Source organism: Meles meles, chromosome 8, assembly GCF_922984935.1.
Source record: "Meles meles chromosome 8, mMelMel3.1 paternal haplotype, whole genome shotgun sequence".
In the NCBI taxonomy this organism is placed as follows: Eukaryota; Metazoa; Chordata; class Mammalia; order Carnivora; family Mustelidae; genus Meles; species Meles meles.
Window position 1 is genome coordinate 114,845,199 of NC_060073.1, and position 116,512 is coordinate 114,961,710.

The following is a 116,512-nucleotide window of genomic DNA, read 5'->3' on the forward strand; positions in this document are numbered from 1 at the left end:
GGTCCCGGGGAAAGTGTTTTGCTGATGTGCTTTCAAGTTCCGTTAAGTAGTTCAGGGCTCCATTTACCTCCGGACCTCGGGAATGTTGCTTGTAAACTCATTGTAGCAGCCTAGTTTTAGTTCGCGTTTATGATCGAAAGTTACATGCTTCTGTCTCTTGCAGAGAGGTTCCATAACTCACGATTGTGCTAGCATCCACCTTGTCTCCTTTTACCCCCCGAATTCTCTCTGAAGGACTGACTTTTGCTGTATGAGTTTGCTGCGGGATTAGCTTACTGACAGAGAGACATAAACCATGCCTTCCACAGCTGTCTCGGATGAAACTGTATATTAATGTGTAAACTTCCAAAATATGGCTTGGCTGGAATGTTATGCAGAGCAGGTGACCGAGGAGATAGCTTTCACTGCTTGGATGAAGGTCAGTCTGGAGGAGCTGGAGAATTCAGGTGTCTGTGCATTTTGGGGTGTGCTTGGGCAAGGCAGAGAATGCTGCACATTTTGGATAGTTAAGGAACAGATGGGAAAACGAAGTTGTATTTTTTTATACCCTCGCGTGATGAGTAGGTGAACGGCCCATTTCAGCATCATCTGTTAATATTAGCCTATCGCTCTGGGTTTGCGGTGTTCGAAACACATGTTAGAGCTATTCATGAAGATGTGTAAGATAAATTTAAAATCCACACTAATCGTGTGCCTACAGTCAATGGGAAGGGAAGACGTTAGGTCTGTGTGGTGTTAGTACAAATAAGCAGCCGAAGGACTAGAGTCTTAGTCAACAGACGTCTATATTCCCCCGAAACACAAATAGCCTCAAACCGTTGGAGGTGGTTCCTTTGAGATGTTTCATCAGTGACATCACAGTGACTGCCACTGCCCTCAGACTACTTTAGGCCCTGCCCAGAGTCCAGGAGTCCAGAGAGCCTGGGAGACAAGCAGGAGTGGGAGCCTGAGGTGGAGAGAGAGAGAAGAAGCCTACTGCAGCCAGGTGTGTCCTTGACCCTCTTCAGGTGACAGCAGGATTTTTATACTTAGCAGAGAGAGAGAGACAGAGTGTGTGTGTGTGTGTGTGTGTGTGTGTGTGTGTACAAGTTGCAAATGAGAAACACAGAGGTGTATTTACATTTCTTAATGAAATAGGCAATACCTATTGTGTCCAGTATTTTTTAAGACGTAAAGAGTATTATTTATTCTTATTTGTTTTTTTTCTTCCATCTCGTGGTATGCATTTCTACCTTCCTAATTCTCACAGCCTCCATTCAAAGAAGGTCAATGTCAATGTATTCAGGGCTTTCCTGGCTCTGGCAGTCACTTTGGATCATATGGTGGGACCTTGACTCTGGGGAATATTTACAACGAGGCCACAATCGTCTTTGTGGGGTAACAACAGACAAATGGAAGTTTGCTGATCTGAACATCTGCCTAACCTTGGTATAAATGTATGTGATAGTAAAGTCCATTTCCTACTGTTAGCGTGAGCGTTGATTCAACTGCATTCATTACAAATTCTCATCTTCACTGTTTGTGTTCTATTTATTTAAATAATATATTACACAACAAATAGTCAAGGTCACCATCAAAGTGCGAGTCATAGTAAGAAGTAAACTGTAGGAAATAAAGAAGTATATGAGGTACGCTACCAATTCATAGACTACTGGAAAAAATGTAAAGAATCATAAAATATATTTTGGACAATAATTATAAAGCAGCACCTGTATACTGTCACCCAGGTCAAGAAACAGATCATTGACCCCAGAAGTCCATTCTTGATTCTTGTTTCTGCTCCACCATCTTGATTGCTGAGATAAACTTGTTTATTCTCTTCTTTATAATTTTACCACCTAGGTCAAGATTCCTAAACAACATGATTAAGTTCCCCATTCTGGGTTTTGTATAAATGGAATCACAGTCTGTTTGTCTTTTGTAAATTCTTCTTTGGCCAGACAGTTGTACCTGCGGCAGCCATCTTGTTGTGTGTTCATATATTTGCTTTGCTCTATAGCATTCAAATATATGAATGTACCAAAATTCATCATGCATCCCATGGATGTTGATAAAGACCTGAGTGGTTTCCAGTTTGTGGATATTATGAAAATGTGACTGAACATTCTTGTATTTGGATCCTGGCACACACATGCTTGAGTTTCTAAGGGCAGAAGTGAAATAGCTAGGTAATAGAGAGTTAGCATTAACAGCCTTAATAAAAAATGTGGAATTGTTTTCCCAAAGTGTTGAAATTTTATGCACGCTTTGTGTAGTCAGGACAGTTAGTTGAGTAATAACTCATTCTTGTAATCATTCCAGTATCGTAACCACAATTCTAACATCTAGTTCCAGTCTGCCGGTTCTGGTTCTGCTCTAAATTGCTATGTCCCATCATGCAAACAACATACCTCATCTAGCAGCTTCTCAGCTATAGTCGTGGGAGAGAGAATAATCGTGGTAATATTTGCCAGAGTTGTGAAGGTCACAGAGCTGTGAATGTCACACCAACAGAGCTGTGGACGGCTTTCAATAACATTTTCTGAGTATGTTCCTGTTGGGCCACCCCCCATGGATCCCTTTATTTAAGAGATTAATCTAAAAAGCAGTTTGGGTGGGATAGTGATTTTGCCCTCCCTGAACTGGGTTGTTTTGATCATTATAAATAGAGTCTCTCTCTGTCTCTCTCTCTTTGCATATCTCTGTATTTCTCCAAAATGCACCCAAATAAATTAGTGTTTGGACCAGCACTAGATTTTATTAAGAGGGAAGAGTCTGCCTATGATTCCCATTCCTCTGTCTCCGGGCCCCTGGCCTGGATTCATCACCTTCCCGTTCCTCTCTGCTCTTGTACACCTTCGAACACATTCTCTCTACTTCTTTGATCCATTTATTTTCCTCTGTTTACTTTCTCCTTCAAGCAAACCTTTGTTAAGAGTTTCATTGGAATTTACTGTATCCTGAATGTGGAGGGCTGAACGATGGGTAACGATTCAAAGGAAAATGATACAGAGATCATCATTATTGGCCATTTTTTAAAGCCGGATTCTGACAAGCTACTAGTTGACACCATGTCCTTAGAACCCGTGTGTTAATTACACCAACCATTCCATAATATGAAGAACGATCATTTAGTTGGTGTGTACAACTAATAATCCCACCCATTACTAATATAATAAACATGGTGATTACAATGAATAATTCAGCCCCGTTAGATAGTTAAAAAACGCCATTCAGGCCGAAAGCACACTAACAACACTTCCTACCCCCTGAACTCCTACCCTTAACAGATAAACAAAACATGCCTTCCCCCTAACCTTTTTCACTGCATAGTATCTAAAATTTTATCTTTAATTTTTAATTTCGTTCAGTTTGCAAACACAGACTACTCATTATGCCACATCACCGAAGGCAATAATCTCATGGATTGCATTGCATATGTTCTCGAAGTACGATTTCCTGCACGTATGATCTGCACACACTCTAACGATACCATCCCTGCTCTGGGAAGTGTTTACAATGTAGGCACATCCTGCACTTGCCTAAAAATAGCCGGCAGAAGCGCTTTTTGAAATAGAAGTACCCATGAGGTTAACACTTGCTCTGTCAACTGAATGCCTGTTATGCGAGGGACTTTTCGTTGACCCCGGTGGGCCCGTGCCCGGCGCAGGGCTTAGAAGAGGCCAAGCAGCTGCTGCAAGGCCCTCATGCACTTGCGGGCTTGGATGGAGACCTGCGGCAGCCCAGCCCTTGAGAAATGGTGGGGCCCTGCTCCTGCACGCAAATCCAAGCAAGAACAAATACTAAACCATTCCACTTTTAGGCCTTATTTTGTTTTGGTGACTTTGCTTGCTGGTACCCCACATTAGAAAGGCAAGCACACACATCCTGGGAGAAAGAAAATACAGTATTTTGTGTTTTATCCAGAGGATCTATATATTCATCCTAGGAAAAAAATTAGGACTTTGTTGGTCTTTTTGACATTGGGCAGAAAACCCAGGTTCTTACTAGTTAGAGTTCTTCAGGCAAACAGAGCTAGTGGGGTGTGTGTGTGTGTGTGTGAGAGAGACCCACATGTATATGTGAATATCAAGTCAGATGTAGGTAGATATATGGATAAAATTGGCTTCGGTGATTGTGGACACTGACAAGTCCGGAATTTAGAGGGGAGGTCAGCAGACTGGAGACCCAGGAAGAGTTGCTGTTCTAGTCCAAAGAGAGTTCGGAGACTAGAAATGTAAAAAGAAGGTGTTGGCAGGGTTGATTCTTCTGTGGCTTCCCTCCTTGGCTGGTAGATGACTGCCTTCCCTGCCTTCACACAGACTTCCTTCTGTACATGTCCGTGTCCTCGTCTACTTTTCTTATAAGAACACCAGCCGTTGTGGATCGGGGCGCCACTTAATGGCCTCATGTAAACTTAATTACCTCTTGAAAGACCCTATCTCCAAATACAGTCATATACTGAGACGCAGGGTGTTTGGGCTTCAACATATAAATTTTGCTGGGGCCGCCGTTCAGCCCATAACACTCTGGTCTTCCACGGCGAGGACAGCACCCTCACGAATCTCCTCATTTTTCTTCATTACTTCCCACTAGGTGAGGACAAGCAGGAGGTCTTTGGCGTGCCCTCCAAAGTCCGCCGTCCGTTCTCATCGAGCCAACTCGGAGAATGGGGATTTCCACCCGAGAGCTGTTTCTCAACTTCACTATTGTCCTGATCACCGTAATTCTTATGTGGCTCCTTGTGAGGTCCTATCAGTACTGAGAAGACATGTCACGCTCCTGGGATTGACTGCAACTCTCGAGCTGCCCGCTGGATGTCCTGAGCGCCCACTGCCGTCATGGGATGCCTTTCTCAGCACCCCAACGCACCTCTGACCCACAAGCACACTGTCTGAGGTCCTCTACTGTTAGGATCGATTGTGTGTCCTCTAAAGATGCTGCCCACAAGGCCTGTCAAGTGTCTGCCAGTGAGCATTAGATCTATTCCTCAACTCTTCCTGCAAATGTATTAGACAAGTCACAAGGTTAAAATTAAATGATTCACGATGACGTAGAATTGTAACAAGCCCCTGATCTGTCTTCCCGTACGTCCCTTCTCCCCCACACTGTCTGCAGCCAAACTCTCCATCAACCCATCAGAAGAAAGAAATGTTAGAGGAAGTCATGGTCAACCCCTATAGCTATCATGTGAATAAAGTGAAGTCAACTGTAAAATGACTTCTGGGATTTATTTCGGCTTCTACTTGTGGTGCTGCATTTGACCCTTGGCTGGGATTGACGTGACAAGTGTTACAGTATTTCTGGCATTTGAGATAAGCCGAGATGCTTCAACTGCTGGGGATTTGAAACCACAGCAATTAAGATTTGTCACATTTCAAATAATTCTGTTGACTCAGTGTTCCTCAGACTTTCCCTCTAGACTAGTCCCGAGGGCCGAGGGAGAATAAATTTCACTAGGAGGCCTGGGGCATAGCCTGAAGTGTCCCCCTGAAGCAAAAAAATTTCTTTGAAGTCTTGCGTTTATCTTTAAAATTCACAAGAAATGTATATTGTACCCTATAACATCCACTTGTTTGTTTTTATGTAAATATTTAAAATTATTGCCAAGGAGAAAAGTAAGACATGAATCACATCTCTAAAAGTGGTGTGTTTCAGCTTATTACACAAGATTATGCACATAGATCTAGTCATTAATAAACTACAGTTATAACAAGGAGGAAAACAGAAAATACAAATGTACATATGTGTGTATGAAATAGACATTTCTTAAACGTGTTGCTAGGAGGCCCCATACTAGAGAGACCACACTTGTTCTTTCTGCCACTTCTGAGAAAAGAAACATTGATTCACCTCGTCTTCCTGAGCTCCCTCAGGAAGGTGCTCCCGGCTGAGAATTCAGTCCATCTCTGGGGCAGTGTCTGCCTAACATCGTGGTTCTCAGCCCTGGCTGCCCAGCTTATGTGGTTAGGGGTGACTTTTCAAAATATTTATTCGTGATCCTCTTCAGACCAATTAGGTAGAAGCCTTAGGTGGTAGAGCCCAAGCATCTGCATTTCCCCAGATTCCTCTAGATGATTCTGTTGTGCAGCCGGAGTCGGGAACCCCTGACCCTCACTAGCACTTCTCAAACCTTGATGTGATTATGGATCATTGGAAGTGAGGATTCTGATTTGTTCCGATTCTAATTCAGCCTGGACTGGGGCCTGAGATCCTATATTTTATTTTTTTAATTATTATTTTTAAAAATATTTAATTTATTTATTTGACAGAGCGAGCACAAGCAGAGGGAGCAAAAGAAGGAGAAGCAGGATCCCCTCTGAGCAAGGAGCCCGATGCAGGAATTGATCCAAGGACTTGGATCATGACCTGAGCCAAAGGCAGACGCCTCACTGACTGAGCCACCCAGATGCCCCCAAAGGAGATCCCACTTTAAACAAGCTTCTTGGTGAGGCTGGTGCTGTGGTCCAGGGTGTGCACCTGAATCAATGCATTAGAATCCCCTGGGATCTTCAGAAAACCATCCAAACTTGAGCCCTTCCCGGGAGTTTGCAATCTAATTGGTCTGGGGTGAACCCGAGATTATTTTTTTTCAGAAGGATTCCAGGTGATTCTTCTGTGCAACCAGTTATGAAGCCGGATATAATGAAGGGAAGAATTGTTTCTTTGAAGGGTTCCCAGCAAAAGTTAGGAAATAGCAGTGTATGGTCTCAATGTCCTGTTCCTCATTTTATTTCATTCCTTTCGAGATTTATTTATTTATTTTGGAGGGGAGGGGCAGAGGGAAAGGGGGAGGGAGAGCTGTGGACACCTCCCCCGCCCCGCCCAGCCTTGAGCTCCGAGCCTGGTGAGACTGATGCAGGCCTCCATCTCAGGACCCTGAGATCGTGACCTGAGCCAAAATCAAGAGTCGGTCCTGAGCCGGCCAGGTGGCCCTCCCGTTCCTATGTTAGAGTCAGACGACCCACAGGGATGTGCAGTCGTTAATAATTTAGTGTGCAGTGCGCCTCCTCCTAGAGGGCTCAGGGGCCCTTGGCAGAGGTTATTAGTCTCTCCCTCACGCTAAGAAGACCTCAGACAATCTACGGCTGTTTGTGTCTGCGTTTGAGAAGGTGTGTGTACAGAGGAGGAGCGGGGAATGGACAAAATGAGTGACAAGTCTCGTTACCTGAGTCAGTGCTGGTGCCGACGCTTACCAGAGCTGCCATTTACTGAGTCTGCTGTTTATGAAGTCCCGCCCTGGGCACTTTTCACGTCTTACACCATTTAGTAGATGTGGGAGCTGAGGACCACAGACCTCACTCGCCAGGGTGGCAAAAGCACCATGCTCGTCTGTCGGGACTGCAAACAAATCATGCTTTATTATAGATCTCCAAACCATTTAATTATAAGCTTTTACCTTCACATTCTTTAGCATTCTAGAACGTCACGCTAATGAGATAAAGGTAACAGCTGTAATTCTCTATGTAATTTCTCTGCTCTCCTGCCTTTCTCTTCCTCACATGCTGTGACTGGATCTCCTGATGGGACCCATTTGCAGACCACATTATGGATCACTTCTGCAGGCGTAGGACAGCCATTAGCAAATGTACCTCCATTTCTTCCAGGTTCAGGAGTCCTAGTCATTATAGCTAAATTCTGTTTGACTTGTAAGTCTCCTTTTCTTTTTTTTTTTTTTTTAAGACTTTATTTATTTGAGAGAGAATGAGCAAGAGAGCATGGGGTGGGGGGCAAAGGGAGAGGGAGAAGGAAACTCCCACTGAGCAGGGAGCCCAACGCGGGGTTCGATCCCAGGACCCCAGGATCATGACCTGAGATGAAGGCAGACACTTCATTGACTGAGCCACCCAGGCGTCCTGTAAGTCTCCTTTCATGTACAACCTTCCCTGAGTCCTCAGGTACCTGAATCATCACAGTTCCCTCAGTGTTGGCCTCACCCACTGAAACAAATGCTAGTTCTCGGCAGCCAGAATGCTGGATCCTACTTGTTATTCCAGCTCAGGAGCTTGAACCATCGCTAGCTTCTTTCTCTTTAGTTCACTCAATTCGACAAGTACCTATATGGAACTAGAATGTGCTGGGTGTTATACCACCACTGGGGATAAAATAGCTAATAAGACAGGCAAGCCCCCTGTTCAAGGGGCATTTCATTTACTGGGGGAAACAGATATATGACTGTGTGGTTATAATGGCACAAGTTCTTCAATGGGAGGATAGAGTGGGTGCTGTTGGAAGAGATTCCAGGCAGAGGGAACAGCAAGAATAGAATTTCAAAGGTCAGACAGCATGGCAATTCCAGGAAATTGAAAGTATCATCACAGCTAAATCACAAAGAACCTCTCCAACGAGGCAGAAGTTATGCCCCATGAGGGCGGGTCTCACGGTTCTGACTGCCTCTGACTTCCAAAGTTGGATGTCTCTGGTTTTCCTCACTGTCATGCCTCCTCACTCACTGGGAAGGACCTCCTTCCACCAACAATTATCTGAATCATGTCTGGGCTTACACAGGAACCTGACACTGGACCTGGGAACACTTGGCCACATGTACCCCCAGCAGTGAGGAGAGTTCTCCCCACTTATCATCTCACCCTTGGGATAGCTCTCTGTTGGGTAATGGTCTCTTCTCCTCATGAACCCCAGACTGCCCATTCAAGCACCTCATAAAGCTGAGCTGCTCATAGTACAGCGGCAACCAACCATATAAATTTTAAAATGAGTTTGGAAGTTTTCTTTCCATTTCCATTTTTTGGAACAGTTTCAGGAGAATAGGTGTTAATTCTTCTTTAAATGTTTTGTAGAATTCCCCTGGGAAGCCGTCTGGGCCTGGGCTCTTGTTTTTTGGGAGACTTTTGATTACTACTTCAATTTCCTTGCTGGTTTTGGGTCTGTTCAGGTTTTCTATTTCTTCCTGGTTCACTTTTGGTATTTTATATGTTCTAGGAATGCATCCATTTCTTCCAGATTGTTAAATTTGCTGGTGTATAGTTGCTCATAATATATTCTTATAATTGTTTGTATTTCTTTGGTGTTGGTTGTGATCTCTCCTCTTTCACTCATGATTTTATTTATTTGGGTCCTTTCTCTTTTCTTTTTGATAAGTCTGGCCAAGGGTTTATCAATCTTATTAATTCTTTCAAAGAACCAGCTCCTAGCTTCATTGATCTGTTCTATTGTTCTTTTGGTTTCTATTTCAGTGATTTCTGCTCTGATCTTTATTATTTCTTTTCTCCTACTGAGTTTAGGCTTTCTTTCCTGTTCTTTCTTCAGCTCCTTTAGGTGTAGGGTTAGGCTGTGTACTTGAGACCTTTCTTGATTCTGGAGAAAGGCTGTTATTGCTATATGCTTTCCTCTCAGGACTGTCTTTGCTGCATCCAAAATATTTTGAACAGTTATATTTTCATTTGTTTCCATGAATTTTTAAAAATTCTTCTTTAATTTCCTGGTTGACTCATTCCTTCTTTAGTAGGATGCTCTTTAGCTTCCATGTATTTGAGTTCTTTCCAACTTTCCTCTTGTGATTGAGTTTGAGTTTGAAAGCATGGTGGTCTCAAAATATGTAGGGAATTATCCCAATCTTTTAGTACTGGTTGAGACCTGACTTGTGACCCATGATGTGATCTATTCTGGAGAATGTTCCATGTGCACTAGAGAAGAATGTGTATTCTGTTGCTTTGGGATGGAATGTTCTGAATATATCTGTAATGGCCCAGTGCATCATTTAGAGCTTTTATTTCCTTGTTGATCTTTTGCTTAGATGATCTGTCCATTTCAGTGAGGGGGGGGGTGTTAAAGTCTCCTACTATTACTGTATTATTGTCAATGTGTTTCTTTGATTTTGTTATTAATTGGCTTATATAATTGGCTGTTCCCAGGTTAGGGGTGTAAATATTTACAAATGTTAGACTTTCTTGTTGGAGAGACCCTTTAAGTATGATATAATGTCCTTTTCATCTCTTATTATAGTCTTTGGTTTAAAATCTAATTTGTCTGATAGAAGGATTGCCAACCCAGCTTTCTTTTGATGTCCATTAGCCTGGTAAATGGTTTTCTGCTGCGGAATCCTTCTTTAGAAGGCAGTCTCACGTGAAAAGGTAAAGGTTGGATGTGCAGTTTTATTTTCTTCCACCTTCTTCCTATTCTTATTTGTTTAGAGTCAAAAGAACAAGATTCACAGAAAAAAAGCATTTTTTATTCTGTGGAGAGAGAAAGAGAAAGAGAGAACAAGCAGTGGAGAGGGAGGGAGAAGCAGACTCCCTGCTGAACAGGTATCCTGATGCAGAGCTCCTTCCCAGGACCCTGCCATCATGACCTGAGCTGAAGGCAGCCACTGAACTGACTGAACACCCCAGGTGCCCGTCCCTAGGACACAATTCTTGTGCCATTCCACATGCCCACCAGCCATTTGGGTGCGTGAGACCTGTCATTCCCGTATGGGATCCCAGAGCCTTCCTCAGCAGGCGGGTATGTGTGTTACCTCCTTGAGACCTCACTACCTAGAATCCTGTCCTGAATACCTAGAGTACCCCCATTAGGTAGGGATCAAATAAACTAAACTAGTTCTGTGCCTCTTTCCTCCAAACACATTACCTATCATTCTCCTAGTTGTGTTTCATCATTTTCTTGCTTTTAGAATGTCTTTTCAAATTTTTTGGCACAGAAGACCTTTTTGAGCTGACTTATGTCTACCTGTAACTTTTCTGTTTACCTGTCCCATGTGCCCCACTCCACCCCTCATTTCCCACTATCTCCTACTATTTGTAGTTTTCAAGTATGCCATGCTCTCTTACAGTGCTGTGACCTTGTACATCTCTTCCCTTTGTCTGAACTTTCTTCTCTTTCTTTTCCTGGCTAATGCATTTGTTAAGATTGCCATTAAGTGTTATTACCTCTTGGAGGTTATCCCCAGATGATTCTCTTTATGAGTTTCATGCCTCACGTGTTCTTAGCCCTTATCCCATTGCATAGTTCGTTGTTTGTCTCTCTTGTTTCTTTTTAGTCCATGGGTGAGTGGGGGTGGGCGTGGTCTCATTTCAAAGCTAAATTTTAGCTGGTAGACCATCATCACTAGGTAAGTATCCATTGAATCCATCAAGAAATGCTTGGCGTGATGTAATAATCCTGGGAAAAGACATGTACCTGTTTCTTTGATTAGATACATGATCTCTGCTCACCACAGTGTAAGAAGAGGGGGCATGATATCTGTGCTCTGAAAACTCTCTCACAGTAATGAACAAAGCAAACTTCCTTTAAACTTTAGACAGTTGAAACAGCTTTTCCAAAGGCAGTTTGCGTCTTTATGAAATATTCATGGGGCTTGCATCTTTTGATCTATATCTGTCACCACTGTGAACAGTTTGACAGTATTTAGGGATGACTCAGCAAAGCTCAATGTGTTGAGCACATATTTGAGTTCATCTACACAAACAGAGTGATACTGAAGAAATTTCCATTTTTCAAGTTGTATAAAGTTAGGGTTAAACTTCATTTATAAACACCATAGTTAAAGAAAACCTACAGTCTACCTACTGTGTGAAAATAAGAGAAACTTACTTCTTTTATCTTGTTAAATATCCATTTTCCTTCATACCTTAAGAGTGAGAAGCCTGGACGGAAAGGACAGTTGATTAGTCCTAAGACAGAGCTAATGAGAGGCGGAGCTGAGAGGCAAATCCAGTTCTTTCCAACTCTGACCACAGAGAACTCTTTTGAATCACAGGGTTGCTCCTTTGCATTATCGGATGAGTGACTCTAGGGCAGAAGGCACAATCCCTTAATCTGGACTGGAAGTGCCAAAGGATAGTATCTATCAGAGGTCTCCAGGCAAATAATTTAATTGCTCTATAGGTCAATCATACAGGGTGTATAATATACACAACTCTATTTCCTAAGAGTTTGATACAAAGTCCTGGAATCATCTTTTCTTTGTTAGTCAACTGAGCAGTAGACAAGAAAGGACAAGAATATTGATGGGTGATTTAAGCTATTTTCAGTGTGTCAGTGTTATCTATGGGGATTAAGTAGAAATGACAGCTCTGTCTACAGCATGAGCCTCTTACACATACTTGTAGGAATTTGTCACACGGAGATGTTTTCATCTCCCATTCATTAGATCATTTTAAAAGAAAGCACTGGAAAAAGCACTGTCTTTGGATTCACAGACTATATTTTGTGTATTAACCTGTGACCCCTGACAAGTTACCGAACTTTTGTGAGCCAAAATTTTCTTAGCCAGAACAATAGAGAATATTTTCTTCGTAGGAAGTTTAGACATTATTTAGATATCCTGTGTTTAATTAGAGTGCCTGGGAATTAGCAAATATTCATTAAACAATAGTTAATATTGTAACATAAATAAAGTGTGTACAATATTTGGAACATTGTAACCCTAAAAAAGTGTTAAAGATTTGTGGTAAGGAATTCCGCTAAGATTTCAATGCTATTTCTTTTAAGAGGGAAAATGAAACACTTTGTAAAGTTTGATTTTTTTTTTCAAAGCAGAGGAAAGGGATAGGAGAATGGCTGATTCCTTTACTCCAAAAGAGCCCAGTATTTTTCTCAAAATGCGAGGACCATTTGAATGATACTTGGATTCCTGTGCCAACCCCAAATCTACTGATGGAATCAAATCTCTAGGAGTAGGGTCTGGGTTGCTACATTTTAAACCTGCTCTCTCGATGATTCTTATTTCCCTAAAGCTTGAGAACCATGTGTCTGCAATGGCCACACATGCCAACCCACAAGATTTGCATCTCCAGTACTATTAAGATTTTGGATGCTGGCTGCGCTCACAAGTTCTCCCAGTTTCACTTTCTCAGAGGGATCCCAGAATTCTCACTCCATCCCCTTGAACTGCTAATTTCTGTTCTTGTTCCTCCTGGTCTTTACAGGGAAAGCTCTCCTTGCACCCTCTATACGCTATTCTTAGTCGTTCCCACGCTGGATCTATAGATGCTCTCTCAAAAGCATTTGCTTCTTTGTACCCGCAGGTTCAGATGCTCTCTACACCTGCGCGAATACTAATACTAATAGTATTTCTAAACCTGAGGTTAGGTAGTGTGTTAGCTTGTATACAGAGTTTTAATTGGATACATTTTCAAAGAAAATGTTGGAACTGTCACTCAAATTTTGAAGCGTTAGAAACAAACATCAAGAGATCTTTCCAATTATGTTCGCATTTGATCCTCACCTTCTTCCTGGCAATGAGACTTCACCCAAGGCTAGAACATCAGCGGAAAGCAGTCTTCTCATTAGACCTCAGATTTTAAAAAACGCAGAAATTTGTTACTTTCTCCCTGTGTGGGTAAAGTGAAAATGACTTTTCTCAGCAGCAGCTGTTTCATCCAGGGTCTGCCTGATGTGATACTGGTCTGGTAGCAATGTTCACAGGCTCCAGACAATACTGTCTGACCTAGATCCACCTGCGAATTGTTTCTCTTCCAACCACTTATCCGCTTTAGAGTCCTCTGACACCTCAAAAAGGCCACGGAGGTAAAAAAAAAAGTCTATTTTCAATACATGCTGGGTCTACAGTGACTTGCAAAGTGATACCCAGCCCCCTCCCTGTCCATATCCTGTCAAGTCCTAAGATGATTTGTCTTCACAATGCAACCTGTCTTAAAGCCACTAACTTTAATGATGATTCTGGACCAGTTCATTTTGAATACCACTTATGAAAGATCATATCATTGACATTGATTATTATTGATGATTAGCCTCTAAGCCATAATGTGTTCTCTTCCTGAGAACGCATATTTCATGATAGGTATCATGAAATATATTTTCCTTGAAGATGTCTGTACTTGGTCCCATCTTTTCTATCTTCTCCTGATATTTTCAGGAGCTTATTTTTATACCATAATGATTAATATGACTATTGGCTGAGGCTGTATTTAATCTGTAAGTCAATCCCCAAGATAAAAGCACATTTTTTTCTATTTACAGTGAAAAGTCAAAGCAAGCCCCATCTTTAGTCCTAGCTATATAAACCACATGACCCCTCCTCAATGGAGATGAGAATGAAGGAATATCTCCTATGGGAGAAAAGGATGCAGTAGTACCCAGTAATAAGGCATGTATTTTGATAAGTACTATTTTTTATTTGCAATTCAAAGATGTGCTTCTGAATATTAGATATGATGACTTAAAAAAAAAAGGCAACAGAAGTCTTTTTCTACCTGGGTGCCAATAAAAAAAAAACCCAAAAAAACTCAGTACTTTTTTTTTTTTTAAGAGAGTGAAATGCTGGGTGGTAGTTTTATGGTTTTATTAACACAAATGTGATATGCACACGAGCTGTCTATTCATTTTCTTCACTGCACAGCCTGGCTTCGGGACTGGTGACTCTGATTGCCAGCTGGGCTGTTTTGTCCGCAGTAGTTTTGTGGTTCTTGGAGGAGACATTGTGAGCAATCTCTGCGCAGTCAGCTTTGTTGCACATCAATAGCACTTCAAGCTCCTTGACGTTGTGGAGTAGGAACTTCCGGAAGCCACTGGGCAACATGCTCTTTGTTGTCTTGTTGCTTCCGTAACCAATGTTGGGCATCAAGATTTGGCTCCTGAATCTTCTGTACACTCTATTGTCAATGCTTCTGGGTTTCCACCTGTTGTGCTTAATTTGGACATATTGGTCTGACAGGTTCCGGATGAACCTCTTGGTTCTCTTTTTAATGATTTTGTGCTTCACCAGAAGTCTGAGGGCAGCCATGATGCCATCTACTCGAAGCTCATGGTGGTCGGTCTGTTTTGTTAGGTGGTCAGGCCGTAGCAGCAACCCCAAGACCAGAAAACCAGTAACAGATGGCTGTTACCTCTGCAGGCAGCGCCGAGGAAGAGAGGGGAAGGAACTCAGCCCTTTTCAAAAAATTTTTAAAATTTAAATTATAGTTAGTTAACAGTTTGCAAATTTGGCTTCAGAAGTAGAATTCAGTGATTCGTCTCTTATATACAACACCCAATGCTCATTATAACAAGTGAAGAACTCAGACCTGAAATATGAGTTATATATCTTACTATACTATTTAATTAAAACTGGTTATAATACTTTATTATAATGTCTTATATTTTCTGGAAAGAGAAACTTATTCACATTTTGTTTAGCTGGAGTTTCCCTGAGGCTTTTGGAACTCTTTGGTAAAGTGAGTGGTCTTAAGCTACTCTTGCACTAAGGCAAACAACAAAAAATAAAGTTTCTAAAAAAGGAAGAAAGAAAGAAAAAATTAGAAACCTTTCAAATGAAGTCTTCATGTTGGGCAGCATCCAATGATGATACTTAAACTAGACCTAGTGATGTAGGCACGAACTTCAATGGAGAGGCAGGAGAGTTTCCCCCACAATAATTTGGGGCTAATCTCAAACATAGGGAGTCATTTTCTCTTCACTACCAGACCGATAAAATTTCTGGAATGTTTCAGCTAGAGAGACTTTCAAAGATACTTGGATCAACAGTGAAATTTTAGGGTGGGCAGCCAAGCTTAAAAAAGTTAAGCAACTACTCTTGATCTGTTAGTTGCAAATTTGGGGGCAAGAAGCCACATATTCTGATGTTCAGGCCACCATTTTTCAACTGACACCACCAAATAATTGGATTTCTGTGATGGAATCTCTCTTCATAGCTCTCAGATGGGGAGGAGGGAGGGCAAAATCCAGTTCTTTTAGGTGGTGGCCCAAAGAGTAGATTTCATTCTGTTTGTATACAACTGGAAATATGTGATTATGTGGCTCCCCAAGGCCAAGTTTGCCTTACCATAGGCCGGAAAATAGTTTGGGACTTCATCCTGGCTAGATGTCCAGGCCCCTCTGCACAGAATTCAGCTAATAGTGCAGTTGCCCAAAAAGTGTGGGCTCAGGGGTGTCGGATCAGAAAACTGCATAATCTCCCAGAATTTTTCTTTAGAGTATTTAGCCTTTATTATTATGGCTGGAAGGAGGAAAATTTCAGCAAGGGTTAAAATTTTAGCCACAGGGAGGAACAAACAGCTCCTGTGACCTCTGAGATTTCCTACAATATCACTGGATGCTTTCCCTGAGAACTTTCTTTACAACTCAGATGCTAAAACCAGCTGCTTTCAGATATCTTTTGCTACTCTCAAGGAACATGATCTAAATATGAATCATCACAGGCACCAAGACCTTGGCTAGAAAATCTTCCTAGTGACATAGAATCCTATTCCCTGAGTGATGCCAGAGGAATTCTTTCCACCTTCTTCCTCAGAAGAGAGGCAATAGGGCATAGTGGAAAAAGCTCTGGCTTTGGCTACCGCTGAAGTATTCATCCTGACTCAGCCATTTATGGGCTGTGTGACCTATGATAAGCAAAATAATTTCCCAGAGCTACAATGTCCAACCTAAAAATGGAAACAATGTTATGTACCTCCGAAGGTAGTGAAAAAGTAGAAATAATACATATCAAGTATTCTAATACAGTAGATTCTAGATAAATTATAACTTGTAGCTATGACGCATAGGTCGAGTGTGATTACTAGAACAGAGCACCATCTCTCTATAAGGTAAGCTTGTGAGATTTACTACCCCACCAAGTCCTACACATGGATCAGAGCGTGTGTGTGTCAGGGGTGAGAGTTTATAAGAGAGAAATAAGATCTGTGGCGCCAGGGTGGCTCAGTCAGTTAAGGGTCTAACTCTTGATTTTGGTGCAAGTTATGATCTCAGGGTGGTGTGACTGAGCGCATGGGCTCTGCACTGAGTGGGAGGGGAAGGTCTGCTTTACTCCCTCTCTCTCAGCCAACACCCCAGATAAATAAATAAATCTCTTAAAAATTTTATTTATTTGACAGACTGAGATCACAAGTAGGCAGAGAGGCAGGCAGAGAGAGAGAGAGAGAGAGAGAGAGAGGAGGAAGCAGGCTCCCGCTGAGCAGAGAGCCCGATGCGGGGCTCGATCCCAGGACCCTGACATAACGACCTGAGCCGAAGGCAGAGGCTTTAACCCACTGAGCCACCCAGGTGCCCCAAATAAATAAATCTTTTTTAAAAAAACAAGAAAGACCTAATTTTCACCTTCTTTACTAAGGTGTTAGTATTCTCTTTTCCCCTTACCTTTCTTGTTACTTTACTGAAAATGCTTCTATAGTTTCCCCATTAAATATGATATTTGATGTAAATTTCTGGTAGATAACTTTTACCTCATAAGGAAAGTTTCTTTTCTTTTTAAAATTTCTTTTCTATTTTGAATTTGTTAATTAAAAGAATCAGGGTATAGATTTAGCTTTACCAAATGATATTAATTTGAGATTATCATATAGGTTTTTTTCTCATTTGATCTGGTAATTAATTAATTTACTTACATTCCTGATGTAATCAGGATCAGAATGTGATCAGAATGTACCACTCTTTCACTATACTACCAGTTAGGGTGGCCGGTAATGCTGGTGGCAAAGATTTGCACAAAAAAGAAGAGCAATAAGCAGGGCAGAGTTTATTTACTCTCCAAGGGTGGAGAGAGGCCAGGCATGGAGGGAGATGTTGGCCCTATATTTGTTAGGCTGGGCCTTTTAAGGGATTTTGTGATGTGGGTTGCAGTTGCGCCCACAGGGGAGGGTTTGTAAGGAGGGTCAACTCTTGGCCAGGTAGAGCAGGAGTAACAAGTTTCAGAGTCAGGGTGGGGGGGTGGGCGTGGGGAAGCCTCTGTCCAGGGCCCTTCAGGAATGTGTGTTGTGCTTTGGCTAGAGAGGAATATGTTTCGTAGTTGTCTATTTTCTGAAGATGAGGGGCTCCATGACCTGGAAAAACAAAGTCAGGGCCAAGTACAGACACCCGCAAGTTTTATCAGTAAGGTCGACTGGAGAGGATGCTTTGAATAGAACCATTTTGCTACCAGAGTCAGAGTCATAGTGGTTCATGAAGAGCTCAAGAAGTGGCTTCATACACAGAATTAGGGCCTTCATTTCTTCAGTTCTTACTCTTCTGTGATTTTTCCAATAGCCCCAAGCTCTCAAGAGCACCTTTTCATGGTCCTTAGAAAGCTGGAGTTAGAAAGCAGGAGTACTGTTTTTGTTGTTGTTGTTGTTTTTCCATGCAGTTGCATACTTTCCATAGCTGGGTCTGGCTCAGGAACAAAGGGTAGAAACAAAAGAGGGAGAAAACAATAGAGTTTCCTTCAACACTGTTCAGATCACAGGGACTCGACTCCTTTTCTCAGTTCTCATGTAATAAAGAAGGATTTTCTCCGGGTTTTAGGTGCCTGCAACTCATCACAGCTGCTTTGTTGTAAGAGTTGTGGCTTTATGACTACACAGGGCAGGGTCAGGAGATTAATAAAAGAAAAAAGTGGGAGTTTTTTTCAAATTCACAATCCCCTACCTGGTCCTCCGACTAGAAAAGAGAGGTTTCTCTGGGAGCTAGTCTGCTGACACATGCTGTGTAGTTCCAGGATTTGGGCTTGTCCTAGAGTCTGAATTAAAAGACTGGAGTAGAAAAATAAAAACCAGAAAACTCACTATTTTAATAGTTGTTAGATGATTTTAGAGAAAGATATAGAGTGAGGTTTATTCATTTTAGGCAAAAGCAGAAGTGCCTGAAGTCTAGATTTGAACCATCTAACCCCCTGACCAGATTAAGATGATACAGATTCTTAGTGGGGCAGTGGTCTGGTGGAGCAAATGAAAACTCTCTTGGGAGAGACTCTCTCATAATCCTAGAGCTCCATTTATTTTTATAATTTCTGAAATGGAATATCTGCACTCAATAAAAAAAGGCACATGAAGAGACACAAGAATAAAAAATGAGAAACAACAGACAATGAAGAAGACCCACAGAGAACAGACACAGACTTTGAAATAACTGCTAACATGGTCAAGGAAAAAATATATAGTTATAAAGTTGTCCCTTATATTCTCTTATAGCTTTTAATATTCTCTGTATCTACAACTTGGTCTTCCTTTAGAAGGCTGGCCAGCTGCGGCTGCCTTTTGTATTGTTTTTTCCTGAGAAAACATTTATTTTTCCATTTGGTCCAGGTGTGGGAGAGGTCTCGCGCGTGGCTGAAAAGCTGTCTAGTGGCTGCATTGAGAGGCTCAGGCAGAAGCTTCTACACCACGGGGACATGAGGGGGACACTACAGTGGCCCCTCAAAGCCTGCTGGGCTCCAGAGGCTCTGTTGTGCTTGAAAGCTGAGTCAGGGGGCCGCCATCTTCCTGACGGGGTCACCTCCTCACCCCGGAAGTGGTTCTCCCAGAGCTCACAGACACGGGGCCCGGCGCCGGCAGGGCACGCCCGAGGGCTCTGGCTCTGGGCGGCCGCCCCTCACATTCTTCTCCAGAACCACGGTGGCTTCCACGGTGGCCTGGGGGCCACCCCACTCGTCGGTGGAGGCCTTGTGCGGGTCCTGGAAGAGGGCGCAGCCCCGTCTTGGGTTGGCGCCTTCCAGCGACGCCGGCGTCCTCGCGCTTCTCCTCAGGCGATCCAGAAGAAGTGGCCGCGCGGTGCAGAGCCACGTGGAGGCGGCGCACACCGAAGCCCCGAGACAGGTAGGCTGGCACCCAGCCGGTGAGCGTCGCGAGGGGGGTGCACTCGGGCTCCGCCTGGCCGGACTAGCCCTGACGTGGCCGGACTAGCCCTGACGTGGCCGGACTAGCCCTGACGTGGCCGGACTAGCTCTGACGTGGCCCGACTAGTCCTGACGTGGCCGGGCGTACGAGCTTGGCTGGCTCGAGTGAGCGCGTGGGCCGGTGCCGCGGGGGAGGCTGGCTGCGGACGGGCTTCTCGAGGTCGCGACTGGGTGGTCGGAAGCCGGACCAAGGGGCGTCTGGGGTCTGTGCCGCCCACACCCTGAGAAAGCCGGGGGCAGACGGGCCTCACTTTCGGGCGCACCGCCCGCCCTTCTACTAAATGGGTTGAGTTCGCTGTATGGGAGTGTGGGGGAATCCCTTTAGAAGAAAAGAATGTGGGATGCGTGGGGGTGGGGGGGCTCAGTCGACGAAGCGTCTGCCTTGGGCTCGGGTCCTGGGATCCAGCACCACATCGGGCTCCTTGCTCAGCGGGGAGCCTGCTTCTCCCTCTGCCTGCCGCTCTCCCTGCGTGTGCTCAGTCCGTCTCTGACAAAATCTTTAAGAAAAAAAAAAAAAAAAAAAGGGGGCACCTGGGTGGCTCAGTGGGTTAAAGCCTCTGCCTTCGGCTCAGGTCATGATCCCAGGGTCCTGGGATCGAGCCCCACATCGGGCTCTCTGCTCCACAGGGAGCCTGCTTCCTCCTCTCTCTCTGCCTAGTTGTGATTTCTCTCTGTCAAATAAATAAAATATAAAAAAAAAAAAAAAGGAAGAAAAAGTGTTACAAAGTCAGCGACCTTTCCAGAATAAGCAGTACTATAGCCTGTCTGGAGTTTAAAGAACTAGTTAGAGTCACTTTTACTTGGCCCATATTTTTATTTCTAAAATTGTATTTACTTCCATATTTTGAGATTTTACTTTTAAATAATCTCTACACCCAAGGTGGGGCTCAGCCTCACAACCCGCGATCAACAATCGCATGCTCTATGGGATGAGCTACTCAGGAGCCCCGAGAGAGAAATCCAGACTTTTTTTTTTTTTTTTTTTTTTAATTCATCTTACCCATTTGGACTATAGTCTCCAGGTTAGTCGAGTGCCCTCTTTTTTTGGCAGCACATTTTCTTCAGAGAATGTTATCTTGTCTGGTGATTTGTTTTGTCTTAATCTTCCCTTCTGTCCTGCCTCATCTTAATTTTGCAAATGTTCTCCTATCCCTTGAAAAGGCTTAGGGTTCCCCTAGAGGTGGCCCTCTTACTTGCCTCAGTTAACACTAAAAAGGGAAAAGGTTTTTAAATTTACTCAAATTTGTTGCTGCAGTTACAGATCTGTCATATATCCTGGTGAATGTCAACTGTCGATTTCAGTCAAAATTAGTTCAAAGGAACTGATGCTCCCGCAGTAGCAGAATTCGGGAATAAAGGAGTCTTGTATTTGTAAAAAGGGCGGTACTCTGCTTGGCTCATCTTGCTCCTGGCTTTGGGTCTTCAGGGCGTGAAGTGTGGCTGTAAGAGCAAAGCACTGCCACGTCATGGGGCTTTGTTCCTAATAGCGGTGACTGAGAAGAGGCCAGTGTCTGTGGAGCACTGTACATTGAGTAATTTCAGAGCAACTTTCTTTGAATATGGTTTCTCTTAAGTAAAAACAGGTACATAACCGGAAATGCATCTCCCCACTCCCATTGTCTTTCTTACCACAGTGTCCAAGCAGTATCTGCTGATATATAAATTACATATGCTTTTCAGACAAATGCAGTATTTTAAATAATTTGCTGCATGATTAATTTTAATTTTTTTTATCCCTAACAGTTACATGGTTAATCATGGCACATGATATGATTTATGTGCTTTACATGGGCATTGCTCAGAATTTGTTCTCTCGGTTGAGGTACTTCTACATCCAGGTGTCTAGCTAAAATCCCAAGTGATGGCCGTGTCCCATCTACATGGTTGCTTTCTTGCTTTCTTTTAGAGGATTTTCAAACATGGTAAGGTGTGGAGTACTATGAACTATCCCACCACCTCTCTTTCTTTTATTATTCCATTGTTACTTATGAAGGACTTATTTATGATCTAAACAAGATATAAAACCCGAGTCAGGGATGCCTGGGTGGTGCAGTCATGTAAGTGTTTGACTCTTGGTTTCAGCTCAGGTGGTGACTCAGTGTTGGGAGATTGAGATCCGCATCCAGCTACGTGCTCAGTGCAGAGTCTGTTTGGGAATCTCTCTCTCTCTGCCCGTTCTACTTGTGCTCGCTCTCTCTTTCACTCTCTCCACAATAAATAAATCTTTAAAAAAAGTTAAACCCAAACCAAAAAAAAAAAACAGATGACATGGGTGATTGCCGCTATAAATGAATGACCCAAGCTTTGTGCAGTGGCAGTATTGTAGCCAATGAGGTTTATCCGAGGCGCGATTATTGCTAATTAAAATGAATGACCCCAGGTGTAGCACTGGGGAGGGAAATCAGTACTCCCTAGTTAAGGAGATGAATACTTTGCCTGGAATGAGTCTTTCTGGAAATTTCTAGCTTTACTCCTGAATTGCCTCAGGAGTTTTGGTTCATACCCAGATGTGTGACTAAATCCATACACAGCAGAGGGCGCCCTAGTATAACAATAAAGCCCCAGGGCCACTGAACAGTTCTGCAGTTAACTGGGTTTGTGCTCAGTTCTTATAGATCTGGTGATAGCTGTTCAACAAACATCTGGTGAGCGTTTATTATGTGCCAGGCACATATACACTTTAGGCACTTCAGACACAAAGATGAATTTGGCTCAGTTCCTGCTCTCAAGAAACTTACACACAGCCGAGTAGGGGAGATGAGATTATTGTTAACTAAAAATCACAACAGCTAACATTTATTTTCCACTTACTATGCTTCACACACCATGCTAAGGGTTTTGCCTTCATAGTCTCATCTATTATTCATGAGTTTTCTAGAAGTCAGGTACTGTTGTTATGGCTGGCACCACACTGAACAGTGTTGTAACTAAGAAATAAGAGTGCTTGGGAAGAAATAAGAATGGCTTACGTCTACTGAAGGGAGTCAGGGGGAAAGAAATTAGACAGTGACATTAGCCTTTCCTGAACTGTGAGCTGCTTTAGTGGGTAGACTATGTTTTATTCAGTTTTAAAACTTTAGTGCCTAGCCTTCGATAAATACCTCATGATCGAAAGAATAATGTTTGAGCTTGATCTTGAATGATGAGATTTTTCACAATATAGGAGAGAGGAAAGTGTCTTCAAGGCAGTGGATACTACATAACAAAGATAGTGAAATATGATTGTAAGATAGGGCATTTCAAGTACTTTGGTATGAAGGAATATCAGAGTACAAGGTAGGGAGTGGGAGGAGAAGCTGTAAAGTAGGTTCGTGTCTCAACTATGCTGTGAATGAAGTAAGTCACCATAAGCTATTGTTGTGTAACAAATGACCATAAATGTAGTATTTTAAGCAATCAGTATTAATTATTGTTTATGAGGGTACAGGGCAGTTGGGGGGTTTTGCTGATCTGGTCAGACTTGGCTGATTTCAGGTGGGCTTGGTAAAAGTCTGTGGTGACCAAATGGGTAGACTAGGGGCTGCCTTGCCTATCATGGCCTCATCCACACATGTGGTGGTTGGCTGGATGTTGGCTGGTGGATCAAGGTGATTGGACCTGTCATCATTTATTAGGCTAGCCTGGGTTTATTCACTTGGCAGTGGCAGGGTTCTGAGGTGAGTGGAAGTGGGCAAAGCCTCTTGAGACCTCAGCTTATAGTTGGTCCTCTGGCATTTCTTCCACTTTCTATTGGCCAAAGTTAGTCACAGTCCAGCCTAAATTCTCAGGGTGGGGAAGTTGATTCCACCTCTTGATGGGAGCAGCTACAAAGTCAAATTGCAAAGGATGGGGATACAGAGAGGGATGAAGACTTGTGGATGTGTTTGCACTCAATCTCTTGCGGTAAGATCAGATACCAGAGGTTATCTCCATGTGAATACTAAGTATGGACATTATTTTATAAAAATGGGAATCTCTCAAAGACATGACATAGATTTGGGTTTCAGAAAGGTATCTCTGGTAGTGGTATGATACAAAATTTGGACGGGGGGAAGAGATTGAAGGCAATATGCCTTTGAGGTGGGCTGTGGTTTAAACAGAACCCACAACCTTAGTTCGCTCCATCTAGTGATCAAGACCACCTCTTCTCTTTTCTGTACCCACCAATTCATTTTTCATAGAGATTTTAGGGTTTGAATTTATATTTGTATGACTATGAATTAACTTCGGTGACCTCTGACTTTCTTGTCTATGTGCAATTTCCATCATTTCCTTCTCAGTGGTTGTTCCAAATGCCTTGAGGATGAAATACTGTCTAAAAGTTATTTTCTTACATAAAAGAAATACAGGTTGTGGGGGATCAAGGAAGGTTTTTGAGCAAGAGAAAATGTGATCATAGATACCACTTGGAAGGTGAGTTTCACAAGGAATAGTAGAATCGATTGATGGAGGAATGTTGTGATAAGGTAACCATTTGGAACCTGTAGAGATAGTTCATGTAGGAATTTATAAAGCCCAGTTTAGACAGGGGGTGAAGGTGGGGGATGGGAATTGGGAGTGGGAAGGGAGGGATGATCTGGAGGGTACTTCTATTCAGATGGGGAGAACGTCTGCAAATAGAGAACAAACTGATTATTGCCAGTGGGAAAGGAGTGGGGGGATGGACAAAATGGGTAAAGGGCAGTGGGAGATACAGGCTTCCAGTTATGGAATGAATAGTAAGTCATGGGGATGAAAGGCACAGCATAGGGAATATAGTCAGTAGTATTTTTCTTTTTCAAAGATTTTTATTTATTTGTTTGACAGAGAGTGAGTGAGCACAAGCAGAGGAGCAGCAGGCAGAGGGAGAAGCAGGCTCCCAGCTGAGCAGGTAGCCTGACCTAGGACTTGATCCCAGGACCCTGGGATCATGACCCAAGCTAAAGGCAGACACTTAACTGAGTGAGCCACCCAGGTGCCCTAGTCAATAGTAGCGTAATAGCATTGTATGGTGACAGATGGTAGCTACGCTGTAGTGAGCATAGCATAAGGTATAGAGATGCTGAATCACTGTTATACACCTGAAACTGATGCAGCATTGTTTGATAAACTATGCTTCAATTAAAAAATAATATCAAGTGTAAATAAAAAAGGTTGATAAATTGGACCTCATTACAATATAAAACATATTTTCTCCAAAGTTACTGTTAGTAGAGTAAAAAGATAAACCACTGAGTGAAAGGTGTTTTCAATATGTATATCCGATAAAAGATTCAAGGAATGTATAAAGATATGCCAATCAATAGGAGAAATTGGGCAGGGTATTTTTTTTAAGTGAGTAGAAGTATGGAACAGGAATTTCACAAAAATATTCAGATGGCCAATAAACAAATATAAAAATAGTTAATATCATTAGTTATCAGAGAAATCTAAATTAAAGCAAAAATAATATGTACATCTGCCAAAATAGTTGAAAATAAAACAAATGAATGTAATAATATCTAGTGTTAATGAGATATAGAGAAACAACAATTCTCATATACTGCTGTTATGATTTAAAATTAATGTAATTACTTTGAAATTATTAGAATCACTTTGGAAAATTCAGAAAGCTGTATGTTGGTTTTATAAGCCAGCAGTTTCACTCCTAGATATATACCCTATATCAGTGAATGTATATGTGCAATGAAAGGCTTGCATAGGAATGTTTATTACAGTACTCTTCCTAATAGACCAAGATAGAAAACAATCAAAATGTTCATGAAGTGTAGCATAGGTAAATTATAAAATTCAAACAATGGATTATTACTTGGCACCGAAGCAGAACGAAGTATTGGAGTATGAAACAACAGGTATAAATCTGACAAATATAACCTTGAATTAAAGAGGCCAAATACAGTGGAGTCCATTTCCTATAATTCCATTTATATTAAGTTTGAAAACAGACAAACTAATAATCTGTGTTGATAGAAGTCTGCAGAATAGTGGTTCCGTTTATGGTGGTTATTGACTGGACAGAACATGAAGGAGCTCTCTGGAGAGCTGGTGATACTTCCTTTCTTGATATGAATGGTTTTACTGGCTATACATATGCAAAAATCCATGTTTTATACATTACTGTATTATACTTCAATTAAAACTTATACGAGAAAAAAGTGTAAATAATCCCAGAGGCCAGATGCATAATGACTAAAGTACCACCTTGTTTTGGAAATATTATGGCAAATTTTCCACAATGGAATAACTAAATACTAAATGGCCCAAACAGAGGTTACTCTTGTGTTAGACAATTGTACTGTTAAGCTTAGAAAATTATTAAGTTCATTTTTTATACAGTCACAAAAAGATTAGAGGGAACTTGGAGCCTGCCTAGTTATAGGGATTTGACCAGGGAGAGGAAGAGATGGAGGTAAGTTCATTGATTAATGTCGGTCTTAAATTCCCACTATACTCCAAGGTCACCATTTTATAAAAATTAAATTTTATTGCTTAGATAGTAATAGCTAGTCATCATGGAAAATGCATGGGATTTTCAAGACTTTCTGGAGGAGGTAAACTTGAGTTGAGGCAGACAGTAGAAGTTAGATATAGACATGAAACTGACTCTGCCATTGATACTAAGTGTGGGACCCAGGGCAAGTTTTTACCTTTTCTGAGCCTCAGTTTCCTTATATATAAAAAGATGATTGTGCCTACTTGATACATTGTAAAGGGCATACAGAATTGTTTGTATAGTAGTCAGTACATAATGACAATAGCAAATAATCATATAGCATTTATCAGGTGCCGGACATTATTCTCATTTACATTATTACTTAATTTCTCAGGTAATATAACTCATTGAATCCTCATAACAATTCTGTGATGTGGATGTTTCTATTATACTCATTTTGCATATGAAGAAATATAGGCCATAGATGTTAAACAGCTAGCTTGTTATATAGTATATAAGTGAATAAAAGAGAAAAGAAAGAAAAAAAAGTTTATTTTTAAAAATTAAATCTTGAAGATTTTTTTATTTGGGTGTAGTTGCATATATCTTTTTGAGTTAGTGTTTTTGTTTTCTTTGAATAAATACTCAGTAGAGGAATTGTTGTATCAGGCAGTATTTATATTTTTAATTTTGGGGGGAACCTCCGTAATGTTTGCTATGGTGGCTGTACAAATTGATCAGCAGTATACAAGGGTTCTTTTTCTCCACCTCCTTGCCAACACTAGTTATTTCTTATCTTTTTTATTTTACTTATCTTTTACTTGCCATTCTGACAAGTGTGAGGTGATAACTCATTGTGGTTTTGATTTGCATTTCCCTGATGATGAGTGAACATTTTTTTATGTGTCTGTTGGCTATCTATATGTCCTCTTTGGGAAAATGCCTATTCAGGTCCTCCGTCCATTTTAAAATTGTTTTTTTGGTGTTGAGTTATATAGGTTCTTTATATAGTTTGGATATTAACCCCTTATTGGGTATATCATTTGTGGATATATTCTCCTATCCAGTAGGTTGCCTTTTTGTTTTCTTGATGGTTCCTTCACTGTGCAAAAGCTTTTTATTTTGATGTAGTCCCAATACGTGTTTTTTTTTTTTTTAAAGATTTTATTTATTTATTTGACAGAGAGAGAGATCACAAGTAGGCAGAGAGGCAGGCAGAGAGAGAGGAGGAAGCAGGCTCCCCGCGGAGCAGAGAGCCCGATGCGGGGCTCGATCCCAGGACCCTGAGATCATGACCTGAGCCGAAGGCAGCGGCTTAATCCACTGAGCCACCCAGGCGCCCCAGTGTTTTTTTTTCTTTTTGCTTTTGTTTCCCTTGCCTGAGACAGCCATATCTAGAAAAATACTGCTATGGGCAGTGAGAGAAAAATTCCTGCTTGTGCTCTCTTTTAGGATTTTTATGGTTTCAGGTCTCATATTTAGGACCTAATCTGGAATTTTAAATACATAAGTAAATAAATATTATTATTATTATTATTAAAGGAAGAAAAATGCCTGAAGCACAGGAAACAGTGTGTAAAAGGACAGGAAGTAAGAGATAGCCTAACATTGACTTATGCCTAAGACTGGTTTTAGTGGGATATTATTGCATCATCAATCAAGCTTCTCAGTCTCCTATACTAGAAACTGACTCAGAATAGCTTCAGCTAAAAGGAATTTTTGGTAGGATGTTAAGGGGCTCACACAATAGGAGGCTGAACGAACAGCTCAGAAACGTAGAACCCATAAAAACCCATGGAAATCTCAGTAGGCATTTTGGGGAAGGAACTGTGTGGTGAGCAATATTTGAAAAGAATAATCCCCAACCCGAACTCAGCTGAAGCTCGCTCAAATTCTTAGTCCTCAGGACATGTCTTATTGGTCAGTCTTAGTTACTTGCATCACTCCTGCTCCTACTCCCAGGACCAGGAGGAGGATCTGAGCCCTTCATCTTCTGTTATGGGAAGTGGTTTCCAAAAATTTTCTTCTAAGAAAACATACACTGGAGGAAAATTAGTTCCACAAGAAAATTGGGGTATTATTAGGATGGGGATGCATATTGAAAGCTAAACAATGACCTTATGTACTTTGTGTATTAAGAGAGCAATTAAAGTTGATACCTGGTTGCCACTTCCTGTGTCATCAAACAGGTTAGTGTTCCAAGGAGAGAAAGACATTTGATTATTTTCATAGTGTCAAAAAAGAGTCCTTATTACTGTTGGAAGATTTGAAAAATTTCTGGAAAATGGTGGTAGCCAAGAGATTATTCTTTTCACCATATGTTTGGAGACAGATATGTATATCTCCCTCATCCTTAGTTCTGATCTGACAGTTGGCTTGGTTTTTCACTTCTCTTCCAGCTCTCTGGAGAAGAGCTGCTTCTTGGACCAAAGGTAAGGGGGATGAAATACGACAGAAATTTTATTTTTTGCTATATATCCGGGGGTAGAGAGAAGGAAGAGAAGAGAGGGAGTAACAGGGTGGGAAGAGAAAGAGAGAGAGAGAGAGAGAGAAGGGGAGAATTTTTAGACAGAGAGGGAAGGTTAGAGATCATTAAATTTCTTTATTTTATAGATGAGAAAACTAAGATCCAAAGATGTTCTGGGGTGCCTGGCTAGTTCAGTTGGTGGAGGGTGCAACTCTTGATCTTGGGTTGTGCTTGAGCTCTGGGTTGGATGTAGAGATACTTAAAAATAAATAAACAAAGCTAAAAAAAAAAATCTCCAAACCAAAAAACCCCAAAGACATTCTGTGACTTACTCAAGGTCAAGCAGAAACAAAACTCACATCTCCTGATGTCAACTCTGCTTTTTCTATTCTAGCACAAAAACAATGAAATAAATTCTTCCAGATTTTTTTGTGGTTTGCAGCATGATTCAGATCAGTAAACTATTCAAGCTTCCAAAATTCCAGGGATTATATTCTTCCCATTTCCTGGGAAAACCTGGCTTGGTTTCTTTCCTTCAAGTTTCCTGTACCCTAGGGCAGGCTGTCTCCCTTCTCTGATTTATATATCAGTCGGCTACACCTCCCCTGTGTGGATTTGGTCATATCACAAGGGTCATTATGCTCTCATTTCATGAGCGGTGTCTCCTTGTCCCAGCTCCTTTACCTTTGCCTCAAGGCCTGGACCTCTACATCATTTAATAGTATATCAAAAAATGCGTGAATTGAAACTTACTTGGCCTGATTTGCAAACCACCTTTGTTAACAACTTATTTCTGCCTTTCAGTACTCTTGGCCCTGCTGTCTGGGATCTCAGGCTGCTAGTGTGCCTAGTGTAGCAACCTACTGAGGCAGTAGCCATGTATCTGTCTCTTTCCTGCTGTCTTCCTGAGCAGAACTAGCCCATTAATATGTCGTGTTTTTCACATTATTAGGCATAAATGGAGAATGTCTTTTTCAGATACCTGTTGCTGCATTATAAATCACTACACAACTTCATGGCTTAAAACAAAAAACATTTTTTATTTCTCATGAGTCTGTGGTGGGGTGGTTCTGCTGATCTGGGCTGAACTTGGCTGGTCGTGGTTGGGTTTGCTCATGCATCTGCAGTTAGAGGGCAGGTCGGCTGGGGCTGTTTGGGTCCAGGATAGCTTTAGATAGACTATCTTGACTTTCCTCCACGTGGGTTTTGATCCTCTAGCAGGCTAGCCCAAGCTTATCTTCCTGGTGGTGGCCAAGTTCAGAGTGGAGGAAGAAACCTAAAGTTTCTTTTTCAGGCCTGTTTGTATCAGGTTTGAGATTGTCCCATTAATAAAAGTGAGGCCTCAGGCTGAGCCCAGAGTCAGTGGGGAGAGCAGAGAAATCAGAGTCAGGGAAGCATGAAGTACAACACCCAGTTAAAGTAACCTTGAAATTATCCAGGCTGGTTGCTTGTTATATGTATATTACACATGTACTATTTAGGCATGTGTATATGTGTGTATAGTTTTAATCCAAAGTGATAATAGTAATTGATGGAGTAGTGACCAATGGAGTACAAATAACATTGGTTTTTTGTTTTGTTTTTTTGCCATCTTCTCCCATGTCCCTACTTTTTGCAAAGGATTTATTTAAGACTGAGTGGCTCCTCCCCTACTCTCAGTGTATACAGTTTTGGGAGAGTGGCACATGACCACATCTAGTCAATCAAAGCACCACTTCCCTCTAGTAGCTGTGATGTGCACATATCTCAAGTTGGACTAGTGAGGAGACTCAATGTGAGGTCTTTATCTAGAGCAGGCTCCTCTGCCTAAATCCTTGCCAGGCCTGCCCCTCAAACTAGACAGTGTGGAAGCTGTTTCATTCACTGCCTCTGTAGAGCCAAGAGATGGAGACATACTGAGTCCTCGTGAGAGTTTTTGAGCAGCTAGATCCATCTGTATTTGAAGACAGGACTCATTTTTTTTTTTTTTTTTTTGTTTAAATTCTCTCCTTTTATTTAACTGAGTTAGAAGATTAACACAAAGTGCTTGGATCAGTATGTAGCAATAATAAGTGCTCAATATGTGTACTATTATTTGTTTATATCAATTTGAGTTGGATTTTCTGTCATTTGTAACCAAGTGAATCTTAACTGATACAACTAATGAGAAAATATGATGAAAAAGAGAGCCCATTTACAATAACAACAAGGAAATAAAAAATCGATATGTATTCATCTAGGAAGAAATAAGTGACCTAAGTGAAGAAAATGGTGAAATGTTATTGAGGGACTAGAAGATTTGAATATTGCTAAGAGACAATAAGAACCTTCATTAGAAGATACCATGTTTTAAACAGATGAAATTTCCATAAAATAATCTGCAAATTTTTCTATGTGTTGGCTCCCTCTCCTTCTCCTGTACCCTGATACTCCTCTTCCAACTCGTCCAAATGCGTACTGTATTCCTCCTTTAATAAGGGACCAATATTTTCTGATTTAATCTTTCCAGTAGTTTCTGAATCTGTTTCCTCTTCCATATGCCCACCCCGTCAGTTCCAGTTTGGGATCTCATTATTTTGTTTCCTAGACTACTACCAATGTCCCATCAGTCTTGCCCCTTTACTTTTGATCTCTTAAATTCACCCTCAAGTCCCAGCTTTTTCTTGCAGCCTTTGAGGCCATTCTTATCCCGTCTCCCTGCTCTCTGACAACATTGAACTGCTTGTCATGGTCTGCCCAGACTGTGGTCTTTTGAGTTTGGTGCCTTTGTTCATGCTGTCCCCGGTAGTGTTATCTGCCACAGTACCTACGATCCAGTGCCGGCCATTTGTTGCACTCACCTCACTGTAGTGTAATGGGCTGTTGACGCGTCTGTCTCCTGACCTGACTTGCAGACATTGAACGTGTCAGCTTTGTGTCCTGGAGCCCAGCAGAGGGTCCTCAGTGAGTATTTGCTGATGGATAGATGGATGAGTGCATGGTTCCCTAGTTCTTTGGTTGCACAGGAAAAGAAAACTGAGTATTTCTTCCAGGAGCATTCCACCTATGTAACGGGACCATATGCAAGTCTGCAGCGAGGTGTGTGATGTCGCTGAGTGGGAGAAATAAAGAATATTCAGGGTCAAACAGTGAGATGAAAATGAATATGGTCACTTGTGCTGAAACTGTCATTCCTTGTAGCTGTGATAATAACAAGACATAAATATTCATGGTGCCATTATTCAGAGACTTATGAAGTGTTGGCAAAGGGTGTGCTGTCTGGAATTTTTGCTTCAGTGCCTGAAATTATTACTGACAAAAATTTTTTTAAAGAGGGAAAACCAACATACTAATGGTCTCAGAGCCAGTGAGATAATGAGAATCTCTCAAGGTAATGGCTTTGTGAAAGGAGGGATCCTTCCTGGCCAGCACCAGCCCAGGGGTCTGCCATCTGACAAGGCTTTTAGGGAGTATTTATTAGGCTTGGCTCTCACTTCTTCGGCAAGCTGGGCCTGTGATTTAAGACCATCCCCTCTTTCCTGCCAACGAATATGTGCCTATGTTTAGATTTCCGGAGCTATTCTTTCTCAGTGTTATATTGTTATTTACATGGAAACATTTATTGCTTCCTTTGGATTATAAATACCATACGAATACATGGAAGAAAATCTGGAAAATATAGATGTGTATAAAATAAAAACAGCTTCTCCCATCCAAAGGTAACCATTTTGGTATATATATTTTTTTTCAGTTCTTTTTCTGAAAAACATAGAATATGAGTGCTGAACTGGGGGACATAGCATAGGGTTGTGTCATAGAGACCAGCACTGAGCCAGAGAACAGGATTTGAGGCATATCCTTGTTGGTTTCTACCTGGCGAGTTATGAGTAGGATACTCAACTTTTCCTTGCCTCATTTTCCTTATTTGTAAAGTGTGGATTAAAGTTATATCCCACAGAGTGAGTCTGAGAATTAAGTGGTGATGAATATGAAGCACTAGACTCAGGGAGTAGCTGGGAGTTGGTGGCCAGTGTTTGGTGGCTCTTTCTAGTAGCTTTAATATTAATATGTTATTCTGTCCCAGAAGTCTCCCCATGCTCCTCCCTGTCCTCATCCCTACATCTACCAGTTGCCAAATGCTGTTGATTTTACTTGTTTCGTGCTACTCAAATATGTCTCCTCCTCTCTGCAGGGAGGAGATCCTCAAATGCATTTCCCCAGTCTCTGCTTTGGTTCAGGCCCTCAGAATTTTTTGCTTGGGCATCACAATTTTGTTTCTTTTCCTGCTGCCTTTGAAACCACTTTCCATGCAGCAAGCAGAGAGAAGTTCCTAAATGTAAATCTGACCATATCACAGCCCTGTGATTGTCACAAGGTTGCCATGTTTACCTCTGTGTGTGTGTGTGTGTGTGTGTGGTTCATGCAGGGGAGTGAGAAAATGTTTGTATGAGTGTGCATGTGTGCGTGTGTGTGTGTGTGTGCGCATGTGGATTCTGTGGGTGAGGGAAGGAGTTTTGTGCTTTAGCTCCAGAAGTGTGGAGAGGGTAGAAAGTTGTCTGAAATCTGATCTGGTCTTGAGACCCCCCCCCATTAGGGAGGGGAGTTTGGGCCAGAGTGTGAAGGCACTGTCTTCTTAAGTATTTTTGGTGATATTTTACTATAAGCAGTGCTGCTGGACAGATCTGGTGACCAGGAAGCCCTGAATTATTTGTCATAACATCTGCACCACAGCTGCAGTGGCAGCTGCCAAAACAGCAGTGAAGCCAGGAGGCTGAGCTGCCCAGCAGATCCTTGGGAGGCAGCGGCCTCAAGGAAGTTTCCAGGCTACTGCCAAAGCCAAGCCTCCCTCTCCATTGTTGTGGGAAAACCCATCTGCATGCGTGAGTATTCCTAGACCTTTTGAGCAAGATTTTGAATGAGAGCTCTTTGTTCCTCTAAATGAGCGGACCTGGTATTCCATACCCTTCATAACAGGGCCTTGTTTTTATCTTTGTCTCCGGCTTCATTGTTAGTTAGGTGCCAAGGAGTGCTCCATGCTCACACTGTTCTGAACTAATGGTGTTTCCTGGGTGGATCATTTATGTCTCCATCTTTTGGAACCTGGTCAGGATTCAGTCCTGATATGAATAAGAGGGAAATAAATAAAGAATAGCCTAAATCACATAGTTTATTTCACTTTCACATAAAAGTCTGGGCAAGACAGTCTAGGACTAATAGGTCTACCAGGGTCTTCAGGGACTTAGGCTACTTCCAGCTTACCTCTCTGACATCCTTAGAAAGCAGCTCTTGTGTTTACGGTCCAAGATGGCAAATATCACATGTAATTTATAGCAGCAGGACAAAGGACAAAGAAATAAGTAAAGGAGCAGAGGGTACATTCTGCATTTCATTAGTGGAATATTCTTAGAAGCTTCCCACAACTCCTACTTACAAGATATTAGCCAGAATTAGTCAAACGATCATACCTAGCTGCAAGGGAAGACAAGGAATGTAAGTCTTTACTTTGGGGTAGCCAAAATTAGGGGTTTCAGTCACGGTGAGAGATGGGTCAGTCAGATATTGGGGAATTACTGACATCTTCTGCTACATCTAGAAATTCTTGGTCATCTTTTGTGTACAATGGTTCAGCTCCTCAGGAAAATAATTTGGCTGTTTCTTATGAAATTAAATGTGCATTGCAGCCCATGTGTCCATTGGTAGATGAATGGATAAGGAAGGTATGGTGTACATAGATATAAAATGAAATATTAGCCGTAAAAAGGAATGAAATCTTGTCATTTGCAGTGGTGTGAATGGAGAATGTATGCTAAATGAGGTGTTAGAAAAAGACAAGTTCGATATGATTTTACTTATATGTGGAATTTAAGAAACAAAACAAATGAGCAAAGGAAAAGAGAGACACATACACATAAACCAAGAGACAGACTCTTAACTATAGAGAGCTAATTGATGGTTACCAGAGGAGAAGTTGGTGGGTGGATGGATGAAATAAGTGATGGGGATTGTTTTCACATAAAAATATGCACATTATGGGGCGCCTGGGTGGCTCAGTGGGTTAAAGCCTCTGCCTTTAGCTCAGGTCATGATCTCAGGGTCCTGGGATCGAGCCCCGCGTCGGGCTCTCTGCTCCGTGGGGAGCCTGCTTCCTCCTCTCTCTCTGCCTGCCTCTCTGCCTAGTTGTGATTTCTCTCTGTCAAATAAATAAAATATTTAAAAAATATATGCACACTAATGTTCAGAGCAACTTTTATAATAGCCAAAAACTAGAAACATTTCAAATTGCTTCAACAGATGAATGGTTAAGGAAACTGGTATGATTAGTTGATGCATTACTACTCAGCAATAAAAAGGAATAAACTATTGCTACATGGAAAAACTTGGATGGATCTTAAGGGAATTATGCTGAGTGAAAAAGCTAATCAAAAAATGTTACATACTGTATGATTCCATTTGACCATTGGTTGTGGTATCACTTACACTCGTGTACACACGGGATAAAGCTGGGTGGAACCGAACTCACAAATTAGTACATGTAACCCTGATGAAATCTGGGGTGGATTGTGTCAGTGTCAGTTTCCTGGTTGTGATATTGCGCTAGAGTTTTGCAAGATGCAACCATTGGGGGAAAATGAATGAAGGGTTTATGGGATCTTTCCCTATCATTCCTTAAAACTGCATGCAGTAAGATGTACAGTCATCTTAAAAAGTTTGATTAAAAAATGCTTTCAGGGGCGCCTGAGTGGCTCAGTGGGTTAAAGCCTCTGCCTTCAGCTCAGGTCATGATCCCAGGGTCCTGGGATCGAGCCCCACATCGGGCTCTCTGCTCAGCAGGGAGCCTGCTTCCTCCTCTCTCTCTCTGCCTGCCTCTCTGCCTACTTGAAATCTCTGTCAAATAAATAAATAAAAATATTTAAAAAAATGCTTTCAGAGCTGGGAAAGTAAATAAAATTAATATTATTAAAACATATTAATTCATAAAAAAATAAATCCACAAGTTAATAGCGTTTTAGATGAATCCTGTTTAGATGATCCATGTTTCCTTCTGCAAATAGTAATAACTTTTAAAAATTTATTTATTATTATTATTTTTAATGATTTTATTTATTCATTTGACAGACAGAGATCACAAGTAGGCAGAGGCAGGCAGAGAGAGAGGAGGGGAAGCAGGCTCCCCGCTGAGCAGAGAGCCTAATGCGGGGCTTGATCCCAGGACTCTGAGATCATGACCTGAGCTAAAGGCAGAGGCTTTAACCCACTGAGCCATCCAGGTGCCCCAATAGTAATAATTTTTAAAAAAGAGAAACCCTCACATTTGTGTATCACATTCATACATGTTAATTCATTTTATATTTAAATAGACTTAGGAACACAAGTATAAGCAAGGAAAAGACCTAAAGCTAGGAAATTAGCTGTGGCTTATTGTAAGGATAAGCATAACCCCAAAAGTAACAGTTTCATAAGGACATTTAAATCGTTTTCTTGGGGCGCTGGGGTGGCTCGGTTGATTAAGCAACTGCCTTCAGCTCAGGTCCATGACCCTGGAGTCTCAGGGATGAGTTCCACATGGGCTTCCTGCTCAGCAGGGAGTCGGCTTCTCCTCCGACCTTCTCCCTTCTCATGCTCTCTCTCTCTCTCTCACATAAATAAATAAAATCTTCTTAAAAAGTAGCTTTCTTATAATTGACTAGTATTTTAAATTGGTTTAAATTTGCCACTCTTATTCTAGATCATGAAGAATGATTCAGATTGTTGTAAGACAGGTGAGATTCTTTGGTTTATTTAAGACTGGCTCCACCTTGTTCTGCAAATGTTTGGCTCTCTCTCTTTTTAAAAATTTCTTGAAAGTTTTTGTCTGGAAAGAGAGAGAGGAGTGGACGGGGCAGAGGAAGAGAGAGAGAGAGAATCTTTTTTTTTTTTTTTAAGATTTTATTTACTTATTTGACAGACAAGGAGGCAGAGAGGCAGGCAGAGACAGAGGAGAAAGCAGGCTCCCTGCTGAGCAGAGAGCCCGATGCAGGGCTCGATCCCAGGACCCCGGGATCATGACCTGAGCTGAGGCAGAGGCTTTAACCCACTGAGCCACCCAGGAGCCCCGAGAGAGAGAGAGAATCTTAAGCAGACTGCACACCCAGTCAAAGCCTGAGGCAGGGCTCTATCTCATGACCCTGAAATCATGACCTAAGCCGAAATAAAGAGTTGGACACTTAGCTGACTGAGCTACCTGAGCATTTGTTTGTTTACATTTGTTTATTTACATTTCAGTAACGCACAGGGTCATACTAGTTTCAGATATACAATATGGTGATTCACCACTTCCTATACAACACCTGGTGCTCCCCACAAGTGCACTTCTTAGTTTTCTCTTAAAATAGGTTCAAAACACTTGGGTGGAAGAGTTGCATTATTCTGATTTTTTAAAAATTTTATTTATTTGAGAGAGAGAGAGTGAAGGAGTACAAGCAGGGGGAAAAGTAGAGGAAGAGGGAGAAGCAGGCTCCCCGCTGAGCAGGGAGCCCAATGTGGGACTTGATCCCAGGACCCTGGGATCATGACCTGAGTGGAAGGCAGCTGCTCAACCAACTGAACTAGGCAGGCACCCTTGTTTCCAGGCTTCTGGGTTTGCTCTAGGGGGCACATGCCTCAGACTTCAAATGATTTCTCTGGATAGTTGCTTAGTTGCAACTGGATGATTTCTGTTCAGTGAGGGGAAGACTTTGACTAATATGTGAAGATTTTCTTTGCTTTCTCCAGCACGTAAGAGGCTGGCCACTTAGATAACCTTGAGAACAAAACTTGGAGAATGGCCTTCAGTGAAACTATGTCTCTGGGGCACCACCAGCTATGGCTTCTCAAGAAGCATTTGGGGTGAAATGGCAGGCCATCCTCCTGTGTCCAAGTTGATGTCTTAGTCTGGGCCACCCACCCATAGGCTAGGGGGCTTAAACAACAATTTATTTCTCATAGTTCTAGAAGCTGGGAAGTCCATGATTGAGTCGCCAGCAGATCCATTGTCTGGTGAGGGCACTCATCTTGGTCTGCTGATGGCCATCCTCTCATTGTATGCTCAGGGAGAGAGAGGATGAGAGAGAGAGAAAAAGAAAAGAGAATCTCATGTCTCTTCTTATAAGGGACTACTCCTATCCAGGAAGCCTTATGACCTGATCACCCCCAAAGATCTCACCTCCTAAGACCATCACAGTGGAGATTAGGATTTCATCGTATGAAGGGAACACAGTGTGCTGAGGGTACACAGACATCCTGTCTATCACGGCCCTCCTCCTTTTCCATGTTGACTCCTGTCTGCACTTGTGAGCAGATGACAACAGAACATGTAGTCCTTCTTTGTTTCCCAGAGTAAGTTGTGGGAAAACAAAGGGAATGTTTGATTTATTTCTAAACCATTAACAGCTGAGGCTTAGGCTTTGTCAGGTTTCAGTGGAGACTGACTGGATCGATACCCTCTAGAGCAGTGCTTGTCAAGATTAAGCGTGTACATGAACCAGCTGAGGAGAGTGTTACATGATTCCTGTTCAGTAGGTCTGGAGAGGGGCTGCGATGATTCATTTCTATCAGTGCTCATGGCGCTGGCCCAAAGACCACATTTGACAAGCAAGTCGCTATTTAGACAATGAGGTCTGTGAGACCAAGGATACTGTCTTGTGTCCTATTTTATCCTCAGTCTTGGCGAGATGCCTGGCACAAAGTGAGTTCTCAATAAATATTTGCTGGATTGAATTAATGGGGGACACTGGCTACAAGGACGTATTTTATAGCTTAATTTTCTGTTAGAGTAATCTCATAGCCAAAAACCTAATGGATAAATACTAACCGTAATTAAACATGTGTTTAACGAGTACTTTGGAGTTTCCCTAGTACTTTAATTAGTAAGAGCTTATTTGATTTTTATTCTGAACAATAATCCTCTGAAGAGGAGCTGTCATTATTATTTTTCTGTTATGGATGATAAAAGCAAAGTCACAGAGGGCAAGTCATTGACCTAATGAAGGCTAGCAGCAGGTACGCTGCAATATGGGTCTTCTGATTGCCAGTTTTTTCCTTCTGTACTTTGCAGAAATAGTAAAAACTCAACCAAAAGCAGATTATGTAACTGTTAGTGTCATACACCTAGAGGCTGCTGATGTCCCTCTTCCATGTTAATTGCTACACTCTTGGCGCAGAAGAGCTAATATATCTAAAATGTAAGTGTATGGGTGTGATGTGATGAGATTTGTCAAAAAAGAACTCACAAGCTGTCTTTGGGCTGCTTGACCCAACTATCTGTGCCTGAAGGCTCTTTTCTCTCCCTTTGGAAGGGGTTGTATCTATGCTCTCCTTCCATTAGGACCAGAGATTGCCTTCCCAAGGGCAACATCCCACACACCCCATGGTCTGCAGGGGCGGACAGCTGGCAGTCAGATCCAGACTGCCTGGGTACAGAGTGATCCTGTCAGATCACCACTTCCCCCATGGTTGCTTTCAGGCTTGCCCTAAAAGAAGGGAGGGCAACAGGAGCCTGGGGTTCTTCACCCGAACTCAGACCTACAGTGTGTCTGGCATAGCACACAGGCCTTGGTATGCCTTGGGACATGGGACACACTCATATCGTCTTTCTTCTTGCTAATCCTTGATTTAGAAATGTCCCTAATAAAGTCTGTTCTGAGACCCATGCCTTGCGATGCTGTGTAAAGCATCTGAACTATTGTTATGGTATGTGGCAGTCTTAAGGGACCTCCCTTAACCCACCTTGCATGATGGAGGGGGTTCAACTGTTGCTTTACAAGCTATATCTCAGCTTTCTCTTCTCTTTGCCATACTTATCTCATTGCCATAAACATTTATTTGAGAGAGAGAGAGAGAGCGAGCGTGCATGCCTACACAAGTAGGGGGAATGGCAGAGGAAGAGAGAGAATCTCAGGTAGACTCCTCGCTGAGTGCAGAGCCAGACGTGGGTTTTGATCTCATGATCCTGAGATCATGACCTGAGCCAAAACCAAGAGCTGGACGCTTACCCAACTGAGCCAGCCAGGAGCCCCACCTTAAACTTTTCATCTATATCCCCTTTGCAAAGCCAACCACAGTGCCAGGTACATAATATAAAATAATAGGAAGGCACTGAATCAGGATTTTATTTTTTGTACCCCTGCCCTGACCTCTGTCCTAAGCATCTATGTGAGCATATTGCAGCCCAGGCTCAACAGGCCCACGGAGGAACCTCACTGAAGCTTCCCACAGTGGAGCCTGGAGGGGGTGTGCTGGCTTCTGGGACTCTCGGGGGAGAGACAGATTAGGAGAGAGAGCTCACAATCCTATTAGAATTGTTCTTTGTGTATCAAGGCAGAAATTCTAACCCCAAATGGGGGAAGTCCTGAGGGACTTCCCACACAGAGGGACGGTGTGATAGCATTTGTGATCTGCAATGTATGAATTCATCCTAAAGACACCTGAGCAAGAACTCTTATTTGGATATATGTCATCACTTGCAGGGTAGGTTGTGTACTTAAGTTTATAATCCTCCCTGGGCCGTAGAGAATAACTCCAGTTAGGGAACAGCATGATGATTAAAAGTCAGGGCTTAAGGGGTTCAAGATCTGGCTGTGCCATTTACTACTTCTTTTTTGTACCTCTTGACCACCTTTACCCATTGCACCCTGCCTTTACCACCTGCTCTGGCAACCACGGTATGTATCTGTATCTGTATCTGTGGGTTCAGGGTTGTTTTGTTTCGTTTTTTTAGACTCTGCATGTAAGTGAGATCATAAGGTATTTGCCTTTCTTTGACGTAATTCACTTAGCATAATGTCCTCAGGTTCCATCCATGTTTTCACAAATATCAGAATTTCCTTCTTTTTTATGGCTGAATAATATTCCTGTGTGTGTGTATGTGGGCGTGTGTGCAAGCATGTTTGGGTATGTAAAATATATGAATAAAGAAAACATGGCACGTATATATTTTTTTTCATCATTTGATGGACAGTTGAGTTGTTTTCTTGTCTTGGCTATTTTAAGTAATGCTGTAGTAAACTTGGGGTTGCAGATATCTTTTTGAGTTAATTCTTTCATTTCCTTTGAATAAATACCCAGAAATGGAATTGCTGGATCATAGAATAGCTCTATTTTTAATTTTTTGAGGATCCTCCACACTGTTTTCCAGAGTAGCTACACGACTTTGCATTCCCACCCATTATGCACCCGGGTTCCCTTTTCTTCACATCCTCACCAAGATTTTGCTGTGTGAGGTGATATCTCGCTCTCTTGAGACCTGTGGAAATCTATTTGACTCTATAAGCCTATTTGTCTAAAAAACAAAGGAAGCAATTTCACTTTGTGTGTTGTTGGGGAGATGAACTAATGCAAATAAAGGCTAGCATGGTACTGGCACATAGCATCAGCACTCACTACATGTTCACTCTTGAAATGGACTCCATACTAGGACCTGTGTCATTCTAGAACTTGATGTTATACTTGATTCTGTTTTTCTGCCATTTTGTTTCCAGATTATAGCAGTTACTTAAACTCCCTGAAGAGTTAGAGGCATTACTTTGATATAGTATGTCACTGAGGCTTAAAGTTTCCTAGGTATGGTTATGGACTTAGCTAACACTTTTTTTTCCTGTCCCCTTTTCTTTCTGTTTCTCATGCCTGATCCTCACATTTCCCCAACTCTGGTCTGCCGCTGATATTTCCTCAGTTTGGTCCTAGCCCCATCTGTTCATAGATCAAGATAATTTAGGGCCATGGAGTTTGATTGCTGGGTTTTGTTTCTCTATGCTAACTTTCTATAAATAAGCCTAGCCTATTCATGTGAGCTTCTCAGATAAAGCTTGTGCCTTTTATGGGTCTTTAAGATGCTGGGTAATATCTTAGATATCAAAGTATCTGTATCCCCGTGATGTACTTCTGCCAGAGGCTTCAATGTGAAGAAATCAGGTCACATGAGTCTGAGTTGCGGGTAGACAGTTCCTATGTATGTCTGTCTCTTGGTTTCTCTCAGGCACCTAACATCTCAGTTTCCTTATACTGTCCCAGTTCACACTGTTGTTCTAAAGAAATTATTAACAGCATCCTCTTTTTCTCTTAAAAGTCTTGAGCCTTGGAAGATATATTGTAAGGTCACCCTACCTTTTGAAATAGGTATATATTTAAGTTTTGTTTTAAGTGAAAAAGATGGTTGGTTATCAGACAAAAACTATTTTTTCAGTTATAGTAATAAGAACTGTGATAAGGGAAGTCAAATTGAAGTCATAATTTTCAAAAATGATGCTTCAAAGAGTTTTCTTTCTGTAGCACAAATAGGAATGTGTTTTTATCATAGCAAGCAGTGTTTTGGAAAACTTGTAAGAGCCCTACTACATAATTTACATTTTAAGTGGTCAACCCTTGTTCCATGGAATAAAGATAAGCAAGCTAAGAATGCTCAAGGGGAAAACACATACACATTACACATTTTTTTTGCTTTTGAAAACTTCTCTTCTTTTTCTCACCTCACTTCATGTTACTGGTTAGAACACATCTTTCACAAAGAGGTGTGAACACGAAGTCTAATAATACTCAGAACTAGATGGAGTTGGCAGTTTGTTCATCCTAAAATTGTGCAGCCATGTTAGGATACAACAGAGAGAGATGCAAGGAACTGGGAGGGAAAACTCTCAGCTTTGTTACCATCGGCTGTCTCTACCTGAGCAGAAGAGACGTGAGCTGGTGTAAGCGTCACATACTATCAAGCGGCGTCAGTGACACGGGGCCGTGGCGGATAGAAGGAGACAGGGTGTGCATATGGCTGACAGAGGCTATACTGACCGTGCAGGGCACACTCACGGCTCCCAGGACCGGCCGTTCGGCAGGTTTACACGTTCTCACCCTGGAGAGGAATCTATATTCTTGTCACTCCTCACGATACACATCACATGTTCATCAACTCCTTCCCTTCTCCATTCTGTCGAAGGGCACAGGGCTGTACTAGACGCAGTGCAAAACGCTGCCACCTGGTACGCAGCTGAGAGAGAAAGTATAGCACAGTCCCCGAGGAGCTAGAAGGGACAAGGAAACAAAAGGCAGCTTAACGTTGCCTTTATCAGCTGTCTCGCGGTAGACAAACCAGGCTTTATAGGAAGTTACAAAGAGGAAGCTGGATCTTATTCTTTCATTAAAGCACCATCAGGCCTCAAGATTAAATAGAAGAAGTCTCTCAGATGTGACACACTCTAATTTACACCTGGTTACTCTGAATGATGGCGTGATTTATATTCAGCTCTAGGTTGTCTGTCTTTAACATTCTACCCACTCACATATTTGCATATTCAGAAGCTGTACAAGCACAAAAATATTAAAATGAAATCCACTATACGTTACAGTAGGATGACATGTAATTTATTCATATAATGACAGGCAGTACTCAGACTTCATTTAAATAAGCAAGTGATTACACAAATGTCTAATAATACTAAAATTGATAGTCAGAAGGTATAAAATACCATGGGTATGAAATGCCATGGTAAATACTATTCAACAGACTACAGTCATAATTCCAAACTAAATCATGGTTTTGAAAATTATTTTTAGCAGTTCTGGAATGATTTGATGTTTTTCCCCTTCCAAGCAATTTACTTTTTTCACTGATACAAGACAAGGTCATTATTTTCAAGAAATATTACAGAAGGACACAGCTTAGGTCCCTCTCTTGAAACACATTTTCTTGCAAATTGTTTTTTGATGTAACCTCTTGACATTGAAAACAAACCAGTCAGCACTGGGTTCCCCAAGCAAAGATGCTTGGATCAGAACAGTGCCAGGGTATAACTCTGAGTTCAGCAAGAGGCAGGCAGTGAAAAACCTTTTGCAGCTTGAAGTATGCATACTTCTTTTCTGAGGCTCCAAGCATCATAAACTTATTTAGGCATCCAAGCTAGTAAAAATATGGGAATAAAATTATTTGGTATCCATATGACTATGACACAGTTGCGGCTGGGGAAGGATACAATATAATTCTGTGGTTCTTCAAACAAAAACAGCACCTACCTAAATCTGCTTCTTGTAAGCCTCGTTACATTTTCCTGAAGCGGGGCTGTGTTTGCAGGAATGGTTTGGCTTATCGTGTGTCTGTCTTCATTATTTGAAAGTCATATACTTTAGTGGAATGATATCCAAGCGTAAACCTGGCCTGAAGAGCTAGCAGCAGTAGTCATGTAACACATCAATAAATTAAAAGGCTTAATAAAAGGCTTTCACAGAACAAGATTCATCTAAATCTCTTACATACAAAATACAGCTAGAGAAATACAGTTCTTCAATGCTGAATTATGAGGGGAAGGAAAATGATCTAAAAAAATAGAAAACTCTCTCCATACCTGTGTGTCAAGGCAAATGTAACACTGCATAATGCCACAATATGAACAGTCACTGGATGACAGATCCTCCACATAGTGGTATCTGGGGATCTGGTAATTATGACCAAGAGATGAAAATACTGTACCAAAAGGCATGCATACAATCACTGTGCATTCAGTGTGTGAGCTGGGACCTAAGCAGGGATCTAACACGACAATGAGGCAGTGTTCCGGGGTATCTGTTAAAACCAGCGTGGGTGACTACATGTTGATTAAACCTTCTGAGGCAGCAAAGTGTGGGCACAATGCCATGTCTGGGTTCTGCAGCTGTCTTATGATCCTCTTGCGGAATTTCTCCCGCACACGATTGAATTCCATTATGTCCATGGGGTCCTCTTCAATCCAAAACTTATGAAACTCATGCATCAAATAGCCTGTTAGAGATAAGACAGTGATAAGAATGCAGGAGGGAAAAAAAGTCCTTAATCACATTCAAAATCACTGAATACTGAAAGAGATGTCAGACCAAATGACAGCAACCATGGAGCTCAAAGAAGAGATCAAAATGCAGCAAATACTACTGTTAAAGCTTATTCTTTAAAACTAGTGCAGTGGACGCTACCGATATGCAGATTTTTGCAACTGGTCCTGGAATTATTGTCACTCTTCCCAAGAAGACAAATCAGTCCCGCCATTTCTTGAATATGAATCCCATCTGGAACATAATCTGAAAGGCCAACAGTGACTACTTCATCCTTCCCCTCCTGATTAAATTAACATAATGGTCTGATTTTTTCAAAATTACTCCACTCAGCTTTTTTTCCTCTTGATATTTGATTTGAGTAAAGTTTTAAATTGAGTAAAGTTTTAAATTACTCTGGCATTCTGACAGTTTATTATGAGACAATACAAATTGTAAATCAACTCTGAACAACACAGACTGGTCAATAAACTACATGAAATTGTTAATAAGACCTTCTTGCTCTGAAGCATAATGTCACATTCAAATACTTCTGTGTCTCAAAAGTGTTATCAATGAATGATCTGGATTGGAACATTTTTGGAATAAATGTTAAGTATTTGAATCTATTCACTGTGTTCTGTTTCCCCACTGTGTACCCTCCCCCCACCAGATTCAGAATTGAAATATGACTAGGTTTTAAAAAAGACAATAATAGATATTTGTATGTACTAAACCTATTACAAGCTCAGGTGTCTCATTATATATTAGAAAAAAAACATTTAAGGAAATACTCTTAGTTTAAAAAACCAAACATTACAGAAGCTTTTCTTGGTTTTAGCGTTAGAAGGAGCAGAAGATAGGAGATGGATTCTGAAGCTGGAAACCTGGTTTGAATCCTAGCTCTTCCACCTCACAGGAAGGAGTGAGCAGCAGAAACGATAAGGGCCATGGGGAGAGAATTTGGGAGCAAACATTCTCAATGCTAATAGTAACACACACACACACACACACACACACCATTTGTTTTTCTATTAATTAGTTACTCATGAGAAAACTTTTAACATAGGTCCATAAACATGTTTTAAAAAATCCTTACCATGTCTCACTGTAATACAAAATTAGAAGTGAAACTCCTTCCTACCCCCAGCACACTTCCAGGTACTGGTCCACTTCCACAAACACACCGGGTTAAACACACTGTTAAATATGCTTTACATTTTTAAGTATATGGTCTCTCTATAACTATAGAAAGAAAGGTAGTAAGGAGAGAGAAAACTTATTTTACTTTTTTGGGGGTTTGACCATTGCATTTTTTAAGGATTGGGTTATCTTTGGGCCCTCCAAGCATATTAACTGATGTGTCTGTTTTTAATATCTCTTGATGGGGACAGATAGCAACCCTCACTCACATGCCTCTGGGCCACACCCCAGGGCCCACTGCCACTGTTATGGGTACCGTTAGGGAAACATCAGGGAACTTCAGGGAAGCCCCAGATCACAGGCATCAGCAATCCCAGGAGCTGTCCAGTCCATCTCTGCTCTGTCTGGTGCTGGGAGTCCCGGAGGCAGCATCCAGCCTTGAGCTCTTCTGGTGATAACACTGACATTAGCCTGTCCCATGGATGTGAAGAACCTGATTCTTTTTTTCTTTTTTTTAAAGATTTTTTAATTTATTTATTTGACAGAGAGAGAGATCACAAGTAGGCAGAGAGGCAGGCAGAGAGAGAGAGGAGGGAAGCAGGCTCCCCACGGAGCAGAGAGCCCGATGCGGGGCTCGATCCCAGGACCCTGAGATCATGACCTGAGCCGAAGGCAGCGGCTTAATCCACTGAGCCACCCAGGCGCCCCAAGAACCTGATTCTTAAAGGGTTTTTCCTCACACTGGGCCAAAATCTTTTATCCTGTATTTCTTGGAACAAATTCAGTTCTTCTCCAACTCAGGTAATTGAATTATCTCTTATGCCCTGAGCTTCTACCTTTTCCAGGTTAAGCATTCCTATTTCTCCTCACCATTTCTCACATGCCATGACTGGGAAGTCTGCTTACTGTTATATGGGGTTTAGTGCACACCAAGAGGAAGTGGTTTCCTCTAATCTCAGCACCTTATTCAACCAAAAGAATTCAGTCATCTGTCCATTTCAGTGACTGCGCAAACTCCTAAAGTATCCCACAAGTGCTATGGCGTACTTTCTGAGAGTGCAGACCTCCTATCCCAGATTCAGCTGCAGTGCAGCAAAATGAATCTCAGGTCACTAAAATTTAAGACCCATTGTTCTAAAAGATGCCCTCTTTTTAAGTTCCCTTGGCTTTTCCCTAAATATTATATTTTTTATGGTTTTAAGTAAAATCTATGACCACTTACAATTTCTCCTTCCAGTGCTATATAAAATACATAATTTTCCTGACTTGGCCTCTAAGCTCAAATAAACACACTTGAAATGTTTTGTATATAGAGTCAGGCTTCTAATACTATGAATTAAAATCACACATGGTGGGGCTCCTGGGTGGCTCAGTGGGTTAAAGCCTCTGCCTTCGGCTCAGGTCATGATCCCAGGGTCCTGGGATCGAGCCCCACATCGGGTTCTCTGCTCCGCAGGGAACCTGCTTCCTCCTCTCTCTCTGCCTGCCTCTCTGCCTAGTTGTGATTTCTCTCTGTCAAATAAATAAAATTTAAAAACAAAACAAAACAAAAAAACACACATGGTGAATTAGAATCCCATTATTATCTCATGAGAGATAAGGTCTTTACCCATATTGACAATAATGAATAGGCACTGTGAAAATTATCTTTTAATGAAGAATTCACTTTTGCATCTTATATATAAAAATATTCACTCTTCCACAGTGTGCTTGTACATTGGCAACTCATTCTAATGGTGATCTACTGTGGTACAGTGTTAGAAGAATGCAGATCCATTTGGTGTCTCCATTTTTCTACTTTACATGCAATTACAGAAAAACATTTTGAAAGGTTTAAAAGGCAAGAAAAAAACAAAAGGCAGGCAAGGATAAGACTAGAAATGGGGTGGTTAAAAATTTGACACTATTCTCAGGATCCTTTCTCAGGATCTCAGGGTACAAAAGTGAAGTACAAGCTTGCGGATTCTATCACACTGGGAAAATAGAGATTGTATAATATGATTTTAATCAAAATGCAGAAATGGTGGCTCAGCTTCCAGGGTACATATTATAATTATAAATCTCCACTCATTTTTATAACATTACAGAGTGTTCACTTATCCACTTGGTTGATTGATCAGTTGGCTTACCTGCCAGTTAACAAAAATGCAGCAGATACAAGAAAAAAGGTACGGTTCCTGTGCTCCCCAGTTCTCTGTCTCTGAGGAGGGACACCCAGGGAGACAATTTCAGCTAATGATGTAGTAGCTAAGGAAGCTAACAAAATGGCATGGAAAGTAGAGAGAGGAAAGTGAGGCCAGGCTATTGCTTACAGTCTCTTAATTTTTACAACAGCTTTGTAGAGTGGGTAGTGCACGTATATCTTCATTTAACAGACGAGAACATTGGGCTTAGAAAAAAATACTTGAATAGTGTACAGTTACACCATATAGCCGGAAGCTGGAAGGGAGAACTAGAAATCAGTTGACTTTTCACCGTTGTACCTGCCGCCTTTCCTAGTGTATTCTCTTTCTCTGGATCTTATTCTTACTGAATAGCCCCTTCTTCTGAAGGTCAAAGGAAAGGTGCTTCTTTTTCCTCTTCTGATCATTCTACTTTCCTTGTGCTCACTACACCCAGCCTTCCTTCATTTCAGTGGAACTGCATGTTCAGTGGGCTTTATATTGAATGCAGTTTTGGTAGCAAGCTGCCTCGGCAGTGCAGTTTTCACCGAATAATACGATAGAGTCAGAATGATAGAGCTATTATTTTCTTCTATTTCTTCACCTAGATGAAATACCTGTTTAGAATATTAATTTGGCTTCCCAGCCCAAGCCGGCAGTGTATTTGTTGCTTGAATGTATCTTGGTTTTGCTTCACTGCATTCAGTTAGTAGACAGCAGAGACATAAGCACGGATACAGGTAATTGCAAGAATATTACAGAGGAAACGTGCAGAACTGATCATGTCTGATAGAGGAACAGTAAATTCAGGGCACGGTTTGCTTCTTCTGGAGAGGCACGAGTCCCTTTGCTTATACCCCAGTTCACAGAGGGATTGCTGCTCTTTGTAAAACCTGGTGAGGACCTTGGGAAATAAGTAACCCTATTGTATGCATGCTACTCATTTGGGCTACGGTTGTCTTGAAAGCCTATCAATTCAGGGACTTTAATTTTCCATTATTAACAAGTTATAAAGTATATGTATTCTTTTTTTTTTTTTTAAGATTTATTTATTTGACAGAGATCACAAGTAGGCAGAGAGGCAGGCAGAGAGAGAGAGAGAGGAGGAAGCAGGCTCCCCGCCAAGCAGAGAGCCCGATGCGGGGCTCGATCCCAGGACCCTGGGACCATGACCTGAGCCGAAAGCAGAGGCTTTAACCCGCTGAGCCACCCAGGTGCCCCAAGTATATGTATTCTTAAATTTGCTCTTTGTTTTTATCTATGTTATTCGTGCACATAGTTTAGTCTCATAGTTTAACAAGGCTTCTTACAAAAAAACACAAAACCAGCAGCACCTCCTCCTTAATTACTGCTTCCCTAAAGGAACATATCAATTCTTATGCTGATTCTTTTGATTATTGATTCTTTTGATTATATTTGATTATATATAGCTTTATATAACACGATTGCCATTGCTTGATATTCTGGACTAGCTTTGTAAGAAGATGAAGATGTAGCTCCCTTTCACCCATTCCAACCACATTATCACATATTTTCTAACAATTTTCTTTGTGTAGTATTACCAACTGCCCTCTCTGTTTATATTTGCTTAGTTTTCACCCACTGAACTCTAACCTATGCCAGCATCTTTGCAGTGTATTCAAACATAGTAGATGTTCCATCAGTTTCATATTCTTCAAAGAGTCTCTACAAGAGCCTTCTGACCTGTTACAATCTAGATTTATTATTGTTATCCTGCTGCACAGGATAGTGCCTTGGGCTTTCCCTTCACCTTCATCCTTGATGATTCTCTTCACTTGGTTCCTGTGATAGATTTCCTGCTCTCTGGACCCCATTTATTCTTTCAGGATTACTCTCTTTGTGAAAACATATCCTACAGGATCTTCCTAATAATGGTACAAGGAGGTAAAATGTTTAAAACCTTGCATTTAAAGCATGTCTTTATTGTTTTCTCACACTTAATTGGGAAGTTAGCCTGGGTATAGAAATCTAAATTGAAATCACATGCCCTTAGATTTAAAAAAAATTCTCTTAAATTTTTGAAGACATTATTCCACTCTCTTCTAGAATACAGCGTTGCTGTTGAGAATTCCAGTGTCATCTCGATTCCCAATCCATCATGTGGCAGCTTTGGAAATTTTTAGAATCATCTCTTTCTGGTGTCATAAAATTTCACAGTGACAGGGACCTTAGTGTGACTATATTTTAATCTCTATTATGCTGGGGTTTTTTTATTATGAAAACTCATCCTTTAGTTCTGGAAATTTTTCTTGATTTGTTTCTTTGATTCCCTCCCTTTAGTGTCATTGTTCTCTTTTCTGGAAATTCCATTATTCATATATAAGACTTCTAAAATGGTCCTTTAATATCTTGACTTTTATTTTCTATTTTTCATCTATACTTTTTGTTCTACTTTCTGGGAGTGTTTTCAGCTTTATCTTCTAATCCTTGTTGGCATTTTCATTTTTGCTATCTGATTTTTAATAGAATTCTAAGAGCACTCTTTTGTCTTCTGAATGTTCTTTCTGTGGCAGCTTGTTCTTGTTTCATAATTACAATTTCTTTTCTTAATTCCTTACGGATACTAATGATACATAGTTTTGAAGTCTTCCTCTCCCTGCATAGTTTCTGTTTTCTAGTGGCTTTATTTCTGTTGTTTTGGACTCTCTGTCATGCTTGAGGCTTTCATTACTGTTCTTGTTATCTAGTACTGCTTATGAAATTATTCCAAAATCCAGTGGCTTAAACATTCCCTTATGTTTAAACATGTCACTGTGAAATTTTATGACACCAGAAAGAGATGATTCTAAAAATTTCCAAAGCTGCCACATGATGGATTGGGAATCGAGATGACACTGGAATTCTCAACAGCAACGTTGTATTCTAGAAGAGAGTGGAATAATGTCTTCAAAAATTTAAGAGAATTTTTTTTAAATCTAAGGGCTTAAACATTCCCAATCAGTGGATTGGGAATTCAGAAAGGGCATAGGACGGATGGTTCCACAATGTCTGAAGTCTAACTGGGAAGGCCTGAAGGGTGTGGTGGTGATATCTGGTAGCACGAATCACTTGGAGGTATCTTCACTCACATGTCTGTGGGGACACTAGCTGTCGGCTATGGCTTCATCTGGAGCTGTCAGGGAGATCACTTATGTATGGTTTCTCCATATATCCTAGACTTCCTTATAACATGTAGAGATCAATCCGTTACATGGTGGCTCATGCCTTCAAAACCAGCTCAGTTTCTGAGAACGAGGCAAAACCCTTTTCTAACGTAGTTTTACAAGTCACATAGTGTCACTTCTGCTATATTCAACTGGCCAACCGATGGGTCTGCCCAAATTCAAGGGGTAAGAGGAACAAACCCTACCTCTTAATGGGAGGATTGTCAAAGAATTTGAGGACATGTTTTTAACACTGAGACATCTGATAATCCTTGGCTGTCTTAATATTTTTTACTAAATAAAAAGCCAGGGACTAAAAGCTTATTGGAAGCTCCGTGCATGTAGGTAGGGCTTTTTGGGGGTGAGCATGACTGTAGAGTGATATGGCTGGGCTGTTCCACTGGGGAGACCCAGAGGTCAGCATCTTCAACTCTTTTCTGTTGGGCTGCTCCGACAACCCAGAGAAGGCCCTGTCACTCTCATGACTGGCTGCCGAAGTTAGAGGAATAGGGAAGGAGAAGCCGCCTGCACAACTCAGTCCCCTTTATCACTTCCAGTGTGGTTCGCCACTACCTGTACCTGATTGTTGTCAGACCAGAGGAGACCCTTTAACTCTCTAGAGAATAATCCACCAGCCTCTCCTGCGGGGCAGGGAAGGACAGAAGCTGTGTCCTAGGGAAGGGGATTTGGGCCTTTAAGAGTTTCTTAACATATTTTCAAGCAGTCTTGCTGTTTTTGATCCTGCCGTCACCCCTATTTCCAGAGACACCTAATGCTGCCAATTCCTGAACCTTTTGGGAGCTCCCGTGGAATAAATCAGGTCGCTTCTTACATTTCCACACTACCTATTTGGGATTTGCTTTCTCAGGACTACTGAATCAGTTATCACTTCTCTGTTTTCTAGCTTTCAAAATGAGGTTTTTCCTGCCTCATTCCTGATTTTTCCTGTCCTTGTGAGTTTATCATTTCTTGGAAAAAGCCTTTATGTTAACTTTAGTGAAGTTTCGAAAGGAGCATAGTGTACGCATTGATTATGCCATCTCTAACTAGAAGTCTTGATTAAGCAGACACTAAAAAAGACAAAATCCTAGGTAACATAATCACTATTAGTTAGGAGTTTAGATAAAAGAAATTGCCGTTTACTCTGTCACATTGTAAAAATGAAGTGGGGACCAGTATTCCCCTGCAGTGGATTTGGGATGAACAGCTATGTCTTAACCATAGAATGCAGACCTGCTCAGCAAATTAACAGAAGAGAAGAGCTGGAAAAATTTTAAAGAGAAGAAAAACTGAAATTTTCTTAGAAAATTTCTAAGAAAGCATGGTTTAAATGACATTTTTCCTTTAAATTGCCTGGGTTGCCTGGTGATTTGGAACATCTTTTCATGTTCCTCCAAACCAGTTTGTATGTGGCCCATAAGTGTGACATTCAGGTTTAGGATTCTATCTCTAAGAATAGAAAATACCATCCCAGGGCTCCGTCATATGGTCTCGGTTTTTATCTTCGGAAAGTTCAGTCAAACTGTAACCCCGAAGGATGCCCCTCCTTAACACTTCCTTCTGCAGCAGCACTCGTGGTGGCAGGGTAAGTAATCCCATTGACAGCCCCACTGCCGTCAGTATCACCCACTCAACCAGCATCTCCTCTTTCTAATGTTCACTGAACACTAACTATGGAGTGAGCTGATAAGAACTTTTTATCCATTATCTCACTTTATCTTCATAGCAACTCTATGAGGAGAGGACTCACTTTATACCTGACATAAGCAAGGCTTAGAGAGGTTGGTAAACATAGATCTGGGAGTCACCTCGGGCTGTCTTCTGAACCTGCACTCTTTTAAAGATTTTATTTATTTATTTGACAGAGAGATGACAAGTAGGCAGAGAGGCAGGCAGAGTGAGAGGGGTGAAGTAGGCTCGTTGCGGAGCAGAGAGCCCGATGTGGGGCTCGATCCCGGAACCCCAGGATCATGACCTGAGCCGAAGGCAGAGGTTTTAACCCACTGAGCCACCCAGGCGCCCCTGAACCTGCACTCTTTAAGTGCGATGCCATGCTGCATCAGAGGGAGAGAGCTACCCAAGCCAGAAGCGGATACAGTGGATGTTATGCAAGAGCTGGGAAAGAGAAAAATCCACAGTGCCTGAAAATATTACTTTAGGTATTTGAATGAGAAAACAACAAAATCAAAACCAAAGGGGAAGTTTAAAGATCCCCAAGCAGCCAAATCACAAAGATCTCTCGGCTTTGCCCCATGCAGAGAATGTTCCATAGAAACTATATTGATAATTCAGCAATAGGACACTTACAAAATGTTTGCTGGAAATGAGACAGTGTTGGAGCTTCTGGGGCAATGTTGTAGAAGTGAGTTTTTAGAGCTCCGCTCACCAGTAGATTATATGCCAGATCAGTTATATTGATGCCCACAATTGCAAACGAATACCTGCAAAGCACAAACCACAAAACCAACTGTGTGTCACATAAGCATTTAAAAATAACCTAATTTTTAAATTACTGCAGAATTATCAGAGTGGTAGGGTGCCATTCCCTTTCTACCCAGTCTTTACCCTGAATGTTGTAACTTATTAGTAAATGCCAGTAATGTAACCAAGGGAATTAAGAGTCCATATGCTTTGATTTGGTAATTCCATTTCCAAATACATCAGAGAACAAAACCTAAAACAAAGGATAATCATAGCATTTGCCATTATAATGGCAAAGACATAGAAACTATTCAGATATTCTAAAAAAAGATGACTGGTGAAATATGGTAATCTCATATATTATAGCCAATAAATACTGTATTCCTAATGACTATTTAAATTGGAAACATTAGATATGAAACAAGCTATGGTTTATTATATGCTCATAAATGTGCACAAAAAGAGGGTGAGAATGAAGTGCTACCAGAGTTACTGTGCTAAGTTAGAGGAATAATACAGGGGTGATTTTTTTGTTTGCTTTCCTGTATTTTCTATATTTTCCATAATCATATTTTACTTTCAAAATGAGACAGAATTTAATAAGTATCTTGACATTCAGAGTATATTTCCTAGTACCTCTTCTACCTGGCTACCAAAAGTTAAATGGAATTGATGTCTTCAGTCTCTGGGTAATGTAAGTCCAGCACATAAAAAAAAAAAAAAAAAAGTTCTCCATTCAGAAATATTTTTGAATGAAATGGGGCATTTAAAAAAAAACTAATAAAGTAAATTTATAAGTTAATAGCCTGATACTTGATAAAAATCCTTTAAAAAAAAAAACTATCAGATACACTTATTTATTTTTTTTAAGTTGGCTCCACACCCAGCATGGAGCACAATGCAGGGCCTGAACTCATAACCCTGAGATCAAGACCAGAGCTGATAACAAAGTCGGATGCTTAACCAACTGAGCAGCCCACCCTACCAAATATAATTCTAAATGATGATTTCTGAAAATCATTTCCATGTAGTTGGAGCTTTGTAAAGATTGTTAGCTGGTCAAAGGGAAAGTAGTACCATAGAATCCCACAAATAAATCCAAAACATATACACAGGTTCTTTTAAAAGTCCAATTGGATTTTCATCAGGACATTTTGTCATATTTTACAGTATTCTTAGGGCAATTTTTTTTCTGGTTCAGGTTCTGATTGACAATCTTTATATATGAAATCCCACACTCACCCAATTGCTTTATCCATCCTTTTCTTCTCCCACTCTGCTTTGCTGAATTTGCTAAATGAATGAATAAAAAAACGATTTAATCTCTAATTGGTAATTTCTCTTTTAATGTTTATATTAAAACTGTTGACTAGATGCAGAGATGTCTGTAACTCAGTTCTCAAACACTAACCAATTTAAATTTTATCAATTAAAAATCCACAGTAAAATTTATGTGGAGCTCAGAAATGGGATTATTTAAAGCCCTGCTACTTACCCCTATTCCCTTTAGTGCAGCGGTGGGAGACAGTCCTTAAGGTGAAACACTAAAGTACTTTTTTATGAGATCATTGATTATCAAACAATACTTTCTCCATGAACCTTTGCCTGGTATGTCTCTCCTAACCAGATGCTCCCTTGCTCTTTCATAATTCCCACTTGCATTTCTTTTGGTTTTATTTCATGACATTTATCCTATTCATTCTTATTTGTGATGTCTGGCTCACTGTAGATGCCAAATAACTGTTTATTGATGAATAAAGTAGTGAACTAGTGAAAGGAAGGAAGGCAGGGAGAGAGGAAGGAAGAATATATAGGTTTTTAAAAACTCTGTTTTGACAAGTGTTATGGCATTTCCTCTGTCTAAGGTAAGACAGCTAGCTAAACCATAGCAATTCCATTTTAGTCCATTTTGTAATTTGAGCTTCTGAATAGTCTTTGTAGAAAGGGGTCTATCACAGAAGTATTCTGAAAATACTGCTTCGCATTCTTTACTTTGTGGACTCGCAAGTCCTTCCCATTCTCCCCCACTCCATACCATCAGTGCTTTGTAAACAGGAACAATGTTCCACTCCTCTTTGTGGGTAATGTAATCCTCATTTTACAGAAAAAAATGTGGTTAGCATTTGAACTAAATAACATTTCAGAACTAGAGTTATGAACATTAAGCTTTCATCTAAGTAGGGTTCTCTATAGTAAGTTGCAACCAGTACATTAAAAGACACCCATGTGATACACACAGCACAAGACCACAAAAGCATGATGCAAAATTGATATTTAACTATATATACTTTCTACTCTGTAAATGACTGGTGGTAATTCAAAGTAATTGCCTTTCATTCATGTTAAAATATGCCATCTCTTTTGAAAGTGTAACTGCCTACAAACCAGACAGCCAACCAGCCAGAAAGGAATTAGATTTTTACTTAAAAGATTCATATCTGAACTAAACTGAGTTAGGGGTGAAATTTAAGAAACTTTAAATAAACAAATTTATAAGCACCTATTTTCTCTTAACAAAGCTTTATAAATACATAGTGTCTCTGTATTTGTTAAACGAAGTCTCTTTCTGCATAGGAAATAAAAGGCCAAATGACCTCCATTCATTTAATCACTTATAGGATATTCTGGACTAAATGGAATGAGTCCCTTTCTTCAAGAAACACGCAACAGCAACAACAACAAACAATCCAATAGGCAGAATTCTCTTAAAATTGAATGTACTTATGTCCCTCAAGCTACTTCAGGACTTAAAAGATGGAGGTTTACAAGGGCAATAACAGTGATGTGTATAATGCTTGCTGTTGGGTAGACAGGAGGAGTTTCCTTAGTATATATGTTGCGGCTCAACATCTGAAGTATTCAGGGCCTGACAGAACCTATGTTGCTATCACAAGTGGTCAGTATATACTTATTTTAGACCTTGATGAAGGATAGTAGCATTTAAAAACATTTGGATTTTTTGTTTACTGACAGTTACCATCAATATGAAGTGATTAATATTTGAAGTTCATCTACTCAATTTTATGGTGGGTTGAGGAGAAAAGCATGGTGGCTTTACCTCTATGCCTCTATACACACACACACACACACACACACACACACACACACGGTAGTCTCTTCTTAAATAAGACTATTCACACATAAACTCTCAAATATATCGTCTCTGATGGTTGACACAAGAAATAAAACTACAAAGCGTAGCTTTGAGAATGGCTCACAGCTAAAATTTATCACCCTATAATGACTAATCAAAAAAATATTTTAAGCTTATTGTCATTTTCCAATGACCACTGAGGGTTCACGTGTTTTTCTGATGCTCTTCCAGGAATACCTGAGTCTAGACACAGACTCCCCAGAGAGTTTAAATTGGAGGAAGTTCAGAATCTCTCTATATTACAGAAATATGCAATTCAGAAAATGTAGTTAAAAAATTAAAATAGCTTGATTTTAACCAGGTAATATCTATATCAAGAAAGAGCTAAATGATTTTACTGTTTTTCTCAAATAAAGGTAAAGAAAATGAAAATGTAATCTTAAAAATAAAAGATTATAAATACAAATTTATAAAGCTAGTGTAATTTAATGAACCGTAGCCAAATGAAGCTTGAATAAGTATAATAATAAGGTGGCGGGAGCAAAGTTAGCCTGTTTCTGGATTTTGAGAATGGTATGATAAAATTTTGCGTTAATTTATTAATTATGAACACTAACAAGGATCTTGGTATGCTGAGAGACAAAAGTGATACAAAAGTGTGACTGCAAAATGGTAGAACTCCTCATATGCAATAACTACTATTTTTAATAATGAAATTAGAAATATCAGTAGAAGAACAAAATTGCTGTATGTAACAAAACTTCTAAATAAAATGTCCCTCTCTGGGGAGTAGATGAGGTCAGAGCATGTGTGGTCACATGTTCAGCTATTAGGTGGAGTGCTGAACATGGGTCTCCGATCAGGTACAGCCATGAATGTAGAAAGGCCCTTGGATATTTTCTGTTAGGTTGGTCTGAGCTGGTTTTCCTTCACTAAAACACAACCTAAATAATGAAGTATAATAGATAAAAAGTTGCCAAATGTTTATTTTTTGAAAAATTTTTATGAATTTATATTTCTGTAAATTCTTACCCATACTCATTCTAAAATTAAATAAAAGCAACAAAACACAAAAGCAAACAAAAAAATACCTTATTTCCTCTTTAGTGATATCCCTTCATGTAATCAGTTAAAGAAAAAAGAATATAGAAAAGTAAATGAAAATGCAAAGTATTTAGAATCTAGATTTTTTACAAAGGAAAATAAAAAAGCCTCAGCATTCTGGATTTTCTCAATTGGCCCTTGACTTCATGGCCACCATTCTCCCCTCTGTTCCCCCATTGTGCTCCTTTGTCTCTGAAATCTTTCTTTTAGACTCTGCTTTCTCCTTCCATGCCTACCTCCTTAATCCTCTGGACACCAGCGATGTTATCACTCCCTTTAACTACTCATCTCACTTGAACGGTGCCACTTTACATCCTGAATCCTGTAATAAGTACCTGAAGTTTTAACCCTGTATTCAGTATTTGTCGAAAGGGCTCATTTGAAAGAGCTTTAAGCCCCACTTCTGGCGGCTTGGTGCTCCTGAGAATCTCACTGACATATCTGTAGAGGAGAGGTTCCTCCTACCGAAGCTATAAGCCTAATCCATCTTTTATTTTCAGTAATTACCTGCATTTTGGATGAAGAGAGTCAGAGAGGACCTGCTGAGCTGCTGCAGCATCTCTTTCTGCAAAATACCTGTGGTTGGGGGGAAAGAAAACCAGAGCTCCATACCTGTTGGATGCATTCATTTTAAATCAGTTTCAGGCCATTTTGCTTTCAGAGGTAGACACCAGCAGAAGATTTCTACTTGTTTCAGCTCTTCCAGGGAAAAGACGGCTTTTCATAATAGAATTTTCCAGATGTAATGACAGTATAATAGGGTAATTGTAAAACCCACACCAATTTAGGAATGTATTGACTGGGTCTGAAATTTTATTTTATCTTTTTATTTTTAAAGACTTTTATTTATTTATTTGACAGAGACAGAGAGCAAGCAAGAGAGCACAGACCAGGAGGAGGAGCAGAGGGAGAGGGAGAGGCAGACTCCCGACAGAGCAAAGAGTCTAACCGGGAACGTGATCCCAGGACCCCAGGATCATGACTTGAGCCAAAGGCAGATTCTTAACTGACTGAGCTACCCAGGCACCACAGGTTTGAAATTTTAATTATGAACTTCGCCATTCCCCAGGGAGCTAAGATATTTGTGGTTTTAGGGGTTATAGATGAAGGGGCAGGATGAGGTCCGTCAGAAGGCAGAAGCAGCGTGGATGAAGGGACATGCTGAGGGGCTGTGGCAGCAGCCAAGGGAGAGAGAGGAAGAGAGTAGAGGAGGTGAGAGATGATGCACTTCGAGTACAATTGTCTTAGAGAATATTCACGGGTATAAGAATTCTGGATGAATGGAAAATATGGTGCTAAAAGCAAAATTCTACCCTGGGGAAAAAGGGCAATGAAATTTCTTAAAAATACAGTTACATACCTTATAAAATATACCATAAAAAGTATTTCATAAAGGCAGTAGCAAAATAAAATATTAGCATCTGTTAATTAATTTGACATGTATATATTTCCCACATCAATCTGAAGCATAAAACAAGCTCTAGAATTTTCTCTCAGAAAATTTAACCAAAGTATTTCATTTTGTATAATAATGTGGTATTTACAACATTTCCTAAAAGAATAGGTGATTATCAAACATCCCAATTTTTAAATAAAGGCAAAGATCTAGAGAAAAAATAGGGAGCATCAAAAATGACTAAGGCTTATTAGTTTCTTCTATTTTTATTTTTTTTAAGATTTTATTTATTTATTTGTCAGAGAGCACAAGCAAGGAGAACTGCAGCCAGAGGGAGAAGCAGGCTCCCCACTGAGCAGGAAGCCCAGTGCAAGGCTTGATTCCAGGACCCCGGGATCATGACCTGAGCTGAAGGCAGATGTTTAACTGACTGAGGCACCCAGGTGTCCCAGGCCTTGTTTCTTTTAAAAATACATAGGTTTCCACTTCACAGCCCTCACCATATCACAAACCCCATATGCCTGGGGCAAATAATACATTATATGTTAATAAAAATAATAATAAAAAAATACATAGGTATCCTAACTAATAGGATGGTGTCAAAACACAAAGAATCACTGAAAAGACTCCCTTTGGCTTGAACAATAGTGACTCCATATGAATGAATTCAAACATGAAAAAAAAAGGATGAGCACAGTTATTTGAATCATGATGAACATATAAGAACCATGAATTAAGAATGGTATTTAAAGGGGCGCCTGGGTGGTTCAGTGGATTAAGCCTCTGCCTTCGGCCTGGGTCATGGTCTCAGGGTCCTGGGATTGAGCCACATGGGGTTTTCTGCTCAGCAGGGTGCCTGCTTCCCCCTCTCTCTCTGCCTGCCTCTCTGCCTACTTGTGATCTCTCTCTCTGTGTCAAATAACAAATAACAAAAGTTTAAATATAAAGAATGGTATATAAAGAATAAAGTAAAAAAAAATTTTGGGGGGGGGGCGCCTGGGTGGCTCAGTGGGTTAAAGCCTCTGCCTTCGGCTTGGGTCATGATCCCAGGGTCCTGGGATCGAGCCCCGCATCGGGCTCCATGCTCAGCAGGGAGCCTGCTTCCCCTTCTCTCTCTGCCTGCCTCTCTGCCTACTCGTCATCTCTGTCTGTCAAATAAATAAATTAAAAAAAAATACTTTATAAAAAAAAAATTTTCTTTGGTCACTATGAGAGAACTAGGACACCAATTCCTCACTCTGATAATTGATAACTAAACGAAAAATTGAGCATCTGTCCTGCCTATATGTTAGAGAAAGTAAATAACCATAGTTGATGAGGGAAACCAAGTTTTTACAGAATTCCAGCCAACAATTGTGGGAGGAATCACGGAATTAGAAAAGCACTTTTTGTGCAATTAATTAACTGATCCAGCGAAGATCACTGAAGGATGAAATGGTTAGATAAAGGGCTGGTGGGGGACTTTACAATGCAGCCATCAAGCCCTGATGCCTCCCATCCCTCTCAGCATAGGACTGAGAAGGGGACAATGCAGGCTGCCCTCGTATGTCAACCTGAACTTCCTCAGGCCTTTCCAAATACCTCCAATTTTCAGAAAAATCCAGACCATGGGACATTTTGAGGACAGCTGATCTGGGGTCTTGCACAAGCTTATGACACTGGGGAGGGGTCAAAAGGAGAAGGTAGACAGGGAGAGACATAATAACTAAACGCAATATGTAGGTAGTCATATCGAACTGGATTGGAAGAAACCAGCCTAAGAAGACATTTTTGAGAGAGCTGGGAAATTTTAGTATGAACTGGATACAGATGACAGCAAGGAATCACTGTTAATTTTGTTAGATGTGATAATGGCACTGTGGTTAGTATAAGGTAATACTGATTTTATTAGAGCTCCAAATTGAAATGTGAGGGCAAAATGACTATGGGATTTCATTAACACTTCTGCCAAAAAAAATAAGCGTTGCAGGTGTTTAAAAATTTTGATAATCACTGAACCTGGGCAGTATAAGGGGGTTCTTTACAGTTGTCCATTTGTTTTTGTATCTACTTAAATTTTTTCATAATACAAAATTAAAAATAAAAACATTTGAGATCCACTTCTAAAACACAATGAAGTTTGCCAAAGAAAAGGAAGAGGTGTACCTTTTAAAATTTTAGGAACCTGAGTTATCAGAGGACTTCAGTATTTTCTTCGAGTTGTCTGCAAAGTGGCTTTTGGAACTGATAACTCAGCTTTGTCATTTCCACATGACCAGGACATCACTTTTTAATAGTCGACCTTTCTCCATTTTACTTACTGCAAATTGTATAGGCCCAGAAGTCCCATTCCTCGAAAATCTGTTTTAGGATCATCACCTTGGAAACCAATTTCACACCACTGCTTAGAAATCCGAGATTCCAGTGGAGTATTGGGCTTCAGGAATTTCCATAACTGGCAGACAAGACAGAAAGTTAGCCTGTTGATGTAAACACAATCACTCTTTCCTACGGCAGATTTTGTAAACTATGTTATTAGGAGGAGCTATACAAAGCTGAATATAGATTTGATCATATTTTAATGATCTCTGACAGCAGTTCTCTCATTATGCTCTGAAGACTCCCTGAAGGGACTTGAAGACCTTTTCAGAGGGTCTGGAAGGTAAAAACTATTTCATAATGAAACTAGGAAGTTATTTGCCTTTTCCCTCTCATCTTCTCATGAGTGTATGGTGGAATTTTCCAGAGGCTGCATTACATGTGACAGTGTCATTACTCTGGAGGCTATGAAATGTGTACTTTATATTTTAGTGTTTTACATCTTTCTGTTTTAATTTTTTATTTTTATTTTTAAAGATTTTATTTATTTATGTGACAGAGAGATAGAGATCATAATTAGGCAGAGAGAGAGGGGGGAAGCAGGCTCCCCACTGATCAGAGAGCCTGATGAGGGTCCCAATCCCAGGACCCTGAGATCATGACCCGAGCCAAAGGCAGAGGCTCAACCCACTGAGCCACTCAGGCACCCTTGTTTTAATTTCTGATAAAAAATATATCTGCATTGGGGTGCCTGGGTGGCTCAGTGGGTTAAAGGCTCTGCCTTAGGCTCAGGTCATGATCTCGGGGTCCTGGGATCGAGCCCTGCATCGGGCTCTCTGCTCAGTGGGGAGCCTGCTTCCCTCTCTCTCTCTCTGCCTGCCTCTCTGCCTACTTGTAATCTCTGTCTGTCAAATAAATAAATAAATAAAATCTTTAAAAAATATATATAACTGCATAATCTCCCACAAAAGGTCCTCAAAAATATGTAAGAGAATGAAGGTAAGGGGTGAATAGGGAAAAATTTGAGGCCATGTATTATTTTTACAGCATTATTAACAAAAAGAAAAGTGGACTGACTTGAGTTTCATTTCTCACCTGTAGCAGAGGTGAGAATAAATAAGCATCATATAACTCGAATAAGGAGGGTCACTGATGTTCATGAATAAATAGACCTCAAAGTATGTTATTATTTTTAAGAGTTACCCAAAAGAATTTTAATTCCAGTTAGCATATATTAAATGACAAATACAAATTGCAAACACTATGCTATTTACTGTCTAAGGAGCTGGTTCTATTTTCCTGAGTTTTCTATGGAAAGATAGATTCAATACATACTATTACTTGAGAAAGAGTGAGACCCACAGCTGCATAAATATAATGTTCAAACTCTTCTTTCTAATAGATATGGGCACATAAGCAAATTTACCTTTTAGACTATTAATTATTTGTCTTTATTATAGACAGACAAATGCAAATGTAAAAATTTTCTTACTACTATTTGGACATAATTCAACTTCTATATTATTTATTCTATGATGTATGAATTTTAAATCTTACAGATATTAGTAAGATAGAAACAGCTTGCTTTACAGTGAATTCTCACATCTGACACAATATAGAACATAATATTCAATGACAGGAAACACTGACCAAAAAAATACAATTCAAAGGATATAATATGCTAGTGGCTTAACAGGTAAATGCAGTCTAAAGGGTGAGAGAATAAGATCAGGGACGAAAGTAAATCCATCATGCCTGAAAGCAAAATATCAAACATGCATATAAGAGATTTCTTTTTATATTATGCATATGAGAATTTGCCAGCGTTCTGCATTAATCAGGACAGAAAATTTTTGGGTTCAACAGAAGAGCACTAAAAATATGAGAGAAAAATCCTCTTTTAAAAAATTCTTTAGGGGGGCGCCTGGGTGGCTCAGTGGGTTAAAGCCTCTGCTTTCGGCTCAGGTCATGATCCCAGGGTCCTGGGATCGAGCCCCACATCGGGCCCTCTGCTCTGCAGGGAGCCTGCTTCCTCCTCTCTCTCTGCCTGCCTCTCTGCCTACTTGTGATCTCTGTCTGTCAAATAAATAAATAAAATCTTTAAAAAAAAATTCTTTAGGAACTGATTTGATTTTTGCCACAATGAAAAAAACCAGAATGAAAGGAAACAGTTGGTAAAGCTCATCACACTCATTTAGCCAATAATCTGAAGTAACCTCAGGGCCCAACATAGTGGAGTGAAATGGCAAAAGCAAACATCTGATTTCTGTTGGTAGGTTATCAACCTCATTCATTAGGTGAATACTTTAGGGGAATAAAAGGTTTGAATAATGCTTAAAAAAGAAATTCCATTTTAATAATTTCATGTATCATGACAGACTAGACCAATGGCTAAAAATTGTTCTTTTTTTTTTTTTAAGATTTTATTTATTTATTTGACAGAGAGATCACTAGTAGGCAGGCAGAGAGAGAGAGGATGAAGCAGGCTCCCCGCTGAGCAGAGAGCCCAATGCAGGGCTTGATCCCATGAAGGCAGAGGCTTTAACCCACTGAGCAACCCAGACACCCAAGAGAGAGAATCTTTTTTTTTTTTTAAGATTTTATTTATTTATTTGACAGAGAGAGATCACAAGTAGGCAGAGAGGCAGGCAGAGAGAGAGAGAGAGGAGGAAGCAGGCTCCCTGCTGAGCAGAGAGCCTGATGCGGGGCTCGATCCCAGGACCCTGAGATCATGACCTGAGCTGAAGGCAGCGGCTCAACCCACTGAGCCACCCAGGCGCCCCCGAGAGAGAGAATCTTAAGCAGGTTCCACGCTCAGTGCAGAGTCTAATGTGGGGCTCAGTCCTATGACCCTGAGATCATGACCTGAGCTCAAATCAAGAGTTGGATGCTCAAGTGACTGCCATCCAGGAACTCCTATTATTTTCTATTAAGTACGTGATTCCACCTTAAATTTTCACTTTATTATTAATGTGGTTAGAAAATGTTTAATAGAAATGTCCATGTGAATAACTTATATGAACAGTGCTGTATGAACATAAAGTAATGTTATTCAGTTTCATCTCACCCTATATTTGAACGATCATAAAATCCAGATTTTTTTATACTTTAGGACTATAAGCACTGATAATGGTCTCCTGTGTTTATAAATCAAAGCTCTTAAATAATATGGCAATATATTACCAAAGTCTCTAAAACAAGGGTTGGCAAAATTTGTCTGTAAAGGTCCAGATAGTAAATATTTTAGACTTTGGTTGCCAAATGGTCACTGCTGCAATTACTTAATTTTGACATTGTAGTACAAAAGCAGCCACAAGTAGTACACACATCAGTGAATGGACATATTCCAATAAAACTTCGCTTACAAAAATGGGAGGGAGGCAAGATTTGGCCCACAGGCTTTAGTTTGTTCTAAACAATTTATGAACTAGGTAACGAGGGTATTATTACCCATTTTAAAGATGAAGCAACCTAAGATCAGGCCTTAAACACAAATCACAGGGGTGTCTGGGTGGCTCAGTGGGTTAAAGCCTCTGCCTTCGGCTCAGGTCATGATCCCAGGGTCCTGGGATCGAGCCCTGCATCGGGCTCTCTGCAAAGCAGCAAGCCTGCTTCCCCCTCTCTCCCTGCCTGCCTCTCTGCCTACTTGTGATCTCTGTCAAATAAATAAATAAAATCTTTAAAAAAAAAATAAACACAAACCACGGGCTAGCCTTTTGAAATACAAATGGGAACAAGAATGGTTTCTCCCTTGGGAGGTAGTGTAGTGCAGTAGCGAGGAGCCCTTTCTAACACTTCAATGCCCGGCCTCATTTTCCTCACCTGAAAATGGGGATAATATCAGTATCTCACCACAAGGTTATTGTGACCATTAAGCAAAATAATGCTGTAAAACATTTACTGTGATGATTAATGTGTGCTAAATAACTCAATGTTTTATTATTATTGATTTAATTATCAGACTTGGGATTTGAATTGACTAAAGAAGAGAATAAAGATCCCATTCCTAAGTGTTCTTAGGGAGACTAGAGAAGATTTCAAAATCGAGTGAGTAAGGATTTTAAAAAGAGCTGGCTTTTGCTGTGAGAATAATCGGTAATAGAGGGAATCACATGGGCAAATATCTGGACATACGGGATGCACAGCCTGTTGTGGTCAAGGTGAATGACACAGCATGGTTGATACAGGAGATACAGCTTGCAGAAATAGAAGGGGTCCTAAATGCCATGTTAAGATGCATGGGATTTCTTCTGTCAGATAGAGGGAATCTAAAGTTTTGTTTGTTTTTTTTTTTAAGATTTTTTTACTTATTTATTTGACAGAGAGAGAGATCACAAGTAGGCAGAGCAGCAGGCAGAGAGAGAGGGGGAAACAGGCTCCCTACTGGGCAGAGAGCCCGATGTGGGGCTTGATCCCAGGACCCTGAGATCATGACCCAAGCTGAAGGCAGAGGCTTACCCCACTAAGTCACCCAGGCACCCCTTAAGTTTTAAACCTAAGGAATAACGTGATTAGATAATCCCTCCAGCAGTGTTCTAGAAGATGGAACGTAGGAAGCTAATACTTAGTGGCAGAATTATAAGGCTATTATAATAGCCCAAGCTGGAGATGATGTTAGAATAAGGTGGTGGGCATAGGAAACATTCAAGAGCTATTTTGAGGGAGCTCTATAGTTAAGGTTTAGTGATTTTGTAGATGCATAGTATCTCCCCAATTAGATTGCAAGATACTTGAGGATAGAAAAGATACCTTTCCTCCAAGTGCTTAAGGCAGCAGTGGACAGCCCTGGCTTTATAACTTACGAGCTGTGTGGATCAGAATCTGGACTGAAATGCTTGTAGTTTGCTCAGCTGTAGATACCAACCATCACTTTGCTTAACTCTTATAGTTGTGCCAGTAAAAAATAACATATACAAACTCAAATTATGACCACAGATAAAAGGTATATCATAAAAGTTCTTGACTTTTAGTATCTAATGAACCACAGTAATTCATGCATTCACCCATATTTGTTGAAAACCCACTATGTGCGGCATTCGTACAACAGATCAACTCAGATGGTGCACAGCAGGCACCTGGATGTCACTGACTCTGAAGGCATCGCGGCCATACTGATGCATTCTTCAGCTGCCTGTGGCCATTCTGTTAAGTTTTCTACCACTTTTCTCTTTCATTCACCTCTTATTTCTCACCTTGAGGTCATTTTAATTGAACTTGACTACTTCTATCAGAAAACACGATAAAAAAGGCAATAACGGGAAATGAAGCTCAGCCAGTAGGTTAGCTAAATTTAAGCAGAGCAGAAAGGGAAGAAGAAAACTACTTCTAAGAATGAGCCTTCTTTAATTTTTAGGGATTCATATCAGATATAGCACTAATTAGCAGAGACAAGTCATTTGTGTAAGTATTTACATACACAAAAGCACGGACTCCACACAAAAATACAGTACTCTTTCGCACAAAATTACAGCTCCTATTGACATTTTTTCAATGAGATAAACTTAAGGCAGCTAAACAAATGTTTTCTTGCAATTTTGTTAGTGTCTTTTTGTATTCTAGCAAAGGACAAGGAAGTACTCCATTCTAAAAAGCATCTATTTTCAGGAGTGAATTTAGAAACTATTTCAGATGAATAGTTCTAAAGGTTGGGTCTTAATTTCTTAAACTCCAAATTCAGTGTTTTGAGGTCAAGTTTTATTGGTGTTTAATAATGCACATCAGATCATATAAGATATTTAAGGTTTTGCTTTGACAGCCAGAAGTATTTACAAGTGCATATTGTTCTTCTAACAGTTTTAATAAACCAGATATAAACCTTAACCTCCTCTTCTGATACTCTCCAAGTTACATGAATAAATAATCAGCAATAAGATCTTAGGTAATTTCCCCAGAGGGCTATTGCTGAAGCAGAAACCAACTTCATCTTCTTTGATGTCTATTAAAAGTCATAAATGGAAATCCCAGGTCACTCTTTGACAAATGCTCTTTCTCCTACTGGCTTTCAATACAGTTAAACAGCCTAAACCTAAGCCAGAATATGAGCATTCACAGAAATCACCTCTGATGTTCTCTCAGATTTAAAAAAAAAAAAATGGCTTTACATTTAGCTTCCCACATGAATTTTCTAATGAAGAATTTACCTCCTACATCTGAACCAGCAAGCAAAGTAGGCTTTGCCAACCAGTTCCACAACTGTCTTATTCATCTTTGTACCCCCCACCTCCTTAGAGCAATGTCTAGCACTTAGCCAGTGCTTGGCAGTGCTTAACTGACATAAGAAAAGAACAGAAATGTGTTCAAGGTCTAACCTTCAAAAGCATTTCTTCGTGTTGGGGGTTATCAGAATCATAGGGTTCTCTGCGCAGTTTTTCCACATCTGCGATAAGGTTTCTGTAGCCAACTATTTGCAGAAGGCAAGCCTGAAGAGAGATTCCCAACCTAAGGTGTTTAAAAATAGAAGAAACACACATGAGGAAAAACAAAACATATATTTTGGCCTTGGTTCACTTGATATGTACACAATAGGACTTTTCCATATTTATATAATATTTAGGAAATTGCTCATACAGGATGTATTTAATCGAAGCCCAGTTTCTCTTTTCTTTTTATGGACATAGAACCATATTTAGTTTACTCAGAAAAATAAAAGAATGCTACTTTTCCTGCATTGGTCTCACAACTACTTCTTACCTGAGTGGAGGAGGCATAGTTTCTTACTGAAGCTTCAAATGGACAGTTGTTGAACTTGGCTAAAATTCCTTTTTGGCTAAAATTTACCTTTTGTTCTGGCCTTTCCTTAAACCAAGTTGTAACAATATGGCTTAAAAAACAAGGGCTCTCTTTAATGCCAGTGACTTAAGTAAGATGTAGAAAATATAGGTGATAATGTGTGTGTGAAAGAGACACTGCTCTCAGGGGCACAGTGGAAGGAAAATTTCAGAACAACAATATCGAAACAAATACAAGAAAACCTATGCTTGGGAGCATCCCTGACAGAAGAAGCAATGCCAAGAGAAAGACCTCACAACTTCATAAAATTTCTCATCACATTCTGACTGCTCTATTTGTCTGAATGCTTTTTCCTATGTTGAAACAAAATTTGCTTTCCTTATTAGCAAATGGTTCAAATTTTGTTCTCTGAGCAAATTTATTTTCAACTTCCTCTGCCATGACTACTTATTTTAAGATAGTGATTCTTTCTTCTAGTCTGATCTTTAGGCTTAAAAAAAAAAAATCCTGGATTCTTTCATTTCCCTCTCATGGGACATGGGTTTCTCATGTTTTACTCTCTCGCTCAGTCTTCTCTGAATGTATTCTGTTTGGATAACAGTCCCCTTAAAGCAGATCACCAGAACAGAAACAGTCTGGCAAGTGTGATACACAGAGGATCACTACTTCCTGTGACCTCAGTTTGTTTTTCTCCCCTACAACATAGCAGATAAAATAGGGTCTTTTCAAGCACGCACATAACAACTTTATCAAACAGGTGACTAAATAATCACCAGAATCCTTTTTTCACACAAGCTTCTGTCATGTAAATATTTTCCTGTACTTGTGTGATGACATTTTTAAATCTGAAGGTAGTATTTCACATTTATGTGTTCCTGTTGTTTCTTTACAGCCATTCACTTTTGTGGCTTAAAGATACTTAAATGTTGGCAATTTCATATGATTCCACCCAGAGTTACTGTCCAATATGGTCCTACTCCCAATTCACACTAAATTTGAGGATTTTTGTTGTGGTGATTATTATAATCATGACCATCTTTTTTTTTTTTTTTTGAGGAGAAAATAAGATATTTAGAGGTTAAGTCTAATGCTGGGAGTAATAGAGAATTACACATTTTAGGACTGTATACCTACTTCACATATTGAGCACAGGGTCAGATAGCCCAAATACTAAACTTAAACTGAATATTCAATTAAATGGCCCTGATAATTATCTGTCACCATAGCACCAAAAAACCAAATGAGATACTTAGATTTAGGAAAAGAATAGAGTGGCTCTGGTTACCCAGGGAATCAGTGTATGACTGAGAAGAGAGTTGATTTTGAGGAAGAGAGAAAGAGAAATATAACAAGCAACAAGAGGGGCCAATTCCATTTTTCTCCCATTTTTACTGTAGTAATTTTTCAAGTGCATAAGCAGCACTTAAAAAAATGTAATTAAAACAAATGTGGTTAAAAATTATGGCGGCAGCCCAAGTGTCCATCAACAGGTGAATGGATAAAGATGTGATATCTATGTATATCTATAGAGATGTATATAGATATATACACATATATACACACACACACAATGGAATTTTAGTCATAAAAAAGAATGAAATCTTGTTTTTTGCAACAATGTGGACTAATCCAGAGAGTATTATGCTAAGTGAAATAAGTCAGTCAGAGAAAGACAGATACCATATGATTTCACTCACATGTGGAATCTAAGAAACAAACAAAACAAAGGGAAAAAAAGAAACAAATCAAGACACAGACTTTCAACTACAAAGAAGACACTACTGGTCACCAGAAGGGAAGTGAGTAGGGGAATGGGGGACACAGGTATTGGGGATGAAGGAGGGCACGTGCTGTGATGAGCACCAGCTAATGTAAGGAAGTGTTGAAGCAGTATATTGTGCATCCAAAACTAGCATAACATTGTATGTTAACTACACTGGGTAATGGTAGTAATGGACTGATAAATTATAAAATATTTCCCCTAGCCTTCTCTTTTTCCTGATTTATTTCCAGAAAATTATTTAATTTAAAAAAATTACATTTTGTCATGTCAGTCTAGAAAACACTGAAATCCATATTGAGATGTAAAAATACAGTCTACTGCCTATAAGGGTTTTTTCTGCCCTAAAGGAAATCAAAAGAATAGATGGCAAGGAAATGCTTCTGAATGAAACAAAACTTTCATAGAAGAGACAAAAAAGATTTACTATTAAATCTAATCCAATCTCCAAATACGATTGTGAGGCTAATATATCCCTCATGCCCAACTGCAGTCTTAAATTTTTGGTTCAACTTAATTTAAAATGAATTGCCTTATATCTTCCCAAAGAAATAAAGTATATGTCAGAGGTTTCAAAAAGACATTTACTGTATAATTAAATCACCCTTAATGACTGAATAAGGAAAAGACAGCTAATTAGCTGAAGTGTCTACAGAAGAATGCTATGGAGACCATGCAGAAGTGGAGTTTTGTGATGAGCCCCAATTAGCTAGTACCCAGAATTCCTCCAAGAGACAGACCTATACAAAGTGCACTCTGAAAGGCCCTTCAACTACAGCTCCCTGTCTTTGGCAATTAAAAGCCTTTCTCAGAGATAACATGAAGTTCTCGCCTATGCACATTTAAAAGACAGTTTGATTGTTACCTACCTAAACTGTCTCTAAATATATCTGCCTACGGGATTTATTCTACCCAACATCCTTAGCCCAAAATTTTACTGAAAAACTCCTGCACCCAATGGAAAATATAAAGCTAATTTTAAACGTCATGTACATTGCCAAATGAATTTTAATATTTCCAAGATGAGATGACTAAATTACGAAGTTCTGAAGTCTTCAAATAAAAACCACCTCTCCCTCCCACACATGCCAGTCTTCTTGACAAGCAAGTAGGAACAGTCTCCAAGATTATCTGCCTGTCAAAAACTGAAGGGATATTTTTGAAGGAGCAGAATCAGCTTAGGCACATTTACAACGTGAACATTTACTGTTCGTGTAAAACAGACATCTCACGGAGCAACCGTTGATAAATGGGCTCCCTCGATTTCATCTTCTGATATCAGGGCATCCATCAGATTTCTTACTGCAGCTGAGAAGCATAAACATAAATGATAACAACTAGAGAGTTGCTGCTCTTTACAAATATGAAAAAGGTACCTTTTTAAAAAATTCTTCACCTAAAAACCAAATACATTGCAGATGATTGTGACAGGGAGAGAGGGAGAGCATGCTAGTGAGCTCAGCATTATAGAGACACTAAGTACGTGCCATGTGTTCTATGTTTACAACAGCATAAATGCATTCTTACTGTGGATTTATGTCGGGGTTAATTTTTTTCAGCTCCATGATGTCCTCTATAGTTTTCTCAATGGCGTCAGGGTGAACACTCACTGAAGTCTGCAGCAGCTGGAAGACAAGTTTCGGTCAGTTCCCTTGTCAAGAGCATCAGTGGCTTGAGTGGGGTCTTAGATGGGGCTTCAAGTATTTGCTTAGAGCTTCTAAATGAGACTAAACTACAGCTAAACTAAAAACAAAAATTGGTTTCATATTTGAATTCTAGTAAATTAGATATTTTCACAATAGGGGAGGTAGTGCAGTTTTCCTAATTAAGGTAATTAACGTAAAACAGAAATACATAAGTTTTTTTTTTTTTTACTGCCTGTGACTAAGTGAAGTACATGGAGGATATAGTCTTAAGGTTGCCAAAATTATAGTATTCAAGAATCTTGAAAAAAGACCCCAGATTTTCTCTCTTATGTGGATGCTTAACTGTTAAACGAGCTAGCATGGTGGCTTCTCTGATTTTCTTGGGAGATCTTGAGTATAAAGTTCAATGATTTGGATATTAAAGAAATGCCAGAGAGTTAACATTGCTCTTATTTTCAAGGACTATTCATTCTGTGATTTGGAAAGTATAAAAAAGGATTAATTGAACAACGAAGTCATAAGTGCATCATAAATCTGCCTAGAAATTCACATACAGTAGCTGCTCTCATGTCAAAAGTAGAGTGGGTTGCGATGGGCAAACCACTCTTTCTTCTCAGCTTGCACAGCCATTGGTATATTTTTCTTCCTTAAAATGTTTATTTTTTTGACAGTGGAGATAAGCCTCCAAGTGAAAAGTTGCTGTAAAATACAGAAATAATTTTACTTACTTTACTTTTTGAATCCCTCAGTGATGTTTCTGTAAAATTAAAAACAATTAAAAAAAAAGTCATTCAAAAATTTTCCTCTACAAGTGGTTTAAAATTACTGTACATAGATAGAACACACTATGTCCACAATCCCATCAAGCTTACATTTTGCTTACTTCTTTGTTTCGTGCTTACCGATTTTCATGGTTCTGGAAGCCCCAGGCTTGGTATTGTAACAGATCCGTTGCAATTCACATCTTCCAGTCAGCTTCCTCATTACAAATTTTAGGCAGCGCCACAAAAATTTACAGTAAAAATACAGGCACACCTGGAACAACATTCTGTCAAAGACAAAAGATAGCACCCTTCCACTAGAAGTCTGGAAGAGAACAGAAAGCAGCCACCACCAGCAGGAGAAGCCCGAAAGAAAATCAACCATTAGACTTCTGGATTTACAAGCATATTTTATTTTTCTAATCCCATGTTATTTTATTTGATGAATCTACAAAACCCATTATTGGGAGGGAAGCCCAAGGTCTGTGAAGATGTACCAACACTGCAAGCAACTCCAGAATGCTCTGTTCTAATATATTTGATATTCCAAAAACTGAGGTCACGTGAGGCTCAGCCAAGAATCCTTTCTTTTAGTACCTTTGCCTAGAAACATTTTAAAAATAAATCAGTACCTTGAAGACAGCATCCTTGTATTTTAGAAATTGTCTGTCCCTTAGTCTTGGGGAAGAACGTGCTGTGGCGTTCTCGTCTTCTGCCTCTGTAGACAGCCTCTCAGCTAGCCTTGGTCCATTTCCAGGCCCTCCTTAGTGCTTTGCAGGGGAGTGGGGGCACTATTTTTATTCTTCCCTTGCTCTCATTCTTTCCCTCCTTCTCTCTGCTTTCCTTTAGGCACTGTTGTCCCCCTAGAGGACTTGCTTGTAGCAGCCGTCTTCTCTGCTGCCCAGTCCCTCCACTTCTTGGACTTACCAGAAGGCCACCTCATCAGTTCATTGAACAAATGGATTGACCTTTAGTTTTCCAATATTCTCTGATTTAACCTTCCCCAAACTGCACCTCTTGACAAGTTTGTTCTTGGCTTCTGCTAACAAAGTTTTCTTGGTAGCACCCTCTATCTCACTCCAGTAATTCCTCAACAAACTATGAAATGTATAGTGGCCAATCATGTACTTACAACATCTTTGGCACTGACTTTTATTTTTAATATGTGAGTGTCTTCTACTTCACAGTACTGCTCAGAGTCTCAGAATGACTCAAGCTACACAAGTAAAGAGGACTTCTCATCTAGGAACTTATATTCAACCCATCTTCTCTTCCTACTATGGATTCCTAAGAGGCAGAATTCTTTATATAACTTCTTATTGGTGTCATTTCTAAAAGAGGTTTCTTTTTCACAAATGTTCACTAATTCCCTGCAACTCTAACATAAGGTGATCCAGGGTCACTCAGATGAATGAGAATAGTTAACTAATAGCTTTAGTCATGTGATTCATCTATGAATATGAACCAGAACTTGGATTGTGTTCCTTTGCTTAATTGCTCTGGCCCTAATATCTTGGACAGCCTGTGTTAAAAATAAAAATTCTAATAGGCTTATTTGTACAAGGGCATGGGATCTATATCATAGAAATGCAAAGGGAATGGAGGAAGCAGTAAGTAACCAAACTGCTACACTAAGATAACAGAATGGAATCCTTTGTAGGCAATAAAATTATGTTCTAGAAGATCTAATAATATGAGAAAATGATATAATATGCTTAACAAATAGAAAAAAAATTAGAAAGAAACACGTATGAAATGATCTCTTTTTTCTTAAAAAAAAAAAAAAATCTAATGGTGGGGCACCTGAGTGGCTCAGTTGTTTTAGTATCTGACTCTTGATTTCAGCTCCGGTCATAACCTCAGGGTCTTGAGAATGAACCCTGCGCCAGGTTCCGTGCTGGACATGGGGTCTGCTTAAGATTCTCTCTCCCTCTCCCTCTATCCCTCCCCACCTCTCTCAAAAGAAAAAAAAAAATTGTGAGGTACGAACAAGGAGAAAAAGATGCAGGATATGCAACAAAAATGTTAATAGTGGTATTTCTAGGTAGAGGAATTATAAGCACTTTTAATTTTCATTTTTGGCTAAGTATATTTTCCTTTTTGTATAATAAGTGCATTTTATTTTATTTAAGAAAAAAGGTTACAAAAATTAAAATGTATAAAATGATCACCAAAAGCCATTACAAAAGTGCATATAAAATACCTATGTGAAGTCAGAGTCTGCTGAAAGATAAATGGATTTACTATCTCATAAAATCTGAAATGCAACTATTTTAGTCAAATGCATCCTAAAATGTATTAGGAGGTTATCAGATTCCCTCCTCCCCAAAAAGGTAACCTAAAAATAAATTTGGAGGAACACTTTTTTTTTAAGGTTTTATTTATTTATTTGAGAGAGAGAACATGTGCACACGTAGGGAGAGGGGCAGAGGGAGAAGCAGTCACCCCACTGAGCAAGGAGCCCGATGTGGGACTTGATCCCAGGAGGACTTGATCCCAGGACCCTGGGTTCATGACCTGAGTTGAAGGCAGACACTTAAGCAGCTGAGCCATCCAGGGGCCCCAGAAGAACATTTTAATTAGATGAGTGAGAAATTTTAATAACTTCAACTTTCTCTCTTGGAAAAAATTTTGTTTTTGCATCTAGTAGATAGCTATGCCAGAAGAAAAGATTGAGCAATATCTTTGTTAACTGGTCACCAGCCAAATGGCAGTGATATTACAGGTTAGCTTTATGCCTGTTACTAAGTTGAGGGTAAAAGCTTTCCATGATCTGTCTTGTGGTGCCTGTGTAGTTTGCTTAGCACAGGGGCCACCTCCACAGACAAAGCCTCTTCAGTTCATGTGTCAGGACTCTCAGGACAATCAGGTTCTCATTGTACCAAATCTTCCTAGACCAAAGGGTTCTGATTATTGTTTAAGGAGTATCTTTGTATTTACTCTACTTAAGTACAAACCATCAGACCATTTTACAGCTTAAACTAGAAAGTTTCCCCCGATGCAGCTTCTCCATCGGATAGATCCATACAAAGATGTGGCTTGAGGCCCAGAAGTGTCCTCCTAGAGCCAGGAGATGTTCAGGTGTACCGTGGCTTCTAGCCCATCTATAATTTGTCCCACTGGCCTCATTGCACAGGAGAAGAAAATGCCTGGGGAGCTGTTTTACATTAAGACAGCCTTACATAAAAGGAAACAAAAGAGAGAAAAGACATCAAGTTCTGTTTGCTTTTCTCTTTTCTTTTTTTCCACTTCCCTAAGGATGTTCCTACTGTCAAAGACAGGAAGACCTAGTGGCAATGTATAGTGAGGGGTTCGAGATGCTGCATCATCCCTCTGGGCTCATCTCTGAAGTGTACGGCATCCCTCTCACACTGTCACAGAAACACTGCCACAACCTGTGCACAGGAAATGCCCGTTCACGTGCAGAGTGACATTATACACTGCTTCTTTACTCTTTTGTAATTTCTGGGCCAGTTGTCCTGATAATATTAATTATCAAGGATATTATTTTAGTATTTTTCCTAATGGGCCAAAATACCAACAAGTATTTCACTAAAATGCCAGCTCGCTATGCTAGGCACTATGTTTTCTTGCTTTGCTGGGTACTTTAAGTTTTTTTCAAGTCAGAGTATCAGATCAAACAATGTTTGACAGATATAATTTATTTTTGCATTTAGATCATAAATCTAAGGCATGGTCAGAGATGAAACCAGTGTTGCCCTTTACTTTGGAAGCCTTGTTTTGATGACAGTGACAATATCCAACTTGCTTCCTCATGAAAGGGCCAGATCAGCAAAGCCTCCCTATGAGCGGCTCAGGATGGTTGTTCTTCACCATAAAGTGTTGCCAGGGGCTAACTTTTTAAGTTTTTGAATGTGTTTAAGTCCCTAAGTTGTAAAGTTTATTTAAAAAAATTAAAAAAATTAAAAAAGTTCCAGAGGAGAATAAACATGATTAAATGTTTTGGGAGAAATTTGGGAGAATATTTTGTCATGTTTACCCTGAAAAGGAAGAGATTAAGAAATGGACCATGAAATGTTCTTAAGTTGATTAGTGGTTGGTTTGGGAAGAAGGAAGGAAGGAAGGAAGTTAGTTCCTTTTCTTAGTGTAAGAATTATAGCCACACCCTCTCTACCATCTGAATTCTATTAAGGGGTTTTATAATTCTGCTTGGACTGTCTTCCTGGCCTAAATCACCAAAACGAGAGGCTTACTTTTAATTAGGGGAATCTTTTGCTTTTTACCTTTATAATATTAGACTTATTTTCTTAGTTCTGATGGAAGAGTCTCAACTCATTACTGAAAAGATCTACATTTGGTAGGAACAACCGTGACATTCTCAAGAGTACTGGGAGAAAATACTGATCACTATCCCATGTTTAATAATTCCATGCATAGACAGCAATTTTTGTTTGTTTCTCTTTCTTTTTTTTAATCGCAGTATTTTGATAGTGGTCCAGAAGGACTTATTGTGGCTTCCTAACACAATGCCTTGCACAAGCACTGAGAGAAACTGATTTAATAATTAGAACTACTTATTCATGTTTTATTTCCAACATTTTCTATTACAACTGTTTATCAATATACTGCTGAGTAAAGTTTATGGTAGAGTTCATAGCAGTGTTTTTCCACAAGGCAGTTATGATCACTTCTATTATTTAACATTCATTCTCTGGCTTGAACCAGAATAGCCATCCAGTGTTAATTATTCAAAATGGATCATATCTCTAACACCAAATAAAAGCAAGCTCCTGTCTTGTGGTGCTTTGTTAGAGGAATCCACACAGCGGGGATGGGGCCTCTGAAATGGGAGAATCACCCAGAACCATGCAGCCTCCTGCCTGCGGGGTGGGGAGGGGTACCTGTAGTGCAACACTACTCCAGCATCTTAAATTTGTTATTGACGTCTTCGTTTGGAATAATAAGAGAAAAGTGGCTTATTTTGAACAGTTTCAGTGAGTTTGCTAATGAAACTTAATTCTTGCTTGAAGAAATCCTGTAATAAATAAGAAGTACACTACTGGTGAGGAAGGATACATACAAAATAATCACAGTTCTGGTTCAAACCACAGTTTCCTAAATGAAACATGTTCCATCTAAGTGGCCATAAAGAACAAAAAACTGGTCAACGTTCCCAGCATTTCATGCATTTTCTGAAATGATATTTAAAAAAAGTTTAGTTGTTCTATTGGGAGTTCCTAATTAGGGGCACTGGAAATCAGTTGGGAATTAACTTGTCATTAGGGGTTTGGCCTTGTAAATGGGCCTCTCTGTAGAATGAGCTAGCTACTACTAAGAGAGGCTGGACAGGACCTGATGCATGAACTGATACTATGATATCACAAAGAACCATTTGTGGGCCTCCTGAAGGACAAGAGTCTTTCCCCCCACAGAGCCACAGTGAGGCCCTGCCCGGTGCCCTGGGCATGAAGATCAAACTGCCTTTGAAAAGTAGTGATATAAATTTATCATGGATTGACACCATTCCATATTCTATTGCTGGAGCAAAGCGCATTCTAGGGAAATTTTATCTGAGGGTTTAGAGAGCAGCAGCTGACAGAGGGATAACAAAAAATAAATAAATTCATGGTTTATCCTTTTAATTTCAAAGGAAAGGAGGCATGGGCTTATTTTGATTTACTGATGATTCCCTACTCCCCTAAAAAGATGGTGCTTAAATACATACATTTTACAAGATTTATTTTGAAAATTCATATTTTTTGTTTTACTAGTTGGAGAATACTTTCACTGACTTATTTATAAGGGAATCAGCAAACACATTTTACTTTGATATTTGAAAAGTATTTTTAAAAAAGAAACAAAAAAGAAGTATTTAAACATAATCTCAAATATAAAGTTTTATTGTAAATAAAAATATTTTTAAAAGAACCCAAATTAACCAAATCTATAAATAAAGTCATAATCCACAGTGGGCCTCAAAATCTTCTAGAGGGGATAAGGAGTGGGCCTGTTACTGTTAGAGATTCATTTCATGGAGAATGTTGTCAGTATTATGAATATTTTAATTTCTGTTGAGTAAAAGACCTGGAGTAGCTGAAGGAAGGGGATTTGAAATGAATTGGGGAGAAAAATGAAAAATGATCGTTGACATGTAATTTACTTATTCCTTCACTAAACTGAACGAGTACAAAATGAGAAGTTGTGTAGTACAGAATGGGGTGGGGGATTATCGTAGAGGAAGAGGTAGATCAGAGCCAAAAACTTAGTGTCACTGCAAATCCCATGCCACCCTTGTCCATGAAGAACTTACAGTCTAGTAAAGAAAATGACAGTAAAAACAAAACAGTGTGATAATTCTATAAAAGAAATGGCCCAGAGTGTTAGAGAGACAGAGGAGAGAAAGTACCTCCTCTGAGACTAGACAGGAAAGCCCGCCTCCGCGACCTGATTCTCCTAACAAGGAGGCAGAAACAACATGGAAAATCAGCATGCCTTCCTCCCTTCATACAATAGTTCAGTGAATGAAATTCAAACCAATACTTATTGAGGGTCCTTGGCTTTCATTCATCCTGCTCATGCTCTGGAGGAAGAGCTTCCTGAACGTGAAGTGGCTGGAAAGTCAGCCTTGAAAAGCTGAGGGAAAGCAAAGGGGCGGGAGGGCAGCTGCCGAGGTGGCGCTCTAACAGAGCTAGATGGTGAGGCCAACCATAGGAACGTGCCCAGGAAACTTTTCAGGTTAACATATTTCAGCAAGGATACAGAAACAGTTTGTTGTTGTTTTCTTTTAACGCAGGGAACAAAGTAATTTAAAATATGTGTCTGTGTAGATATACACAGGTGTTCATGTGTGTGCGTGCATGTATATAAATACACATGTGATCTACATGCATGCGTGTGTGTGTCGTAAGAAAGAGAGAACTCTGGCTAAAAGTACCGGTCTCCAGGGAGAGAGGTATTTGGATGCTCAGGCCCTAAACCTTCCTCCTTTTAGGACTCTGTTTCTCTCTCTCCTAAGCTCAGTCATCATCTCTCAAGCAATGTTAACCAAATTCTGGAACAACTACATGCATGACTCTACACATCTTCTGCCCTTTAAAAGCAGTGGATGGGGTGCCTGGGTGGCTCAGTAGGTTGAGTGACTGCCTTCGGCTTGGGTCGTGATCCTGGAGTCCCGGGATTTAGTCCCGCATTGGGAGTCTGCTTCTTTTGCTGACCTCTCTCCTCTCATGCTCTCTCTCTCAAATAAATTAAAAAAAAATCTTTAAAAGCAGTGGACGTTGGCTGGTGCTGAGTGGAAATACTGCCTGATTAAATAGGGAAGTGTCTGGAAGCCTGACTTCCATTCTGGCCATTTGCCACCATGAGCTGTGTGACTTTGGACAAACTACTTTGCTTCGCTGGGTCTCTGCCCTCTCATCCGTCAGGTGAGCTTTCTGGCTCTAAGAGAAGGCTAGACATGTGTCACAAGGAAGGCAAAATGAGTTTTCATCAGACTCTCCCTTCTCTCCAAGTTCTGCTGTAGGTCTGGCTGAAAAGGTTACCATGCTTCTGGGCTGTGTTATGCTGGGCCTGCAAAGATCTCTGAGAACTGCCCCAAGTTTATCTTTGCCACTTCTCTTTCACTCACCCTAAAAAAGGTCTACAGCCAATAAACCTGGCCACCCGCTGCTTATGGCAGCTGGTCACGCTTGCCCAGCCTTTGTTCCTTCCCAGGGGCTTCTCCACTGCCCTCACCCTCTGACTTGAGTCCTCTTGCCTCCGCCTCACCTCAGCGAAGCCTTCCCTGAAAACTCCTGCCACAAAATGCCTATGGCATGTCAATGAGCACATTGCCACTTACACCAGAGTTTTGTATGTGTGGGCCTCATCTCTGTAGCAAGTAGTAGGTTTGCAGCAGAGGTCCCCTCATATTCGCTTTTGTGTCACCCAGCACCTCACAACAGGCACAGAGTGAGGATGTAACACGGTGCAGAAATGATGAAAAACAGCTCTGGAAGTCAGACAGGCCTGCCTTCAAATATCTGCGCCCTGGATGAGTTATGTAACTTTGCTAAGTCCTCTTGCCTTGCTCTGTACAAAGGGATAGTAATCCCTACATTGTTACAATTGTTATAAAGAGAAAAATTAAAAATGTGGATACTACTGGAATTATTAGCAATAAGTGCCTACTAAATGAAATCAGTGGACTTAGATATTAATCAAATTGAATGACTTAAAAAAACACTTTACAGACATTTTTGCTAATTGGAAGCCTTTATTTACCTAATGATAACAGTAAAATACTCTCCCCCCTGCCTTCATTGCTTCATAGCCAGGAACTGGTTATAACTTTGTTCTGTTTCCCAAAATTTCTCCCATGGAGGTGTGAGTGTGACAGATGCTTTCCTTCACTTTCTTCTGCCTGAGAGGAAGGTACGCAGTGAAGTCTATGGCCAAGAGGGTGAGATCCCGAGGCTGGCATAGTTGGAAGAAATTATTTACGTGGAGTGACTTAAAAGATTCCTTTTGTTAGAAAATTTCATAATGTTCTGATAACTGTAAAAAATATAATTTCAATAAAAAAATCCTAGCATGGGAAAAGATCTTGGTACAAGTTTTAAGCCATCCCTATTATATACATCAATTTAATTAGAATTAATGAAATATATAAACTAAACCCTAAGCCTTAGTTCTATGTGGGGCTCAAAAAGTGCCCCCTCCTTTTCTGGTCATCTATATAAATACACTTTCTTCTGCATTTTATCTTTGTATTCCCTTAATGCTGTGTCTACTCTTAATTGCAAATATACCCTTCAGCTTGGTGTACTAATCCTGTGACATTTATTTCTAATATTTCATGTAATTTTTTAATCAAATATTTTCTCCACTCTGCTCTGCTCTGAACAGTGATGCCATTAATACCCTGATGACAGTTAGACTGATGGCAGAAGTGAGCTAGAAAGAGCAGAGGGTGGGTATCCTGTCACTTAACTATAGATTAAAATCCATTCTTTCCCCCAACCTGGTTTAAGAGTAACCTCGTTTCTTCTGGAGCTGTAAATGAAGCATTTCATTCTAGAGCAACTCAGAGGTTGACAGATTAACGACTCTGTGGGCTTTTAAATAATACTGAATTCTTCTCAGAATCAACTCCTATTCTGCATAATGTATTTGCTGAGCTCAGGAATAAACACCTACTTTTTTCAGGCTGTGTTTACATAACCTCCTCTTTGGTTCAAATGAAGAGATTGCTGAAATTTGTCCCACATCTGTGCAAAGGGACTACAGGGGAAAAAAAGGCAATCTAAATGACCCAATAGAGCTTGTAATTCAGGGTAGTTCTCCTTGCCCTCTTATCCTTCCGATTCCGTAAACACCAACGTATAGTGAATATATACATTATGACTTAATAAAAAGCATTAAAAACACCAACATATAATGACTATACACACATTATAATTTAATAAAAAAGCATTAAGAACACAAGCTAGGGACAAAGCAATAGTCAACTTGGGACAGTGATTGAGTTTCCTTTTATTATTTCAAAACCAATGGTCAATGAAAATCCTCATTTTCTTTCTTTATGTGTAATCTGTTACCCTAGCTTCTGTTTCATGTTAATGATCGATGTCAAGTAATATTTATAAAATATATGTCTTGAGTTGGAAGAGAAGGATTTGTATCAGAACATGGAACTGATTGGGATGTGCTAGTTCTGTTCTGCTTGGTGCTGGCATTTGGGAAGTCACAGCGGGTTTTTACCAGATTGGTTCTTAGTCCCAAATACAAATTAATTACAAAAATCTTCTCATCTCTACTAGACACAGTGTTGTAACTATTCAGCTTAATAGAAGACTAACAGAAACAAATGCTACTATTTCTCCTAAAATGGCTGGTTGTGAGGCTGCTCAAGTTTTTCTAAATGAAGACTTTGAAGAGGAAACCCCGTAATATGAATCTTGCCCCAGACTTTACCACTAGCATCTCCCCCTTTTCGAAAGGAGACCCTGACCTCTAAGCTTCACCTAACACTAAAACCTTCTGCAATTAAAAGACACCATGTGTACATTCAGGAGGGATTAAAAAATACCAGTTTTTCATGAATGTGTGAGTAAATAGATGGGTTAATTACCATGGCAACCACAATCATGCCAGATCAGTATTTTGCTGGCAGATGTCCTAGTGATTTTTCAAATACTGTCCTTTTACACAGCTAAGACAAACAGGCTGAGAAATATTCTGTACAATAAAACAAAGCTAATTCCTGTAAATGGTTTAACAGTGACCTCCTGAGAAGTTACTAAAACCAGTAGCCCCACCAAAACACAGTGACTCCCCCACAAACTGAGCTAGGTGTTCCAGACACAGTGATGCAACCAACATCAGTGAGGAAAAGAAAATCTTAAATGGCAGCCACTAAAAAAATGAAATTATTTCCTAAAAGAAGTGAGCTGAGTAATTATTTGTTTAGAGAAAACAGCCACAGCAAGGGGCAAGAATGTGTAATAGAGGTAGGCTATTCTGAGAAAAAGAAACTCAATATCCTGGAAAGTATGTTATTATTTTCTAACTTTTGGGACCAGAATAACTCTATTTTGTAATATTTTAATATGTAAAATTTCTCTGGGAATTTCATTAATAGATTGTGAATGGCCATCAAATACCCTTAAAAATAATTATAATTATAGTTCCAGTCAGATGGCTTTCAGAAAAATAGAATATCACCATAGAATACACCAGCATATGTTACTCTACACAGCACAATCTTGAGGGAACCAACAATTCATGCAGAGTTTAGAGGCATCAAGGAGGCAGGAAGAGCAAAAGCTTAGAATATGAATATATATGTGTGTGTGTGAAATATATACACTTTTACCAGAAATGCATAAAATATATACATACGCATAAAATATATATTTTTTTACCAAAAAGGAATGTTCGAAAATGCCCATATGAATGACCAGCCAACCAAAATCTAAATTAAAGAATATTTAAAATTACTTTTTCCAGGAAAATGATTCTATACAAATTATACTGATAACTTGACTACTTAGCTGATTCCTTAAACCTCGACCTTAAGGCTTTAGAGACACATGGCATCCAGGTTGTCCAAAGTACACCTGCCCCATGCTTTTCGTGCCTGGCTCTCTTATGATCTCTGGTAATCTCCTACTGGTAAGTGCTCTTTTTTTTTTTAAAGATTTTATTTATTTATTTGACAGAGAGAGATCACAAGTAGGCAGAGAGGTAGGCAGAGAGAGAGAGGAGGAAGCAGGCTCCCCGCTGAGCAGAGAGCCCGATGCGGGGCTCGATCCCAGGACCCTGAGATCATGACCTAGGACCCTGAGATCATGACCTGAGCCAAAGGCAGAGGTTTAACCCACTGAGCCACCCAGGCACCCCTGGTAAGTGCTCTCTTAACATCAGTATTCAGATAGGGCAGCAGAGGAAACTTGTGACCAAATTATTCTTGGCCAAAATGCAATGCTATTTTATGCAATTCTAAGAGATCTGGTTATAGGATTATAAATAGTGAACAGAACTATTTTCCTAACTCAGAAGGAAGTTTCTCCATTTTAGAGGGCTCAACCAGGGAACCATAAGTACTTACCTCAGGAAGTGCTTCATTGTGCCTGTTTTGATTATCTAGGTGTTGTCCAAACTATCCTCAAGTAATTGCTTCCAAATTTGCCTTTGTCAGAGTAAGTGAAAGCTGTGGGAAGAAATTTAATATATTTACTATTAATGGGGCTAGGCATCCCAAACCCAAGATGACCGATTACTTTAGGAAGCAGATAACATGCTCTGTACCCAGAACATGACCAACTGGACTGCTCACATAGCATTGCAGTCTGGTGGATGGAGAGTACAGCCAAAGGCTTTCACTTTAGCATTGCATAATTAGTCTCTCATTTTAAGTCCCTTGCTGGAGGAAGAATTCATGTCATAAGCAATCTCTTTAGTAGTAAGGGTTTTCTCTGTTTTGGGTATTATTCCTATATTTTGAAGAACAGTATTTTTAAGAAAAATAGAAATGAAGAATCATAAAACTAACTATCCTAATTTCTAGATATCTGGTGGTCTTAAATTTGGCAGCCTTAACTTCCAAAAGTACAACTTCACAATAACTAAAAGCAACTGGTAATGTCTTTAAGCTAAAAATTAGATGTGAAAGAGCCAAGTACTCCAAATGTATGAATGTTGTGCCCCCGCCCTCCTCCCGTTTTGGCACTTTGAACAAAACAGTGACATTTTCTATTTGCCTAGCACTTTCCAGTTTATAGTTGTCTTTTACAAAGTCTATGGGCTATTGGTCTTCTTCCTCCTGATAGGGAGGTTGCCAGAAGCTGCCTACAAAGAAGCAGGTTGGGACAAGATGGAAAGCTACAGACTAGAGAAAAGAGAGTCACGGGAGGTGACTGAGAGATGAGAGGCGACCGAAAGAAGAGATGGAACCCCACAGTATGTAGGAGTGAGGCGAGGAGCTGAGGGTGCAGACACGTGGCTCCGGGTACAGACACCACTACCAACCAGCACAGCCCACGAGGGGGACAGCTCAGCCCACATAAAGGCCAGGTTTTTCCTTTAATAAATATGCTTCTGTAACTGTTCCATGAGTGCTTGAAAACGAGTATCTACACCTCAGCTTAAGATTGTGGTTGCTTCTGGGAGGCAAGGGAAGGGGTCAGGACTGGGGAAAAGGCCATTGGGGAAAATTGGCCTTCAACTTCATGTTTTACTTTTTTTTTTTTTTTAAATATTTTGTTTATTTGACAGACAGAAATCACAACTAGGCAGAGAGGCAGGCAGAGAGAGAGGAGGAAGCAGGCTCCCCGCAGAGCAGAGAGCCCGATGTGGGGCTCGATCCCAGGACCCTGAGATCATGACCTGAGCCGAAGGCAGAGGCTTTAACCCACTGAGCCACCCAGGCGCCCCTCATGTTTTACTTTTTAACATATATCTGAAGCAAAACAAAGGGGAAAAACATCTGCTTATTTTGGGTGGTGGGAAGATATATTAGTCTTTGTGCTTTTGTGGCTTTTAAAAATAGATCGTGTTTTGTATTATAAAGTGTTAGTACCTACCCAGAGCCCAGACTGTGGTTTTGAATACAGTTTACAATGAAGGGAACCGGGACTCCTTGAAGAAATGGCTGATTCTAGGGCCTGGGAATACACAAGGCGGGCCTGAAGTGTCTTGTGCCAGAAAGAGGGAGTACTTGAAAGACAATCAGTGATGTGTCAGATAAACCCAGCAGCCAACTGAAAAAGTTCCTGATGGACAAAGCTGGAACTATTTAAGTAAGAAAATAAAATAGTATTGGATTATTGCCCAAAGTAGAAAATAAATATCTACGATTGCTTACCGAAATAAATAAGGAAGGAATATATATGTCTCTAGTACAAATGAATTCCAAATAATTTATGTGGCTACTCTGGCCTCAAGGAGGTGGAGCCTAACTCCTAACCCCTTGAATGTAGGCTGGACATAGTGTAGTGACCTCCTGACTACAGAATGGAAAGGGGGGAAATGAGTAACCCTCTGCTAGAAAAATCTGGCAGATACTACCTCAGCTAGGTGATCAACGTTAACATCACAGCGGTAAGTCATACTGACGCTCTGTACCCTTGATATGAGGTGATAGAAATGGCACTTTACCTCTGTGGTCTTCCTCCTCCAAACTCATAACCTGGTCTAATCATGAGGAAAACATCAGATAAGTTCTTACTGAGGGATGCTCCACAAAATACCCAGTCAGTTATGAATTATAAATTCTCGAGATCACCAGAAAGAAGGGAAGTCTCAGAAACTGTTCAAGGCCAAGAGGTACCTAGAGAGACATGGGTACTAAATGGAATGTGGTTCCTGGATGGGATACTGAAACAGAAAAAGGATATTTCGGTTAAAAACTAAGGAAATCTGGGGGCACGTGGCTGGCTAAGTTAGAGGAGCATGTGACACTTGATCTTGGAGATCATGAGTTCAAGGCCCACATTGGGTGTAGAGATTACTAAAAAATAAGTAAACGTAAAAAAAAACCTAAGGAAATATGAATAGCATGGCTCTAGTTAATAATTAGGTATTAACGTTGCTCTATTAGTTGTGACAAATGTATCACATTAATGTAAGATGTTGACAGTAGGGAAAACTGGGTGCCAGTCCAAGGGAACTCTTTGTGTTGTAACTTTTCTCTAAATCTAAAACTATACTAAAATTTTAAAGAAATGTTAGTACCTACTCTGCTCTAGACACAAGAGTTAGGTACTAGGGATACAGGGCGAACAAGTGGGCATGGGTTCCATCCATCTCCTTGAGGGAGAGAAAAGAGAAGATGATAGAAACAAATGGGTACTTAACCACAATATTACAAGTGGAAAGAGCTTCTGTGATTGTGAGCAGGGGAGCTGCATACCTTAGATGTAGGGGTCAGGGGCAGATAGCACATGCAAAGTCCTAGAAGCAGGAGAATACACAGCGTGCAGAGGGGAAATGTTCTCTATGACCTAGCTGTGCTCGGTGCGAGGGACAGGTGAAAAGTGATGGCAACATATGGAAAGGCAAGAAAGTCTCAGAAGGCTTTGTAAGCAATATTAAAACCTTCTGAACCTCGATCCCATGAGCTGTGGGGAACTACTGAAAGTTTTCAGAATGAGATGTGACATGACCAGACTTCTAGTTTTAAAAAATATATTCTGATTGTAGTGTGGAGAATGAGTTAGATTGTGTTAGGATTGTAGGTAGGGGCACCATTTAGAGAGTTGTTACAATCCAGGGGGAGATAATTAGTGGCCGAAGAAGGCAGTGGACACAGAAGTGTGATGAATTTGAGAGATATTTAGAAGGTAAAATCAAGTGGACTTTTGTTAATTTGCTGGTTAGGGAACATTGAAGGAAAAAGAGTCGTCAGACATTATGCCTGTCCCTATGGTTAGATAGTAGAATCTTCCACTAAGATATGGAATTCTGGAGATGCAGATCTAAGGGTCTAGGTGTATTTGGAGGTGATCAAGGCATTCTGAACTTGCATGGTCAAGTGGTGGTGTGGATATCCATGGATCTGAAAGTCAGGAGAGAAATCCTGGGTGGAGACAAAGATCTGGACTTCCTCAGCACATAGATGGTAATTAAAACCACAATCCAGAAGGAAATACTAAATAAGTAGTGTATACAACATTTCTTGCTCATAACAATTGTTCTTTGTCATTAGGTTAATAAAGTAGAACTTTACTACTAAGGCATTAAAGAATGAAATACACTTCAGAAATGTTTTATCAAAATAAAAATAATTATATCCTTAAATGGTTTACTTTGTTATCTAGAAAACTGTTTTTTCTAAAAAAAAATTTCATAATGATGTGGGATAAGTGAAATATTGTAATACTTCAGCTTCTTGTTATCTATATAAGTATTCCTGAATCTGTCCATTCAAACAAAACAAAACAGAACCTTTCTGAATTCTTATGTGCTAGCATTGTGCTGGGTAGTATAATACATAGTTTAATACTGCAAGGGAGTTTTACTATTTAAGGGATATTTCAGCAAATACGGCAGTGTGTGCATGGTAGTTAAGAGCATATGTTTTAGAGACAGAGAGTTCATATCTGGGATCTACCACTTGCCGACTGGCTTTAGACAAGTTGTTTAACTGCTCTAGGATTTCATTTTCTCCCTGGTGGATGGAGAGAGAAATGATAACTACCTTGTAGGGTTGTACTAAGGATTGAATGAACCAAAGCATGTAAGGTGCTTAGCGTAGTGAGAGGTGTACAATACGCACTAAATGAGTTGGTACTAGTTGTTAGTATCAATATTTTATCATTCTTACTAAAGACTCTTCTAAAATAAAAGGTCATTTTGTCAAGGGAAGAATCACTGAGGAGACTGTTTGGATAAGTTCTGGCAAGTTGTGACCTGAACCAGGACACCGGCAGTGGTGGAGAGAAGTGAACAGAAGTGGGAATGTTCAGAAGGTAGCATCATCTGGACTCACTGGTTGGATGGGAAGAGTGAAGGGATGGAAAATAACAATTAGTTCCAATTATCTGTCCCCCAAACAGGAAACAAAGACAGCAATTAGTTCTAATTATCTGTCCCCCAAAGAGGAGACACCAAAAATGGCTTTGGGTGGAAAGCCTGTATAAATGCTGTTTAACTCAGTGCTTACTGGGTATTCATTCAGTAGCTTCTTTAAATGTTTTCTTAAAAAAAAAAAAATTACTGCTTACTAAGTTTTAAAAATCTGGCTTTGTTTTAAAGGAGGCACAAATTTGTCAGTGTCCTAGTTGCAGTTAATAGACAATGTATGTAAAGATAGGAACATGAACAAATAGTGTGCAAAATATGATACTCCGAGCCACTGTGATTAAAAAAAAAAAGTCTTTTGAGTTGCCTTCCCCCTAAGTGGCGCTGAGTTAATCTATCCCTTTGTGGCCAAAGCAGCATTTTTCAAGTGCTGGGCAGGGCCAGAGTTCAGGGAGAATTTGCAGCTGCTTCTGGTCTGCGCAGCATTTTAACAAAATGGTAGGCTGGATAGATTCTCAAGTATTTTACACACCAGCCTGTTGACCTTAACTCAATTAAGTCACTTGGCCTTGTTTGTATCTGTCTCACTACTTGAAAAACACGGATATTAACTGTTTGTTTAATTCAGGTTTATTCAGGTATTATTTATATAAAGTTCACCCTTTTCTGGTCGGACATGAACTCTAATGCCATCTGCTTCGCTGCATGCAGGGACAATGTGGGAACTGCTCTTGGGTCATCTCTTCTCTCAGACTTCCTCTCTAGAGGGGTTTTTAACCAGGTGGACATCGAATTCCCTGCTATTTTAAACCTCTTCTGTTGTTCTGAAGTGATGTGCTTCCTGTTTCTTTTCCCTCTGGACTCCATGCTCCTTTAGGGCGCTGGGAAGCCCCAGGGCCTGATACAATGCCAGGCACATTGGGGGCTCAGAAGGGATTTGTTGGAACGAACTCTGCACCCTTTTAGAGCAATGCCATTCTTTAATAGCATTCTTCCATAGTAGCACAATAAAACAAATGAAAAATCTCCTCACTGGAAGAAAAAGAAAACCCCGCAGATTTTTTTAAACCAAAATAAAAAATATGATCATAACGTGGGTTTCCTGATCCTCCTAGTTTATCTGCAGTGATTCCTCTCCACGTGTATGAGTCCACTACCCGGACCTGTTCCAAAGGAAAGGATCAAATGACTGTGTTTGATGCATCAAACACCTCCTAGATCAGTTGACACTTCAGTGCTGTGTGTGGGGTTATGTCCCCTTTGTACTTTTTTTTCCAGCTGGGAGGAAAGGGGAAGCAGGTGTGTCTCTTCATTTGAGAACTCATCCTCTCACCTGGTATCAGGGAACCTGCCCTGCCTCCTTTGAGTGAGAAGCCCCCTAAGGCTCTTTGTAGAGTCCCCCAGGGTGACCCTATCTCTTAGAGACCAATCTATATATTGAGCATCCCAGGGAATGAATTAGACACTCAACTAGAGGGAAGAGAAGTCCTTTCCGTAAAATCATACTCCCTAGTGAGACTAAAAAATTGATGTTGTATGTAGCTGTTCAAATTCTGACTAAATCCTTTATAACAACCAAAATGCTTGTGGACGCAAAATGTTTATATGTAATTAAAAAACAGTCTACAAAGTGAACAGTGTTCTGCTCTCATAGCTTGCCTAATTTGGGATTGTCCTAGTTTTTAAAAAAAAAGTTGTATGGAACACATTTAAAAAGTAAAATTTAATTTATGTATTTAGCTTCAGCCTAAAGTTTTGTGAATATTTATGAAGTGCTTTCTCATATGCCCGGCAATATTCTATGAGCTTTGTTTATAGTAACTTAACAGTCATCCTATGAAGTGAATAATAATTATTATCCCCATTTTTACAGCTGGGGAAATTGAAACACAGAGAGGTTAAGCAACCTTCCACAGTCACACAGCTACTCTGGCAGAGCTGGAATTCAGAGCCTTGCAGCCTGGCTCCTGAGGCATTGCTATTAATCACTCCCCTGTGCTGCCTCTGGAAGCCACTGAAGTAAAATTCTGGAGTGACGTAAGAGTGAAGGAAATGAATAGTGTACTCAGATCAAACCCAAACTGCAGAGCTGGGGATAATCAAAGCCTGGATGTACATCTGCACTTGAAAACTAAGGGTTCCTCTGGGAGCTAACTCGGGGACTCTTGCATAATAAGGGTTACCATTCCACCAAAAATTAACCTCTTTCCTTTCCCGAAGCAAACACACTGCAGATCTGAGTTTCCCAACAAGAACGTTTTTATGGGAAGTTATACAACAGAGCCCCAGCTGGTGGGTGTTATATCCTCTCTTGAGGCCACATTTCCAAGGACATATGAGTCCTTGGTAGTATAATTCTGAAATAACTAATAGCAAAAGTTCCCTTCCCCTCAATGTAAATTTTCCCTTCGGGAAAATCCAATGAAATCCAAGCTCCACAGTGCTGTTTGTGTGGTGATTTCATTCTCCCCAAATTATTTTTTGAGTCATTGATCAGTGTGGCAGGGTCTTCTCTGGGTTTGCTTTCAGTTCACCTCTGTGTGTTTTAGTTTTCATAATACTTTACACCTTCTTTTTTGCAAATGAAAATACTTTTTTTTTACTGTACATAAAATATACCTAGTGGTTGGTAAGATATTCCACATCTACCTAGAAGATATATATTAACTTGAATGAGTTTTCTTGAAAACATTGAAAAGCAAAGTAAGTTCCATTCTCCTTTAGATTTCCCTAACTGCTTCTGTTGTTTTCTTTTCTTTTTTTTTTTTTTAAAGATTTTATTTATTTATTTGACAGAGAGAGATCACAAGTAGGCAGAGAGAGTGAGAGGGAAGCAGGCTCCCTGCTGAGCAGAGAGCCCGATGTGGGACTCTATCCTAGGACCCCGAGACCATGACCTGAGCTGAAGGCAGCGGCTTAAACCACTGAGCCACCCAGGCGCCCCTGTTGTTTTCTTTTCATGCTACAGCACAAGTAAGGAGAAAAAAATCAAACAGGTCAGTGTCAAAATGTGTAATTATAGTCTGGAGATGAAAACACATTCCATTCCCACTCCTAAATTCAAAAGACAAAGTTTGGACAACAGTTATTAGCAGTAGTGAAAAAAAAGTCTGCTTAGCAGTTGGGGGGGCACACCCACAGCTTCACTCTGCATATGATAAAGTTGAGGTCAGCAGTAGTGAAATTATTTGCCCCTGACTTAATCTGCTCAGTTTGAGCCTTCCTTCTCGTCTCACTTGAAAGAAAAAAACAGGGGCGCCTGGGTGGCTCAGTGGGTTAAGCCTCTGCCTTCAGCTCTGTCATGATTTCAGGGTCCTGGGATTGAGCCCGGGGTCAGGGGGGGCGGATGGAGGCTCTTCGTGATCTCTCTCTCTCTCTCTGTGACAAATAAATAAATAAAATCTTTAACCCATTGAACCACCCAGGTGCCCCAATAAATAAAATCTTGAAAAAAAAAAAAAAGAAGAAGAAAACAATTGATAAGTTGAACCATAAGACCCAGAAATAATAACTTTTATAGTTTTCTCCCCTAAAAATACATTCAGTCAAAAGCTGCTTTTGGTATCAAAAGAAAGCCAATGGCTGATTTGGTTCAATCCCATTTATAGTCTGTCTTTATTTACTATGTCACTTTTAACATTTCCTAAAAGTATTTGAGACAATAATAAACCCAAGTAAATTACCTTCACCTATGGGGCAAATGAGGCAGTTTCCCTCTGGAAGAGTCTGTGTTCCTAGTGAGTACATGAGCATCCAGTGAAGTCACAGTGATGACATCCCTCCCTCCATCAGTCAAGGACCGATTAGGGATTCTTGCTCGTGTGTTTCCACCCTTTCTTCAGCGACAGCTATATGTCTGGGGGGAGGGGGAGGTAAAACAGAGAGTAGGCAGCTATTCTGATAAAGGCCAAACCTCACAGATGTTTGACGCTAAGGTCGTTTTAGGATGTGATTACTTGAGAATTGCTCCCAAATGAGCACGTGTCTGTGGGAACACCAGCAGGAGGACAGATGGCAGCGGCTGAGGAGTGGCTGGTAAGCCACCTGCCGTGTGAGGGGCGGGGCTCTGGCTGAGCTGACCCACAAACAACACAAGAAGGCAGAGGTCATTCTTTTAAATCCAGTGGGCCAAGTATCAGACTCAAATCAGGTGAACAAATAGGTCCCGATTAGCAAGTTCAGGGAATGCCTAAGCTTTGCATCATGCCTCCTGTTTTCTCAAGTCCTGAGAAGCACTGTGTCAGGGAACCCCAGATGGATGAGGGACTCAGTCTTCAAAGGATGTAGCACAGTCACTCACCACGTGAGATAAGAAAGGAGGAGTGGGCAGGGAAGGAAAGAGAAGAGAAAGAAACATTTCTAAGGCTGTTTTTGAGCATTTGAAATCTGTATACAATGCCACTTTTGACTTTATTACAGGTATGCAGATGAGGGAGAGAGCAGGCAACGTGAAAATTCACCATCCTGGAGAAATGAAAACTCTTTCAGATTATGCATTTACATTTCATGCAGGCTGGCCAGCAGGCCGCGTTGGAGACATAATGTTCATGTATAACATTCTCCCTGAGGCCACATTCCAGAACTTTCCTCCTCTGGCGATTAGCTTAAAAAATGCTCTGCTGACACTCACTAAAATGACAACTAGCAAGGTTTTTTTTCCTCTTTCTTCGGGAATCAAACACTCATCCAGGGTTTATTTTTGTGATTTAAAGCAATAGAGGCCCATGCCAGCCACAAAATTCAGGGCTGCCTGCAAATGTATTTATGATCTGCTTTAAAGATACAGTGATTTTCCGGCTTTCACTGTGGTTGCCTACATATCTGTACTGTTCTCATGGAGGGAGTAAAAGGTGGGGAAAGCAGAATTGATCAGATTTGTCTTTCATCTTTAAAAGAGTAAGGAAATTTCAAAATCTAGGTATTAATCCATTTTAACACAAAAATACTCAATGTAGATTTTATTCATTCTCAATTACATATTTGAGTTTTAAAAGTTAAATTCATAAATAAAACCATAATAAAAGAATGATATGCTTATGTCTACATAAAAATTAAATGGATATGATTTTGCCAATCTAAATTGATGCTTTTTGTTTTTTTGTTTTTTTTTTAAAGATTTTATTTATTTATTTGACAGATAGAGATCACAAGTAGGCAGAAAGGCAGGCAGAGAGAGAGAGGAGGAAGCAGGCTCCCCGCTGAGCAGAGAGCCCGATGCGGGGCTCGATCCCAAGACCCTGGGATCATGACCTGAGCCAAAGGCAGAGGCTTTAACCCACTGAGCCACCCAGGTGCCCCTAAATTGATGCTTTTTGTAAAATTTTCTCTTTCATATAATGAAAATATAGTGAGGGCATCTGCTATAAACTTTGGACAGGGAAGCAAATTGGAGCGTTTCCAGGGGCCTGGTGGCAAACGGTGCCCTGCCTCTATATGGCAGTTGCTGACCCGCATCACACAAATGAGATAGTAGCATTCACCCAGGACAAGTAGATCTTTTAGGTTAGGCTTCTGCAACAATTCATACTGTAAAACAAATTTTAAAAAAAGTTTTAAACTCACTTTAGAGCTATGACTTGATATACATGACTTGATAAGTGTTTGCTGAGTGAATATTATTTTATTCTCTCCAGTGGTATTTCCTCAAGGCCATCAAGGGTAAAATGCATCATGTGTCATATGTCCTTAAGGGAGAATAAAATGCTGCTAAGTAACCTGTGATACAACCTGATTTCCGTGGTGGGGGAAAAAATCTTATTATCAGTGAAATAGAGTAAGACATTGAAGCCTACCACTTATTTCCAAATTCCAGGCTATGATGTTTCTGCAGAAGAATCCATTGGTTGATGATAAAGAGGACTAAGGGTCTGCAGAAAATCACACTAGAGGATTCTTATTCCCCAACTCAAGCATTTCTATTCAGGTTACACCAGGCTGAGTACTTCCATGATATGTTATAAGTTGATTACATATGAGCAACTCACATCCTTAACTCACTGGAGATCCTCCCAACCCCTTACTGCATAGTCTCTGGGCTCTGGTTCCCTTCCCTATCATAGTCCCTCCAGTATACACACAGCATACACAAAGCACACACAAATGTTCTCACACATACATGAGGCTCAGCACAACTTTCTTATGCTATCATCTTATGCTCTCACCATAAACATCTCAGGAGTGAGGAACATGCCTTATCTACACAAAGAATGAATGAGTATGGAAATGCTTGGTTGAAGACAGAGCATTATCTAGTCCAAGCTCCATTTTCTTGTCCTTACTGTAGCTGATATGATTTCATGTGGCGCTGCTTCTTAAAGGGCCTGTTTTTGGTCTCTGTGATCCCTGTTCTCCTGGTTCCATCTCTTTCACATTCTTCTTCCTCCTGCCTTTTAAACCTAAGTGTTCCCTAATGTTCCACTCTTGACCTTTTCTTCCCCTTCATCTCTTCTAAGTGACCTTCTCTTTTGGGGTCTCAATCAGATCCAACAAATGACTTTTTTAAGGCCAGACAACCAGCTGGTAGGAAAAGACCTCAGCTCTTACTTCTAGTGAATAAACATGTTCACTTATTATTCTCAGTTCTTTCTAGGCAGTAGAGACACAAAACAAACAGGATACAGACTTTACCCTACAGGAGTGGGAAATCTAGTAGATCTCACACATGGAGTCTAGGGCCTTTCTGAAGTCAGCACAGAAGTTCTGAGCTCCTTCAAATGAACATACATTTCAGCCATGTCAGACTAAACCAGAGTATCCTCTTAGGCAAGGCTTCCTAGCCAGTCTGTCAGTATTATGGACTCTTCATGGATGTGTGACAAGATTCTGATCAGTGATTATGTGAAATTCTCTCTCTTTTTAGCGGGGAGTACATATTATTTACAATAGTACATGTTAGGTAGAATATTTTGCTAAGAAGATTGTATGAGTAGGTTAAGAGAGTATTAAATTTTAGTGTGGGTTAGGAGACAAGAGAAGTAAGCAAAACAAGCATGGCAATTTTGCGAGTTTACATAAGCAATATGAGATCCTTACTACGTAGTAGTTCTCTCACTATAATTATTGCTGGTGTATTTAATAGTGTTTTACATCTTTAATTCCTTTTAAGTGTGCCCTTTTTTTTTAAAGATTTTATTTATTTATTTGACAGAGAGATGACAAGTAGGCAGAGAGGCAGGCAGAGTGAGAGGGGTGAAGCAGCCTCGCTGCCGAGCAGAGAGCCCGATGTGGGGCTCGATCCCGGAACCCCAGGATCATGACCTGAGCCGAAGGCAGAGGTTTTAACCCACTGAGCCACCCAGGCGCCCCTTAAGTGTGCCCTTAAAACTTGTGTCATGTCACTTCCATTTAAACGTGGCAAATAAAATGCATGAATTCCCACTGACATGAGAGTAAAGAAATAAAAAAGGCATAAATTCATAAGAGGGCAACAGAATACATGAGATATCAGCAGATTTCTAGAGTTTAAAGGATGGACAAGTGGTAATTTACTTAGCCTAGTTGATGAAGCCTGCAGTGAGGGAAGTGGCCCAAAGGCAATACAATTTAGAATACAGAATCTTGGTTATATTCAGGACTTAGCAATGCTCAGTTCCTCCAAAAGTGTAGTGTAGGATGAAGTCAACACAGGAGGTTTGATTGACATTTTCCATAAGGAATAGTTAGATCTCTTTCCCCATTCTTTGGAAGCAAATAGAACTGCTCTCTGTCCTATCAGAAGAGGTGAGATTACTCTTGCAGAAGTTGATCTAGTATAAACTTTTGGTTTATACTGCATATAAGAAGCTTAAGTGGAAGTCTACATGGTAAATGTGAGATTTGTCCAGGCTCAGCTCCCAGAACAGAGGCAGCCACAATGTGCTCCTCAGGCCAGTGGGGGATGTATCCCTTAGGCAATTACCCGACATGAATGTGGATCTCCCCCAGTGAAGCACCAATCCCTTACTGGTCATGAGCCCCACTGATGCACACAAAGCTTCCAGTCAGTGTTTTAGTGCCTCAGTCTCAAATATGAAGAGACAGCCAGGGATTATCAGAGAATTGAGAAAAGTTTCTAACTTGACTGAATTATAGACACTCAAAGTTGAAAAAAGGGGGAATATGGAAGAATCAGAAGCAATGCAAAGAGAAGAAAATAATACATCATAATTAATTTTCATAGATATTATAAAAAATGTTACACTCATGAAAGAGATTCGTAAGAAACAATAAAAATCCTCAGTATGAGAATAAGAAAATATTCTTAGAAATTTTTTTAAATGATAGAAATGGAAATTGCAAAAATGTCCCAGATTTGAGGAAACCTGCTGAGAAGAAATTGAGAAAAAGATGAAAAATGGGAGGGAAAGATTCAGCATTCAAACAACAGATATTCCAGAGAAAAAGAAAAGTGAAAAAGTATGTGAAAAAATTATTGAAGAAATAAAACAAGAAATTCCAAGAACTGAGGAACCCAAGCCTCCAGATCGAAAGGGCCCACAGGATACCCAGCTCCTTAAACAACAAACACCCTCACCAAAGCACATCCTGATGAAATTTCACAACATAAATGTTTCCAGTGGGGGAATAAAAACAGTTCATATACAAAGGGCTAAGAATCAGAGCACCCAGTTTGTCAGTAGGAACACGGAAGCAAGAATAAAAATTATGAGAAAAAATTCTTTCCCACTTAGGGGCGCCTGGGTGACTCAGTGGGTTAGGACCTTTGCCTTCAGCTCAGGTCATGATCCCAGGGTCCTGGGATCGAGCCCTGCATTGGTCTCTCTGCTCAGCGGGGAGCCTGCTTCTTCCTCTCTCTTTGCCTGCCTCTCTGCCTACTTGTGATCTCTGTCTGTCAAATAAATAAATAAAATCTTTAAAAAAAATTATTTCCCATTTAGATTTTTATACCCAGCCAAAATATTAAGTATGAGTTGAGCATGAAGACCATTTTGGACAGACAAGCCTTTCCTGTACCTCCCAAGCATGTCTTTTTAGGAGTTTCTGAAGGAAGCATTCCACCAAAATGAAGGTAGAGAATGCTAAGACCTTGGACCCAGCAATCAGAAGATCCCATATTTGAGAAAGGTATAAGGAATTCTCAGGATGTTAGTGAGCAGGGGCTTAAAAAAGGATGTTTTCATGAAAAAAATGAACTGATACATTACTTGACAGATAATTATATACCATTTTAAGTGACAGGTATTACTCTGATAACAACAAAAACTTTAAAGATGACACACAGAGGACGGTGCTTTCAGCCTCTGGAGGTCCAGTGTCCTAAACTCTGTGAACCCATACAGAAAAACAGAAAAGAGAGAAAGAGTGAAAGATAAACTAAGGCTTAAGGAACCAGAGCACTGCCTGCAACAAGTGGGTGGATTCAAAAATCCCATCCTGCTTCTAGAACAGTATCCAACTAGGCCATAAGCTGCAGGTTGAGGGCTAGAGGGGACGTAGATGAAGAGGCACTGGAAATCATCAACAGGACGGTCATAGAGTTTGGGTTAATGAACCACATGCTGATGTGGTTCAGTGTGTCTGTGCCCATTATCTAATAGAATGTCCAAGTCATTTGTTATAGTAACTATGAATCCTTCTTTTGGGAATGAAAATAAAAAGGGGATAGATATGACTTTTCTGAAGACTGCTTTGGAAATGGCAAGAATAGCAGTATATTTGTAAAAATTCTCATCTGGAAAACACATTCATGAGAAAGCTATAGAATGGAAAATCAAGATCAATACAACTCCAAAGCTGCAATATAACCTACCAGCATCATATTAATTTCTTCAAAAGAAATCCGTGGACATGGAAGTGAACCTAATTTCGTTTTCTTTTTAAAAAACTCCAAAGGTAGGGCGCCTGGGTGGGTCAGTGGGTTAAGCCTCTGCCTTCAGCTCTGGCCATGATCTCGGGGTCCTGGGATTGAGCCCCACATTGGGCTCTCTGCTCAGCGGGGAGCCTGCTTCCTCCTCCTCTCTCTCTCTCTCTGCCTGCCTCTCTGCCTACTTGTGATCTCTGTCTGTCAAATAAATAAATAAAATCTTAAAAAAAACAAAACTCAGAAGATAAAAGCAGCTTAAAACCTAATAATGAATACAAAATTTGTTTTAAAAAAAAAGGTTGCCACAAATTATAGATATTTTTCAGGAATGTAATAATGATATTGTGATTATGCTTTTGAAAAGTCATTATATTTTACAGATATATACACAAATATTTACAAATGGCATGATACGAGTCTAGGATATGCTTCAAAAATAAAATGGGGTAGGCAGACTATAGGTTGAAAATCAAACAGTACTGGTTATGAGTTGGTGATTTTTTAATATTGGGACCCATTATACCATTCTGCCTACTTTTGTATATATTTGACATTTTCCAAATAAAAACTTATAAAAAAGGGGGAGCACCTGGGTGGCTCAGTGGGTGAAGCCTCTGCCTTCGGCTCAGGTCAGGATCTCAGGGTCCTGGGATCGAGCCCTGCATCGGGCTCTCTGCTCAGCAGGGAGCCTGCTTCGTCCTCTCTCTCTGCCTGCTTCTCTGCCTACTTGTGATCTCTCTCTCTGTCAAATAAATAAATAAAATAAATCCAACAATGAATACTGTTACGCTGAAAATAAATAAAAAAATATTAAAAAAATAAAATAAATCCTTTAAATAAAAAAAAACTTACAAAAAAAAGGAGCCTTCAACAAAATGGAGAATCACTGTAACCATAGAGGCATGTTTTACAGCCAAGCAATGATGTTTAGCACCCGACTTTGTTCAGAACAGAAGTTAGAGGTAAATTTATTGCTCTTTAACACCTTTGGGAGACTACAACAAAAATGAACAGGAATTTGGTATTTAACCCACACCACTTCCATGACTGACTTGGTTCTCTTAGGAACTTTAAATCTTCTAGAACCTCCATATGGTGTTAAGTGTCGCCATTAAAATATTTACTGATACTGGGTGGCTCAGTTGGTTAAGCATCTGACTCTTGATTTTGGCTCAGGTCATGATCTCAGGGTCATGAGATGGAGCCCCACGTTGGGCTCTGCCCTAAGCGTGGCAACTGCTTGAGATTTTCTCCCTCTCGCTCTGCCCCTTCTCCCTCCACATTCTCTCTCAAAAAAAAATAAATAAATAAAATAAAATAAAATATTTACAGAGCTTGTTTCTTAGTGGTTAAAACATTTAATGGTGTGTATAGGTGATGTCTTATATTTGGTGAAATATGGTAAATGGGTTTAGGAGAAAAAAGTGGCAATTAAAATATGACACACTCTAGCAATGTTTCCTAATTTCATGAATGTTATGATGAAAAAAAAAGGCGCCTTGGAATTGATGAAACACAGTATTTTCCCAAAGAGCATTCTTTCTTATTCAGACCCTTTATCCCCATGCTAAATCAATCTTCAGAATCCGTAAACCCACAAAATGATATCTGTCTCCATCTTGTTTGACAACCTCCTCCTACTTGTCCCCATAGCACTAATTTGAAAACACCAGCTTCGTGTGCCTCTTCAAGGTGCCTTATTCCAGAAATACCCAGAAAATGAATAAACATTTCCTTTTGTGCTTTTCAGAGTGCATCATGTTCAGTGGGCCCTAGTGACTAATATGCCAGCATGAGCACGGACGTGCACCCTCTGACAGTCAGGATTTCTTATCACAAGGAACAGGAATGAACTCTGCCCATTTTAGCCGAAAAGGAATTTGTTCTGAAGGTAACCCACAGACTCTCTGGGACGGCCAGAGAACTAGGTTTAGAGGTTATGCAGCCAAAAATAACCCTGAAAATGATGGCATGGAGCCGGTCCTGTAAAGACACCTCTCCTGCTGCCACCAGGTCCAGACTCCAGAGCAGGCCCTGCTCATCTCCCAGCACGGGGCAAGGGGCGTTGTTGTCTGGAGCACCTGCCACTGGGGCAGCGTCTGGGTCACGGGCCCTGGATGCAAACATCATGTAGCTAGCATTGTAGCTCCTACCGTGGGGAGTGGGCTCTGCCTCAGAACGTGGGAGAGCCTGCAACATAGGAAAGGGGTTCAGATGACAGTGTTCAAAAGGAACAAGTGTCCACTCGACTCTCTAAAGGAATACTTTCGAAAGCCAAAACACAATGCAGAGGAGTAACAGCAAGTACACAGAGTGAGCATGTTTGCCTTCCATCTTTGTCTAAGTTGATTAGGTGCACTGTGCAATTTTATATTAAAACCTGGACCCATGCCTGTTTTATGGCTATTCAAAATACATATCATTTTGAACTAAGAATTTTACTTATGATCTGAGATAATGAAAGAATACTTGGAAATGGCCTTTTAAAATATAACCCAGTGGTGGTCACAGAATAGATGCACTTCCTTTAAGTGATGACTGATTAATTATCTAGGGAATAATCATTAGGAAAAAAAGGATAAGGACAGATATTCATTAATATTCACTATAAGTCCACAAAAGGATATGTAATAGTTACATGTTACATAAATATCACTGAATTAGGCTAAATGAGATACTGGCAGACTCACGACGTATAGGTGCATGGAAGCTCAATTTAAACTGTATAATCAGATTTAAGAGGTGCTTTTAAGGTCATCTGAGCTACCATCCAGCCCAACAAAGGCAGTCCCCCTTGTTATATCCCTGGCAGGTGGTCCGCAGTGCATCACTTTGAGTATAGTGTGTTGTATTGTTTGTTTCTGATACGGACTCTATTCGTCTAGGAATTTCACCAAAGATAGCATTAATTTCTTTTGTCTTGTTGGTTAATACTCAAGTGACCTAAAACTTTTTTACAACCCGAACTGTTAAACTAGGAATTCCATTCCATGTCCTTGGGCAGCTGATTTTAGAACCTAAATGAAGCCAACGTCTATTCTTTTGAAACATAATCTTAGTTTCAGCCCTTGCTCTGGGCTCAGGGATATCAATTTTAATAGTGATTGTTATTCAAATTCACTAGTGCTTTGAACTTTGCATCATCAGCAAACCTAGCATACTTATAGTTTAAGTATGCCTGAGTTGTTGATAAAACTGTAGAAATGTCAGGGTCGGGGTGCCTGGGTGGCTCAGTGGGTTAAAGCCTCTGCCTTCAGCTCAGGTCATGATCTCAGGGTCCCGGGATCGAGCCCTGCATTGGGCTCTCTGCTCAGCAGGGAGACTACTTCAACCTCTCTCTCTCTGCCTGCCTCTCTGCCTACTTGTGATCTCTGCCTGTCAAATAAATAAATAAAATCTTAAAAAAAAAAAAAGAATTGTCAGGGTCAAGGTAGGCCAACACAAGCCACCTTCTATGTTGGCTTCCACACCTGTGAACATTCTGTGGGTACAGCTGATCAACTCAGCTATTAGACCACATCCTAGACCTCATTTCTGTGTCTCACCCACAAACATTACTCAAGAGCCTCATTTACAGATGTGCTCCACCAGAAGGATTGTGAGGATGTAAAAATCTGATGGTCTGGCTCTATTTTAAATACTCTAGGTTACCTATAATTCAGAGGAGCAGTAGGAGACATTCCTGATACAACACAGAACTCTTTCTTCAGTGAAGCAAAAACTATGACACCCAATCCTTTTTGTAAGTCTTGATTTTCATATGCTGGGTTTACTGTTGGGCTATGTACACATTGTACATGAGTCATGAAAGTCAAAGTTCTACATAAGGGATTTTAACATAGGCTTTAAAAATAATGATGTCCTTATTTGTGATATTTTCAGAGACATTTGCTCTAGTATGGTGTATACGATGTATGTATGCATGTAAGTGTTTTCGTCCTGATGTTGCTACTTCCATGGCAAAGGAAAAAAAAAAAAAAACGAAAAAAAGAAAAAGAAAAAAAAATTGGAAAAAAAATGATGTCCATAATGTGCATTTTAATTATAATAACTTTGATAAATGCTTATTACCATTTTAAGAGAATATATGATTTGACTTCTTGAATAAAAACAATTGTTTTAAGTTTTTTGCTAACTTAAGAAACCAAAGAAAATCTAATTAAAATTAAAGTGTTCTACTAGAATGTAGAATCTTTAGAAAATTTGGCTTCTAAATTCCGAAGGCTGGAAATTCTTATTCCTCTTTTAAAAAGGAAGAAATGTATAGTAAATTCATTGCAGGGATCGATTTACACTTAAAATATTTATAATGTCTACTGGTGATGTTAAAAAAAAGGGGGGGTGGGAAGCCGAGTTTATGATGTCATTGATATTTGCTAAGCCAAAAAGCAGCTGTGGGATAAATAAATTATTAGTTTCACCATGAATGAGACCTTTGAAACACATGGCAGCTTTCTGCCATCTAGTTGTACAAGAGAGGAGGGAGAGCTACAGCAGCTGAGATAAGCTCTTCTACTAAGCATTCTAATTAACCAAGTCCTAATACCAATAATTAAAATGGAAACTGCATTTAAAAACTATGTAAAGACTTTTGAATTCTGCAGTTATTAGCTTGTTTGAGACTGATTTTTAAAAGGGGTTTAATGAGCTCCTCTTAAGCATTTACCACAATCATCTCGCTTTGTACCAAAAAAGCAAAAAATGAAACAGAGCAAATTGTGAATTATTTCAGTGGTGTTCTAAAACAGCAGAGGGTACACAGACAATATACAAATTGTCTAATTACCCTGAAAATGGAGTTATTTGTCCCTTAAAACAGTAGTAACAGCTAACATTTATTTTATAGACATAGAGGGTTGGACCTGGCACCGTTTTCTTTTTAAATGTGCCTATCTTTCATTTTTACACCACAGAAACTGATGTAAAATAAGACTTGCTTGGGGTCAGCGTGATTGCGCTTGCTCCTGGGATGCAAGAACACATTGTCTTCAGTTTCTTTCAATTCACAGTATTTACTGAGGACTTAGAATGCCAGCAGAGCACATGATTTCCGTTAAATCTCTCTTGGGTGGTAGTACACGTAAGCCGTCATTGGAGACCACCGCAGTAAGCCTTCCTTTAATAAGCCATATCCATGGGGAATCTTGCTCAAAATAAAACCCATGGTCTAATTGCCTAGGAATTTTAGTATGTTCAGTATGTCTTCAATCACTTTTTTTTCCTCATCTACTATCAGAATTATAAGGCAAGACATGTTTGGCAGACACTACAAAGAGGAACAGTACAAATACCTGAAATAGAACTTTTTATTTTTTGCTCTATTTTTAAAGGATAATCCTTTGATCAGAAAGACCCGAATTAACTACTTCATGATGCATTTTAGCACAGAGTAATTTTTATGATTTTTAAGACTTATTATAAAATATGAATTGGAAATTTAACCATCTGGATACTCAAACATATGAGTCTTTTCTGAAGATGGTCCCTCAGGTAACTAGATTTGTTGACAGAAGTGCTATCTAGAATGGCACTCTGTGTCCTTTGCTTGAGACTGACAGATTGGAATCTTCGAGTTCTCTGCATGGACTGTACTGGTTTGATCTTCAGCTTCTCTGGAAACTTCCTGTGCTGATTAATAGTGAAGGCACCCACTGGGTTTTCAAAGACGCAAATGTAAGTGGTGTGCTATTTTTTGGAATTAATTGCATTTGGAATATTCTGAGTAGGTACTCTCTGGTACTACAAGCATATGGTCATTTTCACATAGTGCTATTTCTGTAAAATCTCCATTGTTACCACCACCAGAATCTGCTTCCTTAAAGATAGCTGGACAACATCAGAAAATGATGGCAAGTTAGTATCTTTTCCTGCTTGAGGCAGTAGATTTGCTAACACCAAAACATCTGCTAATCCTATGTCAGAAGTTTGTGCCAGAAGCAACTGAATATTGATCAGCAGTTCCAATATTACACTGAAATATCTGCTTTCATACAAAATACTGTAAAATGCTCTACTCCAGTGTTACTTGATGACTGTTTATCTGAGGAAAGCAGGATGGAAGTGGAACAGTGAAGCAGGACTTTGGGTATTAGAGGGCAGGCCAGTGCTTTTTTAAACGCAGGGAGATGCATTCACCTAGGTCCCATTAAGGGAGCCCTGCACTTGTCCCATCTCAGCTCCCTCCCCTCAGCAACTGTGTAAAGTCTCTTTTTGCATCTTCTCCTCACTTTCTTGCCCAGCAGGCCACTCTGTCCTCTAACTGAGGCCATCAAGTAAAACCCTTCAACTTCTGGCTCCCATTCACTAGGTATAAACCCAGGGGTGGTTTTCCTCCCAGAATAAGGATAGGACCTCACTCTTATTCAAGGCCAGATCTGGCACTCCCCGACTGGAGCTGCCCAGCAGAATTCAGTGTCGCTCCCAGGCTCCCCCCCGCACACTTGGTGTAGCTGGTTTCAGGTCTCATGATGTGGATTCCCCCTCATACACCCACGCAGTCCCTACTCATCTTCGCAGCTTTGGCACCTCTCACGAAGCCTAGCAAGCAGAGGTACTCAACAATTATGTGTTGAACTGAAACTACTAACTTTTAAGCATGAGTTATTTTCAATAGCTTGAACCAGAAATGAGCTTGTCCCAGATTGTCTGCAGAACAGCATCTGACTCCTGCTCCACTTTATTTTCAACCCATAAGTGACCCAAAAACGAGGAGTGAGAAAGTTCCAGTGACTAGAGTTGCTAGATAAAATACAAGCTGCTCCATCAAAACTGATTTTCAAATAAACAAATATTTTTTTAAGTATAAGTGTGTCACAAGTAGTACATGGGACATACTTATACTAAAAACAATTATTCATTGTTTATATGAAATTCAAATTTAACTGGACAGCCTGTATTTTTACTTGCTAAGTCTGATAGTTCTACCAGTGACTCCTTAAAAATTCTAAAGATGTTTCTTTAGAGCCCTTGGAGGTTTGTGTCCCAGTTCTGCAAACTTCTCACTTGGGCAGATTTTATGTCTTTTAATGCAGCTCCATTTCTTTCTGAACATCTCAGTAGCATGCTTTAGGAAATGCTGTTTACATAATTTCCATTTATTTTGCTAATTTATAGAACTCCTTTCTAATATCTGTTAATAATTTTAGCAGAAAGAACACTGTAGCATTGCTCAAAATCTCTTACAAAGCTGATATTCATCGTTATTACTATGCCTGAGTCAAGTCCTATCTACTTGTGTTAATAATAATTTTTAAAAATTTCATATTTTCAACTAAACCAGCAAAACACAAAACACAATATTGAAAATAAGTAAGTCTTTCATTTGGGGATTTCTTTTCTTCATTAATCAGGCACCATGAGCGTGCTGTCCTCACTCATAGGCTAGGGGGAGGCAGCCTGGCAGGCGGAGGTGGGGCTGTGATGTAACCGCAGCGGGTCTTTGTTGGTGAAGCCATCCCTAAAGGGGAAACGTCTGTACATCCAAGCGCTTCAGCTTCAGTGTGAATGGGTTGGAAAGCAGAAAGAGCTGCCTCTTAGTGTTTCCTGTAAATCTTGGAGGCTTGAAACCGTGGTCAACAGAAGAATTCCTCACAGCTCCTTAAAAAGCATACCTGTCTCAGTATGGAAAGCAAAAGCAGGTTTCTGCAAATGACTATGGCCCGAGAGTACTAACTGCTGTGTGCGCCGGGCTGGTGTACGAAGGTGGTGGTGCAGTGGGAGTGAAAGGGACAGCTTGTTCCGATCCTGAAAGTTTCCCACATTAATGCGTTCTTCTTTCCGTGTTCTTGACAGTGATTTCTCATTACTTATTCCCATGAAAGCATTAAGGAGAGAGAAACACCTCCCTAAGGAGAGGGATACTGGAGTGTACCTTCCTCAGAATTTCAGCAGGACTAATCTCAGCTTCAACTTCTAGGCAGAGAAGGACGAAGTCCGCCCTAACTACTGGGTGTCACAAGAGGATAATGAATTAAGACGTTTAGCCCAACACAAGCACGGTACCTGCTTTCCACCATATTGGCAGCTCCAGTTAAGGACGGTTGTCAAGCTACCGGCACAACACGCACACACTGCAGAGATGCAGAACAATGCCTGGAAGCCTGCCCAAAACTGGTCTCTCCAAAGGACACACTCACCGTATGGGACCATGCCAAAACTCACTGGGGGTTAGTAGCGGCATTTTCCTAGTTGGTGCGAGAAAGGGAGGAAATTTGGAAAGCTGAAGGCGCGGGGCTGCTACCTGGCTGTGCAGAGCAGCAGGGCTGACAAACACACTCATTAAACTTGATCTGAAGCAAGCGAGCCAGTGAGGTCGTTTCTGAAATATTCATAAGGCGTGTTACCGGACTCCCACTGAGAGGTAGAGCAGGAGCACGCACCCACACCCGGGGGAAAAGGCACTCACAACAACACATCCCACACCACACTCTCCCGCCCGTCGCTCCCCACACTCCTGTTCGAGTCTACCTGTCCGGGCAAGAGATGCTCTCGGAGTGAGGAGTTTCCCAGCAGTTGCAGGAGCTCCTCAGACGGCCCCTCGGGGACCGCAGCGCGGAGGACCCCTTGCCCCGCAGCCCTGCAGCGCCCCTGGGGCCCAAGTCCGCGGCGCGGGGGGTGGCGGGGGTCCAGGACCCGGGAGGGCCACTCGCCGGGGCCAGGCCGCCCGTGGTGTCCCCACCTCCCATGTTGGCCTCTGCCAAGGATGCCTCCTCCAGAGCCCCCGTTCGGTTCGGTCGCTAGGTGACCTGCGTCCGGGCCGAGACGCAAACGGCCTCCCGCGCGGCCCCATAGCCCAGCGGGTGTTAGTTCGGGGGGGGGGGGGGCAGGAGGAAAGGATGACGGTCCTGGTTGCCCCCGAAGCCCCTGCACCGAGGCAGGGCGCACTCTCATTCCAGCCCCTCTCTGACCGCAACCCTGACCTCCCCGCTGCGCCCCAGATGCAACGCAGCTCGCACGGTGCCGCGTCCTCGTCACCACCTCCCTGCTCCCCAAGGGCATTCGCCCCTCGCGCCTCTGCCTCTCCGGGGTCGCCCCCAGGCGCGGCCACTCACCCGGACCCCGGCGGCGGCGGGAAGCTCAGCAGGTCCCGGCGCGCGGCGGCGGGGTCTCCATGCCCGCCCTCCGCAGACGCTCGGGCTGCGCGCTCGGCGGCGGCGCTGGACGCGATCCCTCCGTCCCCCGCACCGCGGCTGCACAGGGTGGCCGCGGCTGTCGCACTGGCTGCGAGCGCGGGCGGGGCGGGGGCGGGCCAGGAATCTGGGTCGCCGGGAGCGGAGCGAGCCGGGAGGCACCCGGGCGGCCGGCGGCGGGGAGGTGACCGAGAGCAGCCCGCGGAGGGCGTGCGAAGGCTTCCCTGGGAGCGCGACGCGGGCGGCGACTGAGCATGCCCAGTCCCCAGCCGGGGGCGCGGGCGCGGGGCCGGGGGAGGGACCGCTGCTGGGGCCCAGAGCGGGGCCGCGGCCGCGATTGGCCGGGTTGGGTCGCGCCCGGGGGATCCGCGGGAGGCCCGGGGACCCGGACACCTGTCAGTGTGTCCTGCAGAGAGCCCTGCAGTGAGGGGCAAGGTGTGCTTCTCGCTTGCTTCCCAGAGAATTGTCCAGAAGGCAAAGTTTGCTTTAGCTCAGCTCCGGCCCTTGCGGCCTCACAGACTGATTCCCGCAATCCAGGTAAGCACGCCCCACCTGCTTTCCTGTGTCGGGTACCAGCCTCCTGGGTGTGCGGGCGGCGCCCGTCTTTCCCGACTCCTGGACCTGTCGGGTTAAGTTCTCCAAGAGCCAGCTCTTTAATTAGGTGTAATTGAGAGATGCTGTCAGTCCTCCCAGGTCACGTGTCTGCATTTCAACCAGGGCTTCGAAACAGTGTCTTCACCCCGGGGTTAATTGTAACGGATGGATGGTACACACCGTGGTCGGGGGCTATTTTAGGGCGCCCTGCTTCACAGTGCAACTGGAGTGGCCCGGAATGACTCACTTAACACCCTCTGAAACCTGTGCCTTTCAGTGGTGTGGTACTTCATGCTGAATGGAGAACGTTTTCACTATATTCAGGCAAAATGCTGCCTACGTTAGAGGCAGCACGGGGTCAGGGAAAGAGGGTGAGCCTTGAGGTTGGCCTGATCTCAGTTTTATCTACCACCCGCATTCCCTAGCCATGCTGCGCCTCTGTAGCCTGGACCGTGGTGATCCTGACCTCTCTGGATTGTTGTGAGGCAAGGAGGCCAGAGCTCTTGCTGTGCAGCAGACGTTCACCAAGTAAGCCTCTGAAAGTTCCACGTCGCTGGTCTGTTTTCATGACAGGTTGGGTTAGTGCTGATCTTAAAATGGTCGCCATTTGTGCTGTTGCCTCTTCACATTAAATAACCTTGAATTTGGATTTTTCTAATTTTTTGGTTAGAAAACATTAGCCACTGTTACCTTTTGTTTCAGCACTCCAGCTTCTTCTTACTTCTTTGAATAAACCTCTAGGAAGGAGCTAGATCAAGGCCGTATATCCAGGCAATTTGCTATGGGCAGGATTATCACCATGGGAAGGATTTCACTCCACAGTCTTCTAAAAGTAGTTTAATTGACTTGCATTCCCCCCATGGTCCTTGTTTCACAACTATTGAACAAAGTAAGGTATGGAAGGAAGTTTTCTTTGCACTAATACTGTCCCACTTTTAAAAAGTATCCACGTTCAAAAAGTAAACTTCTCACAGGCCCCTGGGTGACTCAGTCCATTAAGCATCTGACTCCTAATTTCAGCTCAGGTCATGATCTCAGGGTGATGGGATCAAGCCCCAAGTTGGGCTCTGTGCTGGGCGTGGAGTCTGCTTCAGATTCTCGCTCCCTCTCCGCACCCCTCCCCTGCTCATTCCCTCCCTCTGAAAAAAAAGTAGACGTCATTAGGTCCCAAACATACCATTTTCTTCATGACACTTTGCCTTTATTTATGTCATTCCACCCTTTCTGTAATACTATTCCTTTTCCATTCCACTTCACAAAGTCCTGCCCACTCTTCAAGCTCAAATGCCACCTTTTTTCCGAAGACTGCCCGAAACCCCATGGCAGAGTTGATACTCCGCTGCCCTCCTGCTGTCTGCATGTGTCACTGTCTGCTGGCAGTGTTGAAGCCATCTAAAACAATGTCCGCAGCGATTGTTATGTCCAGGCACCATTCCAGGCACCAGGAGATAGCAATGCACAAGACAGAAGGGGTCCCTGCCCTCATGTAACTTATAGTCTAGTTTGAAGAAGATAGGCAATAAAGACCTGAGCGATAACACAGGTCATGTATTTTTATCTTTGTGTTATTCATCAGATTAATGTACATAGTCTAGATTCATCCTTCCAAAAACAATAAAGATATTAATATTGGCCCAAAGCCAACCAGACTACATGGACACGGATCCCTGCCTGGTTGTTGCTGAAGAATGATTTTTACTCCTTTCATTTGACTCCCTCAGCTACAACAGTCCTAATCCCAGACCATTCTAGGTAGTACAATCCCATATGAAGAATGGAAGGGGGTGGGGGAAAGCCAGAGAGTTTAGTCCCTTCACCAAATTATATCCTTTCTCTAAAGTCAAGGAATGGCGTTTCCATTGGTTGGATGCAGCCTGGATTCCCAGCCCTTCTGAGTCCCGGGCCTCTCTTCCAGGATCACGCACCACTCCTGATCCCTCCTCTCTCATGATCTTTGGTCTCTATTTATGTCAATAGTTATTTTCTGTTGTACGTCATTTGACTGTTTGGATCTATCTGCTATCTGAATAACTCAAGCTTTTTTCTCTGATTCTTTTATTGTCTGAGTGTGAGACAGACTTGGAACCAACTTTTCCAAAGCATACGTGTATACGTGTATTCCATAGCGATTAGTGACAGCCTTGCCGCAGTTTAACGTTTAATTCCAGGCAGGATCTCATTCATTCTGATGTAGACACGGCTTAGCTGATGACCATTATCCAGTAGATCCCCAATAAAAGGTTGTGAAATGAATGAAGGAATGTATGCAGATTCTCAACTCTTCTTGCTTCCTCAAGACTATAGTTCTTTTCTAATTACTCTATCTACTAACCCTATGATTTGTCTCAATTTCACCCTTTTCTATTCTACTAATTTCCCTCCTGCCACAAATCCACAGATGTCTACACTTCAGAGTAGAGAAAACCTTAATTCATTAAATACTTTGTGTGTTATAATGAAAGCTGCAACCTATTATCTGTAAATCCGTATCATTCTTGCTTCCTCTGGTCCACAGCAACTATCTTTAAAACTTCTTTCTCTTTTCCATCTCCCCCACCTGCCATGTTTTTAACAATGTATCTCTGGCTCTCCCCACTGCCCTGAAGAAGAGTGACCATTAACGGCCATCACCCTAGGAATTAGCTCATTATGGTGAATATGTCCTCCTCCCCGCCCCACCCCCCAGTTTCTATCAGTAGACTGTTTTCTTCCATCTTTATTCACTCTCTCCTGGCAATCACCAGCTTTTCTCTCTTTCTCTTCTCTCTCTCAGTCATCTTCCATCTTCTAATAAACCTACCCGGAGTTTTTTGGGAAGCCTGATTTGACACCCATGCCCCTTTAAGATGTCTAGAAACGACTGTCTAGTGTGATGCTCTCAGGAGTTCTTTAAAGTAGCCTCATCAGCTTTTTCCCATCTCCAGGCATTTCCTTTTGCTTCATCATGGTTACGGTTACAACTGCCAAGTTTGTAAGTACACCAAGATGTGTGACCTCATGCTCCGCTAACTGAAAAAGCTTTTCTAAATATCTCCATCATCAGACATCTGTTGTCTGTTAGTAGAGTACCAGCTAGGCACTGCTCAAGGGAAACTGACACGCAGCATTGTCAGAGGCAAATAAGGCATTTCTCACCAGTTGATCAACACTGGAGCTCTCTGACTAAAAGTGTAGTAGGATGGCATACAGGCGTCTAGAATTTCAGGTTAGCCACCTTGTTTGGATGGATCCAGGAAGTCCTTACCGGTTTCCAAACCACAAGGATCCTTGCCCAGGTAGTTTGGCAGCAATTAATTGTTACAATGAAGGAAGTAAAGTGTTTGGTGACACTTGTTACAGCGATGTCACATAATGATAAAGGACCAGACTAGAGACTCAAGGACCTAGGCTTCCCTGTTTTTCAGTCTTCTGTCTAAAGCGAGGATAACAGTGAGCATGTCTACCTCACAGTGTTGCTGGGAGAGTTACACGGATGATTTATAAAGCGCTTAGCATCGCGACTAGCCCATAGTGCTCAATAGACGTTAGTCATGACTCTAGCTCCATTATCTCTGGATAAAAATTGTATTTCACAGATTACTACGGGATCCGTGGAGGGGGCAGCTGAAGGAACTGAGATCATCTGATGGAGCATTTAGATGTAATGGATAGGGAAGGTCCACAGAGGAGGAACTTGTGCCACTAAAGTCCCAGTCACAGCAGCAGAGCTGAGGAGGGAGAGGACGCTTGCTCTGTCATCTCTGGGATTCCACTTCAGCTCATGACACAGAGTCTGGGTCTTTCGCAGGCAGGTGGGTAGGCTGCCTTGCCAGGAGATTTCTCATGGAACATCACCCTTTATTTGAATAAAAACCTCCCCACCCAGAGGTTTCTATCTTCAGCAAGGTTTGATGGGGCAATGGGCAAGTAGGAGTTTCCTGCCTGGATCATTTTGTGGGGTGGGGTGGAAGTCATGGCCCATTATTTTATTTTTAATCTGGCTTTGGTCCTCGTGCTGTGACTTGAAGAATTGGTAGTAGGAGATGTATGTATTGTGTATATTGGCTTCATCATGAGACCGGAAAGGCAACCTCTGGGCTTAAAAAGTATTGGGCCTTGTCTCATTTTGGTTAATTGTTGTGTAAAGTTTAGAAATTAATATAAGGTCATTCTGTTTCCCAATAGAATGGAGTTCTGGGTACAGCACTGATGTGGCAGTTGGACCCAATATGCTTCCTAAGATCTATATTGATAAAACTGTACCCGGGATTGTAGGAGAGTTAGTCATCGTGCAGAGAATGCTTGAAACCAAATAAACTAAGGCTCTGAGACACACTGCCTCGCAGGAGTTCCCAGGATATGGCACAGAGAAGGCTTTCTGGGCCTCAACCCTGGAAAAAAAGGCAGTCCAGTTAATAATCGTTAATTGAACACCTAGGGTAGACAACGTGTTACGCTAGATACTGGAGAGACAGAGATGGATAAAACACTGTGATCTTGAGGAACTCATATCCAAATAGAGGCAAAACACCTCTGTACACACCCATGCATGAGCACACGCGTGCGGGCGCACAAACACACACACAACTAGTGGGGGCCTTTTCTCCAGGTTTTTGCTAAAATAGGATTAAATCTCTATTAAACCTCTTTCTCCTCCCCTTTCAGTCATCCTGTCAGACTCCTCCGGGGCTGGTTTTTGTTTAAGGTGTCGTTGCCCCCTGAAAATGCAGGCCAAAAACATCTGTGAGTTCTGGTGCTCAGGCCCCCACTCTTGTCAGCCAAGTCCAAGGGAGTTTAGTTAATCTCTGAAAGATGGCAGTCCTGTGGAAATCCAAGAGCAAAACAGCAAGGTAAAAGTTGGACTGTTTTGTGGCTGACATTGTGGTTGATGCTTCTACTTGGAAATTTTAATGAGCCCAGCCTGCAGTGACCTTTACTAATGGTCAACCTTGAGCTGGGGCCTTGACGTTCAGTAGGTAGCAACTTCTACACTAGAATATATTTAAGGAGCAAATTAATGTTTTTGAAGTTTTCTTTTGTTGTTGTTGTTTTGTTTTGTTTTTTGAGAATGGTCACATATAGTGGGTAGGAGAAAATTTAGGCTTCTATGGGTCTATGAAAACTAGGCTCTAATACAAATGAAGAACCTATGTAATTTCTTCCTGAGAATTTATACTACTTAGGTTGCATGGAAACTCTTCGGTGAAACTCTGAAAAGACAAGTCATCTGTTTGGAGGCCACGATAAACTTCCAGGACAATTCAAGACACCTAAAAAAACAAATATTTTCCATGGACAACATATAAAAAATGCACTTATTGAAAATGACACAGCCCAGAATACATAAAAGCAAATGGGAATACCATTCCCCTTGTGGATGGTGGTGGGCTAGACATTGCTCTGGACGACATTATTTCCCTTGCTGTTCAAAACCCAGCCAACTTCTAGGTCTCAGTAGTGGTGTAAGGGAGGCCCAGGCCTATCAAATTTTTAAATTGCTCATTGCTGATCCCGGGGTTGGAACCATGCTCAACATGGTTTTAGGTGGAATAGTGAAATTGCCTATGGCAATTATGCTTATGGCAACTTCAAAGACTGCGGAGGGCTAGAACTCATGGCTCGGTGGTCAGACTTAAAGGAATCAGTGTGCAGGAGTCTCAACAAATATGCAGCTGTGTCCACCTCCCTGCTGCTCTTGGCCTTGGCTAGGACGGCACATTCAAGAAGGCTGTGGCCAGCGTCCAGAAGAGTGGCTCCTTGTCTCTCCTTCACTGGGGAGAGCTCCATTCCTTGGAAAGAAAGGAAAGTTCTATTCACTAGAAAGAAAATAGTTTCCCATTGGGGAAAAAAAAGAAGTGAGTGAGGGCCAGGAGGCATATGGAAAATCTTAGATTTGTACTTCTCTCAACAATTAATTTCACACAGAGTTTTCATTAAAATAATTTTCTCATGTTATGTTCTTTACATGGTAAAGCTACCAGTGGAGAGCATTTTGCTGACTTTTGGGAACACTCTTTGTGGATACAGTGAACATTTTTGAATTAGGACCTAGTTTATTTAAAAGAATTCTGGGGACACCTGAGTGGCTCAGTGGGTTAAGTGAGCAGATTCTTGGTTTTGGCTTGGGTTGTGATCTCAGGGTCACGAGATTGAGTCTGGTAGGTGGCTCCGTGCTCAGTGAGGAGTCTGCTTGGGTTTCTCTCCCTCTTCCCCTCCCTGCTCTGCACTCTTTCTTTCTCTCTCTCTCTTAAAAAAAAAAAAGAATCTGCTGGATGTATAGCTTAAAATAATAATTAAAGATTAATTAAATGATTAAATTATTTTAATATTTTTATTTATTATTTTATTTACTATTACATTTATAATTAAATAATTAAAGATTTAAAAATCTCTGGAAAAATTATATTTAAAACAGATTGCTTGATCATGTTAAACTATTGAAAGGATACAACTAAAACATTGTAACAATTAGCTATTACACAATATAACATTATTGCAAGTTTTTCATTCCAACACATATTGGAAATTTATGGGGTTGTTTTATTCCAAACTATTTTCCAATAAAATATCCACATGTTTACCCCACAGATGTATTATAGCATTTGCCTTAACCTTGAATATACTGTTTACCTCATAATCAGCATCAAACCTAAAGGCTTTTTTTGTGTGTGTTTGTGGAACAGAAATCTTCATTATTATTTCATAACTGAATAATTCTGATTCTTCTGAAAATCGATATAATTCATTCATCTTCAAGTGAGGCAACATTGAATATCAAGTTTGTTATAGACGTTGGTGTTTTAAATTTATTTTTTCTTCAGAATCTACCAGCTTGTTGTTTTAAGAGGGAATAATATAATAAAGTGTGGCTTTCCCTATGATATTTATCTATATGATGGAGAAGAATTTGGTTTAAGTTTTAAGTTTTGGTGAGGGTTTTGAAATGTGTTCATGAGAGGTGCCTGGGTGGCTTGGTAGGGTAAGCCTCTGTCTTCAGCTCAGGTCATGATCTTGGGATCCTTGGATTGAGTTCTGCTTTGGGCTCCCTGCTCAGCAAGGAGTCTGCTTCTCTCTCTCTCTCTCTCTCTCAGATAAATACATAAAATCTTAAAAAAAATAAAATGTGTTCATTAATTTAAATCCTATGTTAAGTGACCCATTAGCAAAAAATTCTGTACTAACAAGCTAAAAAGTAATCTTCCTGACTATGTATTTATTTAAAAGCAACATACATCCCTCTCCACCTCATTTTGGAAATATGAGTTGGTTTAATGTACTTTGAGCAAATAAGGGATGGATGGATGGGTGAGTGGATGGATAAGTGGACGGATGGTGGATAGATGGAAAGGAGGGAAGGATGATAAATGAATACCATGGACAAGGCATTCCTCTGTCCAGAATGTTGAGACTCTCCAGATTTCAAGTATTTTCTCACTGTCAGATTGTGTTTCAGATGATGAATCTCAATTCTTGGTTCAGAAGCTGTGTTACTATGTATGTGGAGATATTTCTCCTACTTACTTAATATGCAAACTAAAAACTAATATTACCATGACATCCTGTCTTCATGCTGGATTTATTGACTGCTATGTGCTAGGTTCTGGTGGGCAATGGGAACGTGAAGATAAATACTGTGGAGGCCAGCCCCCCAAATAGTAGCAGTCTAGTATCAAAAAGAGTCATGGAGACAGATACATTTAGTGCAAAAGAGTAAGTGGAGGACTAGAGAGGTGGACAGATTCCGGAAGGGAGCCCACTGGAAGGAGTGTCTGAGTATATCTCTCTTTAGTAATGTCCAGCAGTTTCCTACACATAAGGAAAATTTTCCACCCGAGAGCGTGTCTCCTCGTAGCTCAGTGGCATGTCACGACAGTGCCCTGTGACTCATGCAGTGTGGGTACACAGCTCACGGAAAAGGCTGTAGCTCGATATTTCGTTTTTAAGTATATTAGTCACAACATAGAGCACTGTGCAGTGATGTGCCTCTGTAAGTTTGACTTTTCAGCTCTTGAAATTCCAGATGACAGCCAGGCTTAGAGTACCCGTTCTTTTGTTATTGTAGAAAGGGCATGTCCTCTGTGAAGCTTCTCTGAGGTTCAAAAACATTACTAATAAATTCGCAAGTAACTCTCAACTAACGTGACAGTGGGGGCTCTCACGTCTCTGATTTAATTGATTTCTGTGCATTTGGGAATAAAGGAGATGAGACATTTGTGTTTGAGTACACAAGGAAATACAGCCCTCTTTTAAAATCCCTGTTTTGCTTGCTAGATCACTCTAGCCAGTGTTTCCTTAGAGCTAGTATGGAAGGAGCCGCTACAGATGGCCAGATTATCAACACTTTTTAAAGGCAGAGAAGCAGCCAATGGTAAACGGAGAACTTTCAATGCTGAGGAGTTACAAGTAGGTGAACCAATATGTCTTTTTTATTTATAACATCTATCCTTTTAGGAAAGTAAAACACATGCATTAGTTAAGTAGAGGAGAATTCATTGCATTTTTCTTGTTCCCTGTTCCACTCTCATGTCTAGATCAGAGTTAAATAGTTAAATAGAATAAAATTCATTATATTTTTCCTGTTCCCTGTTCCACTGTTGTTTCTAGGTCAGAGTTCTGCATGACTGGGTGCCTCAGATACGAATGTGAACAAGCACCCCAAAATAAGAAAGTAGGGGGAGAAGCTCCCAGGGGAAAAATCAAAGTGGCAACAGCAAAGCCATCATGCTCAAAACATCAGCCTTAGGTGAAGGAAGTGAGCCACAAAATTATCCACAAAAGCTCTGTTTTGTTGTTGTTCTTATTAAATTGGCGGAAGAACCCACTAGCAGTTTCTAGTAGCTCAGTCCTCATGGAACATGATTCCATGCTTCTGTGATGAAATTGAACTATAGACATTTCCTTCTGTGATCAGAGAATTTGCTAAGAAAATCCCAGAACATCTAGTTGTATGGAGAGTGCCATCAAAACTGTGGGTGATGTTTTCATTCTCGTTGAAATTGGCTTTTGTTGAATGGGAGGAAAGGGGCCAGGAATACTTGGAACACGAGTTTTGCATCAGAGTCGGTTGGGTAAATATTTCCCCAATAAACATGCCAGAACATCACCTAGGCCTAGGGAATCCGAATCCTTGGGGTGTGGGGCCCAGGCATGTATGGTTTGAAAATTCTCCCAGGTGACTCCAATGCACACAGCTGATTAAGAACCAC

The 116,512-nt window shown here is 40.7% G+C and overlaps 3 protein-coding genes and 2 pseudogenes across 6 annotated transcripts; 3 read left to right on the forward strand and 2 right to left on the reverse strand.

The window, feature by feature from the left end:
- Positions 1-917: 917 nt before the first annotated feature.
- Positions 918-5,183, forward strand: SLN (sarcolipin). 2 transcript variants are annotated; one of them, XM_046017052.1, is made up of 2 exons: positions 918-985; positions 4,576-5,183. In XM_046017052.1, exon 2 carries the CDS (start codon positions 4,649-4,651, stop codon positions 4,742-4,744), a length of 96 nt encoding a protein of 31 aa, XP_045873008.1. In that variant the 5' UTR covers positions 918-985; positions 4,576-4,648; the 3' UTR covers positions 4,745-5,183. The 2 variants fall into 2 exon arrangements, with proteins under 2 accessions (XP_045873008.1, XP_045873009.1); XM_046017053.1 differs by having other exon boundaries at positions 959-1,007.
- A 9,092-nt stretch (positions 5,184-14,275) lies between these two features.
- On the reverse strand, positions 14,276-14,683 carry LOC123949895 (60S ribosomal protein L32-like). The gene has a single exon (XM_046017616.1). The coding sequence runs from the start codon at positions 14,681-14,683 to the stop codon at positions 14,276-14,278; it is 408 nt and encodes a 135-aa protein (XP_045873572.1).
- Positions 14,684-21,843: 7,160 nt separating this feature from the next.
- LOC123950096 lies at positions 21,844-22,022 on the forward strand (annotated as a pseudogene).
- Positions 22,023-42,704: 20,682 nt separating this feature from the next.
- On the reverse strand, positions 42,705-106,937 carry ELMOD1 (ELMO domain containing 1). 3 transcript variants are annotated; one of them, XM_046017888.1, is made up of 13 exons: positions 106,656-106,937; positions 91,487-91,659; positions 83,392-83,493; positions 71,982-72,127; positions 71,808-71,836; positions 70,961-71,058; positions 67,233-67,362; positions 60,927-61,060; positions 57,738-57,806; positions 57,218-57,241; positions 54,275-54,325; positions 52,919-53,052; positions 42,705-44,116 (listed from the first exon to the last, which is right to left on the reverse strand). In XM_046017888.1, the coding sequence occupies exons 3-13, from the start codon at positions 83,406-83,408 to the stop codon at positions 43,944-43,946; spliced, it is 1,005 nt and encodes a 334-aa protein (XP_045873844.1). In that variant the 5' UTR covers positions 83,409-83,493; positions 91,487-91,659; positions 106,656-106,937; the 3' UTR covers positions 42,705-43,943. The 3 variants fall into 3 exon arrangements, with proteins under 3 accessions (XP_045873844.1, XP_045873843.1, XP_045873846.1); XM_046017887.1 differs by lacking the exon at positions 91,487-91,659; XM_046017890.1 differs by lacking the exons at positions 57,218-57,241; positions 91,487-91,659 and having other exon boundaries at positions 106,656-106,931.
- LOC123948858 lies at positions 95,706-97,622 on the forward strand (annotated as a pseudogene).
- Positions 106,938-116,512: the final 9,575 nt, after the last annotated feature.

Coding starts and splice junctions, on each gene's coding strand:
- ELMOD1 (XM_046017887.1), bottom strand. Junction 71,837..71,981: donor TTCCAGAACCATGAAAATCG/GTAAGCACGAAA, acceptor TTAATTTTACAG/AAACATCACTGAGGGATTCA. Junction 57,242..57,737: donor TCTCTTCATCCAAAATGCAG/GTAATTACTGAA, acceptor GATTACATGAAG/GGATATCACTAAAGAGGAAA.
- LOC123949895 (XM_046017616.1), bottom strand. CDS start 14,683: ATGGCTGCCCTCAGACTTCTGGTGAAGCACAAAATCATTAAAAAGAGA.
- SLN (XM_046017052.1), top strand. CDS start 4,649: ATGGGGATTTCCACCCGAGAGCTGTTTCTCAACTTCACTATTGTCCTG.